We start from the raw sequence: 113825 nt of genomic DNA on the forward strand, positions 1-113825 counted from the left end.
TTTGCTGAGTTGCGAGTTTAGGGCACTGTACTGACCCAGATCCTGCCAGGGACTGCAGTTGTGGTCAGCACTAAACACTGCGGACTGTTCCATCTGCTGCCCCAGGCTGGGCTCTGAGGGCCACCTCGGTAAAGTTCACCAGCAGGCAGGAGGGGAGGCATCAGACACCCGTTTCCCCACCTCTACCCCCCCCCCCCAGTGTTCCACCTGGAAGTGCTGGTGAACTTGTAAAGGGACAAGAGTCAGGAGACCTCTGCTAAGTAACAGTATTAGCAATGGAAGGAACCCCCCTCGCAGGGCCTTACTTTGACAATAGGAAACCCAGGCCCAGTGGCCGGAGGGCCCTATCTAGAGGTCTTGCGTGGACACAGTTGTGTATTCCACTTCACACTACACAGGAAGATGACAATAGGGTTGTCAACTGTCAAGAATAAAATGATAAAAATTCTAAAAGGAAACTAGAACTTGCCCCTTAGAATACAGGCATGGGAAAGAATTCCTTAAGACAGGAAACCAGGGAACCATGAAGAAGAAGTTAGTTGTTGGACTATATTTTTTTAAATGTTACGTAAGTATAAAAAATGTCAAAGTAAAAAAGGATAGAAATTATTAATTAAGTCAAAAGACAAACAGGAGAAAACATGTGTTATACATGTGATAAACGATGAATATACCTGAGATAGAAAGGAAATTCACACGTTGAAAAAAAGACAGCCCAAAAGAACAATAGACACTGGAAATGTCCTGGCAATTGATGAGAAGATGAGGAAAGATGCAAATGGTCACAGCATATAAGGCTGCTTGGTCCAGCAGCAGTCAAATTGCCTGAATACAAAGGAAAACAAGACACTTGTCCCCTCTCGGAATGCAGGGAACAGGCACCTCCCACTTTGCTGATTGGACTGTGGACTGCCTCACCTTTTCAAAGTTACATTAAAATGCAATAGAATCACAAGGACCCAAGGGCAGATTCAAAGAGGTGTTGGCTGCAGAAGTGATTATGGCTGTGGAAACTTGGGAGCTCTTTAAAAAGCAGGATGGGTGAATAAATTAGGACATACATATACTATGAACTTCCACACAGGTCAGCGGGTCTTCTGGAGCTATACCCATCAAGTTGCTGGAGAGCATGGATACATCACATTTCCAAACTGGAACAGCCTCAGATCCTCTCATGAGCCCTGAGTGTGGACTTAGTGAACGGCTGCCACCCACCCAGAGGGGAGGTCTGGGAGAGGGACGGACGGACAGGGGAAGGCAATTTCCCTACAGATAGTCCCTGTCTAGTCTCAAAGAACATTATTATGTTTGATTTGGATAAAAACTTCAAAGGTTCACAAAAGCAAAGAGAAAGCCTATAATTCAATTTTATGCAAATAATCAGAGGAAGAGTTGCAGGACATGGATTTTAGGGATGCCTCCGTGGCCTCTGGACCTGCACAGGGGAGCAGAAGGAAGAGTGCTGAGGTCCTCTCCAGCTGCCATCCCCTCCCTCCCACCTGCCTGGCTGCTCTTCTCCCTTCCTCCCTCCCTCCGTCCATTCCTGCCTGGTTACCCCACGCCAGTGTTGTCGCCACCCTGGGCCCAGCACCAGCCGGCTTCATCTCCCACTGCTTCCCTTCCAGCTGAAGGCTGGGCTTAGCCTTGCACACACTGCGGGAACACAGCCCTCAAACCCCCAGCTGCTCTCCCCCATCCTCCAGAATTTGCCCAGGGCTCCTCCCACAAGTCCCTGTGGGGATCCCAGGTCTGAAGGGGCCCCCTGCTATATAGATGGGGAGGTGTCCTGTCCCCTCACCACCCCTGCAGTTTCCCTGAAGGAAGGAGCTGAATCTCCCCCTATGTGGTCTGGGGAGGAGAGGTGCAGTCACCCTTCATCTTTGTCCCAGTGCCCCAACTTGTCAGCATGAACTAGACCAGGGTGCCCAAACATCTGGGTAGTTTCCCCATAAGTTTTTGGAACAACGTAGAGTTTCTGAATCTTTATTGTACCAAGACAAAGTTTTTCTTAAGTTCAACTACCCATATATTATTATTTCATAAAGGAAAGATCATTTTCCTACCAAAAAATTAGGAAGTACATACTCTTAGAATTGTGCTTAAATAAAGATTAGGTATTTTCATGTGGAATCCAAAAAAAAAGAAAAAAAGGGGACACTAATGAATTCATCCACAAAACAGAAACAGACTCACAGACATGATAAACAGTCTTATGGTTACCAGAGGAAAGGTGGTGGGAGGGAATAAATTTGGGAGTTTGAGATTTGCAAATGATAACCACTATATATAAAAATAGAAAACAAATTTCTTCTGTATAGTACAGGGAACTATATTCAATATCTTGTAATAATCTTTAATGAAAAAGAACATGAAAACAAATATATGTATATATATGCATGACTGGGACATTAAGCTGTACACCAGAAACTGACACATTGCAACTGACTATTCTTCAATTAAAAAAAGAGGATTAGTTTTTTCAAGTTCAGTGTGTGTGTGTGTGTGTGTGTGTGTGTGTGTGTGTGTTTGTGTGTGTGTTTAATGGAGGCTCTGGGGATTAAACCCAGGACCCCCTGCATGCTAAGTATGTGCTCTACCACTGAGCTATACCCACCCCCTCAGAGTGTGGTTCTTATTTGCTACCATTTATCTGGGTAAATGAGTGCTTCCCGTCCTGGGTGCTGGGCACTTACAAACCAGAGGATGAAGGACACAGGTGGTGCCCTCAGGGCTCCTGGCCTACAGTAAGCCTGGGACAAAGTCCAACTGCATTGGAGCATGGTGACCAGAGCAAATTCCTGGTCCCCTTCCAAATGGAAATAGCAGAGGGTGACAGAGGCAGAAGATGGTTGCCAGGGTAGGGGGCCCCTAGAGTGGTGGTGTGGCTTGAGGGCTCCCCTTGCCACCCTCCCCAGCATCCCTGGGCTGCCAGGTGAGGGCAAAGTGACAGGAGCCCCTGTTCCTAGAACTGACCCACTCTAGTTCCCCCTCTGGTGAGCAGGGGTGAAAAGAGGTCTAACATGCCTAAAGTTGAAGTCCCAAGAGGACAGGAAAGAGAATGAGGCAGAAAAAAATGTGAATAAATAATAGCAAAAATATTCTCAAGATTTGGTGAAAGACATTAATCTGCAAGTTCAAGCAACTCATTGAACCCTAAGAAGAATCAGTAAAAAGAAAATCATACCCTGGCACAAAATAGTCAACTACCGAAAACCAAACATAAAGAGAAAATACTGAAAGCAGCCAGAGAAAAATGACATTCAGGGGAATAACAATTCAAACAATTTATGACTTCTCATCAGAAACAAAGGAGCAGACAGGATGGGGGAAAGGAGAAAATGGACCTACATGGTTGTAAGATTCTTGCATCTTACATGAAGTGGTACAGTATTAATTCTAAATAGTCTGTGAGATGTCAAGGGGGTAATTACAATCCCTAGAGCAGCCACTATAAAAATAATGCTGGGGTATACCTAAAGAGCCAATAAATAAGTTAAATGGAATTTTAAAATATTCATTGAATCCAAAAGAGGTCAGGAAAGGAGGAAAAGAATACAAATCGGAGGGTCAAACACAAAACAAATAGTAAAACAGGGGACTGAAATACAACCTTATCAATAATTATATTAAATATTCATGGACTACATACTCCAACTAAAAGGCAGAGATTGTCGGACTGGATTTTACACAAAGACCCAACCACCTACAAACAATTCATGTCAACTATAAAGACACAGATGGGTTGAAAGTAAGTGGATGCAAACATAGAAAACAAACTTATGGTTACCAGGTGGGGAAGCGGGTAGGAAGGGATAAATTGGGAGTTTGAGATTTGCAGATACTAATTACTATATATAAAATAGATAAACAAGTTTCTACTGTATAGCACAGGGAACTATATTTGATATCTTGTAGTAACCTATAATGAAAAAGAATATAAAAATGAATATATGTATGCATATGTCTGACTGAAATATTATGCTGCACACCAAAAATTGACACAACATTGTAAACTGACTATACTTCAATTAAAAAAAATGTAAGTGGATGGACAAAGACACAGCATCCAATAATACACATGAGAACCTGGAGTAGATAAGGTAAACTTCAAGACAAAGAGTATCACCAAAAACAAAGAAAAATACTTCACAACAATAAAAGGGTCAATTCATAAGAACAAAATAAATATGTATGCACCCATTTAAAGAGCTTCAAAAAACATGAAGTAAAAATTGATGGAGTTAAAGAAAGAAATAGGCATTCCACACAATTGGGAGATTTTCACAACCTGCTCACAGCAGTTGGTGGAACAACCTAGAGTTAAAAATCAGTTATGACACAGGCTATTTGGACAATTCTATCAGCCACCTTGAACTTAATAAGTTTACAGGCACTACCTCCACTTGGTGCAGAATGGACTTTCTTTTCTTCCCCAACATGGATCATATGCTGGGCCAGAAACAATTGTCTGTAAGTTTAAAAGAATTCAGGTGACCATCGACAGGGACTTGATAAAGAAATTACAATATACATATATGATATATATACATATATGTATATATATATGTGTGTGTGTATATATATATATCTCACATACACACACACACAAACACACACAATGGAATACTACTCAGCCATAAAAAGAATAAAATAATGCCATTTGCAGCAACATGAATGGACCTGGAGATCATCATTCTAAGTGAAGTAAGCCAGAAAGAAAAAGAAAAATGCCATATGATATTGCTTATATGTGGAATCTAAAAAAAAAAGACACAAACAAACTTATATACAAAACAGAAACATACTCACAGACATAAAAAACAAACTCATGGTGACCAGAGGGTAAATGGGGGTGGGAAGGGATAAATTGGGAATTTGAAAATTGCACACCTTGGGGAGTGATGGAAATGTTAGCTATCTTGATTGTGGTAGTGGTTTCATTGGTATATACATCTATTAAAATTCATCAAAGTGTACATCTGAAATATGTGTAGTTTACTGTATAGGAACCATACCACAATAAAGGTGTTTAAAGAAAAAACACCACCAATGCCTGTAGAATTTTGCCAAATGCTTTTACAGCATCTAGTAAGATATATTCTTTATTAATGTACATTTCTAATTTTGAACTAGTTTGGAAGTCCTATGATAAATCTCAGTACTGATTTTACTAAACTGCTAGATTTGACTTGTTAATGATTGAATTAGAACATTTAACTTCCCTTTTTATCTGTATTTATATTCCTTTTCTTACTCCTAGATACTGTATTTTCTCCTTTTTTTCCCCATCATCCTACTTGATGGAGTTTGTTATTTGCTAGATATTGGCTTACCAAATACATATTTTGTTCATTAATGTATTCTTTTATCTTTATTAATGCATTCTTTTAATTTTCTTTGGATTAAAAAAAAAAAGTTCCCAGAGAGATTAGCTCGCCCCTTCCACCATGTGAGCTGACAATGAGAAGATGGCCATCAGTGAGGAAGTGAGCTCTCACCAGATACTGAATCTGCCAGCACCATGATCTTGGACTTCCCAGCTTCTAAAAAGTTGAGAAATAAATGTTCATTGTTTATTAAAAAAAACCAAACAACTACTATATTTCATTTCATAAGACTTATCCATTTTCTATCAATGTAATCTAATGTGAAACAAATATTTAACAGTTATTTGAGAGGTGAGCTTATTTCATTAGTATAGACTGTCAAATCGGTTTTTAGACTAAAAATAAAAAACAAAGAAAAGTGTAGCTAACTGCAAAAAAACGGAAAGAATTTAGATGATACAGAATGTGTTCTCTGACCGCAGCAGAATTAAATCAGAAATCCACAACCGTAAGTTATCCAGAAATCAGTGAAAATCAGACTCAGGCTCTCATGGCTGCCGGCTTGCAGGGAATGGGGACTGGGCAGTGTGGAAGCCGAGGCCTGCTTCAGCACAGACTCAACCCCAGCCACACGTGTTTACCAAAAAGGCACAGGTTAGAATCAGATGGGAGAATCTCCTGTAGAGCAAGAGGCCAGCAGCAGCAGGGCTGGGAGAGAGTCTGGTTCTCCTGGTCCTCTTCCCCTTACCCTGCAGGGCAGGGTCCCTCCAAGCACACTGCAGGAGGAACATCCCAGAAGTCCAAGGCTATCGGCCCTCTCTCCCATCCTCCTCATCCTCAGTCAGGCTGTGAAGGTGTCAACCAGGATTTTTGAGGCTGGACTGGGATAGGATCAGCTTCTAAACTCACACCCATGGCTGTGGTGGGCATCAGGTCCACACTGGCTGTTGGCCAGAGACATGGGTTCCTTGTCACAAGGACCTATCCATAGGGTACCTGGCTTCTCCTAGTGTGAGCTGCATATGGGATGGGGGTGTTGGGAGGGGGATGGAGAAAGAAAGAAGCAGGCCAACAAGACCCTGGCCACTGATCTTGAAGATGACCTCCCATCTCTGCTGCTGTTTCTTCCTTGTCACTGGGTCCAGCCCACATTCAAGGGGAGAGGATTCCATGAGGGTGTGGATTGAGTGGTTTTCTGTTGCTGAGTTGTAAGAGTTCTTTTCAAAATTTTCATACTAGGCCCTGATCAGATACATGACTTGCAAATATTTTCTCCCACTCTGTAGGCTGTCTTTCCTCTTTCTTGATTAGTCCATGCTGTTCACCAAAACAGGTTGGTCAGCTGAGATTCTTACTAGCAGTGACAGATTCCAATGGTCCAAACCCTCGTTCATACTCAGAATTTTCAGACTTGGAGATTTGTGCCCTGATTTTATTTGCATTTTTCTGATTACTCCTGAGGCTAAGCACCTTTGCATTCTTACTGGCTGTTTGGGTTTCCTCTGTGGAGAAGTAAATCTTTAAGTACTTGCTCTTGGTCAGTGGTCTTTCACTCACTGATTTCTAGACATAGGGACCTAGACCTGCATAGGTTTTAGGTGGTAGAAATATTATTTCTTATTCTGTGGCTTGTCATTTTTCTTTCTTCATGAGGGGTGTGTGTGCTTGTGTGTGTGTGTGTGTGTGTTTGTGTGTGTGTGAATGTGTGTTTTAGGTAAGAGAGTATGGGAAGATTTTTTTAATTGAAGTATGTCTGCTGTACAATATTACATAAGTTACAGTACAATGTAGTAATTCACTATCTTTAAAGGTTATACTCCACTTATGTCATGATAAAATATTGGCTATATTCTCCGTGTTGTACAATATGTCCTGGTAGCTTATTTATACCTAATAGTTTGAACTCCTTATTCCCCTACCCCTATCCTGCTCCTCCCCACTTCCCTCTCCCCACTGGTACCTACTGGTTTGTTCTATCTATAAGTCTGCTTCTTTTTTGTTATACTCACTAGTTTGTTATATTTATTAGATTCCAAATATAAGTGATATCATACAGTATTTGCCTTTCCCTGACTTATTTCACTTAGCATAATGCCCTCCAAGTCCATCCATGTTGCTGCACATGGCAAATTTTTGCTCTTTTTTATGGCTGAGTAGTATTCCATTGTGCGTGTGTGTGTGTGTGTACACATATGGAATACACAAAGAAGATTAAGTTGGATTCACTTTGCTAGTATTTGGTTTAGGATGTTTGCATTTATATTCATCAATGATATTGGCTTTTCTTTTTTTTGTGATATCTTTTCTGGTTTTGGTATCAGGGTGACGCTGGCCTCGTAGAATGAGTTCAGAAGCATTCCTTCCTCTGAAATTTTTAGGAATAGTTTGAGAAGGATAAGTTTTTGGGTTTTTTTTAAATGGAGGTACTAGGGATTGAACCCAGGACTTCATGCATGCTAAGCACACACTCTACCATTAAGCTATATCCCCACTCTCCTGAGAAGGATAGGTATTAATTCTTCTCTAAATGTTTGGTAGAATTTGCCTTCAAACCATCTGGTTCTGGACTTTTGTTTGTTGGGAGTTGTAAAATTACTGATTTGATTTCAGTCCTGGTAATTGGTCTGTTCATAGTTCCTGTTTCTTCCTGGTTCAGTCTTGGGAGACTGTACCTTTCTAAGAATTTGTCCATTTCTTCTATGTTGTCCATTTTATTGGCATATAGTTATTTGTAGTAGTCTCTTATGGATCCTTTGTATTTCTGTGGTCTCTGTGTGTTTTTTAAATAGATTTTATTTTAAGAGAAGTGTTAGATTCCCAGCAAAATTGAGCAGAAAGTACTGCAAGTTCCCATATACTTTGTCCCTAAATATGCTTAGACTCCTCCACTATCAACATCCTGCACCAGACCATGTGGTACATTTGTTACAACTGATGAACCTACATCATCATCACCCAGAGTCCATAGTTGACATTAGACTTAACTCTCGGTGTTGTACATTCTGTGGGTTTGGACAAATGTGTAATGATGTATATCCGCCACTATAGCATCATACAAGGTAGTTTCACTGCCCTAAAAGTCCTCTGTGATCTGTCTATTCATCCCTCTCTCTCCCCAACCCCAAACAACCACTGATCTTTTCACTGTTTCCATAGTTTTGTCTTTTCCAGCATGTTATATAGTTGGAATCATACCATATGTAGCCTTTTAAAACAGGCTTCTTTCCCTAAGTGATATGCATTTAAGTTTCCTCTATGTCATTTCAGGGTTTGATGGCTCATTTCTTTCTTTTTTTTTTTTTAAATCTTTGTTTTGGGGTGGGATTAGGTTTATTTATTTATTTATTTATTTATTTAATGGAGGTACTGGGGATTAAACTCAGGACCTTGTGCATGCTAAGCACATACTCTACCACTGAGTTATACCCTCCCACTCATTTCTTTTTTATTGATGAATAATATTCCATTGTCTGGATGTACCACCATTTATTTATCCATTTACCTACTGAAGACACCTGTTGTTTTCAAGTTTTGGCAATTTATGAATAAAGTTGCTATATAAACATCCATGTGCAAGTTTTTTGTGGACAGAAGTTTCCAACTCATTTGAGTAAATACCAAGGATCATGACTGTCACATCACATGGTAAGAGTATGTTTAGTTTTGTAAGAAACCACCAAACTGTCTTCCAAAGATGCTGTTATTTTGCATTCCCACCAGCAACGAATGAGAGTTCCTGTTGCTCCACACTCTTGCCAGTGTTTGGTGTTGTCAGTGTTTTAGATTTGGGCCATTTTAATATCTTTGTGGTGTTTCTTATGAAGTTCTTCATTTTAATGCAGTTGAATTTGTCAGTCTTTTCCTTTATGATTAGTGCCTTTTTTGCCTAAAGAAATTCTTCCCCTTAGAAGGCCATGCTTATATTTTCTTATCTTCTAAAAGCTTTGTAGATTTGCCTTTCATATTTAGGTCTTTGATCTGCCTGAAGTTTATTTCTCTGTATGTAGGATTAGGTCTCTCTCTCTCTTTTTTTCTAGATGGATACCTGACTGACCTAGTCCTATTTATTGAAAAGCTCCATTTCCAACTGATTGGCAGTGGCATCTCAATCGTATTTTACATGCTCATACATATATGAGTCTGTTTCTAGACTCTGCATCCTGTTCCCTTGGACTATTTGTCAATCTTTGGGCCAGTACAGGGACAGAATTACTACAGCTCCATAACAAGGGTTGATATGTCACAGAATAAGCCCCCTTGCCCTTATCTATTTCAAGGGGTTTGGGTAGCCTGGCCCTTTACATTTATGTATTATATTTCAAGTCAGCTTGTCAAGACCACGAAACAACCATTGGGATGTTGACCTGCAAGTCAAGGTGAGGAAAGCTGACCACTGGCCTCTCTGTGGTCCCTGGGCCCTTGCTCTATCTGAAGGGTTCAGTGGTGCAGGGCAGGATGTCTAAGTAGTCCTAAGTCTCAGAAGGAAGTAGGGCTGCCCTGCCAGGAGGGAGCTGACTGTGAACAACTTGGAGACAAGGAAATCATGCATAAAGGGGTTCAGAGACCATGCTGGGGTCAGAATGATCAGGCTGAGCAGGACTAGCCACTTCCTCCATCACACCTGACAAGGACAGAGCTTGAGAGAAGGGCATTGCAGGCCAGCATAACTTGTGCCAAATCTAGCTGGCACGGGGTGGGAGGGAAGAAATCAGTCTTCAACGAATATGCGGGGGTTGGGTGGGGGTTTAATCCACACTAAGCCTGACGTGGGACAGTTGAAAACGATCTGAGAGCCAGGACATCTGCTCCTTAAGAAATGGGGGAGGAGAGTCTAGAAATGTGGTCATGGAGAAGTAAAAACTGTGCCAATACGTTGATAAAGTGCTTCCACGTTCAGTAATGTCATGTTCAGGAAGTAATGATGGAGAAATGAATAGGCTGGTGTTTCTGCTCTGCTGTGTTCCAATGTGCTCATGAAGTACTTCCGCCTGGTCCCTCCCTGCCTGGGGCTGGGTTTCCCAGACACATTCCCTGATGAGGACTTGTGTAAAACCATGAGAGGGATGTTTTAGGATGCATCCTAAAGTAAGTTGTAAGAAGTTGTCTGAAAAGGGTGGATAAGAAGGCTGCAGGTCATGGAACTCTGGCTCAATCTGCCAGGAATCTTTGAAGACCAAGCAGGTCACACCCCAGAAATGTCACAATCTGGGAGCCAGGAGAATTTAAAGTTTACAATTCAATGGTTTTTGGTATATTCACATATATGTGTCACCATCACCACAGTCAATTTCAGAACATTTTCATCTCCTGACAGAGAAACTCTGTACCCTTAGCAATCACCCTCCCATTCCCCCATCACTCCCACCCCTGCCCTAAGCAACCATGTTTATTACCGTCTCTATAGACTTCTCTATTCTGTATGTTCATATAGGTGGAATCATACAATACGTGGCCTTTGTGACCACTTCTTTCACTCAGCATGTTTCTGAGGTTCATTCAGGTTACAGCATTTGTCAGCACTTTATTCTTTTGACGGCCAAATAGTATTCCTTTGCACGGACAGACCACATTCTGTTATCCATTCATCAGCTGATCGACACGTGGCTTGCTTCCACCTTTGGCTATTGTAAACAATGCTGCTGCGAACATTTGTGTGCAAATGTTTATGGACATAAGCTTTCATTTATGTTGGGTTTATACCTGGAAGGAGAATTGCTGAGTCATATAATTTTATTTTATTTATGTATTGAATTGAAGTATAATCGATTTACAATGTTGTGTTAGTTTCTAGTGTACAGGACAGTGATTCAGATATAAACATATATATATATATATACTTTTTCATGTTCTTTTCCATTCTAGTTTATTACAAGATATTGAATGTTCCCTGTGCTATGCAGTAGGACTTTGTTGTTTATCTATTTTATATATAGTTATCTGCTAATCCCAAATTCCTAATTCACCCCTCCCTCTGCTTCCCTTTCGGTAACCATAAGTTTGTTTTCTATGCCTCTGAATCTGTCTCTGTTTTGTAAATAAGTTCATTTGCATCATATTTTAGATTCCACATTTAAGTGATATCATATGATATTTATCTTTCTCTGACTTACTTCACTTAGTATGATAATCTCTAGGTCCATCCATGTTGCTGCAAATGGCATTATTTCATTCTTTTTTATGGCTGAAGACTATTCCATTACATACATATATATATAAATCTTCTTTCTCCATTTATCTGTCAATAGACACTTAGTTTGCTTCTATGTCTTAGCTATTATAAACGGTGCTGCTATGAACATTGGGGTGTGTGTACTTTTTCTAATTAGTTTTCTCCCGATATATGCCCAGGAGTCGGATTGCAGGATTGTATGATAACTCTATTTTTAGTTTTTTTAAGAATATCCATACTATTTTCCACAGTGGCCGCACCAAACTTTGCATTCCCACCAAAACTGTAGGAGTTTTCCCTTTCCTCCACACTATCTCCAGCATTTATTATTTGTGGACTTTTTGATGATGGCCATTTGGACCAATGTGAGGTAATTCCTCACTGTAGTTTTGATTTGCATTTTTCTGATAATTAGCAATATTGAGCATCTCTTCATGTGCCTGTTGGCCATCTGTGTGTCTTCTTTGGAGAAATGTCTGTTTAGGTCCTCTGCCCATTTTTTTATTGGCTTGTTCAGTTTGTTGTTGTTGTTGCTGTTACTGAGTTGTATAAGCTGTTTGTATATTCTGGAAATTAAGCCCTTGTCAGTCGCATTGTTTGCAAATATTTTCTCTCAGTCTGTAGGTTATCTTTTCCTTTGGTTTATGATTTCCTTTGCTGTACAAAAGTTTATAAGTTTAATTAGGTCTCACTTGTTTATTTTTGCTTTTACTTCTATTGCCTTGGTAGACTGACCTAGGAGAACATTGCTGTGATTCATGTCAGAGGATGTTTTGCCTATGTTCTCTTCTAGGAGATTAATGGTGTCCTACCTTATGTTTAAGTCTTTAAGCCATTTATTTTTGTGTATGGTGTGAGGGAGTATTCATTGATTTACATGCAGCTGTCTAGCTATCCCAACACCACTTGCTGAAGAGACTGTCTTTTTTCCATTGTATACTCTTGCCTTCTTTTTCAAAGATTGACTGTGTAAGTTTATTTCTGGGCTCTCTTTTTTGTTCTATTGATCTATGTCTGTTTTTGCGCCAATACCATGCTGTTTTGATGACTATAGGTTTTATATAAATTTATTTTTAATCATTTGAGAAACTACCAGACTATCTTCCAAAGGGCTACATTATTTTATATTCCTATCAGTAATGCAGGATGGCTCCAATTTCTCCACATCTTTGCCAACACTTGTTATTATGACTTTTTGGTTCTAACCATCCTAGTGGGTATGAAGTGGTCTCTCAGGGCTTTGATTTGCATTTCCCAGAGGACTAATGACGTTGAGCATCTTTTCATGTGCTTGTTGGCCATTTGTGTGTCTTCCTTGGAAAAATGTCTATTTATGCCCATTTTAAACTTAGGTTGTCTTTTTATTATTGAGTGTAAGAGTTTTTTTATATATTCTAGATAGAAGTCCCTTATCAGATATATGATTTGCAAATATTTCCTCCCATTCTGTGGGTTGTTTTTTTACTTTCTTGATAGTGTCCTCTGAAGCACAAAAGTTCTTCATTTTTACGAAGTCCAATTTATCTATTTTTAAAATTTTATTGCTCATGTTTTTGATGTTATACCTAAGAATCCTCTGCCAAATCCAAACTCATGAACAGCTACCCCTACATTTCCTTCTAAGGGTTTTATAGTTTTAGTTCTTATGTTTTGGTCATTGATCCATTTTGAGTTGACTTTTCAAAATGATGTGAGATAAGGGTCCAACTTCAGTCTTTACATCTGGCTATTCAGTTGTCCCAGCACTATTTGTTGAAAAGACTGTCTCTCATTGAATAATCTTGGCCTCCTTGGTAAACTCAGTTAACTATAGATGTATGGATTATTTCTGGACTCTCAATATTGTTCCATTAATCTATATATGTTTATCCTTGTGCCAGTACAACACTGACTTGCTTACTGTTGTTTTGTAATATGTTTTGAAATCAGGAAGTGTGATTTCTCTTGCTTTGGTCTTCTTTTTCAGGAGATTCTAATTATTCTGAGTCTCCTGCAAACCCAGTGAATTTTAGAATCACCTTATCAATTTCTACAAAGTCAGTTTAGGGTTTTGTGAGGGACTTAGCTAAATCTGTAGATCAGTTTGAGGAATATTGTTATATTAACAATGTTAAGTCTTCCAATCCATGAATATGGGATGTTTTCCCCTTTATTTAGATTTTCTGTAATTTCTTTCAACAATGGTTTGTGGTTTTTAGAGTATAAGAAATTAAAAGGGAAATGAGAAAATACTTTGAGATTAATGAAAATGAAGACATATCAAAACTTATGGAATACAGTTAAAGCAGTGTTTAGAGGGAAATTTATAGCTACTAATGTATATACTAAGAAAGAAAAAATATTTTAAAATAATAACCTAATCTCCCATTGTAAGACAGCAGAAAAAGAAAGTCACTTGTATTCAACATTGTACTGAAGATTCTAGCCAGAGCAATTAATTAAGAAAATGAAATAAAAGGCATCCAGATTGGGAAGCAAGAAGTAAAGCTATCTGTATTTCCATCTGACAATCTGGTATCCTGAGGAATCCACCATTGGAACTAACAAGTGAGCTCAGCAAAGTTGCAGGGCACAAGATCTATACACAAAACTCAATTATATTTTTATACAATTGCAATGAACAATTGAAAATGAAATTAAGAAAACAATTCCACCCACAGCAGCATAGAAGAGTATATATGCTTTTCCAAAAACCCCTTACGTAAGATCTCCATTAGATCTCATATTTCAACAGTAGGATGCCAGGATCCCAACCCTAACAATATTGTAATATGAGAATACCTGTGCTTTCTGTTTGTATTAAAGTCACAGTCACTGCAAGAGGGTTAAATATGCTAAATTCCTTCAGTTAGAGGAATGTAGTTACTTCAGAGGCCAGTTGAGAATAAAGGGGGGATGGATGCCCATTTTAAACTTAGGTTGTCTTTTTATTATTGAGTGTAAGAGTTTTTTTTATATATTCTAGATATGTCTCCCCATCCAAATGCAGGGATGCCCTGTCTGACCTTCCCTGACAATCTGCGTCCACCTTGGAGCCCCCTCCCAAAATGGAGGGTGTTATTTCTTAGGGAGACCCGGGTAGGAGAAGGTAACTCCGGAGAAGCCGGCCCTGCTGCCAGGACAACAGCATACTCCAAGACAGGTGCAGAAGTACTTGCATGGATTTAAAATGATATTTAAGGACTGCGTTGGTATAAACATGAGTACAATCCATGCTGAGTTCATCATTATTTTTTTTTTCTTCTTTATTTAACAGAAATTGACATTAAACACTTCCCAGGGGCCCTGTGAATGAAGCAGGGTCTGAGTGAGGTCACAGGAGTTGGGGCCTTGGCAGGGATGGGGGGGGTGAGGGGGGGTGGAGCTGAAGCCACGTGCTGCCCTTCATCTTTCCATCCCCTTTCTCCCTCGTCCCCCTTCCCCCCTCCATCCTCCTCCTGCTCCCTCCATCCTCCTCTCCCCTCCTTCCCCTCACTCCACCCACCCCTCTCCTCCCTCCCCTTCCCCTGCCTCCTACCTCCCTCTCTCCCTCCACTCCTCCCCCTCCCTCCCTTGGCCTCTCCCCTGCACGCTCTGCCCACGCCTGAGGGCAGGGAGTCATGGGCCGCCTCTCTGCCCGCGCTGCGCTGCGGGGGCTGCTGTGCGGCGTGCGGGCCCCAGGCCCCAAGCTGCTCGCGCGCCCCAGCTCGGGTGAGTTTGATCGCCCGGCGGCCACGCGTTGGGAGGGGCGGGCGGAGGCGCCGCCGGCCTTTGCTGGCGCACGTGCGGGCCCTGGGACTGGGGCCTGAGGCCTTGCGGCAAGAGGGCTAGAGCTGCACGCCCTTCGGCTTCCCGCCGGGCCCGGGCCCTGCGCGAACTACCCCCAAACTCCCTCCAACCCCTCACCCCACCCCCAGCCCCGCCGCGCTCACTGTCTCCCCGCCCCCGACCTCCCCGCTCACCTCCAAAGCTGGGCTCGGGTCAGGCAGGGCTTCAGGGCTCCTGAGCAGGAGAAAGCCAGAAAGGCCTGGTGGCTATAATGAGTGGGGATCCAAGGGAACCCAGGGCTACTGAGGGTGGTCACTCTCAGCTGATGAACACTCCTCCTGGAGCGTTTTTCCACCTGGCACATCCTTGCCTGGAGCCCTGCAAGTTTCTGCAGGGTCCTCCCGCCCTAGCTGTGAGCCCTCAGGCCCTTCCCGATCCGCAGCTGTCCTGTTGTTCTAAACGCTGGCAAAAGTGAACTGCCACTGTCTGAGGCACCAGCCAGCTGGCAGCAGGCCTGGCGAGGCAGCGGACCACAAGCACTGGGCTTTGAGGGAATGAAAGAAGGGGGCTTCCTCCAGCAGGCTTAATTGAAGGGATGTGGTGGGCACCTACTGCCTGCCTTCCAGGCCCCACACAGGCTATGGTTAATTTCCTCCTGGGGATAGGAAGGCAGCTGCACATGCCCCCCAGGGACACTGGCCCTCCTGGACCCTACTTCTCGTTTCTCCTCCAGTTCTCCTTACTTGCTGGACATCCAGGGCCTGGGCTCCTCTCAAAACACTCTTGACCCTAGACCCAATGCCAAGGGTCATTGTAACTCTGGAAGTGGCTTGGGGCTCTCTGGCAATGTCTCCCTGTGGGGAGGAGGAAGGCTGGGGCAGAGTTCAGCGTTGACCTTGGGTCTGAAAGTGTCCCACCTTGAAACACCACAGCCGCCTGGCCAGCGAAGGTGTGAGAGGAGGAGCCCTCTCAAGTCTCCCCACCTGCAGACAAGACCCCCCCTCTACCTTTCTCCTAAGTCCCCAGGTCACTTTGTCCCTGTGTCTGTGGCTAACCTGGTAGGAAAACTGCACTCCATTCTCATTGTCTCCCTGCCATTCCTTCACTTCAGACCCAGAAGTTGGGCACGGGGTCCCTCCTGATGTGGCAGGTTGGGGGTTCCAGCAGTGTGTGCTAGCACCTCGAAGGACAGGAGTGAAAATCAGGCCATGAGTTGTACTTTCTGGTGCAGCATCTCTGGCACTCTGGGTGGCCACTGAACTGGACTGTGCCTCCCCAACCCTCCAAGCTCGCTAAGATAGATGCCTTCTCAGGGGATACCACCTCCCTCATGGGCATTGTCTGCCACTGCCATGGAAGGACCCATTGCCCTGATTGTCACTGAGAACATGCCAGACAGCCCTGGCTGTGGGCACCACACCTCTCCCCTCCAGAGCTGCTCTGGTTGAGGCAGACATGCTGAAGCCCAAGGGACACCTGGGTCTTGGCAGGGGAACCAGGTCTGGAGGACCTGAGACGGTGTGGCTACAGCAACCCTGAACCCCCCTCTTCTAAAGGAGGACCCTCCTGGACCCGGGAGCGGACCCTGGTTGCGGTGAAGCCAGATGGGGTGCAGCGGCGCCTCGTCGGAGATGTGATCCAGCGCTTTGAGAGGAGGGGCTTCAAGCTGGTGGGGATGAAAATGCTGCAGGTACCAAGGCTTTCAGCCTGGCCTATGGGTGTCCCTGAAGGCACTGGGGTGGAGGGGCTTCTCATGGACCTCAGCCCTTCACATCTCAGCCCTGCATTGGGACAGTTGGTATCCTGGTGTTGGAAACAGAAAGGGAGGGGTGGGGAGGTGCCAGCCCATGTAAGTGCCATCTGCAAAGGGCCATCTGGGTCAGGACAGCACAGTCACAGCCCCAGTGTCTGGGGGTTCGCTCTCCAGGGGCTCCTCTCACTCCTCCCCCAATGTACCCAGGCATCAGAGAGTGTCCTTGCTGAGCACTACCACGACCTGCAGAGGAAGCCCTTCTACCCTGCCCTCATCAGCTACATGAGCTCCGGCCCAGTGGTGGCCATGGTATGGTGGGGCAGGGGTGGTGCAAGGGGCAGAGGGCCCTGTACTGAGCCCAGAGCCGCTGAGCCCTTGATGACCCTCTCCCAGCTCTCTCACCCTCCTTTATCTTTGTGCTGCAGGTCTGGGAAGGCCCCAATGTGGTCTGCACTTCGAGGGCCATGATAGGACATACTAACTCAGCTGAGGCTGCCCCCGGCACCATTCGGGGAGACTTCAGCATCCACATCAGCAGGTACTGGGGCCCTGGTACACTCAGCACTTGGAGCTGAGGGCTAGCTCACTAGGGGTTGAGGAGGGCCCAGGTTTGGGGTGGCAGCCTGCTCCTAAGGCAGATCTATTGGGCCTGGGTCTCTTGCTGGGGGAAGGTAAAGCCAGAAGAGACTTTGATGGTGGGACATCACACCTAACGTTTCCTAGTGCAATATTTTTTAAATCCTTTCATGCACATAGGTGACGATAAAGGATTCCCTTTTTGTTGTGTTTGTGCTCTGCCATCACATCTGTTACCTCACTCGGTGTTGCCAGACACTCCAGGGGGCTGGCACGGGACGCATGGTCTGGGCTGGTCCTTGAGGTTGTGGGTAAGGAGCCGAGGCCAGGCTGGAATCCAGGTTTCCAGCTCCCCTATTCTTCCTTTCCACTTACACAATCACCTGACTTGCTCCCCTAGACAGTAGGGGATCAGCAGACTGTCCTGGAACCCCCAAGGTGCACACTGAAGAAGGTGCACACTGAAGTCTGTGCTCTACCTCTGCTGCCTTTCATTTGGGACAGGAATGTCATCCATGCCAGTGACTCTGTGGAGGGGGCCCAGAGGGAGATCCAGCTGTGGTTCGAGAGCAGTGAGCTGGTGGACTGGGCAGACGAAGGCCACCGCAGCAGCACCTACCCAGCCTGAACACTCAGGCTGGCCTTGGTCCCTTCAGCATCCACCCAGGACCAACTACCTCTGTCAACAAGAACTGAAGCTCACACCCATGCTCTGCCCATCCATCCTAGACCATCTCCCTGCCCACCTACTGCCTGGCCCCAGCCCAGAGGGGTGGAGCCACTAACTTTATGTGCCTTTTAGTATCCTAAGCCAGCAAAAGATTGGATCAAATCCTTTTTGTACCAAAGTGCTACACAAGCTTTGGGGTGTCTCCAAAAGTTGGTAGTGTGACCTCCCTTCCCCCAAAGTGGGGACATTAAAATTCAGTGTGCTGTGCATGGGGGTGGAATGCTGTTTCTGAGATAGCAATGAGGCCTTTATGCAAAGTTGTAAGCAGTCTGAAAGTAAAAACGAAGCTTACCAAGTCAGTAACTTTGTTGAATGTATGAGACAGGCAGTGGTCCAGAGACCTCCAGCCTGAAATCTCGGGAATCCAAGCTGAACCCCAGTATTAGTGCTCTCCCTAGAGGAGGAGCCATAGGCAGGACTGGACGGTAGCAGGAAGGGGTAGGCAGGGGGCTATGGCCGCCACCAGGGCAGAAAGCCTGGTGACCATGGCCTCTCATGAGGTCAAGACTGACTGGAGCTGCCTGGGGTCCACCTTGACACTACACACATCATTCCTCACAGCTGGTTCTCAGGTGTGCCCCAGTCCCTTGTCCCAGGTACTGGGCAGCACATATCATTACCCCTCTGCAGGCTGACTTGGTCCTCACTCTTTGAAATTTTGGTGACCGATGTGCTGGTCCTGGAATTCACGGCTTCCGTTGCGACCTGTGCCTCCACATGAGGGCACGGATGAAATGTCCTGACTTTATCATCCAAGAAAGGGTCATTGTTGGGAGCTGACCCTGGGGCTGGCCATGCTACGGAAAGGCCTTTCTAGTTTTCAGTGGTTTTTCTGGGCTCTAGTCTCCTTCCTTCTTCTCCTTTGTCACATTTATGCAACAGGGAAGGGTGGTGTCCTATAGGTCAGGGCCTTTAAATCCTGGCCCTGCCCTACCAAGTGTACCAAGTGCACAGCCGGGCCCACGGTGGTGAGGGAAGCCGAGGGGCCCTCCGCCAGCCTTTGAGCCCCGCCTTAGCCTGAGAACCAAGTGTCCGCTTGTGTCCAGTTAGGTCTAATCCCCAGCACTGACGCTCAATCTTGTGAAAAGGACTTCGGGAGGGCTCTGAGTCCCAGCTCCAGGCCTCCGCCACAGGAACCGGCCCACCGCGCTGCGCCTGCGCCCGCTGCGGCTCCGGGTCGGACTTCCAGTCCCAGCGGGCCGCGCGGCTGCGGTGGGCGTGGTATCCTGGGAGGAGCGCGGGGGACGGGACGTCCCGGAAGGGGCCGGAGGGCGGGGCGTCCTGGGAGGAGCCGGGATCCTTGGGGGCGGGGCGTCCTGAGCGGGGGCGGGGCTTCCTGGGAAGAGCGAGGTTCGCGGAGACTGGGTGACCAAGGCCCGAGTCGGAGGAGGAGGAGCGCGCGCGCCCGCAGAGTGCCGACTGTCCTGGAGGACAAGGTTGGAGTCCTGATCCGGGCGGGTCCCTGATATTCCCGCCATCCCAGCCCGCACCGAGCGCCATGGCCCAGCCACCGCCCGACGTCAGAGAGGACGACTGTCTCCCGGAGTACCACCACCTCTTCTGTCCGGACTTGCTTCAGTGAGGGCCGCCAAAGGGGCGCCTGCGGGAGCGGGGCGCTGGCCGCCCCGGAGAGCGGAGGGGAGTGGGGACGCACGGGGTGCAGGCGGCACCGGGACTGTGGTTTTACTGGGATGTGTGAGGACCCCATGCTTGGCGACCAGACTGTCCAGATGTACAGGTGGCCTCAGAGATGCAAGTTCTGGTGTTCTGATCTTTGGACTGCTGCTAGCATGTTCTGTTTGTCTTGGCAGGTGGTGGTGGGTATTCAGTGGTAATTCTGGAAGGTGGGAGTGAGGGGCTGTTCCTCGAGTACTGGGTTCACCTACTGGTGGGTGTCCAGCCAAAAGACACAACCAAGCCTAAGACTGGAAGAAGGATTTATTACTTGCAGCAAGTAAAGAGAACAGCGGGGATCTTTCCCAAAGCAGTGTCTCTCCCAACAGTAAAATTGGGGAAGTTTTAAGCTAATGTGCATATTAGTGAAGTGGCTTGGGCGGTGGACAGAGTGGAAGCTTTAGTTGACTGAAGTCATGCAGCTCAGAAAAGGTCATCCCTTAGTTTCCAGTTGATCTGGTGGTAGAATGCTTTAGGCTAACCTTATCTTTGAAACAGAACTGGGAATTTTCACAGCATATATATATCTTTGATATGTTAGTTCTCATTTGTTTCTGCATTCTTCTGAGACCTGTTTAAAAACAAGCATTGTGGTGTAGATCACAAAATGGCTTAGGCCAAAAATGGCTTCTCTTACATCAAGAAAGTCATGCCTGGTTCTCTTTCTCCTGGGACCCCCTACCCTATCTGCTTACCAGGCAGCTGGAGGAAGGCATGTATGTTCTGAAAACATTTCTTAATTAATTAATAACTTTCTAAATAGATTTTTAGGTTAAAATAATTTTTCCCAAAGACCTGGAAAGCCTAGGAATGCAAGCTTCAAAAAGCAGCGTGTCTCAAATTGGATAGACATGCCCAGTGCAGTGGGTCAAAGTTCTCCAAGAGCCTCCTCCTGCCCTGCCCCCATTCAACAGGGGCCTCTGTTTTCTTCTCTCAGGGACAAGGTGGCCTTCATTACAGGTGGTGGCTCTGGAATCGGGTTCCGGATTGCTGAGATTTTCATGCGGTGAGCACTGCTCTGTGTACTTTGTGCCCCGCTTTTGCACCCCCACACGCACCCTTGCATGGACCCTGCTGGACCTTGGGATCCTGGGCAAAATGCCAGTGGGTGATGGGAACCCCTCTAGGCTCTGGGCCATCAGAGAGCATCTGAAAGGAGTCAAGTGCTGTCCTGAGGGAGGCAGGACTCCAGTGTCTCCTAGAGGTTAGTCTAGACTGTGGCTCTGGCCTCAGCACCCCCATTTGCACAAAGGGAGGGTTTAAAAGGTTGAGGTAACTACTGCAGGGCCCCCAGGGCCTTGCTGAGCCAGGGTTAGGGCGGGCCCTGCAGTAGTTGGACCCTGGCACTGTGCTGAATACAGTGTCTGTCTCCTGGGACACAAGTTCTGTGGCCTCAGGCCTAGGTCAACACTTTGTCACCCTCACTTAGGATAGGCCCAGAGTTAGGCCGGGGTTGGGGGAGGTGAAGCCAGTTTCCTCTGGGACCCTGCTTTTCAGAGAAGTGGTCCTACTGAACGAGATGTGGGGATTTGTCCATTCATTCCGGGTAAACTCGTTTTCTGAGCTGGAAGCTATGTTGCTTCTCTGAGCAGAGAGTGGCCAGCTGTACTGGGTGGGGGTTTGAGGATTAGGTGGGATTAGCTTAGCAGGTGGTTGCTGCTACTGTTACTGAGTTTGAGGCTGAGTTTGTCTGGAGGTGAGGCAGGAGAAGTACCTTGACCTCAGAATGGGCTCTCTGTCCTTTACTACAACTTAATGGCAGTTCGGTGGGACGGGGCATGGTGCCAAGCCAGGTGGACTCAGCAGGACTCAAACAGAGCCTGGGCCCCATGTCTGAGGCTCACAGTAGCTTTGGTGCCGTGCACATGGTATTTGGGGCAGGGCCCACATCCCTGTGTGGCTGGGATCCTCGTTCCAGAGAGACCCAGTGGTCTCTGGGTGCCTGGTGCCTACCTGAGGTCCCACCACCATTGCTCAGCCCCACTAAAGTCCCTGTGTCCTCTACCAGCTGTGCCTTCAGTCCTGGGCTCCTGTTTCAGCCCGAGAGCCCCTTGGGGGAGGGGGGCTTTGCTTAGAGTGCCAGGCATGAACCCACCTGGGTGTGTCCCTCACACCTGCTCTTTGGCTTTCCAGGCATGGATGCTACACAGTCATCGCCAGCAGAAGTCTTCCAAGAGTGTCGATGGTGATGGGTCCCTCCTTTGCCCACCCTGTCCCTGGGTGGCTTTGGGGGACAAGAGCCTGGGCCTGGAAGATCCTGAGGTCCAGAGGATGATGACACCAACTCTGCTCTGCTCCCAAATAGGGGGCTTCAGTGGCAGTGGCCTCCAGGAATACCCTCGTCTTAAAGAATCTAAATATTGGGTCCTGTGGGGGGACCCTTATGTTGGGTGGCACCATGTCCCAAGAGAGATCTCCGGGCTCACCAAGGTTTTGCGGGAGACAGTCTCCCCTCTGCCCCAGCTGGTCTCTGGGCAGGGCTGGAGCAGCCATTCACCAGTGACTGGTGACCAGTGTTCTGGTGGTGGTGAGAGGAGAGGGAGCGCGGGATGTCTTAGAATTGTCCACCACGGGTCATAGCCCTGGGGAGTGGACCAGCTGCGTCTTCCCAGAGTGGTTTTAGAAGCAGAAACCTGGCTTCCTGGCAGAACCCATACTCACCACCCTCATCGGATTCCTCCAGGCCGAGGCCCACCTGTCTCTTCCTGTTTGGCTTCTAGGCTGCCCGAAAGCTGGCTGCTGCCACCGGCCAGAGGTGCCTCCCTTTGTCTCTGGATGTCCGATCTCCCCTGGCTATCACGGCAGCTGTGGAGCAGGCGCTGAAGGAGTTCGGGAAGATCGACATTCTCATTAACTGTGAGTCACTGTCACTGCCTGGGGGCTTCTGACGGGTCAGCAATAGTAGACCTCCCTATTTGGAGGCCCCAGAACTCCTGCCCTGGGTCCAGGCCACTGTCTTGGCCCAACTCTCCTCCTCCTGGGTCAGTGCATCCGGGGCTTAAGTGGACACCCTGTGAACTGGGCCGAATCACAGAGTAGAGGCACTCTTGTGCCCTGACATTGCCCCTTAAAGAAAAAGGAACACATGTTATTTTTAGTATAGTTTTAGGTTTACAGTCTAATTGAGCAGATAGGACATATAACTCCACATCCTTCCCTGCCCCCTCCAATGTCCACTATTAACACCTTGCATTTGTTAAAACTGGGGGACTGATATTGACACATACTGTTAACTATAGTCCCTATTTTATATCCAGGTTCACTCTTTGCTGAAATTCCCTTTAAAAACATTCAGTGCGGCAGTTTCCTGCTGCTCACAAAGTCATAAGCTAGGCAGCCTAAAACAACAGAAATTTATTCTGTCTGAGTCAAGGCTGAGGTGTGTCAGGGCTGCACTATAGCTGAAGACTTCCGGGGATATTCTGTTCCAGGCCCTGCTCTTACTTTCTGGTGTTGCTGCCTGGTGTCCTTGGCTTGGGGCTGCCTCACTCCAGCCTCTGCTTCCTTAACACTGCCACCCCCCTGTGCATGCCCCCCCTCTTTAAGGATGCCAGTCCTTGGATTTAGGCCCATCTTAATTCAGTACCTTGATTATTTCTACAAAGATCATCTTTCCAAATACGATTATGTTCACAGGTATCAGGGGTGGGACTCCAGCATATCTTCTTGAGGGACACAGTCCAACCCACAATATCCATCTTGCCCGTCATTCAGGAATTTGTTCAAATACTTGGGCTTCTTTCCCTGTCCAGCCTGGACTACCGTGAGGGTCTGTATGCTTCAGCTGCCTGGGGCTCCAGCATTATCCCCTGTCTCCTTCCACCCTGTAGGTGCAGCTGGAAATTTCCTGTGCCCTGCGGGCACCTTGTCCTCCAATGCCTTCAAGACCGTGATGGACATCGACACTTTGGGCACCTTCAACGTGTCTCGTATACTCTATGAGAAGTTCTTCCGGGTAAGTGTCCTATGGCTGGGGCCTTCCCTCTTATGGCTGCCCGCTCACTACCCTCCTCATGTGTTGCAGGACCATGGAGGGGTGATCGTGAACATCACCGCGACCCTGGGTACCCGGGGGCAGGTGCTCCAAGTGCATGCAGGCTCTGCCAAGGCAGCTGTGGGTATGGGCACCCCCTCTGGTCTGCCTTCCTGGGTTCCCACTGGGTCTCTCTTACCTGTCCCACTGGGTCCCTTCTGCCTATCCCTGGAGGCCGGCAGTGTCTGAGTGAAGCTGAGCCCAGTGGTGGGCAGTGGAGAGGCCAAGCCCTGGCCCTGAGCCTCCACCCACTCCCAGGCCACCCCAGGAAGCAGAGCAGCTCTGCTTCTCCCTCATACCTGCCTGACTCCCATGCAGATGCGATGACGCGGCACCTGGCAGTGGAGTGGGGTCCCCAGAACATCCGAGTCAACAGCCTTGCCCCCGGCCTCATCAGTGGCACGGAGGGGTTCCAGCGGCTGGGTAAGGCTCTTGGGGCTCCCAGGCCCCACAGTGGATGCTTCCCTGGGCACAGGCCCCATAGTGCCTCTGTGGGCTGCAGTCCCACCTGGCTGGGACAGGCCTGGGATCAGAGCCAAGTCCTCATGGCTCTGTGAGTCTGGGACTGGCATAGCCCTTCCCCAGGCTGGGGACAGTTAGCACACCCCTATGATGGACTGATGGTCAGCTGGACTTGGGCAGCTGCTCCTTTGAGGCAGAGGCTACAGGGCTGCTGGCCTTGATGTGTGAGCTGCACACAAAGTGGGGCGCCCATTGAAGCCTCCAGAACCTTGGCAGCATGAGCATGGAAAAGCCCTGTTCTGATTCTGTGGCAGTGTTGTCTGTACCTGTCCTGTTTTTCCTCCATAGAGTGGTGCTAACGGTGCCCCCAGCATCCCCAGGTGTGGCTTAGGGAAAGCTGGGCAGGGGAGGGTGGAGGGCCTCAAGGTCCTGGGGCTCACAGGTGCTGAGCCTCCCGCTTCCTCCCAGGTGGCCTGCAGGCTGGCTTGAACGCTAAGGTCCTGGCCAGCCCCCTGAAGAGGCTGGGGAACAAGACGGAGATCGCCCACAGTGCCCTCTTCCTGGCCAGCCCTTTGGCATCCTACATGACAGGGGCTGTGCTGGTGGTTGATGGTGGGTCCTGGCTGACATTCCCTAATGATGTCGGGTTGCTGGCGGACTTGACATCCTTCTCTGCTAAGCTCTAGGTGATGTTCTGCTCCACTTTCCGGGGTCGCCTGTGTCCTTGGCCCTCTCCCCAAAATACACACCTGGTGGGCTGATGATCACTGTGCTGGGCCTGAAATGCTCCCATCAGACTCTTGGATGTGTGTTTAGGTGTCTCAGGCACTTCTGGGTTCCCCTGCTCTACATGTAGGGTAGGGCCAGGGGGTCCTCCGGAGGGGTTCCATTCCCCCCAGTCCCATGGAGCTGCACTGCAGACCTCAGGGCCTCCCTGCAAACCAGGACCAGCCGTGGCCCCTGTGGCTGGCATCCCAGTAGCTAGGATGAGGAGCATTCATTGTGGGGAGGTCAGGGAGAGGGCAGAAGAGGGTATTGGTGTCCAATCCCCAAGAGATGCACAAGGCCTGGCTGCCTGCTGCCCTCTCTGAGCACTGCTGTGGAACCATCACTTCCGGCCTGCCCTAGCCAGGCCACTCACCCACCCTGGGCTGTGCAGGAGGCGGGCGCTGGTCCCCCGTGCATGGGGGTAGTGACCAGGTAGTGACCTGCCCACACCACATAGGTTTCTGCAGGGGGAGGTCGGCGTGCCAGCGCTTGGAGAGTGGTGATGAGGCCAGGCTGTAGGGGTGTCCCTCCCCACCTAGGGTCGAGGCTGTCCTCCCTGCCCAGCCCCAGCCTAGCCTGGCCTCCTTTCTCCTCCTGCCTGTGTCCAGCCAGTACCCCGAGGCGGCTCCTGCTGCCTGGTTGGAGAGAAGGGGGCATTTCAGGCTGTCTTCTCTTCCTTGCTCCCCTACTTTGGGACCTTTGCTCGGCAAAGGGAAGCCAAACCAGGGAGGTTGGAGAAGGGTGTTTGAGCCCTCCCTGCAAGACCTCCTGTCCTGGGTCCTCTGATCAGGGTGTGTGGGCTGCACATTGACCTTTGCCTGGGGGGCATTCCTCCCTGTTGGCCTCCAGTGATGTGGGCAGGGTTGCTCCTCACCTGCCCCAGAGCCCATCCTTTGCTGGGACATCCCCAGAGGAGTTAGTCTTTGGTCATTCAGGGGCTCACATTCTAGGCCCCCCAGATGGCCTGTCCTTGTTGTCACCAGCGCTCTCCCTCAGGCCCAAGGGAATCTGGAAGTCTGACCCCTCACTTGTTCCTTAATGACTGCTTTTTGACCTCCAGGCAAGGACCTAAGGGAGCTACTTGGTTCCTGGGCTTGTTTTCTATGCTGTTTGTTAAAAACTTCAAGGTGCCCAAAGCTGTTGGTCAGCCCTCTGAGTGGGCACATGGATCCATCCCTCTATCTGTATCATCCCTTTGCATAAGCACAGGTTCTAGAGTTTTGCCACAAAATGCATTTCCTTAAAAAAATGATCTTTTTACTATAAAGACATCTCTTTACTGGACTTCCCAAAAGTTTTTAGAAGGAAAAGGAGGACACCTGAAGAGAATCACTGGTAATCTGGTCATTTAGAGGTAGTGGGTGTTTCCTTCTTGTCTTTAATCTGTGAGGGGTTTAGAAAACGCTTTCTACCCAGTGCTTGAAGCGCCCCCATCCTCAGGCAGAAGGAGCCCACCCTGAGGCAAGGGGAGGCTGTCTGCTCCCTTGGTGGGAGGGGCATGCTCCCCGGGGTCCCCAACGGTACTGCCTGCTCCCGCGAGGTCCTGGTGCTGCCATTAGGGTGCTGAGCTTGAACCCTCTGCCCTAGAAGCCCATGCCCATTTTTTGCTTATCTTGAGTGCCTTCCGGCCTCCACAGGTGCAAGGGAGTGGCAGGGAGGCTCCAGGACCGTGCCAGCTGGGAGGCCACCTGGCAGAGGGAGCTCTGCTTGCTATTTAAATGGAGACCAGAATGTGGTGGCATCAAGTCCACTAGGGAGGCAGGCAAATGGGTGCTTATGATGATGCTGAGGGAAGAGACTGAACAGGAAAGGCAGTTACTGGGGAGCTGCAGGCAGTGAGAGGCAGAGGCAGTCATAGGCCCCCACAGGCCAGAGAGCTGGGGCCTGCTGTCCCCTGTGGAGAAGGTCCTAGGGAGGGCATCCCGCCAGCCACACGTGAAGGCCGGGACATACGGTTGAGGTGTGATTCCAGCAGGGGGTTTAGTTTAAAAGAGGCCTTGTTCTGGGACTCTACAGTGGCTTAGCTCCAGGAGGACAGAAGAGAATGAGGCAGGTTCTGGGAGTAAGCCTTTTATTACTGTCAGTCAGGGTTCTCCAGAGAAGCAGGACCAGTAGGATATATATAGATACACATGAGGAGATTTATTATAGGGACTGACTCATGTGATTGTGGGGGTTGAGGTGCTGTCTGCAAGCTGGAGACCCAGGAAAACTGATGGTGTGGTTCGGTCTGAGCCCAAAGGCCTGAGAACTAGGGGCTCTGACGGCCAAGAGCCAGAGAAGGTGGATGTCCCAGCTCAAGCAGAGAGTGAGGGAATTGCCCTTCCTCCACCCACACTGGGGAGGGCAGACCTTCACTCAGTACTGAATCAAACGCTAATCTCTTCCAGAAATAGTGGTTTACCAGCTATCTGTGCATCCATTCACCTAGTCATGTTGACACGAAATTAACTATCATGGCTACACACACCATAAAGCCTGTCTCTGTGCTCCATCATCTGCATGGGGTGGTCAGTGTGGCTGTAAGAAGTTGGCCTCGCTGTTTGGCTTAGTCCACCAGCCACAGCTGTTGTCCTGCAGGGGTAGGGTGGCTGCTGGGGGCTCCTGGGTCACAAGCACATCCGACAGGTGTCACTTACCAGGTGGTGAGGCTGGTGGGCTTAAGGACGGGCTGGCAAGGAGGACCAGGTGCACATGGTGATGGAGACAGCATCGGCCCCAGCTGTGGCACATGAACTTGGTGGCAGAGAACGAGGTTCTCCCCTTCCATGTTAACAGTTGCAAAAATTCCCCTAGAAAATGCCAGATTCTCTGAAAGGAAGGATAACTTTAAAAATGCGAACTGGGGTCAATTTTTTTAAACCGAAGCTGTGGAAGCTGATTTACAGGCCCTGCTAACTCTGAGTCCCTCTTCCTTGGTGTGAGGATGGTGCACTTTCTTTTTTTCAGAACTTTACATAAAAACATCTGCCAAAACCAGGCTGCCCACCACAGGGGTGTGACCATCCAACCCCCGCTCCATGTTGCACATTTTATTTTATTTTTATTTTTAACAGAGGAACTGAACCCAGGACCTTCTGCATGCTAAGCATGCACTCTGCCATGGAGCTATACACCCCCTCTCCATGTTGCACATTTAAAAAAACATCATGTGCCATATCTCTTGAATGAACACATGAATGACCCCAGCCTGCTCATTCCTGTGTGTTGTGAGCTACACAGAGTGTCCCCGAGGTATCACATGATGCAGTGAACCTTATAATTTCCTAAAGTAGACTGTTAGTCTGGAGGAGTTTCTCTGCTGACTCCCCCTGTTGCCATGGTAACTTGGTAAAACTCCCTGGCTTGCACGTGCTAGCTTTGTCTGCAGTGACCTCAGACAGGCCCAGAGGTTGTGCTACACTGTTTCTGGGTCCCTGAGTTGGCACCCTCCCCATGTGGGTCTCTGGTGGTGTAGGGCACTGTGGTACCTGCTGGGGCTGGACCACCCCCATGGGGGAGAAGTGACTCGAGAGGCTGAGGGTGACCTCCTCGCTGGGACGCTGTCCACCTACCAAGTGAGCCCTTTGGTGCCCTGGCAGGGTCCAGCCTGAGCACAACTGGCCCTCTTGACCTTCCTCATGGCCTTGGACGTGGGCTTGCTGAGTGAAGCAGGGAGAGATGGTGAATCCCTGAGAACTCAATGGTTCCAGGCTCAGCAGATGGTCCCCTATCCTCTGACCCTTGCATCGCTTTGTCCTTACCTTGTGGGTCAGACTGAGCCTCCCTTGCAATGGTTGAGCACCCATCCTGGGCTGCAATGTTCAGGTGAGCGTCCTGCTCATCCCTGGCTCTGCACTGAGGCCCAGTTGTGCAGCGGCCAGGCAGCCCTGTGCTCTTGAGTAGAGCAGAGGGGCTCTCCAGGGTCAGGGCTTCCCAGGCTGGGAAGAGGGCTTGGCATGGACCTCCTCGGGCATTTCCTTCTGGGTACCTAGGCTGGTCTCTAGGATGCTGTTGACACAAACCTACTCAGGCTGTTCAGATAAAAAGGAGATGTGTGGCAAGATCCTGGGACTTTCACAGGCTCCAAGGATGGGATGCACTGGAGCTTGGGAACAAAGCTGAGGCCTAGGGTTTGAGGGCCTGGGAATGGGTCTCCCTTCCTCCTCCCACCCCTACCTGCCAGTGAACCCACACCTCCCCTCTCTGCCAGTCAGCTCTCTCTGCGTCCCTGTGTGCGAACTGTAGCCCAGCCCCTTGAAGACAGAGACAGGTTCCTTCTGGCAGACTCAGCTCTCCTTTCCAGAGGAAAGGCTCACACTCACTCTGGGACAGGGGCCTGGCTCTTGCTCAAAAAACTGTGGCCAAGGGTTGACTGCATCATATGAATGTGGTAACTCCCACTTCTAGAAAATATGTGTTGACAGGCATCCCACGTGTGTTGTGACTTACACCAAACAAACTCACTAGAGACCAATGTGTAGACCAGTGTGATGAGAATGTGTGTGAGGATATGTGTGAGTGTGTGTGTGTGAGAGAAATCAAATGAGTCTCTGGTCCCCTCACTGGCGAAACCCAAGGGCCCAAAGGAGGTGGCAGAGGCTCCTGGCTCACATCTTGGGACCAGAACTCTGCCCAACTCAGCTCTTCTGTCCTGGGGGCCACATGGAGACAAGATCCCTCTTTGGACTTCCCTCTTCCTTGCTTGTGCTAACAGGCCCTTCAGGGAAACAGCTCCTTAGACAGGATTGCTGGATTTCACATTTACTGCTGGATTCTGGTTCAGGTCTCTGGGTCAGACCTATGTTACCTTAGTGGATAGAAGTTTCTGTAACTCTTCAGTCATTTATTTACTGATTATGTTGCATTATTTCCTCAGGTAACACATATAATCAGCTTGGAGTTCAATAATTGAACTCTCAGGAGATAATTTTATTTCCAAATTTCGTAGTATTTTGGGGCACCTCATCCCATCTGTACTTCAAAGCACCTTGACAAGACCTGACAGGTGTCTGTTGAAGAAGGAGTAAGGAATGTTAGGCAGGAATATGCAGAATTAACTTTTAACTCTTCCATCATCACATGTAATTTGGACAATTTTTACAAAACAGGAGAGTGATGTGAATTAGATCTTCACCTCTGGAAAATGTGACCCGTGGCTAAAAAGAGAAGTTCTGAATCTGCACAAACCTTTCCTCGCCTGGTCTTCAGTGCCCATCCCCCAGCTGGGGGCTGTGATTTTGGTGGCAGGGGAGGCATGGTGGGTGTGGGATGTGCTACACAGCACTCTGGGCACGTGGGGACTGGAGATGCCTGTCGTCACAGGAAGATAGGAGCAGGTGTCAGCAACTGCAGAGTGAAATGTTAAAATAAGAAAATCATCCAAACCTCAGCTGAGTCAGGAGGAATTAAATTGTGCCTTCCAAACTCATGGTCTATTTTTGCTCTAAGAAATGTACTTGACTAAATTTGAAGGTGAGGAAAAGAAATCTTTCCCCACTGAATAAATATCAGTAAACATGAGTGTGAACTGTGCTCTCAGTTGCTGGAGGCCACTGGGGAGAGTGTCTGTGATCTAGACCTAAAACTGACTCTGCTCTGGGTTAACTTACCCAACACAAAATGTTCACCTCGTTTTCACAATTGTAAGTTAGAAGTATTTGGCCAGCAGTTTTTGTTTATTGCTTGATTGAGGTACAATTGACCTACAATAAAGTGCACATGAGTAAAGTGTACAATTTACCAGGTTCTGACGTGTCTACACTTGTGAAGCCAGGATCACAATCAAGAGGATGAACATACGCATTACCTCCTGCTCCCTGGTAACCCCTGCACCTTTCCCTACCCCTTCATCCCCAGGTGACCCTGTGGAAGAGCTGGTGACCCAACCAGGATGGTGGCTCAGGCCTGGGAGGGCGAGGCTGGCCTCTTCTAGTGGGGAGAAGAGGCTCCAGGAGGAGGAGGGGCTGACATCTGGCTGAAAAGTGGGACAGTAGGTAGAGGCACTGGGCCCTCAGCGGGTCCAGAACCCCTTTTTCTGGGGTGCCCAGTTGCAGGCTGTTTGGTGGCCCCACTGCTCCTTCACCCTGATCCCATCGCAGGTCTGTGGCAGGTCCCTTCTCCCTTAAGAATATAGCTCTGCCCCTCTCCTGCTGTCTGTCTCCAAGGCCACCTTTGTGGCCTCCCTGGGGCCATCCTAGCCAGCTGTCCCACAGTGCCCTGAGTGAGGCTTCCACTCGACCACTGACTGGCTCCATCCTGGACTTTGTGCTCCAGGCAGAGGGCTTGCTCCAAGAGCAGTGATCACTGAGGAAGGACCTGTCACAGATGTATCTGCAACTGTCCAATTTGGGAGGAGGCTTCTTTAGACACCCCCAAGAATCTGCTCCCCAACTCTCTGGTGTGGGTTCCCAACATCACTCTGCCTTGGACACAAATTACTTTCAATATTAAAATAGCTGATAGGATGGGTATAGCTCAGTGGTAGAGCACATGCTTAGCATGCACAAGGTCCTAGGTTCAATTCCCAGTACCTTCATTAAAAAAAGAAAAGAAAAGAAAAGAAAAGAAAAAGGAAAATGGCTAATAGAGATGATCTCACAAACAGATCAGGGAAGGACAGATAGCTTTGGGAAACTGGCTCTTTAAGTGAGAGAAATAAAGTCAGTTCCCTATGTTATACCACATTACAAATAAACAAAAAACTTCCAAATGGCTTAAAGACATACTTGTGAAAGGAAAAACTATAAAAAGAGGTGGATATGTTTGAGACTTTGTGTAGAGGATTTATTTATTGATTTTAAAAAGCGTTTATAAGGACCTACTGTATAGCACAGGGAACTATATTCAATTTCTTGTAATAGGCTATAATGGAAAAGAATCTGAAAATATGTATATATGTATGTATATGTGTGTGTGTACATATATATATATAAAAAACTGAATTGCTTTGCTGTACACCTGAAACTAACATTGTAAATCAACTAGAGTTCAATTAAAATAAAATAAAATAAAGTGTGAAAGTCCTAAAATATGTGGACAAGCCTGGACAATAGCAAGTGACACCCATGTATCCACTGGCCAGGTTAACCAGATGTTGATACTTTGCCCTGTTTGTTTCCAGTCTGTTCGTCTTTTAAGGAAATAGATGTTATGGTACCTTTCACTACTTTCCTCCTCTGTCCCCCTCAATATAATTCCCACTCTTGTTTTGGTATTTTCACAAGTGAAGGTGTTCAAAAGGAATATATGTATCGATAGTGTTTTTAAACTTTGCAAAAATGGTCTCTGTTCTGTAACCTGCTTTTTCTACACAGCTTGTTTCAGAAATCTGCCCTGTTGATGTGGCAGGTGTGGTTCATTCATTGAAACTGCCCATAGTATTCCATCACAACTCATGGACCACACCTCAGCCATCCAGCAGTCTCTTCGTGGAACCATGAAAATCAGTGCTGCCTTGAATACCCCTTTCCTGTCTCCTTGGGGACCTTCAGGTGGAGAGGTAAAAATGCCAGGTTAAGGGGATACAGACCGTCAGCTGGGTTAGTCACGTGACTCCCTACACTCTGCTGGTATGAGACTTAATTTTTACTGATTGACTTCAAATGCTATCATCATTCATTCCCTTGATTACCAATGCGGTTAAGCATCTTTTTTTATATGTTTATTGACCAATTGAGTTTCTTCCTTGAACTACTGTTCTTTTACTGTTTTTTGAGGAATTCTTGTCTATTTTGGAAATAAATCCATTGTTAGTTACATTTGTTTTAAATATCTTTCCCAGTTGCTATGGACTGAATTGTGTCCCCCCACATTCATATGTTGAAGCCCTAACCTCCAATGCAATGATAATTTGGAGATGGGGCCTTTGGGAGATTATTAGGATTAGATGAGGTCATGTGGGTGACCTCCTAAAATGGAATTAGTCTTATAAAGAGAAGAGAAAGAGGGAAAGATGGTTCTCTCCAACGTGCAAATATACACTTAGAAGAAGACACTCACCACAAGCCAGGAAGAGAGCTCTCAACAGGAAAGAATTTGCTGGTGTGAAAAACAATAAAGGGAAACCTCACCAAAATGGATGCCAGAGTGGAGAGTTTTTATACACACATCACTCAACATCAACAGGGATCCCAACATATCACAGCAGGGACACTACTTTACTACCCAGCAGGAGGGAGAAAGATTTTCTCTTTGCCCAGCAACAGCCTAGCCAATGAAAGACTCTCACAACTTAGCCAATGAAAAGCCATTGTACTTTGAATTCCTAGTTTCCTCCAGTGGGCTCTTTTGTTTACGGCAGCCCCTCCCAACTGCCCCTTCTCCTCTATAAAAAAGTTTCCTCTCCTTTGTTGGACATAGTTGTATATCCTGAATTATAATTCTTTGATGCTCTTGAATAAATCCATTTTGCTGGTAAAATAACTGGCTTTTTATTTGTTTTGTTAACAGTGGCATCTTGACCTTGGACTTCCAAACTGCAGAATTGTGAAAAATAAATGTCTTTTTTAACCACCCAGCATTTGGCATTTGGTCATAGCAGCATGAGCAGACTAAGACACCAGTCTATGATGTGTCTTTTGTCAAAGAGAAGGCTAATTTTTAAAAGTATTTTTTACTAAGGTACAATTTACCGACAGTAAAATTCATTCTTTGTAGTGTACAGTTCTGTGAGTTTTGAAAAACACATACAGTTATAGAACCACCATTACAATCAAGAGATGAAACAGTTCCGTCACTCCAACAAATTCCCCTCTCTCCCAGTCCCCACTGATCTGATTTGTGTTGCTTCACTTTCGGAAGGCTTAAATTTTAATGTGTTTAACTTTAAATCATTCCTTTCTTTAATGGTTTGTAATTTTTATTCTTGTGTAAGACATTTTCCTGCTCTAAGGTCGTAAAGATATTTTTCAGTGTCTTCTAAAAGTTTGAAAGTTTTGCTTTCCACCTTTATGTGTTTGATTGCTCTGTAACTATTTTTGTGTCTAATGTGACATAGGGATGTAGTTGTGAGGTTTTTGTGTAGACAACTGGCCCAGCTATAGAACAGTCCATCCTTTCCTTATGATTAGCAAAGCCACCAAGGATAAAAATGATGTGTTTGACTACTCAAAATTAAAGATTTATGCCCAATCTTCCCCAACAGATAGAGTTCATGAAGGGGACACAGGCAGGGAGAAGATATTTGCATATCTTGGGATGCAAGGGATTTTATTTAAAGAAAAAGTCAGAGTACCCAATAGGAAAACAAGCAAGTGCTACAGGTGGGCAGTTCACAGATCCTAGGGGCCAGTAAACATAGCAAGAAATGCTCAGCCACAGGAGCACTCAGTTAAATTCGAACAAGACAGATGAGATGCCATTTTAAGTTCATTGGACTAGCAAAAATGGGGGAAATGATATGTAAAGTTTGCTAGAATTTTGGCATATTTTCTCCTGGTTTTTTAAAAATGGATTTGGTATCAAATCTAGCCTGTCATCCTCCCGTTCCTACTGTCAGTGGCCAGATCTCACCTAGGAAGTGGAGAGGCCCTACCCCAGGGGAGATATGTGCATTCTTCAACTGAGGTTTTTTTGACCTACTTTCCATTTGCTCCCCTGGCAGGTCTAATAGGGCTGTGCCACACAGCCAGGAATCTGCTGAGTCACCTTGCAAGCTGACGGGTCTTTCATCTTCCCAACTCCACAGGCCAAAGGTCACCAGGGAAAAGGGATTAAGGAGACCCACCTGCTTGGAGAGTTCCAAAGAAAAGTGTTTATCCCAAGTACCTTTCAAAAAGAAAGACTCACAGAGGAGGTTTTCACAGACATTAACTCAGATGCAAAAATCAACAGATGTGAGCTGCAGCCCACTCTCCTTTCATCTTCTGTGTACCTGTTACACGGCTAAATTAAAAGGTACAGGGGGTGGGCCTGGAGGAGCACATCAAAGTGGCAGCAGGGGCTGCTTCCACTGAGCTGGTTTATTTTACCTTGAATGTTAGAGATGGAAAATGTCTATAGGCTACAAAGGGAAAGCTCGGGTCTAAATAACTGCCTGGGAACTTGTCACTTTTGTTTCAGGATCAGTCTCTTCTACTGGTCTGAGGAGGAAGGCACATGCTTTGCATGCTGGGGTTCTATTTGGGCACATCAGCCAGCCAAAGAATACCGAGTTTTCAGGCATTGCCACAGCAGCAGGAGGAATGCCTGCTTCCTCGGGCCACAAGCCCTACCCTCATGTGGTTTCTACCTCCACCACATTAACACCTCTATTTAGAAAGGTTGACCCATCATCATAACCACCTCTGAAAATTGTATCTGGCCAAAAGCATCAGTTCATTTTGGATTCTTACCAAAACTGAAGTTGTTTTTTCCCTACAAATGCGGTATCTTTCTCATGAAAGCATACAGCTCTTACAAGAAATTGAGAATATAGTTTTTGGGTGGGTGGGGGGAATCCCTTGCCCTTGTTTTCCTAGTGCCAACCTCACAAAATCTGGTACCACATGCCCTGGGATTTTGTCATGGGAGATGATTCAGTTAATTAACACACTGCTCTCACGTACACTTGGAAACAGAGGTTCAGTTTCCTTTGGTTCCTGACAAAGCTGCTTATGATACATACCTGGTGCTGGTGCTTTCCTCCATACATTTCATTACAGGCTATATTTAGCACCTCGTCTGAGGCCCGGAGGCTCGCCGGCTCCTATGTAGCATGTCTCCGCTTTCATGCCTGCTGCAAAGTGCCTACATTGCTATCTAACACCCTGTGTCCCCACTGAGGATAATGACATCTAGACAAACATATGTCAGTTGTCGAAGACAGCCCCAGTGCTTGGGAGGCCTGACTGTGCAGTGGCGATGAACACTGGATATCCTGCGGTAAAAACCCTTGTAGATTTGAAAAAAGGTCTCAGTGTTTGACCACGCGTTCCTTCGGTCACAAGTGACGGGCCGCATTTTCGGGGCCCCTTCACACTCCGGGAGGAGCTGCGCGCGCGCCGCCGGAGGGCGCCTGCGGAGGGCAGCACAAACACTTCCCTCGCTCCACTAGGATGGTGTTTGTTGCTTATCAATTTGTTAGAGTGCTTTACGCAGGACTCAGTCCATCCGCACCGCACGTGGGTCTGAGACTTCACACCGGGCTTAGCAGACTCCGACGGCACCCCCCCACCCCCGCGCGCGCATCAACGCCAGAACGAAACAGAACAGGAGGACTGCACGCCAGCGCCCGCGCCCGGGCGCCTGCCTTTATAGCAAGCCGGAGAGGGGCGGAGCCGGCAGGCGCCGCGACGTAATGACGTCAGGCCCAGCGGAGGGCGGGGCTAGGGCGGCGGCGTGCGCTTGGGTACCTCGGGCGCCTCCTCGTCGTCGTCCTCCTCCTCCGCTTCCCCTTCAGCGTTCTCCTTCTCGCCGTCCTCCTCCGGGACCCCCTCCCCAGCGTCCCCTCTGCGCCCTCCCCTTCTGTTTCCCTTGGCCGCCCGCAGCCGCCATGGGCCCGCGCCCGTCGCGCCGCCGGGCCGAGGACAGCTGAGGCGCGGTGCGAAGATGGGCGAGGGCGGAGCAGGGCCCGAGCGCCAGCCCGAGCAGCCCGGGCGCCCCGCGCGCGCCCGCCCGCGCCGCCGCGGGGATGCCCGCGCCCGCCGCCGCGCCCTGAGCGCCTTTGTCTGCCGCCCGCGCCGCCCGCCTCATCACTGGCCTCGCGGGCCCGCGCCGCGGCCGGGGGCGCGCCCATGAAGATGGAGCCAGGCCGACCGGCCTCCCCCGCGGGCGGCCGGGGCCCGGACCCAGAGCCCGGCGGGCCCGCGGCCGCCCCGCGCACGCCCGCCGCCCCCTCCCCGCGCATGGGGCTCTGTCCGCAGGACCCCGCGGTCGGCGCGATTGCCGGGCGGGTTGCGGGCCCGGAGCGGCGGCCGCAGCGTGCCGGCCAGGAGCCCGACCCTGACCCGCCGCTGCTGGAACTCGGCCCACTTTTTTCTTGGACTACGGAGCCTGAGGGTGACGGCCCCGCAAGTTGCCCGCACAGCGCGTCTGTCCCCGCGCAGGATTTTAGCCGCAGCCACCACCTGAGGGGCGAGGTCGATTTTTTCCCTTCCTTCCCCTCGCCCACGGTGGGCGAGCCGGCGCTGGAGGTGGGTCCCGGGGACCCCGACCGGCCCTCGGACTTCAGCCAGACCCTCCCCCTAGCGAGCGAGCCCTCGGGGTGTCCGGAGGATGGCCCCCGCCTCCGGGCCGTGTTCGATGCCCTGGACGGGGATGGGGACGGCTTCGTCCGCATCGAGGACTTCGTCCAGTTCGCCACCGTCTACGGGGCAGAGCAGGTAACTCGCAGCCTGGGAGCCTGGCCCCGTGCGGTGGTCGCGGGGTGCACTGTTAAGGCTAGGGGTCCCGCGTTCTCTTTTGATTCACTTCTGCCAGTACCTCTTCCCCCTTTAATGAGGTTCTATTCCTGGGAGTCAGTTTTTTTCCTTGCCATTCCAAGCCACACAAGCTGGATCGTTCCTAATTCGAGGGGAGCTCCTGGCTTGGGAACATGTCCCCAGGCTGCCCGATAGACGGGCCCCCTGCATGGGTAAGTGCTAGCGGTTCCGCCAACTGAGCGCCCAGGTCTGGCTTGGCTGAAGTAGTCCACTCCTTGGGTCTGCAAAGTCGAGGCTGCACTTGGACGCTGAAGATCATGTTAATAGACACCTATTTTAAGCGCAGTTACTTTACTGTGTGTGATTGGCGTATGTTCTACGTAAATTCGTTATCTTACTGTTTGGGAGACAGTGAACTCTAAAAATTTTCACTTCCGTACCTTCTGTGCAGAGGGGAAAGAGATGAACCCTGGTAGGTGGGGAATGAGCCTCAGAGCACCGTGGTGAATGCAGACTCGAGTAGAACTCCACTCGGGACACCTCCACTCTTGTAGGACAGGTGAGACGCTGGACAGGAATGCACAGTGCAGTGTGGCAGGTGTCCCCTGAAGCTCCCAGTGCCGTGGCTGCTTTGGGAGGTGGGCCTCAAGACCCAGGCCTTCCCTCTCCTCCCCCTCCAGCACTTACGGAAGTTAAGGTGAAGAAGGCATCAGGACTGTGTGTTCTGCAGTTAACCCAAATAGACATTAAGTAGATTACTGGTGTTAACGTTTAAATATTTTATTTAGCAGTGGAAAATCCCTAAAATGCTGATCTGCTAGGTTTTGTATTTTATTGACTTCTCACACGTGCAGACAGTTGTTAAGTGGGTGTTCAGTTTAAGGGGGTGTTAAGTGGGTGTACAGATGCATGTTTAAACCAAGAGATCTTTAAGAGGTAGAATTACACCCTACCATTTAGGGTGTCTGTCATAACATTAAGAACCTTTATCCGTGTACCCCTTGAGGGTTCAGTGTCCGTTAAGCTGTCATGTAAAGAACTGGCTCATCCTGAGTCAGGGCTCCTTGTTGAGTTTTCAGCCTGGGAAGATGTGCAAGCCTCTGTGGGCATCCTGAATGTTGGGGTCAGTGTGACCCTCCTGTTTAGCTCTGGGTTGGAAGATATTGCTCAGGTTGGTCTTCCATCTCTTAGTTTAATGGGCAGAGAGATAGATACATGACTGACAATTTCCGGTATGGTTAACGTGGATTGTGATTGCTGGTTCAAGTTTTTTTATGTTTTTTTCTTTTTGCCCCTGGGCTGAAGAGCACCTTGGGTATCCTTGGTTGTTTTTAACTAGTGTGACGTGTCTTTTCTCCAAACACACCCTTCCTTGTTACACCATGATGTGTCTTTTCTCCAAACATACCCTTTATCATTACACCAATCAAAGATGTTAGGAAAGTGGCACTTTTGTTCCTCTTTACCATAATCTGACCCCAGTCTCTACCTTACAGCTTAAGTGAGGCTCATTTATATTTTCATTGGATCATCAACCTTTCTTATGGTGACAGTAGGCAGACAGGATTCATCCTACTTGACAGGAAACTGGAGGCCCAGAAAGGTTAAATAACTTTCCAAGGCCTCAGAGATTGTCAGTGCCAGAACTAGGACTTGAACTAGGTCTTTTGGCTCTTAAGGTTTAGATGGCTCTCAGCTTAGGTTTGGTGGCCCTAAATATTCCCACAAAGTGTCATCTCATTGATTTCCATAAAATCCTTTTCATTTGAAAACCACCTTCTGTTGAAACATTCTTATTGATCACAGTGGGAAAAACTTTGGGTTGCTATTGGGGGCTGAGATTTTTGTTAGTACAAAGTAGAAATGAGTCAACATTCTTTGCTCTGATAGCTCCTGGTGGAATGTTAAGTTTAAGGGTAAGGCAGGGATGACTCAGGATTTGGTGTGGATGGGCAAGTTGGGGAGATCTGTGGCATTGCCCCTTCTGTCTGCTCTCCTAGACTGCTCAGGAAGAAGTACCTGTGATCTAAGTACCTGACTTACATGAGCTTCCTGGGATGATGAAGAGAGCTCTTGTTTTGGAGCAGATAATTAACAGGGTAATGAAAGGTTGATTTTTGTGTCTGTAAGCTTTGCTAGCCTTGATTATGACTCAGGCTTGCTTTTCCAAGTCCAGTGTTGAAATACGTTATAGAGAAGCAAAGAAAAGAAATACTCTTTGACGGTGAAGTAGTTTGGGAAAAAGTAAAAAATTCTACATTATGATAAATATTTTTTATTTTTGAAATGAAAAATCTTGAACGTATATAAGAATACAGAGACTAATCTATTGAAACACTCTACCTGTCCCCAAGTCATCACTCAGTGTTCACAGTCTTGGTTCATCTGTAAACTCACCACTCCCCACCCCCAGATATCTTTTGAAGCACATACTTGACATTTCGTCCATAAATAGCTCAGTATATATCTCTGAAAGATAAGAACTCTTTTTAAAACATTCATGATTTTTTTTTAAAAACCATAGGAACAGTTTGGATAAGCTGGATAGATAACAGCAATAAAGATGATAAATTTTTGTACTTTCCACCTGAGATTTCAAAATACTGAATGCATGAGACTCTTAGGCTGGTCACATTACTGTCCTTGATGATAGCAACTAGATTATCTTGGTTACTGTCAAATTTTCAAAGATAGCATGTTCATTCTCTCTTATGTAATCTGTTTATGAAGGAAGCTTTTTAAATTATTTAAGTGGATTATCTGAATTTTTAATAGGCGCCGTTCCCATTCAGAATACAGATGGCTTTTGTGACCCTCTTTCTTTAGCAGTGTCATGGTGTGTTTGGATCTCATTACATCATCTGGTGATAGATCAGGTGTGGTGTAATATAACACAGTGTTAGCAGGAATCAGGAGGAGAAAGAGGACTACTGTGGAGCTTTCTGGTTGTGTTTTCTTGAAATAGGAATTTACAGTCATATATGCCAGACACTAGTTGTGAGTTTGGAACAGGTTATTTTTAACGTCTCTGCTGTCTCTGAAGATTCCTCATTGACATGACCCCTTCATACTGAGAGGACTGATGGTTTTGTACTCACACCAATGTAGAAGGCGGAAATTGCAAAATAAATTATAAGTATTATGAGAAAGGATTAGTTTCTTTTGGTTTTGCTTTCCAGTGAAATTAATTATAATTGTAAAGATTTTCACATTTTATTACAGCACTCACATAAGCATTTATGTTTTAGCAGTCACTGATTCTTTCCAGAGAACCCTTCACGTTGGAGCACTGAATGCCCTTCAGTCACCTTGTGGTCTGTCTGCCATTCGCAGTACTTGCATGTAGGCTGCTGAAGGAAGTGTTGATGCACAGGTCTCCCTGCCTTTCTTTCCTGCACCTCTGCTGGTAGGCAGTTGGAACTCCCTAGGGACATTTGGCTGCACCTTTTAGTTGCTTCAGTGTCCTTTGCAGTTTCTGTCCTAGCCTTGGATTTGTGTGTGTCTATGTGTGAGTGAGAGAGAATGAGCATGTGTGCGTGAACAGGTGCATATAGGAACTAGTGTGTGTGTCAGGGTCTGTGTGCAGATGAACTGTTAAAAGGCAGATGATCCTGTCTGTGCTTGAATTACAGGCAATTTTGTTAGTGTCTTAAAAAACACCTTTTTTATAATGTAAATGTAATACATGCTTATTATTTTAAAAAAACTGGAGAATACAGAATGGTATAAAATATAAAGCAAAAAATGATCACTGTCTTCAGAAAAACACTATTAGCATTTTAATGCATTTCCTTCCAGACTTTTTTGTACACATACACACACAACTTTCTATAGAAGTATGTAATTGAGATCATATTGGGTAGAAGAAGCTCATTTTTATAGATGTTCCTTGTTTTAAAAAATGAAATAATACAAATAAGCAAAATAAAAAATGAGAATCACCTATAATCCCACCATCCAGAGATAACTACTTAGTATTTAATATGTAAATTAAAATATGTGTAATAAATGTTTCATTGTCCCCAGATGGTATAGTTCCACATCTGTTGTTATGAACCTGCTTTTACCTGTTTTTTAAAAACTGAGGATCTCAGGTGTATACATTTATCCTGTATGGAGGGTATTGCTTTCCAGGACTCGCCACTCCCCCTCTTGGATACTAAAATCCTCGGAAGCTCTAGTTCCTTATATAAAATGGTGTTTATTTGCTTATAACCTACACACATCCTCCCATATACTTTAAAACATCCTCATTTTACTTATGTAATACAATGTAAATGCCACACAGTTTTAAATACAATGTAAATGCTATGTATATAGTTGACAACATGGGGCAAATTCAAGTTTTGCTTTTTGGAACATTCTGGAATTTTTCCCCTGAATATTTTTGACCTTTGGTCCGTTGAATCCGTGGATGTGAAACACAGATATGGAGGGTGAACTATACTTTAATAGAAGTCAAAGGTTTATAGAATATAACCAAGGAAGATTCAGCATCGTTAGGGATTATTCCAGTGTAAGACCTAACATATAGGAGGAATTTAATAACATGTAGACCACACTGACAAGGTTGTAAAGAACACTAAGTTTATGGTTGCTTCCTCTTCAGACACTTTGTTCAAATGCTGGAAATAGGGTCTAAACATTAATTATAATCGAAAACATCAGACTAAAGGTTTCGGCATCCATTGAAGACTGTTATGGGGCCCTTGAAAGTACTTTTATGATAGTTGCAAGGTCTCCAGAGTAACTTAGATTATCACTTCTGATATTAGCAGATAGTTGTGTATAAATTGATCGTACATATACCGTGATTTTAACTGTAAAAATTATCCCTGTGAAAAAAGTCTTGAAGAAAATATTTATTTTCAGTAGAAGTTTTCAATAGTTTCAAATAGACTATTGACTATTTTCAATAGTCGATTTTGTTGTGTTACAAAGGAAATACTAAAAATTATTTTTAGTTATGTGAGTGTGTTGGGAGATGTGTTTGTAGGAGTAGGGGTGGGGTGAAAATGGGGCTGGTTTTATTTGAAGTATTGGCCAAATTTTCTATTATGTTACTGATTTCAATTAATTTGAAAAGTAGTTCCTGTACACCTATAAACTAAAGAGTAAAGATGAATCTAGTAAAAAATTTCATTATACCATCTTTAGAAATAAAAATGTAAATAAACCCTAAAGAGAAAATATTTACTTGTTTTACTTTGACTCAGTTAAGATTTTAGGTCAATATACAAAATACATCTAAAGAAACTCAGATTTTCTAGTAAATTTTAAAACTTTATAGAACACTAAACTGGAATGTTAATATACTTATTGAAGATGGATTGTTAATTTTTATTGATACTTGGAAAAATGCATGTTAGAAAATGCCTATAATTCTCGAGGGTTGGCTTCCAGATGGGCATTGTGCTTTCATCAATATTTAACATCAGTATCTAACATAAGTAACTAAGAACTCTCTGGTGAAAAGAATGGCACTGACTGCATTGTAATTTTCAAAAGTTTTTGAGCAGTAGATTAGCACAAATGGATTGAGTATCATTGTTAGGGAGGAAAAGAAATTTTTTCGGTAGGTACAGTTTTCTGTCTAAATATTTAGTACTTTTATGCAAGTTGGTATAACTCTGGTTACAGTCTTTAGTATTGTGTTTGTCATAAATTTCAGAACCAGAGCCAGCGGTCCTGCCTCATTGTTTGTATGCCTCTTGCTGGGCAAGTTGAGCCTTGGGCTCACAACAGCAAGCCTTGGTGGGTGCTGCCACTTTTCTGTAGGGACATATTGTGGGTATTGAGGATGGATTCTCTGAGTGTGACAAACCAGAGGGCTGGTAACATTTTAGTATTATTAGTTGTAAACACAGGAAGCACTATCACTGTGTATTATATTAAGCACTTGTGTACACAGGATCTATATGTTGATAATTTGGGATTTCTAAAATCCCAGGTAATTTTAGCTGTTTTCTTGAAATCCCAGTGATGTTTCTAAAGATCTTAAAGATTTAAGGATAGACAAGTCCTGTAATTCTTGTTTGTTAAATGATCTACTTTGCTTTTTCTTTTGTTGAATACTTTTTAAAAACCTTTGCAAAAGTTTTAGATCCTCCTGTGCCCACAGGTGAATAGTCCTATTATAGTCAGAAATGAGCCTGTCTGTTTATATCCCTGTTTTAAGCTAGGGCTCCAGGGTATTGGGAATGTACCAGTGTTGTTGATGATGGAGGACTTCATGATTCATTGTTCTTTTTTATTTCACATACTTTATTCTGATTTTTCTTTAAACAAATTTAATCAGCTTAAAGCCTAAAACTCAGGTTATGGCTGATGTGGTGGTACCTGTTGGCTCAGTCATAGGTGGTTATCTGTTCAATCAGAGGCATTGTTCAGTATTGTAAAGACTTCTGTTGCCATAAATCATTGGGTCAGTAAACAGAACAATGGCTTAGCATTTTAGTGTCACTAGCAATTCAAGGGTGTTTTGTAAACCTTTTTGTTTAGTTTAAGCTTCCTGCCAGTGAACACATTAATCATATATTTTTTAAAGTTAAATGGAAAAAATAAAAGGACCTGCTGTATAGCACAGGGAACTGTATTCAATATCTTGTAATAACCTATAATGGAAAATAATTTGAAAGAGAATATATATATATATAACTGAATCACTACTATACACTTGAAACTAGCACACATTGTAAGTCAACTATACTTCAGTGTAAAAAAATAAAATTTAAAAAAGTCAAATGGTAATTTAAAATTTACTAATAGATTGCTTGAGCCACAATAAAAGTAAAAATCCACATTGATTAGAGAGATTAGCATTTTTTTGAAAGCCTACCTTTTTAAAATCTTCAGCAGTGAGAATACTTTACATCCTGACAAGGATGAGAGTGGTTGAAAGGTTGTGAGCTGTGGGAGAGACCTGAGAGATGGCAGCCTCCTGGCTCTCCTCTGAGCACTGTTAGAGTTGGTGGGCTCTGTGTCAGGTCCATCCTGGATCTCCTGACCACGCCCTGTGCAGGAGCCTAGGTCTTCACCTGGAAGATTGGGGAGGCACAGCCAGCCCAGGGCACCTCTCTGGCCCCAGTGTTCTTGAGTAGTGGTTCTCAGTAAGATTTTTTAAAATCATATGAGTCACGGATAAAAGGCTGATATAAAAACTCTTAGAAGTCAAAGGGAAAAAAAGACTAAAAGCTGATAGAAGAATGGACAAAAGATATGAAAACATTGCATAGAAAAAGATAAACAGACGGCCTTTAAATATGTGAAAAGATGCTCAGGTTCACGCATGATAAAAGAAATGCATATTAAAATCTCTGAGGTAACATTTCTCATGCATCTTGTTGATGAAATTGTAAAAGCTTGGACACTTCCTTTTGATGAGACTCTTGAGAAGCAGGCACGCTCTCACATTGCTGGTGGGACTGCAGAGTGGTACAGTTCTCATCGAGGGGATCTGGGCAGTACCTTTGTGTGCAGTTACCTTCAGTGTGACAGTCATTTTCCCCAAGGATGCACCTCCACAGACATAAAGCATAAGATGCACAAGGTTATTCACTGCAACATTATCTGTGATATAAAAATGGAAACAACCTGAATGTCCATCCCGGATGAATGAACTGAGGAAAATCCACTTAACAAAGAACTGTGCAGCTGCAGAAATAAAAGAGGAAGATTCCCTATGAACTGGTAGAGAGTCATATCCAAGAATATTAAGTGAAAAAGTACAAATTAATCTGCATAGTATATGGTAAGAAAGAATGGGTGCTGTGTGATGCCTCTTATAGAAGTTTCCTTGAGTTAATTATGGAGACGGAAAGTAGAATGGTGGTTGCCAGGGGAAGGGGGGATGGGGAATTAGTGTTTAATGGGTAGAATTTCAGTTGAGGAAGATGAAAAAGTCCCAGAGATGGATAATGGTGGTGATTGTACAGTGTGAATGTACTCAGTACCACAAGAGCTATATACTTTAAAACGGTTGACTTACCTCAGTTTAAAAAAAGAGAGGTTAGGGGGAAGAGATGAAGGATCTGAGGCTCAGAAACCTGAGTGATGGACTTCAGCTCAGAGGAGGAGAAATTGACAGAAAGAATAAGAAACCTCGACCCCTAGACTGGGCTCTTCTCTTCATCCATCTTCCCAGCCTATAGTCTGGATCCTCCACCCATCTGAGGCTTCAGTAGTCACAGGCTCCAGGACAGGGTCTGACTGGAAAGAGAGAAAAAGAAAGAGATGGGGGAGGAAAGGAAGGGTAGGGAGGGAGGGAGAAGAAAAGGAAGAAAGGGAGAAGAGGGGAAGAAGAATATGTGTATATTATAAACCAATTATACTTCAATAAAAATTTTTTAATGAATATGTATTTGCAAAAAGAAACATGAAGGATAGACAAGAAACTAATTAAGATAGTTTATTTGAGTAGGTGGGAGCAAGGTGTAAGGGATCTGGATGGGAGTGAAACTTATCTGAGTATGCCTTTTTATATAATTTTGACTTTAAAATATTTTTACTTTTTTTATTTTGGTGGTGGTAGGGGAGGTAGTTAGGTTTATTTATGTTTAGAGGAGGTACTGGGGATTGAACCCAGGACTTTGTGCATACTAAGCATGCGCTCTACCACTTGAGCTATACCCTCCCCTCCTAATTTTGACTTTTTGAACCATGCAAATATTCTCCATATTCAAAAAATAAAACAATGATAGAAAAAAGGTGAATTCAAATAGAAACAAATGAACTTGGAAGTATATTGAATTAATAGCATAACCATATAGGAAGGAAAAATTCAAGTCAAACATAGTACTCTATTCTTTAGTGGGATGTATTCAGGAGAAAAAAAAACTACAAAGAAACAACTACAAAGTAGGCTTCTTGCCAATTGATTAGAGTAGTAGTTCTCAAGTTACTTTGGTTGTATTTTAGGATAGGGCAAATATGTAAACATACTGGTGTTGGGAACAGGTTCTCTGGGAGAAAAGAGATGAAGTGTGGTGTGGAAGAGGTGAGGAAGAACCTTGTTGTCTTGGGGTCAAAATAGAGTTATCAGTATGAATACATGATTTAAAAAGTTCCTAGGTCTGTCTTCTGAGAGGGTCTGGGAGCAATGACCCCAGTAGCAGTGAGTACACCTAGTCCCCAGATCTCAGTTGTCAAGTACCATTTTCCACTGAAGCAATCAGGGATCTTTGGAGAAATGACTTATTCCAGGTTATGGGCAGGGAAAATTCATTGTCAGCCTGGATTATCTTATACCAAAAGGACGGAAGTGTTCGAAAATTGATGGGGTTGTGTCAAAAAAAAGAGCAGCAGTTTCTACTGTGCAGATCTGGGGCATTTTGAGCACACACAAAAAATAATGATAATGGATATGTTAAGTTTAAGAAGTCCATGGTACACAGAGGGTAAAAATCAGTCATAGTGATACTCCAGAGCAGGTGCATGGGGCCTCTTTGGACTACTGTCAGTCAGAGGGGGAAGACTGACATTAGAGAGTCAGTGTTCTGCAGCCACCAGGGTACTAGTTGATTCAGGCAAGGATCATCAGTGGTTGCCACAAAACACTGTGTAAACATGTGTTAGGGGTTGCGGGAGTGGGACAGGATACTCACAGTGAAATATCTTTCCATTAATGATAGATTACAAAGGGGAAAAAATATCTTTATATTGGAGAAGTCTGGCAGACTCCACCTTGACCAGGTAGTCAAACTCAGATTCCCCAGTAATGGGCAGATTATGTGTCCCTCTATGGGAGGCACAGGGAGGGATGACATTCTTGCCAAAAATGTTTGACCTTAGTCATGTAATGAGGAATAATCAGACCCAGACTGGAGGGTGTCTACCCGACAGCTGCTTGGACTCTTCAGATATCAGTGTCGTTAAAAGGGTCGGGAACCTAGATTGAAGAAGACTAGAGAATTGTGACAGCTAATGCCTGGCTCTTGATTGGATCCTGAATTTAAATAAAAAACAAAACAACAAAGGCCATTATTGGGATGTTTGGGAAAATGTGAATATAGACAGAGTACTTGATAATGACAGTGTTAAATTTCTGGGGTGTCATAATGCTATTGTAATTATGTAGGAGGGTGGTCCCTGTTTCTAGGAAATGCATGTTGGAAGGATTTAGGGAGGTATCATGATGTCTATAATATATTTTTAATAGTTCCACAAAAAAAGTGTGTGTATGTATAAAGAGCCGTAAAGCCAACGTGGAAGGACATTAACCATTGATGACTCTTGGGGAGGGATGTCCAGATGTTTCTTGTATTATGTGAACTTTACAGTGAGCTGGATGTATTTCAAAATAAAAAGGAAAAATATAATACGGGAAGTTCACTGATGACCATTTATACTTCATCCTATATGGTATGTTAGATTTTGTAGCTCTTACCAGTCTTGGAAACAACCAACAAAAAGAAACAGAAAACCTCCTTTGTTCTCAAACAAGTGAAAGGAACATTACACACAAAAGAGGTTTTACTTCTCATTAACTCAACCCCCATTCTAGCATTTTTTGGGTCATAGATGACATGGGGTGTGAAATGACCCTTTTTTTTTGACATGGGTTGAAATGGGAGATTGAAAACTCCTCTTAAACTAGGAATAGCTGAGTGGTGAAACCATGTTCCTATTTATTAAGGGATTCTCCTTCCCTGAGGGATGTAAATGTCTTATTCAACCTACTGGTTCACTCAATAGGAAATTTAGAGAGAGCTTCCTTCTCTCCTCTCTAGAGATGGTGTTCAGATGGGATAAACCCATATTTGAATAAATACATGAAAGGAGCTTAGAAGTGCATAGAGGACCTGAAGATTAATTTCTTGTTTCAGGGTAACTTCATGTGTTTTCTGCCTTGTGGTTTGTCATGAAAGTGGTCAGATGCTACTGTGGAGCTGTTGGGTACGTGGCTTGTTTCATTGTGTATGTAGGCATTGACCAAGTGCAGCAAAATGGGTTTGTGGTGGTGGGTTGGTTTAAGCCTCAGAGTTGCCCGTTCTCACTGCTAGTGATGTAGAAAGCATTTAAATGTGGTTAAATATATTTTGTGACCTTTTGGTGATGGTCAGGAGAGTCCTTGTGTAGGTTGTTGATGCCTTAGGCTACTGATTCATACATAAACTTTTTGTCTCAGACCCTGTTACATTGTTCAGTGTTACTGAGGACCAACTAGCTTTTGTTTATATGGGTTATTTCTATTGGTCTTTACTGTATTATAAAGTAAAACTTAAAAAAGATCTAAAATATCTTTTTATTAATTCATTGAAAAGAATCCATTACAAATTTTAAAAATAACTGCTTTCTAAAATGGTGAGAAGAGTGGCATTTTATATTTTGGCAAGTCTCTTAAACATCTGGTTTGATTGAAGAGAGCCGGGTTTTTTTTTATATCTGCTTCTGGAAGCAATTGGTTGTGTTGTGTAGTCTCTGGAAAATTCTACTGTACCTTCATGAGAGAGTGCAATGGAAGAAAGCAAAGAGCGTCTTAGAATGTTTATGAAACTGGGTTTGATCTTGCAGACCCCCCCTTCCTCAGACATTAAGGTCCCTAGACCACTGGTTGAGAACAACTGTCTGACACTCCTAAGTGGCCAAGTTGTCGCCTGGTCTCACACTTAGATGCATCAGAGTCACCTGGAGATTCTTTTAAAACTGACTGCTGGGCCCACTCCACAGTGTGTGGTTTACCTGGTCTGTGGGGCCTGATGGTTTCCTTGGCACCAGTTTCCGGTGACGCTGCTGCTCCTGGTCCTGGGGTTGTGTGTGGAGAGCCACTGTCCTGGAGAGATTTGAAAACATTTGCATCTCTTTAAAGACCACCTGCCAGTCATATTTTAACCTCACCCTGTTCCTCTCTGCTCTGTTTACCTTGATACTAATTTCATAAGTGTGCTTGGGGCCCCTCACTGCTTTCTGTCTAGTAGGGAAGCCAGGACCCTGACCAAGAGGTCCATCCACCTTGGCCTGCCCTTCCTGACATGTCTCTGCTACTCTCTTGCCTCAGCCTGCTACATGTTTTTGATACTTAATTTAATTTTATGTTTTAGTTTGATTTTTTATCATGTGTTTAGTTTATAAAGTCAAGCATTGTTCTGCACGGTGTATGACAAAAGTTGCTGTATTCGCCTTCCTGCCCTGCCTCCAGTTCCCAGACTCCTGGCTGGTTCCTTCTAGTGTTTTTCTCCCCAGTTTTTTAGATAGTTTCTCCTGACTTTCTCTTGTGGAAGTTACACACACGTATTTCCCTTCCATCTCCTCTATTCTTTCAACACAGGTCATCCTAATCCTGGCTAAATAGGCGTTCTGTGTTTATCTTATTCTGACTGCAGCCAACCCATTTCCTATATGTTTTCCTTTGTTTGTTTTTTTTTGTACCTGTCAGTAGTTCTTTGTAGCCTGTCTGCCACCATCTGACTGTTCTGCTTGCACACTGGGGCTCCCGCGGTTGTGTTCTCTAGGGGGGCTTGCCTCCCACCGCTGGGCCTGGGGTCCTGCTTGGGGAGCACCTCTGACTGTGTCTCCTGAGTCGGCCTTCCTGCCTGAGGTTGGCTGTTAGACCCTCAACTAGGCTTTTCTTTTCAGGTCTGATGCTCGGTGCCTGTTCCACATCCTGCACTTTACTGGGGCATCAAGCATCCCCTCTTAACATTTCTGTGTTCTCTGCTCTCAGCGCATTCCCGCTTGTCTGTCCCCAGGTGTCTTCTGGAACATTGGGGCCTCTCCCCTGGAGCTGCATTTTCCCCTGGACTTCCTGAAGGGAGGGGAGAGAAGGTCACGTGTCCCCCATTTAACTCGTTTAAGCCTCTCTCTCTCCTCTCAGCTTCCCACACATGCATCTGTTAGAACAGGCCTGGGAATCTGCCTGTGTGCTTTCCTCCCTGCTCCACCAGAGTCCTGTGACACAGGTGGAGCAGGACTTGTCACTGTCCCCAAGCTGAGGAGCAGGACCGGACTCAGGCTCTGTGGGAAATCTGTGTCAACAAATGATTTGGTTTAGCCTGTCTCATCTGTATTTCGTATGTGTGTAAAAGTTTTTGTATTTTGACAAAGTCTACATACACAAACTTGGGTTGTGATAACCTTAGAGTATTCCTTTACGTTGAAGTGTTGTGGTTGGTAGGCATTTATTTTTTCCAGTTTTCCTCTACTCAGACTAATGCCACTATACCTCCAATCATACGGGTTTCTTTTCACGTACCTAACTCCTAAGCAAGACCTAATTTTTGTGCTGGGAAAATTGAGGTTATTGTCTCAGGCTTGGAGATGTTGATATTTAAAAGGGATTTAGTCAGGCTTTCTTAGCCTGTCAGGGCTTTTCTGTGGGATTCATAGTAGGTAATGAAGGGAGGAGGCAGAAAGAAAGTCCTTGGCTGTGCTTCTGGAAATACCTCAACTTTTTCAGCAAAAGCTTTCTGTTACTGGCTCTAAAATGCCGTCCTGAGATGTAAGCTGAGACCTCAGGCTGAGCTGCCGAGTCCCGCCCCTGCCTGGTTTGCAGGCGCTCAGCCCCACGTGCTGGGTGCTTTGAGGAATGCGGTGCTGCCGTTGATGGCCTCTGGCCAGGTGCTGCTGGACGTTGTGTTCTTTGGTGTTTAGGAGCTAGTTTTCCATCCATAAAGTGGATGTTATATGCCTTCAAAGATGCGGGTTGGTCCGACAGCCCTGGGCATTGGTCCAGGCTCAGCCCCTAATTGTTCTTTCACTCAGTGCCTTGTGTGATGGTGTTTATGAACACCATCCTGTGTCTGTGGGGCGATCGGTGCTGGGACATGGTAGAAGCAAGGCTGACCCACTTCCTGTCTTTCTCAAGATGTTAAACTCTTGTCTCCAGGAGCTGCAAGCTGATGTAAATGCTGTGGAGAAAAAGCAGGGATTATCTGAGGTTGTGTAACAGGGAACCCAGCCTAGTCAGGAGTGTTTCCCATGGGGAGTCAGTTTATTCTTGTTGATTCTTCTCTTCTTCTTCTTCTTCTTTTTTTTTTTTTTTTTGAGGTAACCTGTAACCTGACATTCTGAGGGTGAGTAGAGTTAGTGAGGCAATGGTGGGAGAGGAAGAGCAAGCAGGGGAGGCACAGTCCACGGAGAGGCCTGAGTGGGAGGAAAGGGCACTTGAGAAGGATGAGGAGCCTCAAGGCTGGAGGAAGCGCTGGGCCCTTGGTCTCAGTGTGGTTGGAAGGCGTTAGAGGGTCCAAGTAGAGAAGGGCAGGTAATAGGACTTGCTTTTTCAAGAGATGGTTCAGTTTGGAGAGGACAAGAGTGGTGGGGGAGACTCATCAGGAGGCCAGTGCAGGCTGGTGGTGGCTCAAGTTGGAGCTCAAGGAGATGGGGCAGAGGGGGCCTGGAAGAGACCCTGGGAGGCAGTAATGGTACCACCTGGTGGCTGAATGGGGGTGGGCGGAACAGAGGGGCTTGGCCTGGGTGGGGATGGGGAGGAGGCAGTTGGGAGGTGGAAGTTCTCTTTTAGCCCTTCTGGATGTTTCCAAGGGTGTCCAGTTCCTTCTGGGCTTGGAGCTCGGGGAATAGGTAAATCTGAGAGTTCAGCAGCGAGGACTTGAGCAGAAAGTAACAGAAAGCTGAGCTGAGGGGCTCCAGGAATAAAGAAGGTTCATCATCTCATTCAGGACAGGCCCCAGTGAGTGGCCTTCACAGTGTCCTTAAGATCCAGCCCTGTCTGTGCCTCAACAGCCAGGGTCCTGAGGCAAAAAGAGGAACCCCTCCCTGCGTCTCTATTTAAGAAGCTCTCCTCCAGTCTTCCTTAGGTCCACTGACCCCCTCCCCTTTGTTGGCCACTTTGCTCGTAGACACTCCTCCCGCAGTACCTGCCCAGTGGGGTCCCTGGAGGTAGGTTGGGGATGCAGCACTCACTCTGCACCCTCCCCTTTTTCTCCTTAGCATGCCCCACCATCTAGGCAACTCCATGTTTTACTTATTTTCCAATTCGTCACCTCTTGTCTGTTTCCATCCCTGCCTATCCGCCATGAATGTGCCTGCTGGGCCTCCCAGGTATTTGCTGACCTAGAGGAAGGAAGGAAGACCTGCACAGGGTTGGGGGTCTGTCAGCAAGGAGAAGAGGGGGAGTAGTCTTGGCGCCCAGCCGGCAGTGGCCTCTGGCGTCCAGCTAGAGTTACTGATGAAGCCTCAGGAAAACACCACTGTTGAGGGCCTCTGGAGGACGGGAGGGGGCTGACGAAGGGGTGTGAGGGGCAGAGGCCAGGGGCCCTAGCAAGATACTCAACTGCTTTAGGCCTCTCCCTAAGTGTGGGTCCTGGCAGTACTTAATTCACAGGTGGTTGTGAGCCATGAATAGGGCAAGTGTAGTACTTAAACCCTTCCTGGCACTCAGGATGTGGGGGTAGTGCTCTGAGTGACTGAGGGCTCACTGTGTGCAGAGCAGTGTTCTCTGGATTTTGATTCCCCTTTGGGATGTCCTAGGGGAACTTTAAAACACTGCACATGTATTTATGGCTTGTGGCTTAAGAACCTGGCCCCAGGGCAACCTGAAAGCTGGGTTCTGGCCTTTTAGGGGGAGTGGCCAAAAGAAATTAGGAAACACTTTCCTGCCTTCTTGGAGTTATTGGTTTGGGGGCTGTTTGAAATTGGGTAGGAAAAGTAAATACTTTTCTTTTAAAGGGAGGCTCAATTTCTTGTCTGTGGTTTCTGTGTGCTTGTTTTTGCCATGTCAGATTATCTAGGACTGCATTTTTTCCTTTGGTTGATTTTCATTTAATTTTTATTTTGTGAAAAACATTTGTTCTGCCTCCTAGGAATCTCCTGCTCCAATTCTGTAGGTATGAATAGCATATTCAGTATGACCTTTCCATTTTGTAAGTATAGGCATACTGCAAAAACATGTATGTATTATTAATATATGTGGTGAGCTTGTAAATAGTTTCAAAATTTGGAAAGTGCTTAAAATGTTTCTAGACCATACGTTTGTGCTTTCTGGGTTCCTTTTTTTTTTTTTTTTTCTTTTCCTCCTGGAAGTTCAGAACATTTTGATTGAAACCAGCCCCTTGCTGTGATTTGCTAGGACATGAGTGTCTTCCCAGCTGGGCTGTGCCCCCATCACTCTGCAGTTAGGACTGTCTCTGGGGCAGATGGCCCTCCTCGACTGCTGGCCAGGGACCACTGACCGTGGGCTCTGAGTCCTGCTCCTGCCTGACCTTGGGGCGGTTCCTCTCTACCTGGAGGAGACCACCCATGGACCAAAGGCCTCCTGGGCTTGGCTGGGGACCCTGGCTTTTCTTTTTATTGAAGACTTACTAAGTGGCTTCAAGAACTTGGGGATGGGGAAGGGTATAGCTCAAGTGGTAGAGCGCATGCTTAGCATGCCGGAGGTCCTGGGTTCAATCCCCTAATTACCTCCCCCACAAAAATAAATAAATAAAATTAAAAAAAAAAAAAAAAGAACTTGGGAATGAAATTGCTTTCTGTGAAAGCCAGAAGTGCAGGGAGAGTTTGGACCAGGGTGGCTTCTTCTCTCTTCTCTTCTTCCCTGAGGACTGTGTCACTGCTGGGTGATCTCCTTAGGCCTGGCTGGCATCTTTAGTCTCTGAAGAATGTTCTCTTTGCTGAAAGAGATCCCTTTGCTTTGCCCCGACATCCTACCTGTTGTTTCACAGAAAGTCAGAGATGTGTCTTGCTCCAAAGATGCTCAAAGGGCACAGTAAGACTCTTACCCTCCAAGGGAGAAAGACTTACTTCTGAAGATACTGTGTGCCGAGTCTGGGTGTTAGTGCTCAAGACCAGCCATCCCAGGAAGAGCCATCTCTGGATGGGGAATGGGGCTCCCTGTGTCCCGGTGGCTCAACTGGGGAGGGGCAGGGGAGAGGAGGACAGAGGCAAGAATGGGCAAGAACACCTCCAGCCACACACATCTACCTTCTTCCTCATCCATCTGCTAGAGGCATGAGGAAGGTCAGCTTGGGTTTGTTTTTCTTCAACATTTGATATTCCTGGTGACTCAAGTCATATTTGTTCATTACTAAAAAAACCAAAGTTCTAGAAGTCTGTACCATAAGACATGAAATCTTCTCCAGTCACTAACAACAGTGGAGCATGTTCTCACTTGGGACGAATTTGCCTCTCTCCACGTCCACCCCCACCTCCCAGTAAAGTGCTGCTGATTCATTTACAGACCTGCAGGTAGACAAGCAACGGAGATAAAGTACATGAAATTTCCTGTAGTGGTAATACAGGATACTTACACCTGATACTCTGCAGTGTCTGCTACGAAGTGTGTCTGGTTGTGGATAGTTGGCGCCGCTGTCCCCCCAGCTGGAGCGCTTTGCCTTGTGCTGCTCTGTCCTTCCTCATTAAGCAGACACTTGCAGCTCCAGCCCTCTTTCTGTGATACAGTGACAGTCTTCAAGTGACTGGGGTCAGGCATGTACTGTTGACCGAAGTCTTTGAGGCAGGAAGAATCCAGGTTTGAATCCACAAACTGAAATAGGAGATTCCCTCCCTGACAGTGTTATTGAGGTGGTAGGTGTCTTGGGGGCGTCTGGGGACAGTAGTTGGAGTTGTATATTTACCCAAGGTCTTTGGCTCCTTTAACCCTATCCTGTGTGGTCCCATGAAGTCCTCCTGAGACTGGCCTCTGCTCCTCCCTCTATATCAGATGTTCCAAAGCTGCAGCAGCATCGGATCACCTGGAGGGCTTGTTAAAAACACAGTGCCCAGTCTCATCGGCACATCCCTTTTTCAGCAGGTCCTGGGTGGGGCCTGAGAGTCTTCATTCCTAACAAGTTCCTGGATAGTGATGCTGCATCCATTGAAGACTTCCCTCCAGGCCGATGCTTCTGGGCCCGCTGCACCTTGGACAGTTTCAGTCTGACTCTCTTGGGGCAGGGGTAGAGCTGGGAAGAGGTGGACAGCTTTGCTGTCAGGGAAAACCTTTGTCCTGCCTGAGCAGGAGCTCAGTGCCTCTCTTGTGTTATGGGTGAGGACTGTCACCTTAGACCAGGAGCTCTTGAGGAACCGCTCCGAGAAAGCCAGAAAGACAGCTGGGGAGAGAGGCTACATTTGAACCTGGAACCATCAGGCCCAGAGTCCAATTAATTTCCACTTTGGGGCTCTGCCTTCTCCAGGAGAAAGTCCCAGAGCTGTGGTGATGGAGACCGGGGCCTCGCTAGCTGGGCATGTCAGTGGGCCCTTTGTCACCTTTTTAAGTGGTTAGTGAACAAGCATGTTTTGTGGTCAGGCTTCAGGGTCAGTGCTTGGGCCTGGGCACAGGACTCCTTTGTGGTTGTCACCACAGAGGGTACCGCCTGGGTCCTACACTCCTGCCTTGCCCAGGCCCTGTCAGTGTGAGGGTACTCAAGGAGAAATGAGGGGGCGGGATGGCTGTGGGTGCACATGCTTTGAGTTAATGCATTTTTCCTTTTCCTTCTGGAGCCTTTGGTAATTCTCATGAGGCCGCTGGTGTTTGCAGAGGAGCAGGGTCTACGGGGCTGTGGTCAGGAGCCAGCTTGCTCTGGCCCGGCTCTTGACGCTTTCATGGAGTTCTGCTCTGGAGCAGCACTCCAAGGTAGTCAGGGGAGGATGAATAGTTCTCTATGTCGTCTTGTAGTTTTCTCAGACGGAGCTGCCCTGTTTGCCGAGCTGTGGGAAAGCACAGAGATGGGCTTCCCGTGTGCGGTTGAGGGGCGGCAGCACCCGTGCGTGACCCTCTGCACCAGAGCTCAGGCTCTGCCGGTTGCTTCACCAGGTGGCTCTTTGACTGCAAAGGGGACAGCGGGGTAGTCTTTCTGGCCGAGGGGGTTCTCCTGAGAGTCAGAAGAGACCCTGCTGGGCAGGCCCCTCCCTCTCATCCCTCCTCTACCTCCAGCTTCTTCTCTTCCGCTTGTTTATGGTTTTATTCCATTCCAGCATCGGGTGGGGTGGTTTACTTTACTAAAATCCATGGAAAACAAGGCTGACTTTGGCTGCAGGAAACAAAAAGCCCTTTTATGAGAAAGTCCATCCTTATCAACATGGCTCACTGTGGCTGGTGAGGAGAGAGAAGCTGTGAGGTCGCCAGCTGTTCTCTTGGTAAGTTTGTTGTTAAGAACCCCCTTCAAGGATCCTGCCTTATGATGCCTTTTGCAAGAAGTACTGGTTAGTGAGGCCTAATCAGCATTTGGAGGAACATTTGGCTCTCTTTTACATTAAGAACTTTCTAGTAGGAGGAATCTTAGCATTTGTGACATGTGAATCAAGAAGCTGTTCTCAGGTTGGTGTTGCCTTTAAAACAATAACAAGATAATGTACATTTATATAAAGATGTACAAATAAAGGAGAAAACAAAAACCTTATCTGGAATTGTGAATCTTTTCAACATTTTAGACTTTTAAATCATTATTTATATAAGAGAAATAAATAAAACCAGAGTCATAATTAATTTACAGTTGTAACCACTTTAAATCATTGTGTTGTCAGCATCTCGCACTGTCAGTATATTTACATCTACAATGATTTTAATGGTTACTTTTTCTTCATATGAGTGAATGTGCTAGCATTTATTTGATTAATTGTCTGCCTTTAGGATTTTAGGTTTTTACTTTTCTGCTGTTATAAGCATTCTTCTAGCTGAATCTCCCTGCACAGTGTTTATTTCCTTAGGTTAAAGTCATGAAAATGGAATTACTGGGAAAACATGTACAGATATTAAAGGATTTTAAAATATTTTTTGACAGCAAATTGCCCTCTAGAAAAGTATTGTTGATCTGATCAGGAAAAATGGTATATCAGTGTCATTTTAACTTGCATCTCTCTCGAGTGTATTTGAGCTGATATTCCTCTATAAGTGTTAGTGAACAAGTATTTCTGTGGGCGTTTATCGTCTGTGTCATAGCATGAATGCTCACTGGCCTCCATTTCTTAACCTTTGATGTGGTGGTTGGCTCAGGTGTCTTCTGAAGTCTTGTGGAGCCATAAAAGTATTATGAGTTTCTGTAGAGTTCCTTTCTTTCGTGGTATTATCCTTCTTATAAGTTTCAGATGGGTGCCATCAATCCGTATCATTCCGTAAGGAGTAAATACTGTCTTTGTCTTGATTTAACATTCTGCTTTTGAAGAGCAAAGATGAAGGCAGAGAAAGACAGGATGAGAGATGGGGATAGAATGAGAGCCTGGAGAATCTTCATTTTGTGTTGATTTAGAGGTTTTCTCCATTGTTGAATGATCTCTTGATGATTAAAAAAAATTGTGATAATCCTAGACATTAGGCCAGTTGCATAGTTGACTCTATTCAGCAGTAGTGGCCTGATGCTCCAGGATCTATTGCTTAGCATTTTAGAGCATCTGGAATTTTTTAGACCTCTCAAAATTGGGGTCCTAGGTATTGTCCCAGTCTAGGAACTGTTACTTTTAGATTTAAACAAAGTTCAAAACAAAACAACCAAAACCCAGCCACAGCTACCTGGGAGTGGCTCTTTCTGGTCTGGTCTGGTATTGCAAAGTGAGATCTGAAGGGCATTGCCCCCAGTCAGGTGGCTGAACCAGAGGCCTGAATCCAGGTTTTCCTGTAGGGAGAAAAGTTCTGCCAGTAGACCTGAGGGGGCTGCAGGATAGAACCCTTTCTTCCCCACAGTGTGCTTGTTGGGGTGTGCTTTGTGCCACTCTGGGCCAGGGGCAGGCTCCCAGCAGCAGACCGGACAGCCTGGTCCTTGCCTGGGAAGGTGGATGAGGAAACAGAGCACTAGGATGTGCACATCTGGAAGCCTCTCCAGGAAAGTTGTGCTCTGCGTGAGTCCTGAGGCTCTGGGAGAAGCCCTGGTGTGCAGGGGTGGGGCCAGTGGGTACAGGACCAGAGTGCAGTGAGGAAGGGGGAGGAGGTGATGATACTAGGGGCAGGAGTACCAGTCTACCTGGTGATCCCAGACCTGTAGAAGAGAATGCTCTTTGGCTTTTTCTCATCTCTTACTTTCCTTGCCTCTCGCCTCTGCCTCTCTCTGGCCTACGTCATAAGTCGGTTTTCCCTATGGACTGGGAGAAAATATTTGCAAATGATACGACCAAAACATACAAACAGCTCATACAACTCAACAAACAACCAATCAAAATATGGGCAGAAGACCTAAACAAGCAATTCTCCAATGAAGACATACAGGTGGCCAATAGGCACATGAAAAGCTGCCCAACATCACTAATTTATTAGAGAAATGCAAATCAAAACTACAGTGATTGACACAGCATTGTAAACTGGCTATACTTCAATTGAAGAAAAAAACTACAATGGGGTACTACTTCACACCAGTCAGAATGCCATCATTAAAAAGTCCACCAACAGTAAATGCTGGAGAGGGTGTAGAGAAAAGGGAACCCTCCTACACTGTTGGTGGGAACGTAAATTGGTGCAGCCACTATGGAAAACAGACTGGAGGTTCCTTAAAAAACTTAAAATAGAGTTACCGTACTATCTAGCAATCCCACTTCTGGGTATATATCTGGAGAAAACTCCAATTCGAAAAGATGTATGCACCCCAATGTTCACAGCAGCACTATTTACAATAGGCTAGATATGGAAGCAACCTAAATGTCCATTGACAGATTATTGGATAAAGAAGTTACAGTGTATGTACACAATGGAATACTACTCAACCATAAAAAATAATAAAATAATGCCATTTGCAGCAACATGGTTGACCTAGAGATTGTCATACTAAGTGAAGTAAGTCAGAGAAAGATAAATTATCATATGATATCACTTATATGGAATCTTTAAAAAATGATACAAATGAACTTATTTACAAAACAGACTCACAGGCATAGAAGACAAACTTGTGGTTACCAGCGGGGAAAGGGGATGGTTGAGGGATAAATCAGGAGTTCGGGATTTGCAGGTACTAATTATTACATTAAAAATAGATAAACAATGTCCTACTATGTATTGCAGAGAACTATATTCAATAGCTATGTTCAGTAGTGTCTTATAACCTATAATGGAAAAGAATATGAGAAAGAATGTATTATATATAACTGAATCACTATGCTGTACACCAGAAACTAACACAATGTGAATCAACTATACTTCAATTAAAAAAAAAGTTTGTTATCCAAGTGAAGCAAAACACTGGTACTACTTGAGGACGGGGGTGGCAAGGTCTGCCTTGTTTTTGGTGATGACTTTGCAGAGGAGGCTCTCCTTGTGGAGGGGTGGAGGGTGTCTCCTTCTGAAGACTTAAAGTCTGATAATTTGCAGGCTGTCCTCCCAGAGTGGCCCTTGGTACTGCTCACCTGGGCAGTGTGCAGTGGGCAGAGGACTGCTAGGGCCTGGGACCAGTGTGTCCTTCAGAAGACACCTGTGTGCAGATGGTGCCCGGCCTGGCTGTTCCCACGGTGCTGCTTATTCACACGTGCCAGGGCTCTTTTGTAAAGCAGAATGATTGTAAGTTTAAATCACATAGTAAAGTCTCTGTGTTGCTTGTGAATTTGCCTTCAGATATACCCAGGTGGAAGCTGAAGGCACAAGGGAAAGAGTTTTGGATCCCAGCTCTGCTTACCCAGTGTCCTGGGTATAACCGTCTGGAGCACGCAGGGTCAGTGCTGGGGCTGTGGGTGGTCAGGGATTTTATTTGTAGTTTCAAATGGCCTGTGCAGCTGTATGTCTCCTAATCTAGTAGAGTGCGCAAGGGCAAATCACAGGCTTTGCCATGTTGCAGGATTTGTGCCTGCTGGAGAGCCCTGAGATGTGTGTGTCCCCTGTGCTTGTATGTCCCTTTGTAGGAAACAAAGTGAGGAGTTGTACCATGTCTTCATTATGACCGTGTATGACTGCACATGGCACCAGGCCCTGTGCAGGTGCCGTGCTCCAGCCTTGTCAGTTCTCCACCACTTGGAGCCTGGGCTTGTGTGGTTGGTGTCTTTCCTAGGCAGGCTGTCCGTGCATGGTGGCTCCAGGGTTCCACCCAAGGAGAGAGAGGCCTTTCCTTGAGGCAGAGCACAGGGTCTAGGAGGGCGTTGGGTTCCCTAGTGGGGAGGTGGGGCTCTGTCACCATAAAAGGGGGACATGGAAACCCACTCTGGGCAGCCACCCATGCTGGGAGAAGCAGGTGTTCTTTGGTGTGTGGTGGTTCTGGCTGGATCAGAGGGTCTCGACCTGCGGCTCTCTGTTGCTTCCAGCGGAGGGTCACTGTCTTGGAGGAAACATTTCCTGAGCACCTGTTGTGGGCCAGGGCGGACCCGAATATGCCTTAGGGGTACAGCAGTGAGCAGAATGGACCATGGCAGTGGGCTCCCTAAAAGGGTGAGAATAAAAGCTTAAAATTGGCCTTCAGATAAGCTGAAGAGTAGATTAATTTAAGACAGAAGAGTGGAAGGTGTATCTCAATAAACTGTTTTTAGAAAGTACAGTGGGTGTGGAAGGTATGGCCCCCAAAGTCATCCAGGTCCTAATCCCTGGAGCCTGTGAATGTTACCTAACTTGGCAAATGGGGCTTCGTGGGCAGATTAAACTAAGGGTCTTGGGTGGGATTATCCTGGTGGGCTCTACATGGAACCACAGGGGCCACAGAGAGGGAGGTGGTGTGATGGTGGAGGCAGAGCCGGGTGTAGCAGCTGGAAGGTGGGGGAGTGGGTTCTCCCATGGAGCCTCCAAAAGGAACCAGCCCTGTGGACTCTTTGATTTTAGCCTGTAGGACTCATTTTGGACTCTGACTCCCAGAACTGTAAGAGAATAGATTTCTGTTGTTTTAGGGTTCTGAATTTGTGGTAATTTGTTACAGCAGCAGTAGGAAGCTAATAGAATAGGGATAAGTTTACTCGATCCAAGAAAGGGAAACTAACAGCTTCAGATGAAGGAGATAGAAGTTCAAAGCACTTCAGAAGCTGTGGAGGGAGGATTGGAGATGGGAAGAAACCACTATCGTTTTACATCTAGACACTTGAGATGTAAAACGATGACGTTTACCCAGGTTGTTAAATGTCATGGTGTTACAATCACACTGCTTGTACATGTTTTCTTGTCTTAAGTTATACCATTATGGCCGTCATCAAAAAGAGCACAAATGACTAATGTTGGAGAGGGTGTGGAGAAAAGGGAACCCTCATAAACTATTGGTGTGAATGTGAACTGGTGTAGCCACTGTGGAAAACAGTAAGGAGGTTGTCTCAAAAAACTAAAAACAGAACTACCATGTGACCCAGCAGTCCCATGCCTGGAGATATATCTGTAAAACAAAACAAAACAAAAACATTAATTTGAAAAGGTACATGCACCCTAATGTTCATAGCAGCATTATTTCCAACTGCCAAGATACAGAAGCAACCTAAGTGCCCATCAACAGGTGAATGGATGAAAAAGATGTGGTATATACACACAATGGAATACTAATTAGCTACTAAAAATGAAAATTTGCCATTTGCAGCAACAGGGATGGACATGGATGACATTACGCTAAGTGAAATAAGTCACGCAGAAAAAGACAACTACTGCATGGTATCACTTACATGTGGAATCTAAAAAACGGAACAAACTAATGAATACAGCAAAAAAGCAGATTCACAGATACAGAGAACAAACTAGAACAGTGAGGGGAGGGAAGAAGGGAGGGGCAAGATGGGGTAGGGGATTAAGAGGGACAAACTATTATATATAAAATAAGTTACAAGGATTTATTGCACAGCACAGGGAATATAGCCAACATTTTATAATAACTATAATGGAGTATATAACCTTTAAAAATCGTTAATAATCACTACATTGTACATCTGTAACTTACATAATTTACATCAGCTGTACTTCAGTTAAAAAAAACCATAATGTATTTGCACACCCATATTCCTAGCAGCACTATTTACAGTAGCCAAAAAGTGGAAGCAACTCCAAGTGTCCATGGTCAGATGAGTGGAGAAACAGAATGTAGTGTATACATATAATGACTCTTGTTGCGCCTTATAGAGGAAGCACGTTCTGACACATGCTACAACATGGATGAACCTGGAGGTCACATGCTCAGGGAAGTACATCGGTCACAAAAAGACACATCTTGTATGGTTCCACTTCTATAAGGCCCCTAGAGCAGTCAGATTCAGAGACAGTAGAGGTTACCTGGGGCTGGAGGAGGGGTGGGGAGTTAGTCCTCAGTGGGTACAGAGTTTCAGTTGGGAAAGATGAAAAAGCCCTGGAGGTGGTGGTGATACGGTTGCACAACCATGTGAATGCACTTAATACCACTGAGTTGTACACTTAGAAGTGGTTGAGATGGTGAATCTTTTGTGTATTTTATCACAACTAAAAGGTAGTAATAGCGTGCCATGATAGCCTTCTGAAGGTGAAGTAGCAATAGGCATTAAAAGCCTTCAGAAAGTGAGGCTCAGCAAAGCAACCCCATGTCTAGGTCAGTATGGACAGGTACTCTCCACACAAGTTTCCACTCAGCATGTGATGCTCAGTTTCCCTTACCAGGCCTACACAGCTGGCTCGTGCGGGCTCATCTCGCTGTTGTCCCCGGCTCAGTCTCCTTTCTGGTTCCTGGGTCCTCTGTCCTCACATCCTCCATCTCACTCACTCCTAGTCTGTAAAGGTGGCCTCTGTGCTGATGACCGCCAGCTTCTCCAGCCCGGCCCACTCGTGGACACTGGGTTCATAGTTGATGTCAGACAGACACCTCACACTCACATGGCTGAAGCTTTGCGTGCCACCTACAGCATCCCCATCACAGTTAACAGCAATCCCCTCTTTCCGGTGACTTGGGCTAGAATCTCTTTTTCTGGCCCTACATCTGATCCATCAGGAATCTTCTGGTTCTGTTGTCAGAATACATCAGGGTCCCCCCCATTTCTCAAGCCTCATCTGTCTCTGCCCCACCCTGCAGGTAGCCAAACAGTACTGTTAAGGCAAATCCTGTGACTCCTTAGGCTCCCACATGTCACAGGCTTGCCGCCTTGAGCCCTTGGCACTGGCTGTGTCCTCTGCCTGGGACACTGTCCCACCTGTCCTCTGCCCAGTGTGTCTGCAGACTTATGTTCCCACCTGGGGTTCAGGGTTTCCCGCCACACTTGTTTAGATGATTGACAGGATTCAGTTCCTTGTGGTTGTAGGGCTGAGATCCCTGCTGGTTGGCAGGCAGTGGCCCTCAAGTCCAGCCACGCGGCCTTCTCATAGCACAGTAACTTTGCAGCCAGCTGTCTGCTACAGTAATGCCTGCACTGGCTTGGCCCCTCGTGTTTGCATGCAAGCTTTCCCATCATATTCCCAAGCCCTCTCAGGACTCTGCCCTGACAGTGTCCCATCCCAGACCAGCCCTCAACACGAGCTTGGTTACTGCCCAGGGCACCTGCAACAAGGTCCCCAGTTGACAAGCCCACCACACAGACCAAACTTTTAATGAGCTTTTTAGTAACCATTTTTAAGTGGAAAGGGTAGGTCAGGGACCTCAGGTACTTTAGGAAGACCTCCAACAAGAACGGCAAAACCAGAACAGAGAGAAAAGCAGAAGGCACTTGAAGGGGGAGGGGAGTTGCAGAGTCAGTGCAGAGAACAGAAGAAAGCTTGGTTAATAAAGCTTAATTTATATTGTCAGATTAAAGAAGACCTCACATTCAGGGAACTAGAAAGCACTCTTAGAAAATTAAAAATGGAATGAAAGTGTTTCTTTAATAAGAAATTAAAAATGAGGATCAAGTCCAGGATGTATCCCCAAAAGTTCTTTAAGGGGCAGAGAGACTAGGGAATGAAAGATAAAGTGCATAATGAACGACGAGGTGTGCCTGCGGCCTGACAGATAGCAGGGAGTGGGCAGAGGTGTTGACACCTTCCAGATGCTTCTGGAATGTGAGGACTGTGCCTCCAGGTGAAGCAGTGAGGGGAAAGTACCCCCAGCACATACAGCCAATCCTTTCAGTACAGGAAAGTCCTCACCAGCTTCTCAAGATTAAAACAGGCCCGGCACGGCTCTGGAATGGGGTTAGCGTAAGACACCGCAGCCGGGCAGGGGCAGGGGGCGGCCTTCCCAAACTGTGGCTGTGTGCAGACACCTGGCCAGGTGAGGCAGGAGTGCAGTCTGCACGCCCTTCCTCGGGAAGCTCTGGGGGCTTCTCAGATGAGGGAGCATAAGATGGGGACGCAGCTCCCAGCACGGAAGGAAGATGGGCGAGGCAGCAGAGGTGCAGAGGGGGGTGGAAACAGTGAGACGTTGGGTGGGGCAGGGATGGTCTGGAGGAGAAGGTGTGTGACTATGGAGAAGGTGGGATAGAGCGATGGGTGTAGAGACGGGGAAGGGAATGGAGAGCTCAGTATTAAGGAAAGGTTATATAAGAAAGGCAGCGCCACAGTTTAAATGTGGTTCACCAGCGAAAAATATGAACATGGCCCATAGAAGCGCTGCACGTGGCCTGGCCAAACCTGGGGGTGGGGAGGGTGTTGAATCCCCTCTTTTCACCCTAGGAGGCCACAGTGCAACGTGGAAATTTGACAAGCCAAGAAACAGCACCAGGAGCACATTCGACATGGAACCATCCAAGCTGAAGAGCAGGAAGAAGGGCCTCTGGAGCTGGGCAGGGTTGGGAGTGGAGTGGGGAGGGCAAGAAGGGTGGGAGCTGCCATTTGGGTCCGGGCCTGCAGCCTGTGACTTTCTGAACCTACACTTGGTAGCCTGTGTAGTTTCTTTTCTCCCCCTTCACTTATATTCAGGGGCTGGGATTTGGCTGGGGGAGTTGAAGGGTGTCCCGCAGGAATGAAGGGTTAGGGCAGAGGGCAGGCTACCCTTACGCAGCCAGGAGCAAAGCCTAAGCTCGAGAGGGGACACTTTAGCCCTTGGAGTGGGGCTGCGCAGCCACAGTGCCCCCTCCTGGGAACCGACCTGACTTGCAGGAATGAGCCGGAGAGGCCTCTGCCTCCCATCACGCCTCTTCTGTGCTCTGGTTTCTGTGGTTACCTAAGAGTTGACCGGATGTGTTCTCTGAGGACTTATGTGAATTCTCTTTCATTTCTTCAGCACATTTGCATGATGCTTAAATATATCCACTTGACCATTTTCCAAGTATTCTCGCACGCCTTTTAAGACTTTATTGTCAAGGGGAGGGTATAGCTCAAGTGGTAGAGTATATGCTTAGCATGCGTGAGGTTCCGGGTTCAATCCCCAGTACCTCCTCTAAGAATAAATAAATAAGTAAACCTAATTACCGCCCCCCCAAAAGATTATTGTCTTTAAAATAACATGAAGACAGCTCTGTGAATATACTGAAAACCACTGAGTTATATACCCTTTACATTGGTAGACTGTATGGCGTGTGAGTTTTATGTCTGTAAAGCTGGTAACAGAAACCACATGGACGGTCAGAACTGCTGGGTCCCCAAAGCAGCTGGAAGTGCCACTGCCCCAGACCCTGACCTCCCCAGCCCTCCATCCCCCACCAGAGGAGATCTCCTAACAGAATGGGTGGTGAATTTGCCAGAGAGCAGCAATCTGCCAGAATCCTGGTGATGACAGATGTAGGGAGACAGCAGCTTCCGGTACCAGAGACGACCCACGTCCCTGTCCCAAAGCATGGCAAGAAGAGTGTGTAACTGGTTACAGCCTGGTGCTGAGTAGGTGGTACCTTCCATCCGTAAAGGACACGGCGACATCTATCTCTAAAAGACTCAAGTGGATTCCTGAATATGACACACGGGAATGGCCTTTTCAATGTATGACCAGTACGATGCTTTTACTTTAGACCAGGGTCGGTGAATCAGTTCATCATCCCAGGTCATCTCGGAACTTTAGGCAGAAACACTCCAGTTTCTCCAGTTGAGCACATTTTCTATCAGTTAACCTACCTGTCTTTCACATTGAAGTTTAGAAATAAACATATCTTGCCTTTTAAGTTGCCCCAAAGTTAACACTAGATTTACTTGAATACTTCATTTTTCCCCAGCAGGACCCAGTAATTCCAGAGTGGTTAAGGTGTTGAGGGAGACAGTGAGTTTTCATCATGTGTTCAGACAGCTGGCCAGTTTTTTAAGAAGTAAATATATTTACTCATCTAGAGAAAGCTCTGAACAGGGTCTTTAAGCCTAAATTGCTAAGTGTAACCCCTGAGAAAGGGGTTACCTCTCCCCCATCCCCCCCACCTCTCCCTCCTCATCGCTCCCCTCCCCATCCCGTTGTCTTTTTTGTGTGTGTGGTCTGTGAACTCAAACCAGTGCCCACTCTGGTGAGCCCACAGCTTTTTCAGGTTTTCTATTAAACGTGTTGCTAAAATAATTTATCAAACCTCCTTACATTCCTAAGACTCCTTCAGGTATCTCTGTTAAAATGAGCCAACCCGCAAAATCGCCGCCCAACTCGAGTATGAGTTTGCTCTTTACAAATATTAACGTCAAGAGTGAAGCCTCCTCAAAGTTCAGCCTGGAATGAGTGACTCATTGATGCCTGCTGCTTGTGGGATTTGAAACTATTATTTTCAGGGGACTGTCTCAAGAAAGATCAGAATTTTTACTAGTAAATTAGTAAATATATGTGAAATACCTGCATTTATTAATAACAGTTGTTTACTGTGCTGTGGGGAACTGCCCTCCTCTCTCCTGCCTGCTGTCCCTTCTCCGTGCATCTGTCCACACCTCTGACTTCCAATGGGTCTGTCTTACGGAATTAAATCAGTTCCTAATCCACCTGTCGTATCTAGACTTTGTGAGAGTCATTGCATCTGATAGACTGTGTGGCCCATATGATTCCTGTAAGAAGACCTCTTGATAAAGAAGACGAAAGCAGTGCTGAAAGGCTTGCATCCCACTCCCACTGCTTCCCAGAAACATGGACATTCAGTTTCGGGTTTTTTCTTTTTAAAGCTGGAGAGATGTGGTTTCTGTGACCTCTGCCTGTAGTGTCAGCTCTCTCATGAGTGGAGAGACTTGCTGCAGAGGAAAGGCAGGTCCTGGGCAGCGCCTGGGCCTCTTAGAAAGGGAGTCATTCCTGGAAAAGAGGGAGACCGATGTGCCCGCCTACCTCTGCTTCCTGCCGCTGGCCTAGACATGATGAAAGATTTTTACACCACATCAGAGAGGGGGCTCCCTCTTTGGATTGAGTTTTTAATCTGCTGGAAAACTGACTGTTAGTAAGTTACTTGAGGTGAATGTAGACTTTGAAGCAACACAGCAAATACAGGATTTTATGATAATCAGAAGGATTTGGATTTACATAGCTGAGGGTTTTTTTTCCCTCCAATTAGGTCAGTTAAAATGTCCTCTTAATTAAAACTTGTTTTGCTTTGCAAGTAGGAACCAATTTGAAAATTTCCATCCTTTAAATTATCTAACAGAACAGTACAAACTTCCAATTTTGGGGGGTAATTAGGTGCATTTATTTTATTAGTGGAGGTACTGGAGATTGAACCCAGGACCTTGGGTGTGCTAAGCATGCACTCTACCAGTGAGCTATACTCTCCCCCACCTAGAGTAGTGCAAATACTAAGCCACATGTGTACTTCCATACCCAGTTCTTGCTTTTCTGTGTCTTTGCCTTCCCTCTTTTTTGGTTTATTAAGGTGTACAATTCTGTGCTTCAAAAAAACCTTACTATTATGGAAATTTTCAAGTGTATACAAAAGTAGACAGTAGTGTAATAAACCACTCTGTTCCCATTGCTCTGCTAAATGATCAGCTCTTGTCCTGTCTCCTCACCAGTATTTTCAGGCCAGTCCCAGACATTGTATCATTTTATTCATAAATATAAATATTTCAGTACAGTGATTATTTCTTTTCTTTTCTTTTCTTAGTAAAATGAAGCTTTTCATAAAACCTTGACCCAAATGCTAGCAACTTCAGGAAAGAATTTGGGTGAGGGGAAGAAGAAAGTTATTTCATTTAGGAGGAACAACCACTATCTTCTTCCTAATCTTCAACATGCACAATTTAAACATATACAGCTGCTATAACATTTTACACAGTTCCCATGTACTGGAGCAATAACAAGATCTAAATACAATTATATTTTTAAACACTGGGTCAAGGCTTTACATAAAAATACCACTCTACTTTCCCTCTAAGTTTCTAAAATATCATGTACTTTCTTCCAGCATCTGCAGCCATTCAGGAATTTTTAGGAAACTTTTGTGCATGATCTTAATTCCTAATCCCTGGCTCTTTGGGCTCACTGACAAAAGATCAGAACCACCAAAATGATGGTTCACATGGTTCACTTGAAGTCAGGTAAGAGACCCCGGCTCAGTTAGTCTCATAGGACAAAAGCAGTGCTGCATCAACTGGCTCCATGTGGGAGGGGCACGTGAAGGAACTCACCAACCAGTCATCTTTATAGTCCAGGTGACAGATGTGCATACAGGGCAGAAATCTAATTGGGTCCCCATAAACAAAGTCCATCATACAGGTCACACACTCCTGGATCTTTTTTTCTGATCCATCTCTTCCAGGGTCGTAAACTCCTCTAGGCAGATCCTGTGTAAGTCCTGTTCTTTGAACTGTCCTAATTTGTTCCTCTTCAGTCAGCTGAGTTGCTAGGTGAGTCTGGCTAGGTATTGGATGGTAGACTGGAACTGGAACCTGTTCCTGGTATTGCAGTGGTGGCTCGCCAAAACTAGCCTGGTGGGACTGAGTCTCGTGAAGCAGGGAGATGTCATCTGACGTGGGGGATTTGAGGCAGTTCCCCATCTTCAGGGGCTGGTGTGTGTGATCTGTGCACTGTTCTGACAGTCTTCTCAGTATGTACTCCTAAAAGATAAGGATTCTTTAAAAGAAAATCACATACCGTTATCACATCTAAAAATAATTAAAATAAGTCCTTAGTGTCATCAGCTGTTTTGTCAGCACCATCCAAAGGTAATAGATGCTAACATGTTGCTGTATTTGCTGTGGTTCTTTTTTCAGAAATAACTACAGATGTACTTGTAGCCTTGTCCACCCCTTTTCCTTCCTTATCTCTGTCTCCCTCCCCTGACCCCTAAGAGAAACCATGATCTTAAACTTATGCTAAGAATCATGGCTCTGTTTACTTAAAATACTCCAGATTTAATTCCAAAGGTGCCAGTAAAGAAACAACATATATACCCTTTCTGCCTCCAATTGTTTATAAACTTCGAAAACGATATGACATTCAGCCGTTTCCAATTAAGTCAAAGTGACTTTGTTTTTAATCCTTCCCTGAAGTCTAAGTAAGGGAAGTTGGAAGTGGCGTCTTGAGTGTTGGTACTGCTGGGACGCCCTCCACGTGCAGAGGCAGGTGGACCTGTCTGTGTCACAGAGCTCTGGACGCCTTGGGCACTGGCTGGTCCTGTCAGGGGCATGAGTGGAGCAACTCAGGGCAGCTCAGAGGGCTTCTCGGCAGCAGGGAAAACCTGTTGTATATATACGACATACAACATTAGCTGCCTTATAGATGCTCTTAGAAGGAAGTGCAGATGCTATAAAGTAGGCGAGCTGCAGGCCTCAGTGTGGGTATTCAGAATGATCTACAGGCAGACTTCTCTCCCTGTCCCTCCTGCCCACTCACACGTCTGGTGTGAAGTTTATGAATAGCTAAAGGAGCCCCTAGGAACATTTTGCTTATTGTCACCAGGGCGGCTGCTGCTTGTCCCCGCCCCGCCCCCATGGAATTCCATAATTTATACATTCTTATGTTGGTGGACATTGGGATTGTCTCCATGTTTGGCCATTACACATGAGGCATATGTGATCCTTCGTGTGCAGGTCTTTGCGTGGACCTCTGCTTTCATTTCTCTTGGGTCAACACCTAGGAGTGGGCTGACTGGATCTTATGGTAGGTATATGGCTAACCTTTTCAGGAATTTCCTGTTTTCCAAAATGGGTGTGTAATTTTACAGTCGAAATAGCAGTGTAGGAGAATAACAGTTCCTCCACGTTCTCCAAACACTTGATGTGTGTGGTGTGGCCAGTCTTTTATATTTCAGCCATTCAAATAGACACATACCTCTTGGTAGTGTGCATTTACATTTCCCTAACCATTAATGTCAACTTGAAACCTAAATCTATTGAAACTTGCTTTATGGTCCAGAATATGTGTACTCTGTCATGGTAAATGTTCCACATGCAGTTGGAAGGAATTGGCTAGAGGGTTCTGTAAATGTTAGCTAGGTTGAGGTGCTTGGTAGTATCACATGGCTTCTGATAAGAGATTTTTTTGGAATGTAATTCAAGGATGGTAGTAATGACAAGATGCAGAAAGGAGGCTTTTTTTGTTTTGTTTTAGGTTGGATAAAATGTTTTAATATATAATGGTAACACTTTTATATCAATGCAATCATAAAATTCAATCTTTTAATCTTTTACTTTAGTTGAAGTATAGTTGATTTACAATGTTGTGTTTCAGGTGTATAGCAAAGTAATTCACTTATACACATATATATGTATATTCTCTTGCAAATTCTTTTCTGTTATAGGTTATTACAAGATACTGAATCTAGTTCTCAGTGCTGTACAGTAGGACCTTGTTGTTTATGTTTTATATATAGTAGTTTGTATCTGCTAATCCCAAACTCCTAATTTATCCCTCCCCCCTACCCTTTCCCCTTTGGTAACCATAGTTTGTCTTCTATGTCTGTGAGTTTGTTTTTGTTTTGTAAATAAGTTAATTTGTATCATTTTCTAGATTCCATATATAAGTGATATCATATGATGTTTGTCTTTCTCTTTCTAACTTAATTTCACTTAGTATGATAATCTCTAGGTCCATCCACGTTGCTGCAAGTGGCATTATTTCATTCTTTTTTATGGCTGAGAAATTCCATTGTGTGTGTCTATGTGTGTATGTGTATGTGTATGTGTGTGTGTGTATACCACAACTTCTTTATCCATTTAACTGCTGATGGACACTTAGGTTGTTTCCGTGTCTTGGCTGTTGTAAATAGTGCTGCTGTGAACACTGGGGTGCGTGTATCTTTTCGAATTAGAGCTTTAGGCTTTAGGAGGGTCATTTCTCCCTGTGAAATGCTGTGCCTTCTGGGTGATCTCTGTGCTTGGTGCTTCCATAGCTGGAGTTAACTGTGGTTAAAGTTGTTCTGGTTTCTTCTGCAGATTATGTCTGCACATCTGTAGCAGAAACAAAATAATTTGCTAGTAAATTTCTCACTTTAGGATAACCACGTGGGAGCCAGGCTGCCCGCCTGCAGCTGGTTGCAGACTGGGGTTCTCTCCTGGGGTATTTCTGTGGCTTCCCGTGTCCCCAGATCATCAGCTACATGGATGTTGATTTATTCTCCAAATTATAAAGAAAACATAGTTAAAGTGGACTTTGAAAAATGCATGCTTTGATTCATCCTTGCTCATTCTAACATGGTTAACTGCCTAATGATTTGTTTAAAAAGCACTGGTTAATGTTTCTGAATGAACACATTGGTACTTTGTGTCCAATTGGTAGCTTCACTGTTGAAATTCTTAGGACTCTTAAGGATAGACCAACCACTGTGGATCTCAGGTCCCCAGCAAGATGCTCCCTAGACATCGTGTGCTTTAGGAATGAAGGTCTTTGTGAGATAAGGAGGGAGGCATCTTGTAAAGAACTCCGACTCAGTTGTTTCAAAGAGTCAGCTGATGAGTGGACTTCCGAGCCCAATGTCTCAGAAACACACCGAGCCCAGGGATGGAGGGACAGGGCTGCCATCTTCTTCCCTTTATGGAGTGGGAGGGGAGACGCCGCCTCTGGCTTGAGAATCCTGGACAGTTAGGTCAGTCAGCTCGAGCTGGTACTGTCCACCGCACGGCCGCAGGTGGTGCTGGGAGGGCCAGATGAGGCAGCACCTGAGGGACCAGATGCAGACACAGCCCTGAGGAATGTTGGTGGGTGGGTTTGGCCTCAGCCCAGGCTCTTTCCTGCTGATTCTCCACCTTTGAAACACCCTGTCTGTGCCCCACCCCCAGGTGTACCCCATTCACACCCTCCCTGTATGGTCCAAGGTCAGCTCTCTGCCTTGCTACTGCCTCCTCCTTTGTTCCCTCCCCTCCCCCATCTTGCCTCTCTTTCTTGCTCGTCTTTGCTCTTTTTCTCTCTCATTTTCATTATGGGAAGTTCAGGCCTATGCAAAAGAGGAGAGAATTGTGCGATGCCTCCCTAGTACCCGCCCCCCCCCCAGCACCTTTTAGCGGTGTCAGCTGGTTACATACATGTCACTATATACGTGCCTTAGCCCCAGAGTTTTGAAGTATCTCTAAATATATAAGTATATATCAAAAAAGCAATGCACTTGGAAAAATTACTAAAATATTTCACCTGCAAAAATTAACAGCTGTTCCTTCATATCATCAAATATTCAATCAGTGTTCAGTATCCTGGATCAGTCAGTATTCACATTTCTGGTTTTCTTATAAATATGATTTTAAAACATTACAATTTGAATCTGGATCCAGAAAGTCCCCATGTGGTAGTAGGTTCATATGTCTCCTGAGTCTCTAAATAAAGGTTTCCTCTCTCCATCCCTTTTTCCCCTTGAAGACTGCAGGGCACATATCTGTCTCCTCATGGACTGGGTTTTCTGACCCATCCCTGTGATACTGTTGACCTGCTGCTTTGATCGATGTATTTCCTGTAAATAGGTTGTTGGTTCGATTTAGGCGGTGTCGCACGCTTCTGTCAGGAGACACACAGTGATTGTGTATGGCTGTGTCCTCAGGGGGACTGGAGCCCCGTCATGTGATGTGTCATCACCTCCCCAAGGTTGGCAGGCTGTCCTGGCCCCATTGTGCCCTCGTGCCATCGTGCTGGTTAGCTGGGATCTCTATCAGAGGTGCTTGCCCGCACTCATCTACTGTGGCCTTGTCATGGCTCTGGGAGAGGCAGATTTGCTGCATGGTCTTCCTCTTAGGTATAAGTTTCCCCAGTAATACACTGGCTCCCGAGCGTCCTGCAGTGACCGGCAGTTACTTTACTGCGCTGCCCTGGGTGGAAGCGTGTTTGATCTGTTCAGTGTCCGCTGCCCTCCTCGCTCTCACCAGGGCTCTAATCAGAGTTCTGTGATGTGACCTAGTAAAGTCTTCGGCAGCACCTTTGTCTCCAGGGATGTTGAGATATTCTAGGAGACCTGCACATTTTCTAGCGTTTCTCCAAGGGTCCTGGTTCCTCTTAATGGGAAATGGAGTGTAAGTACCGCTCCCTGGGTGCCAGAGTGCTGACTGCTCCCTGGACGGGGTTAGGAAGTCTTTGTTTTGTTTTAATACATCGTGAGTGATACTTCAAATTCAGATTCAGGATTCTAGGGTATTTGCCTGACATCTTCAGTCTTAACATCTTTTTCTTCTTTTGAGGATCCCAGTTCTCAACAACACATGGAATGATGGAATTACAGTATCCTTACTACTTGGTGTTGCTGCCAAAAAGGTTAATGATAAGCTAATTTTCTTTTATAAAGCACTATTTGAAGGATTTTTTTTTCTTTTCCTTTCAAGTCTAAAAAATTCATCACAATGAGTCTTGGTTGAGGTCTTTTGGGGCTGGGAGTTGATATTCTTAGATATCCAGTATATTCTCTCAATAGGTAAATTTAAAACTTTTTTGTTTAATTTTAGGGAATTTTTCTTAAATACAGCTTTAATATTTGTTCTTTGTCTTGATTTTTTTTCTTAGGGACTTCTGATATCCATATATTAGATCTTCTTTGCCTTCAATATTTGTCACTTTCTCTTGAATTCTTTTTATCTTTTTATTAAAACATTTTTTTAAATGGAGGTGCTGGGAATTGAACCCAGGACCTCGTGCATACTAAGCACGCCCTCTGCCACTGAGCTATTACCCTCTCCCCCAAACATTTACTTTTTAAGAGCTTTGTTGAAGTATAATTTATGTGCCATAAAATTCACCCATCGTAAGTGTACAACTTGGTGAATTTTACTAAATTTATAGAGTTGTGGCTATCAACACAACCTAGTTTCACATTTCCACACCCCAAAAAGATTTCTCATGCTGTTTGCATTGAATCCTTGCTTCTACCCTAGAATCCCGGGCAACCACAGATCTGCTTTTTATCTCTATGGATTTGCCTTTTCTGAAGATTTTCTATAAATGAAAGAATATAGTTTGTAGTCTTTTGTGTCTTGCTTTTTTATTTAGCAGAATGTTCTTTTTTTTTAACTTTTTATTTTTTGTAGGTAGGGGGAGGTAATTAGGTTTATTTATTTTTTAGAGGAGGTACTGGGGATTGAACCCAGGACCTTATGCATGATAAGCATGTGCTCTACCACTTGAGCTATATCTCCCCCCAAGCAGAATGTTCTTGAGGTTCATACATGTTGTAGTTTGTATCAGCATTTCATTCCTTTTCATGGCTGAATAATAAGTCTGTTGTATGGATGGACCACATTTTGCTTATCCATTCCTCAGTGGATGGACATTTGGGTGCTTCTGCTCTTTGGCTGTTATGAGTACTGCCGCGGGCATAAATATTTGCACACATGCCTTTGTCTGGACATGTGTTTTTCTTTCTCTTGCATCGATCCCTAAGAGTGGAGTTTCCATGTCGTATGATCAGCTCTGGTTTTCCAAGTTTGCCAAACTGCTTCCCTTCTTCCTGGCAATGTCTGAGTTCCCATGTCGCCACTCCCTCGTAGACACTTGTTACTGTCAGTTGTTCTGACTGCAGCCGTTCTCATGAGTGAGATCTCATCATGGGTTTAACTTGCATTTGCTCTGAGGACTCCTGAGCTTGACTGTCTGTTCATGTGCTGCTTAGCCATTTGTGTATCTTGTTTGATGAAATGTCTGTTTAAGTCTTTTGCCCATTTAAAAAAAATGTGTTGTCTCCTTCTGAATTGTACAGTTTCTTTATACATGCTGGATACAGGTCCTCTATCAGATATATGATTTGCAAATATTTTCGTCCAGTCTGTGTCCTGTCTTAGTTATACTAATAATGTCTTTTGAAGAGCAAAAGTGTTAAGTTTTGATGAAATTCAGTTTAATACTTGGAAATATAAACTTTTCTTCTTCTTCCCCTTCCTTCTTCCTTCTTCTTCTTCTCCTCCTCCTCCTCCTCCTCCTCCTCCTCCTCCTCCTCCTCCTCCTCCTCCTCCTCCTCCTCCTCCTCCTCCTCCTCCTCCTCCTCCTCCTCCTCCTCCTCCTCCTCCTCCTCTCGAACATCAGGTGTGAATTTTCCCACTTAAGATTATTTTCGATATCCAGTGTCTATTTGCCAAAGTCATTTTTACTGAGGCCTTTGCCCAGCTGGAAGGCCTGTGGGGTTGGGTAGATGGGTCTGTGCTGTGCACAGAGCCTAGAATACCTCAAACTTCAGCACAAATAGCAACACGGCTATTGGCTTGAGAGCAGGATTTGATTCCATGATTCATGGTCCCGGTCACTGTTGGCAGTGTCTCTCCAGGATGCCACCTGTCCTCTGGCTAGAGTGGTTGGTGGATTCAGGACGGAGGATCCCATGGCCCTTGGGAGTAGGCTGCTTGTCTGAATGTGGCGAGAAGGTCATGTGCATAACCCCACTCCCCATTCCCCTTCTTGTGAAGCCTCAGTAACATCTTCTCTCGCTTGGCAATTGCAGGTGACGGACTTAACAAGGTACTTGGATCCCAGTGGACTCGGTGTGATTAGCTTCGAAGACTTCTACCGGGGGATCACAGCGATCAGGAGCGGAGGTCAGTCCTCACACCGTGTGCTTTTGTCACCTCCCCCATTCCTCAGCCCCACCCATTATTGATCCTGCTCAGACCCCCTTCGCTGAACTTTCCAGCTTCCCTCCCGGAGCCCCTGAAACACCCTGAAAGGTTCAAGATGCTCCCCCATCCTGTCCTTTTGTCCTCACACACCCTGTCCTCCAGGACTGACTGACTCAACTACTTATTCATAAATCTACTGCTCCTTTCCCTGGAAGTCTTATGAAAACTTTCAAGCATACAATAATACTGCAAGGTGGGGAAGGGTATAGCTCAGTGGTAGAGCGCCTGCCTAGAATGCATAAGATCCTGGGTTCGTTCCCTAGTACCTCCATTAAAAAAATAAATAAACCTAATTACCCCTCCTCTCAAAAAAGAAACAAAATCAAATTAAAAAAACCCAAATCCCCCCCCTCCCATATTGCAAGACTTACACAGTGAGCCCTTGGATGTGTATTTGCCGTCCAGAATCCACAGGCTCCCTTACTGCATTTGTATTTTCTGTCCATCCATCTCTCCCCCAATCCATCTTTTTTAACAGATGCATTTTAAGTCAGTATCCTGCTGTACGCTCCACCCTAAACACTTCATCCTGTGTGTCAGTCATAACCTAGAGCTCAATATTTGTCTGCAGTCTTTTTTCTGATTAAAAATTTACCTGTAGTCAAATGTGCAGATCTTTAGTGTGCCGTTCTGTGAATTTTGACATTCTTACGCCTGGTGATGTAAATCCCTACCCATAGCATTCCCATCACTGGAGACAGTTCCCTCCCAGCTTTCCAGTAATGCCTTCCTCCTACCGACACCCCCTGGCTGATCCCTGTCACCGTGGATGAGCTCTGCCGCTTGTGGGCTGACATCAGTAAGCTCATCAGCACATGCTCTTGCGTCAGGCTCCCCAGCATGTGATGTGGAGACTGGCTGTGCTGCCAGTGTGTCGGGAGACTTCGGTGCAGAGCTGTGCTTGCACGTGTGCTGGTACAGCTTGTCTGTCCCCCAGATGACGGGCAGTATACCTCCAGGTTGGGCCATGATGAGGGAACCTTCTAGTGACATCAGGCTACAGGTCTTTTTCTCGGCTTGGGGGCCCCTGCCTAGGGGCGGGATGGCTGGTCCTGGGATGGCTGTAAGTGTAGTTTCCTACAGAGCTGCCAGCTGCTCTTCAAGGTAGTCATGCCATTTTCCACTCTCACCAGATGCCCATTTACTGTCCTTTGAAATAAAATTCTGAATAGAGCTTTCCTTCTTGCAGAGGGCAGTGCAGCAGCCGGCAGTGCAGTGGGTGTGGATGGGGCTGAGGGGTCTCGCAGGCCAGCTGTAGGCAGGCCATCCTCCCGGAGGCCCAGCTTGGGCGAGGCCTGTGTGCTGTGCTGGCGGGGCCGCCGTGGAGGTGCTGACACCTCTGAGGTGAATGGGGCTTGTGGAGGGGCCTGCAGAGCGGGCGGGGAGGAGACCCTCTAGAGGTGGTGTGGGCAAGGTGTGGGCAAGGCGAGCCCTGAGGGAGAGGACCCTGGAGGACCCCCAACTCCAGGCCGAGGCTTCCATGCCTGTGTCTATCTGCGCAACCAGTGGGTTGTGGCCCTGCAGGGATTTTTCAAGGTTAGGTGTGCAGTTAAATCACAGAGTTATTTAAATCTTCAGCCTTGCACGAAGATTTTTTTCTTGGTTTCATGCAAACTTTTGCTTCTTCTCAACCTCTAGTGCCTTTTGGTGGCTTCCTGAATGCAATGCCCGGCCCCTGCTCCCAACCCCAAAGCAGGCACTCATGCCGGGCCTTCTGGAAGGTCTGCCTCTCCTCAGGTCACCTCCTGGGCCACAGCCTTGGTGCCCAGGACACAGGGGGTGGCCTTGTCCTCCCATAGCTTTCTCGGTTTACCTTCAGGAAACTCTTGGTATAGGCTTTTTTCCTCTTAGTTTTGACAATCCAGTATGATTTCTTCTTGGACTTAACCAATTATTTAAAACTAATCTTAATTTCTAAGTGCATTTTAAAATCTTGCCATTAACTTCAAACCAGTTGTGTATGTGGTAGAGAATGAGGTATCTGACATGGGTTGGGTTTGTTTTCAGGTCTACCATGTGGCCAGTTTTTACCTGTGTAATGTGTGTGTTTAAAGAACGCTTCCCCCGCGGGGTTGAGTGGTGTGTACGTGCAGGGCTGGAGGCTCACCGATGGTCTGCTGGATCTCAGTCACGAGATCACGTATGGGGACCACTTAAGGAGATCACATACGTGTGGAGATGATATTGGTTCCCAGGAGGGTGGTGGCATCGTCAGTCTTGTCTCAGTTCTATTTCAGCCTCGCTCTCAGGTGACGGAATCAGCCGCAGGTTGATGGTGACGGAGCCAGGGAGCCCAGGACTGGTGGGTCACTGGAGAAGCCTTTGCAGCTCTGCCTGAGGGTTTGGGGTGGGAAGGTGATGGGTGCATGGAGGCCAAGCGCAGGACACCAGAAAAGCGGTCACTCTTGCTGGGGAAAACAAGACGTGGACTCAGAGGGAAAATCTGCTTCTGGAACACTGCTTGGCCCAGTAATGAACAGTATCTTACATGGTGCTAATAATTAAACAAATTGAATATTTATGTAGCCATAGACTGGAACTAAACTGTTTTGGAAGATTGGGGGAGGGAAAGCGGGGAGTCCTTGAGTACTATATCAGGAGGTCAGGAGGACATTCTAGAGTTCAGGAGCCCAGGGGAACCATGGAGAATCACAGAGGAACACGAGACAGGCTAAGCACTGCTGTTGGCTCCCCTTAGCCTGTGGGCGCTGATTCATTGCCCAGCTTCAGGTGAACAGTGTGTGTGTGTTAGGCATCTGGCAGGCTTGGACTCCCTGGGTTTGTTGTGACAGCCCGATTCCCTGGGTGACCACGGAGCAGCCTGCTGACCACAGGGCACTGGCCCTGCCTGTTAGCAGGAACCTTCCTGCATGAATTTACCCACAGGGGACGATAGCATCAGTGGTTCCTGGGCCTAAAATCAAAGGGGCTGGGAGGAGCGCAGTGGTCTCCTCACCTTCCAGCCAGGGTCGAGACTGGGCTTCCTCTGCAGGGTCAACATGGGGGCAGCAGTGGCAGCCAGGCCTGTGGGTGTGGGTGTGGACAGGAAGGAGCCCAGGAGAGCGGCCAGCAAGAGACAGTGCTGGCCATCTGTGTGGCTTTGAGGCCCTCTCTGAGCCTCTCTGAGCCCACATCCACAATTCTGTTGCCGAGCAGTGGCCAGTCTGTTCCGATAGACCACGGGCAATAAGAAACGGAGCAAACTCAGCTGTAGGAATTCCTGGGGAGCTTGACCTGGGAGGTCCCAACCTTGGAGCAAACTCAGCTATAGGAATTCCTGGGGGGCCTGACCTGGGAAGTCCCAACCCTGGGCCTTAGGAATCAGGACATGCTCCTGGAAAACTTGTGACTACGGCAGGCGCAACCCAGGGCATTGTCACAGAGCTTGCCAACTGCCAGGCCACCAGGCCCTGGGCAAGGGAGCGGAGGCTGATCCCTGTCTCTCGTGCAGAATGGGTGCCGGCTGCTGATGGTGTGGCTGCCCTGTGGGTTCAAGTGTCTCGAAGTTTAGTGTGTGGTAGTTATCAACCTGGTGAGAGAAAATGGTTGTGTGAGAGTGACCTGTCCCCCAGATCCTCATGGTTCCCTTGTGGTCAGCCTTCCACCTGATGCTGAGAAGGGACCTCCACTCACACTCCCCTCCTCCCTCCTTGCCTAGGCCTGGGCCCTTCCCATGGCAGCGGGGTGCTCTTTGTCCTCCCCACGGTTGGCAGAGAGGAACCCGAGGTGGGGCCCTGGGGGGCTTTCCCATTGGGACCCGCCCCCTGACCCACCTGCCTGCTGCACTTGGCCCTCCCTTTCCCAGACCCGGGCCCTCTCCATCCTGTCCTGCAGCCGCACTTTCTTCAGATTCTGAGCCTCCCATTCAGGACAACGAGTCCTGCCTCCAGGGCCCCTGCACACTACTGAGTCTCATTATTGCATTCTTTTGGTGCTATTTCCACTTTGATTTAATTAAAAATAAAAACCTCTCAGACAGTCCCAGAGTTAGCATGGACACTCCAGGAAGTGGTGCTGTGGTTTTTTTCAGTGGTGAGAACAGCTGGAATAGCGGCATCCCCAAGGGGTGAGGCTTGGTCTCAACATGATGCCACATTGCACGTGGTGTCTCCCAGCCCCCGTTTAGCTTGTGCAGAACAGACCCCGCTCCTGAAACGAGGTGGCAGGCCCTGGACACTGGGAGACAGTCTGCCACTGGGGTGTGTGTTTGAGGGGCAGAGAATGTGGGAGTGGGGCCTGGCCTGGCCAGCAGAGGGGGTGGGGTCCTGGGGGGAACAGGATGAGGGGAGGCTGCTGTGATGAGGACTTGAATCAGGCAGGATAAAAGTGGCTGCAGGGGGAGGGTATAGCTCAGTGGTATAGCACATGCTTAGCATGCACGAGGTCCTGGGTTCAATCCCTAGTACCTCCATTAAAAAAAAAAAGTTAAGAAAGAAGGGAGCTGACCTTAGTTCTGGTGGAGGGCAGCCCACAAACTTGGGTGCAGGACAGCTCTGAAAGGTGACAGGCCTCGGGAAGTGGTGGAGCTGGGGTGGGCATGGAGGCCTCCCTGGGAGTGTCCGGGAAGGGGTGCCTGAAGGGGTGCGCCCAGCATGTTTGGGAACCGCAGGGAGGCTGGTTTGGCTGGGTTGAGCAGCTTGGGTGCTGCGGGCAGACCTGGCCTCTCAGCCCAGCAGGGCCGTCTCCCGGGATGGGTGTGGGGCTGGGCCTGCAAGTGACTTCAGCTCGTGTGGCCTCTGGGAATGCACTGCCAGGGTGGCTCAGGGCTTCTGGCTCAGTGCTTCTGGCTTAGCTTTTCTTTTTTTTTTTCTGTAATTTGTAAAAAATTTTTGGTAGTTTGACTTCATCATTTAACTTGTGTTAGCAATGGAGAGTGAAAATAAAATCTGAAGAAGAGTCAGAGATGATTCGGAAGTTGTTATTTCATAGCATTTGAAAGCGTGGCAGCACGACCGCCCGGACTGCATTTGGGCTGCAGTTCACTTCAGGTCCTCCCACCCGTGTGCCGTTGTAGCTGCCGACAGCCTGTCTCGTCTGCTGGACTTTCATTCTGCATCCGGAGCGGCAGAGCAGGTGACATGGTACATTGACCCAGTTTTGCAGGAGAACGCAAGGAGATTTTTACTGTCGTAGCCATAGGCCTTATTTCAGGAATAGAACAAGCTAGAAAGGGAATTGTGACAAATAGGCCGTTGCTCTGGCTCGGTCCCCCACCCCCTAGCCTCTGGAAGACTTAGATAAACATACACTAAAAGTTTATATTTAGTTGAAGTTGTTTTAGTTCTTATAGAGAAAACTGAGAGAAGACTCGTATTTAGTTCCCATCAAGAGTATAGAATTGCCAGCTACCTTTACATCTCCTCTCTACTGAGTGGGGTGGGACTCCTAGATTGATCGCTCACTGCAGGAATCTGAGCCCCCATCCCCCATGGCAGAAAAGATCGGCTGTGCTTTAGAGTTTTGAGTTCTGTGTTTCAGTTTTGGAAGTGCAAAGCAAGACTGTTACTGTTTGGGAATGGAAAGTGGGCAAAGACAGCCTAGCCTCTTAAAAGGGTGCATGCGGTCTCCAGGTGCGCTGGGGGAACTGGGCCTTCTCCATTCTCCTGCTCCAGAAACCAAACACTTCTGTCCACAGCAACCCTCTCCCCGTCAAGAGAAGTATACACAGTTCTGCTGTAGTTCACTTACACCCCAGACCTGGGGCCTCCAGGGCTGTGGGCTGGCATGGCAGGCAATGAGCACAGGGTCTGGGTCCAGCCTGCGTGCTCTGAGGCACCTTCACTCCCACCCCAGTCTGAGCCACACTCTAGGGAAAACAGTACAAAACAAGAGCGTTAAAAGTACTTGTGATTCTGAAGACAGAAGCCGCATCAGGGCTTTTGCAGTGTTGAATTGACAGTGACATTTCATCGTTACTGAATGCACTTGAATCCGAGTGATTGTCAAAGGGAAGCGTTATTATTCTGTTTAAATTGAGAGAGCTATTCAGAAGCAACCTGTCGGTGGTGGGGAGGATCCAGTGGTGGGGAGGATCTGTCAGCATCTCCACCTCTCTTCTGTCCCCGCCCCCGCCAGGGCTGTCTCAGTGACTCCAGGCACTGACCCTCCGAGCCTGGCTGGACACACGGTCAGGAGGACCACATTGTCCCAGGGGGTCCAGGTGCCAGAGCAGAGCGTCCTCTGGCTGAAGAAGCCAGTGCTGACCTTCCAGAGCCCTTTACCCCGGAGTGTCTGGGTGGCTTGCTGGCGCACTTGGCCCTTTAAGTAAGTGACTGATGCTGTGTCAGAATATGTGAAATATATTCAATAAGTAACTGGTATTTTAAATTAGCAATTACTACCATGATCTGATTTTTGCTGACAACTCTGACACCCGGTGTGTGGGTTTTCCTCACCAAGCAGCAATCCAGTGCTCTGGACCTGGCCTGGGTGTCTGCTATGTGATTCCTTCTGATACCAGCCACTCCAAGTTAAGCACAGGCCCCACTCCAGGGCCCTCACCTGCCTAAATTGACTCCACAACGAGGGTTCCCACTACTCCCTCCTCGGGTTTGATAATTTGCTGGAATGGCTCACAGACCCCAGGGAAGCATTTTACTTATGTTACCAGTTTATTACAACGGGTGCTATGAAGGTTACAAATGAACAGCCAAGAAGAAGAGGTCCGTGGGATGAGGTCTGGAAGGGTCTGGTGTGGAGGGGCTTCTGTCCCCATGGCAGGGGGATGTGCCACCCTCCTGGCATCTGGAGGTGTTCCCAACCTGGGAGCCCTCTGAACCCCTTCATTCCAGGGCCTTATGGAAGTTCCATTAAACAGGCATGACTGATTAAATTAGTTCAGTCTCCTGTCTCTCCCCCTTTCTGGAGGTCGGAAGGAGTGGGGCTGAAAGTTCCCCTGGCAACCAGCCCCATCCTCCAAGAGTCACCTTATCGGTATAAATCCATGAGGTTGAATCTGGCTTGTTGTGAATGACAGATGCTCCTCTCGCCTCATCACTCAGGCAATCCCCAGGGTTTTAGGCGCTCTGTGCCAGGAACCAGGACGAAGGGCAAATAAATGTTTGTTGTGATGGCACAGTAGTGAGACATCATTGGGACACAGAAGTGTCTCGCGTGCTCTTTGGAAGGTGCTGTGTCCACACTGCTGGGAAGCCAGGAAGCCAGGGGCTTTCCAGCGGGAGGCCGGCCGTGTCTGAGAAGTGATGCTGATGTCAGCATTGTCCCTCACGAAACTATGCCTTTTGCTCGGGATTTTCATTATCAAGTTAAGTGTTTGTTGTAGAAGGTAAACTTGAGTGAAAAAGAAGAAAAGAAAAGCTGCCGCGAGTCCAGCACCCTGGACAGATGTTGTTCCTTGTCCTGCATCATGCCTACACCTCTCCAGACGTGAAGTCTGGCACCTGCTGCTTTCTCGAGCCGTAGTGGTATGGCGTCCTTCTCTGTCCCAACACTGCCAGCTCTTTGACAAATAAACATCTTATCATTCAGCCTTGACACCCCCTCTCAGAGCTGGCACGAAGCCTTTTCCTCTGGGGGCCACGCTACTTCATTCCCCAGGCCTCTCCCAGCTAGTCCAGCCCCGCTCGTGCCCACCACTCATGCACCTCCCCCCTGCCCCCCAGGGATGGTCTGGGCCTCCTGCTGAACCTGGTCTTCTCTCTCCCAGCAGATCCTGATGGCCAGCTCTGCAGCGTCACCTCAGCCCCCGACGAGGAGCCACCCGCCTGCCCCGAGGAGTTCGACGACTTTGTTACCTTTGAGGCAAGTGGTTTTCCCAGGAGAGCTGAGAGGGGATTTGATGCTACCCCCCATATTCATGCACCCTAAATCCCACCTCACTCTGTGGTCCCCAGGGCTGTTCCTGTAGGAAGTGGCAGGCAGGGCCCACTGTGTGTGATCAGCAGGTGTCTGCAGAGGGCCAGGCTCTCCTGTGACATTGTTGTCACCTTCTGCCAGGTTGCCACGCAAGGCCAGAGCATGGGTTGTGTCGTGATATTTTTGTTTTATCAAGAACCCATTTTCTAGTCTAGGGACATTTGACTAACACCTTGCCGGCCTCTGTCCTCTTCCTCGGGAAGAAGCCAGGGTGGTTAGAGTTACATGGTATGGCCTGCAGTTGTGGGTGATTTGCCCTCTGCCACGGCAGGGAGAGGATCTGCGTGCACAGCCACAGAAGACAGGTCACTGTAACTTCATCCCACAATATGGGATTGAGGGCAGACACTGGAGAGCCCACGCGCTGGTTCTGGAATTTTTCTTTTTGAAAATACACTTGTTGCGGGGAGGGTATAGCTCAGTGGTAGAGTGCATGCTTAGCATGCACGAGGTCCTGGGTTCAATCCACAGTACCTCCATTAAATAAATAAATAAACATACATACATAATCCACCCCCTCCAAAAAAAATTTTAAAAAAAATACACTTATGGCAGCCTCCAGCCCCGTAAGCCCTGTTTTGCCCATCGGAGGCTGTGAGGAGCAGGGTTGGGCTGTGACTCAGTGGGCCTGAGGCCCTGCCTTCAGTCCCCTGAGCTTGGGCTCCTTTGTAGAATGAGGAATGGCACAGAGCAGCTTCTGAAAGTCCCTCTGAATGCTGGCATCCACAGGACTCCACTGCTCTCCTCAGTGCCTCGTGTCCCTGCTCCAAGAAACTGCCCCAGGTGTCGGTCACCCCTCAGATAATGCAAGTTCACTTCCGGATTGTCTGTCACTTCTGCCAGCCCAGGCCTCCAGACCACCTCACAGCTTTGTACCAGAATACCAGCTGGGCCTGAGCCCCTCCAGGGCAGGGACCACCCCACCTTGTGTCCCCATATTTAGCAACAGTTGGTGTGTTCATTCCGTGTGTCCCCGGGGTTCCCTGGGGTGCCAGGCCTGGTGTGTGGAGGCCAGGTGCCCAACTGGGACATGTGCTGGCTGAGGTTTGGTGTGGCCGGACAGGGGCCAAGGGTGTGCAGGATCCTGACTTGTCAGCTTTCAAACCGACCACCAGACCCGGTGACCATGGAGACAGCAAGGCGTGGAAGGCTCTCTGGGGATCAACACACCTTGAACTTCCCAGTAATGCAGCTGGGTCAGGGGAGAGGCTCCTTGTCTTATTTGGAGCATCTGGGGAACCTGGATCCCAGCAGCCGTGCAGGGTCTCCTCACTCACGTGGCCGGCCAGCAGCTAACCTCTCATCACACATCTCTCACGGGGTCAGGCCTCGCCATTGACACACTAGTGCACACATTTTGTCATCAGTGCCTTCTGTTTTATTCTCTCTCATATTTCCGGTAGGGCGTTATATTGATTTTTTTGTATTTTATGTGTAGGTGGATGTCATGGGTTAGATGGTAGCCCCTAAAAGGTACATTCACCAGAACCTGTGATCTTGAGCTTATTTAGATTTGCAGATTTAATCAAGTTAAAGATCTCGAAATGAGATCGTGCTGTGTAGAGAGGCCCCTGAATCCAGTGACGGTTGTCCTTGGAAGAGAAAGGGAGATGACCCACCAGGGAGAAGGCTGGAGTGACGCAGCTACAAGGCCAGGACCTTCCGGGGCCACCAAGACCCAGACAAGGCAGGAGGGATCCTCCCTGGAGCCTCAGGAGAAACTCAACCCTGCTGACACCTTGATTTCCAACCCCTGGCCTCCAGCTCTGAGAGAATACATTCCTGTTGCTTTAAGCCACCCAATGTATGGTGATTTGATAATGGAAGCCCCAGGAAACTAACAGAGTTTTGTTGTTCAGGGTGGTAAAAGGCATCAGTGCATTTTGTACTTCAAGTGCTTGTTTGACCTGAAAGGATGAGACCCGCTGATGCTGGGGCTGCCTCCTGAAGCCAGGGGAAGAAGGCATGGGGTGCTTTCTGACTCTCAGCCCCTCTTGTCCTCCACACGCTGGTGTGGCCTTCCCACCTTTGCAGCACCTTGGCTCTGGGTGCCCACCCGCTGCCGCACCCGTTGCCTCCAGAAATTGTGGGTGGGAACCTGACGTTTCAAAGAGTATGCAAAAGGAACGTGTCTCAGGTTTTCAGATCTTCATTTTTTTTCAACAAGGAGGAAATATTTCTTTTTAATTTTTTTGTTGTTTTCTAAAAAATTAATACACTTTATAGTTTAGCAGTTTTAGGTTTACAGAAAATGGAGCAGACAGTACAGTGAGTTCCCATTACGTCCCACACACATACAGTTTTCCCACCATGAGCATCTTACATTTGCTCTAATGGATGAACCAATGTGGATACATTGTCACTCACTAAAGCCCGTAGTTCGCATTGGGGTGGATACATTGTCACTCACTAAAGCCCATAGTTCACATTGGGGTTTGCTCTTGGTGCTGTAGTTCTGTGGGTTTTGATCAATGTGTAGTGATGTGTATCCACCACTGTAGCATCACACTGAGTAGCTTTGCTGCCCTAAACGTCTTCTGTGTTCCGTTCCTCCCCACTGGCACCTGGCAACCTCTGATCTTTTACTGTCTTCGTAGTTTTGTTTTTCCAGAACGTCTGTCTTCGTAGTTTTGTTTTTCCAGAACGTCGTAGAGTTGGTTGGAATCATACAGTGTGGGACCTTTAAAGTTCCTCCATGTTTTGTGTGTGTGTGTGTGTGTGTGTGTGTGTGCTTTTTAAGGCTTTTGGATGTAATTTTGAGGGAAATGAAACTAGGTAATGTATAGAAACTTACTGCTTTTTAATAGAGGAACTGGGGATTGAATACAAGATCACGTGCATGCTAAGCACACGCTCTACTGCTGAGCTATACCCCTCCCCCAAAAGATAACTGTTTTTAAAAAACTTGAAAGTTGTGTGATCTTAATAAATCCAGTTAAAAATATGAATGGAGAATACGTGTATTACATCCAATACCACATTTGGGGACCCTCTGCTGGCGATCTTCAGAGATGAATAGGCCTTTTATTGACATTCTGGAGCACACGGTGGTGCTGGTCAGGGGTGTCCTGTGCAGTAACTACAAATGGGCTGCTGCTCCTGTGTCCTTTTCCTGCTGGGGACACTTCAGCGTTTCCCCAAGCATCCGTTTGGCTCCTAGCTTGTAACAGAACTCCCAGGAGAAAGTTACTGATTTGTCGTTTCTGAGAAGGAGAAGAGGTGAGGGGTGACTTCAGCTTTGTCACTGACATTCATTCGAATAGGAAGAAAGCTTCACATCTGACATGGAAGCAACCTAAGTGTCCATCAACAGATGACTAGATAAAGATGTGGTGTTTATATACGATGGAATACTATTCGACCATAAAAAGGAATGAAATAATGCCATTTGCAGCAACATGGATGGACCTAGAAGTTATCATATTAAGTGAAATAGGCCAGACAGAGAAGACAGATATCATATGGTATCATTTATATGTGGAATCTAAAAAGTGATACAAATGAACAAAACAGAAACAGACTCACAGACACAGAAAGCTGTGGTTACCAAAGGGAAAGGGATGGGCGGGAGGGATAAATTAGGAGTTTGGGATTACCATATACACATTACTATATACAAAATAGAAACAATGAGGACCTACTGTATAGCACAGGCATCTATATTTAGTATCTTGTGATAAACCATAATGGAAAAGAATATGAAAAGGAATGTATATATGTACGTGTATAACTGAATCACTTTGCTGTACACCTAAAACTAACACAACATTGTAAATCAACTATATAGTTCAACTGAAAAAAAAAATGTCCAGGTCTGAGAATCTGGGCGAGGAGAAGGGTGGAGAGCGGAAGGCCCCGCCGCCCACAGGGACGAACTCATGCGTTAGGGTTTTTGGAAAGTGGTGGGAAAGTCGCAGAGAGCAGGCACAAATGAGTGATAAGAACTGTCTCTGCTGTGCCTTCTCTGTCCCTCCCTCCTTCTCCCACTCCCGGCCTTAGGGAAATATGTCTTCTGTGCAGACTGTTATCAGAAAGGTTGGAAAATGAAGAACAAAAGCCACTCTGTTTTTAAATCTGACTAAACTGTTTGTTAAAAACGCAGCCAGCACTCTCTGAACTTTGCCCACCTCGTGGGCCAGCTCGGCAGGTTTCCTGGAGCAAGTCTGGGAGCGGGTTAGGCTTCTTCCAAAGCAGTGATGCACCTTCAGGTGAACACACGGGTTTTGCAGAATCTCAGCAAGACTGGCAAATAGGAGGCTGCCGGAAGCTGACGGCTAGTCTGGACAGAGACCCCCGACCTCTGATTCGACGGGGAGAATATCTCCCTGAGCACGCCCTTCCTGGAGTGGGTGTATGGAGCCAGGCCCAGCCTGGACTGGCATCTGAGGGTAAGAGGAGGCTGTGCCTGGCCACTGGTTTTCCTTGGAGGGACCACGAATGGATGGGGGGGCCCGGGCAGGCTTGGCCACACCTGTGTTCCTAGCCAATGACCATGAGCACGGGCTTCCTCGTCCACCTGGTGGTCCTTGTCCTGTTGGCACGTTTGTGAACTGGTGAGGGATACTCAACCAAGCTTTGTAAGGTGCACTTTGACTCCCACATTAATTCATCCAAACATGTTGAATTTGGTGGTGTAGATGGTTGGCTGGGCGGAGCAAGGTCCTCTCTGGCGGCATGTGAACCTCTGGGACGTCTCGGCCATTCTGTGCTCAGCCAGGGGACCATACTCTCGGATGGTCTTCTGCCCCCAGAAAACTGCCTGGCTTACTGACATTCAGGGCAGCCTGGACCAGTAAGAGCTGAACTCCAGGTCGTGAGCAGGTGGGCAGCATCCATGAGACGACCCAGCCCTGTCCTCCCGGCCCCCTCAGCCTTCCCAGGCTGGGTCCTTACAGAGCCTGTCAGTGTCCAGTGTGTCCTCAGGGACAGACTTGCTCTGGGAGTGACGATGGAAGGTGGGAGTGTTTGTCTTCCTCTGTCTGCTCAGCAGGTAGTCGCCCAGAAGGAATGTGTGAGCGCTCTGATGCGCGGTCGGGTTTGTGCAGCATTCACCTCCTTGTTCCCGTGTCAGTGGAGAGTTACCTCCATCCTGATCCGTCCTGTCCAACGTCCAGGGAGGGTTTAGGCTGCAGCCTGGCACTGAGCTGGTCTCACACACTAAGCTGAGCTGCCTGCGGGGACACAGGGGCCACAGGGGCCAGAAGCGTTGTGCGTCTGTCAAAAGTGCTACCTGGTGGCTTTTTAGATGCTGACCTCAGAGTCAAGTGCGGCTCCCTACAGGAAACCATCTCAGAGGGTCCCAGTCAAAGCCTGGGGTATGTGGGCCCTGCCCGCATCCGGGTGGAGGAGGAGCTGTGGACACTGAGCAGTGCTCTTGTAAGAGGTTTTGGCTGAAAGCCCGAGAGCTGGCTTGGGTCTGTATGGTTGTTGCTGGCAGTCTGGGGATTCTGCCCCTTCCCTCCTGCAGGCTGAACCCAGAGCCACCTGCTCAGGGCTGATGAGAACTAGAGTGAGTGCCCTTTGAAGGGATTTCCTGGTTTCAGGTTTTGAAGTGAACGCTCTTTGTGGATTACTTAGTAGCTTTAGATTCCCAGGTACATTGGTTTTCCCTTGGAAGTAGAAGTGCCATCACGAACACCTGCAGCAGGCACCTCTCCCACCAGTCCCTGTTTTATTCCAGCCTGATGAGCGGCTGCAGGGTGTCCACCTCCAGTGACACATGAACCCCACAGCCTTCCCATCTCTGTTCCTGTACCTGTCCGTGTGATCCCCAAATCCCGAGTGGTTGTCACCTTGTGAGGTCAGCACTACAACCTCCGTTTTACAAGTGAGCCGACATGGCTCAGAGTGGTTGAGACCTTGAGGGCCCCAGTCTGGGGTCACACAGCTGGAGGACCGCAGACCAGGGATGGACCTTGGACCTCTCACCACCACACCAAGCTCCCCTGGCCTGGCCCTCTGGGTCTCCTTGTCTGGGCGAGGGTGCAGTCGTGCAGGGTCAGCCAAGGACCTCTATGTGGCTGCGGCACATTTGACCACGCTGCCCACATCCTGTGATGAACTGAGGACAGAGTGCACCGTTCTTGCTGCTTTTCTGAAATCTTACTTGTTTGCAAATTGTTAACCTCGGAATCTTTTGAGCGTGAAATGTTGGCTACTTTTCCGAACCAGAGCAATTGCATTTTAATTAAAGCAGAGATTATTAAATTGAAAATGGCCTGCTCAATGGTTCTTTGGTTTCAAGTTCATCTGTAAAATCCACAGATATCTACTGTTGACTGTTCGCTGGGCCCTGTGCTCGATGCTGAGTCCATAAGAGTGATAACAGAGATGTGTTTAGTGGGAAAGTAGACATTTAACCAGCAAACACAATTGATTGGTGAAATAATTGGTTAATTAGTGCTTTGATCTAATTAGGTTAGACCATGTAATTGAATTTGAGCAGTAGCCTGAACGCACTTAACAGATGTTGAGACGACTTTTAAATTTTAAAAGGCATATTCTTACACTGCTGAGTGTTAATTCTTTGGATATAAATCATTGCAGTGATGGAAGCCACAAAATGGGTGATTGTACTGGGGTTTATCGTGTGATATTGATACTTTGTGTCTGTTTTAGGTATGTTTATATAACTAACTTCAAAAATCACTCCAATAGTCTTTTCTGCTCTTGGACACATGCCTGTTTTTCATTTTTTAAAAAACAGAACTGTTTTGTAAGCTAATGTTTCTGCTTAGAAATACAGGAGGGCCGTCTCCCCCATGAAGGCCCTCTGTGCACACGGTGTTTCAGTGCCTCTGCTGTGTGGGCATCACTTGTGGCTGTAGCCATGCCAGGGCACCGGGACTCACTCTTGGCGCTCTCTCCTAGGCCAACGAGGTGACAGACAGCGCATACATGGGCTCCGAGAGCACCTACAGCGAGTGTGAGACCTTCACGGACGAGGACACGGGCACCCTGGTGCCCCCTGAGTGCCTGGATGCCACGGAGGAGCCCAGCCACGGCGCCCTGCTGCTGCTCCCGGGCAGGTCGGTACCACCTGCATGGCCTGGGTTTTGTGCCAAGGGTGCCGCGAGGCCACATCTGGTGGGCAGATTGGATTCACGGAGGCAGGGACGTCACGTCGGGGTGGTTTAGAAGGAGAGTGTGACCTTGCAGTAGGGCCTGCGCCCAGCTGTCCTATGCTGTCTTCCGTCAGGCGGTGCTCCTCCCTCAGAGACAGGAATTGTAGGACAAGACGTTAACTCAGTCTTTGGGACTTTGTCATCACAGTTCTTAGGAAGCAGGGCAAGACACCCCATTCGGTGGATGTCTGCCATAGGCTCTAAGAACCGTGCATCCATACGGCACTCCAACTCCATGCATTTGAGGATGGCGTTGGGGAGGACGAGGTTGGAGGGGTGCCAGGCAGCCCACATGCCAAGTGATGGCTGAGGTTCTGCCTTGGATGCCTTGGGAAGCCTCAAAAGTGGTTTGGTTTGGTTTGGTTTTGCTTATTTTTCATTTCATTTCTCTTTTGGCCATCACGGAGCCTGTGTTTTTTCTCTTTAATTGAAGTACCGCCTACTGACGTCCCAGTGCACAAACACACCCGGGCCAGGTGCCCCTGCTCCCTTCTAGGAGCCCTGGCTCCGCACTGCACAGCAGCCCCGCCCTGTGAAGGTCATCACACCAGCGTGTGTCCTCTTTACACCTGGCTGCTTCTGCTCAGCATGTGGCCGTGAGTTCGTCTTTGTCGTGTGCACCGTGATAAATGCTCTACTTTTGTTGTCATTAGAGCGGCATTCTGCTGTATGAATGTGCCGCAGCTCTTTGCTTCATTGTCAGTGGATGTTGGGGAGCTCACAGTCTTGGTGTTGTGAGTAGAGCCACTGTGAGCGTCAGGTCTTTTGGTGGCCGGATTTGTTCCTGGGGTGGCGCCAGGCGCACCTGGGCCCATGCTCATCCATAGGGGTTTCTACGGGTCAGACAGCTACAGGTGGGTTCTGGCTGCTACTGTCCTCACGGCGCCTGATATCGCAGCATCTGGCATCGTGGCGCCTGGCATTGTCTGCTTCCTGGTGCCCGTGGTCTAAGGGTTTGTCTCCAGGGGACTGATAAGGCTGGAGCCCTTCTTGCACTTGCTGCCCCGTGGAGACCCTCCTCTGTGTGGAGCCTGTCCCAGCCTTTTGCCCACTGGTTGATTGCAGGGTTCTGCACTTTCTGCAAGAGGCCAGGTGGTAAATGGGCCCGCAGGCCCAATGGTCTCAGCGCTGCTTGTCAGCTCTGCTGTTGAAACCCACTGTTGGCGGCTGCGTCCCAGCCACCTCTGCAGAGACAGGCTGTGGGTGCGGTCCCCTGGTCTGTCTTCCTCCCTGCTTGGTCGTGGGAGCTCTTGATCTCAGAGGGGAGTCCATGTCCCACATGTGTGTTTTCCCCTCTGGAGGTCCCTCCCTCTCACTTCCCTGGAGCATCTGTGGAATAGACATTTTTCATCGCATCACAGTCCCATTTGTCTGTCTGTCTTCTGTGGTTGGCACTTCTTGTTCTGTTTCAGGAGTCTCTGCTTACTCCATGTCACTAGGACCTCTACTTCTGCTTTTCTTTAAAGGCTCTATTTTGGGGGCTTCATATTCAGACCTGTAATCTCTCCATTACGGATTCTGTGTGTGGTGTAAGGCTGGGTCACATTCCCCGTGTGGATGTCCCATCGACTCAGGCTCAGTTCTGAAGCATCCTCCGTCCTCCTGCCCCATGAGGTGGCTGTGTCTGGATGCTCTGCTCTGCATGTTTGCCCTCTTTGGGTCCTTACCACACAGTGTTTCTACTCGAGTGGTCACCAACTGTGCCGTCTGGCCATGTGCCCCCTCAGCCTCACTATTCAAGGCTTCATTGGCACCTTTGGCCTTTGCATTTCCACATGGATTTTAGATTCTGTCTGTTAGTCTCTGGAAAAAAAAATATCTGCTGGGACTTGGGTTTGGAATTGTGTTGGGTCTGTAGATTAATTTGGGGAGAACCAACATCTTGACAACATTGGGTCTCCTGGCCTTACTCCATTTACTTTTGTCTTCTTTGATTGCCACAGTTGGGTGTGACCGTCCGATGGAGGTAGGGAGGGTGTGCATTCACACTGGGCCCTTGCACTCTACTGGGACCTGGAAGTACACTTTTTGGGGGTACGAGGGGCACAAGCCCAGCGCGAGTGGAAGTGGAGCTTAGTGTGGCGTGGCTGGGGAGGAAGAAGTAAGGACGAAATACAGTGGGAATGGGAATGCCACCTTCATCAGAGCTTTCTTATCAATATTTTATAAGGTAATAAGCTAAATTCTTCTAATTAAGTTTGATTTGCATCCAGTAATCAAAGAAAGTTTAAGAAGAGCTAAGTCTGGGAAACCACTTTGAGGTCTTAAATCTTTCCCTGGGAGTTTCTAGGCTCTGAGCTGTCATGCTGTGTAAGCAGTGACTTGCCTTCAGGATTTGTTGAAGTCACATTAGTGTCAATATGAGAAAATTTTCTATTTTGAAAAGCCTGTTGGCATGATGATGCCAATTGTAAGCCAACGTCCCCTTTTTCTGTCAACTTGGTAACTCAATATGTGACAGCTGCTTGGTCTGGACCCCTCGGCCCCAGCATGCTGCCTGTGGCCCCAGTGTCCCCTCTGACGAGGGAAATTGCCCTTGGGAGAGGTGGCTGGAGCCCCCTTATCTGCAGCGGGCTTGCTGTGTGTCCGTCCTCCTCATGCTGGGGCAGCTGCCTCTTGCAGGACCTGGCACGTTGACTCACTGAGCAGCTCTCCTAGACAGATAGGAGGTAGCTCGGTTTAAAACGGCCACTGTTGGACAGAATCCTTTCCCGCGCTCTCTGTGTAAGAGGATGCAGAGCTGGAGGCATGCGAGTGACAGTCAAACTCTGGGGAGCACGGCTCGTGTGTGCTGGTGGCTGTGATGGTGGAACTTGCTCTGAGTGGCCAGTGGCCACTCACTCCTGCCCCCAGGCCCTGTGCTCCTTGGAGGGACAGCTCCTGTGCTGGCTCGTGGATTCTCGCGGGGTCTGTGGTGAGGAGCAGGCTGGCCGTTGGGTGGAGGAGCTCCCAAAGACTCCTGGAGGCACCAGAGTGGGCTCAGCCTCTGCGGCCAGATGCGCTGGCCCTGGACGCAGGTCGGCGTGGACAGCGGCCATCCTCTGCAGAGCTGCTGGGGGTGTGCAGCAAACACCAGGTCTAAAGGCATATTATGAAATAAGGATATGAAGTAAAAATCTTGTTTTTGTAATGGTGATATCTTGGTATGTTGGTGAGTGAAGTATGTTAAAAGCAGTCTTGCCGTCCATTCACCTTTCTTGGCACGGCCACTGGAACACCTGAACTGAGCAGGCAGTCTCAGCGTGTGTCTGCCAGAAGGCACGGGTCACGCCCTGGGCTCTGGGGTGCCTGCGGCCTGGGCCAGCAGCCGACACATCAGTCATTTTTTCCCTTTCAGATCCCACCTGCACGGCCAGTCTGTCGTCGCGGTGATAGGCGGCGAGGAGCATTTCGAGGACTATGGTGAGGGCAGCGAGGCGGAGCTGTCCCCCGAGACCGTCTGCAACGGGGAGCACGGCTGCAGGGACCCTGTCTTCCTTATCCCCAGGTACCAGCCCTGAGCGGGGAAGGGGCCCCTTCTGGTTCCCAGGCTGGTAGAACTTTTTTATTTACTGGGCTGTACTGAAACAATGCTGGAGTCAAAGTCGTAGCATTTACCGGGATGCACGCACGTTCGCTGCGGATCCCCTGGTCCAGTTGTGTTCCTGGGTCACTGGGGTTTGTGAGGCCTCGGCTAAGTCACGCGGCCTGGAGCCCACACTGGGAAGCTCGGCTTTACGGGTTTCTTAGCGCTGGTTGTGGCTCTCCTTGTGGTTTGTAGTGCACTTGAGGGAGGCTGTGTGTGTGTGTGAGCATTTACATCCTACTCACAGGTCATCTGTGCAGCGCAGGTGGACCTAGCAGACTGCAGTCCCGGTTGTGCTTCATAGATGGTCAGTCTCTTAGGAATTGAAGGCTTGTGGAAACCCTGCGCCGTTTTCCCAACAGCATTTGCTCACTTCGTATCTCTGTCATGGTTTGGTAATTCTTGCGATATTTCAAACTTCAATAGGATCACCTTTGTTGTGGTGACTTGTGACCTGTGATCTTGGATGTTACTGTTGCAAAAAAATGACAACTCCCTGAAGGCTCAGATGGTGGTTAGCCGGTGGGGGGGAGGGGGTTAGCAATAAAGTATTTTTTTTGTTAAGGTGTGCACACTGTTTTTTTTAGACGTGATGCTATTAAACACTTATTAGACTACAGTATAGTGTAAACGTCACTTTTACATCCACCTTGAAACCAAAAACTCCATGTGGCCCACTTTATTGTGACATTCACTTTACTGTGAGGGTCTGGAACCAAACCTGCAGTATCTTTGAGGTCTGTGTAGTGTCACCATCTGTAGTCACCGTGTTTTACATTAGACCTTCAGACCTTATTCCTCTAGCAGCTGAAAGTCTGTACCTTCTGACCAGTCTATGAGGGAGGTGTTAACATCATAAATGACTCTTTGGATTCATCTTCTTACAATTATCTGATATCCCCAAATTGCCTGGAAAGTTCCAGCTTTGAATAAACTGAACTATGGTCTCTAAAGAGCAAGACCTTCGCTCACAGAGCTGGTCCCTCCTCTCTGGGCTGCCCTGGGAGAAGGCCACCCCTCGTATCCAGATTGGGGGCAGGACCAGCCAGCCCCTCAAGGAGGCCCTGAGCTGGCTGACCTGCCTGCCCATGTCGGTCACCTCTCCTCTCTGCTCCCAGTTCTCCCTCTCTACCGACAGCAGAGGACTGGTATCTTTAAACCGGCAACTGTGAGATTCTTCCTGTGCCAACTGTCACCCAGGCCAAGGACCTGGATAGGAGCAGTGCTGGGCGGGGGGATGGCTGCCTGACAGACCCCCTGTGTCCTCCGGGGGCTGAGAGTCTGGGAGTGGCTTTCCTCTTCCACACGTGCTCCCGGTAGCCTTCAAGTAAAGGCCCAGGCGGTGGCCTTGCTGAGCGTGTCTTTCCTGTTTTGGTGGTCTCTCCATTTGTTTTGTGTGCTCCTATCTCTTGTCCGGCATTCTCGCTGTTTGCTGTTTCAGGTGAAACTTCTGTGCTGCAGTTGCTGTTTCTTTAAATTGGCTCCAAAGCCTGGGGGTCCTCACCACCACTGCCCTGAAAGCCCACTGAGTTTAGGTTGCGAAACTCTGTTTTTAACCAGAGTCTTAAAGATGACAGAATCACTGGTGATTTGTTGTCCACCCACAGCTCTTGATTCTGGTGGTTCTTAGACAGTTACTGAAAGAGACAGAACAGGAAGTAGGACGCCACCTGGTGACACGCTTTGCTCTCACACTGACCTGTTTTTGACCAAGCTGAAAGTGCCGTGTCCAGTTAAAGCAGGGTTTCACTTTACACTGAAGCTGGTGGGCTGCGCCTGTTTCCTCCGAGCAGGTGCTGAGCTGGGGGGGTGCCATGGGTCCTGGAGGCAGTGCTGAGACCGGGGTCCTCCGCCAGCAGGCCCCACAGTCCTTGCTCTCTCCTGAACTGACACTTCTCATCTCTCTAGCGCTGACCCGCTTGCTGCCAAGCTGCACAGCATCCTCACTGATGAGGCTTTTGAGTTTTACTGTAGCCAGTGCCACAAACAAATCAACCGCCTTGAGGATCTGTCTGCTCGCCTGAGTGATCTTGAAAAGAATAGGTAACCGATGTGGTGCCCAGCCTGCTTCTCATTCAAGGGTGAGGGGGACTCCGCCTGCCCACAACTCCTCACTGGTTTGGCCCCAGGTGCCCATCACTCTGCCGGGCCCAGTCCAGGGGTGTTTCCTCCAGAGGCCGAGGCGAGCGTGCAGACAGCGGACTCTCCCTCTGGCCCTGCCCTCCCCTGCATGTGCTGCTGCGCCCATGGTCAGTGCCCTCCGCCTTGCCGCCCTGTGTTCATGCCACAGCCCAGTCATCTGATTCTGTCCTGCCTGAGAAAATCCAGCCCAGGAAAGAGCGTCTGCTGTTAGAAAGAGATGCTTTTCCCGGTTTATCAGCAGACTTCTCTGATTGAGAGTCACATGAAGCAGTGTTGGGAAATCTAAATTGATATGAGGTCTTTAAGCACAGATATATAAGCCGCTTTCAGGAATGTACCGCAGGTGGGCCCTGCCCTGCGCCCGTCACTGTAAGGCTGCCTCAGCCTCTTACCAGAAGATCCAGCTTCACTACCCTATTCAAGTGCCCAGGCCCCAGCACATGTCTACTGCTCCTTGTCTGTCTCTCTTCTCCGTCTCCTGGTTCCCGTTAAAGCTGATTCCTTCTCTCTCCATCCCCAGTACTCAGTCCCAGGTCAGAGTTCCAGGAGGAGACAGTCCTTTAGCTGACTTTTTACAGCTTCACAGACTCCGGTTACAGAGAATCCTTTTGGGTAGTTTGCACATCTTGACGTGTTCATGATGCGTATCGTCGATTTAGCTTGTTGCATGGATCTGGAGAAGAGATGGGCCCCTCATGCAGCGCACCCAGCAGAGAAGGCGAGTCACCCACCAAGTACTTGTGCTGGACATGAGGGGGCAGTATGCGCCAATCAGTACTGCAGGCTCCCAGGCAACAATCCAGGGTGACTTCCTGGAGGAAGGGGCCTTGAACTCTAAGGAGTTGCACGAAAGGTGAACCATCCTGATGGCTTTGGGGTGTCCACTTACCTCCCAGGCCCACTGTCCTGCCCTTTAGGGCCTTGGCCACAGCTGCTTGGTCTCCCTGGGTGTCCTCGTGACTGATGTGACTCTGTTTGCCTCTCTTGTTCAGCTGAGGGCTCAGTGCTCCAAGAAGGCTGCTCAGCCTGGCTGGGTCATTTGCCATTCCTGATTGGAGGCCTGCCATGTCTGTATTTGGGGGTGAACACAGAGACACATGTCTCAGCTCTCATTTTCTGCAGGTTCCTGAGGTGAGAGTGATCTTTTCCCACATTGAGAGCCTGCCCCAGGATGGCCAGGGTCTCCTCTGCTAGGTTCTGTGGGTCAGAGAACAGACTAGGATGTGGCCAAGTCCAACCAGCCAGTCTAGCGGGTCTCACATCGTTTCAGCCACCTTTTCCCTGAGAGAGACACCAACAAGCAGGTTGATAAACCATCAAAATCCTAGTTATAATCAGGACACAACCATCAGTCAGGAAGTTCCCCCTGCACACTCACTTAAGGTGATCTTAATCTTACCTGTTGGTTTCCACGGAATTGCCTCATAGTGAATGTATTCTGTCGTGGTTTGTGGGTGGTAAAAGGTGATTTTGTCCACACTGTATCCAGAAGCTTTGACATCAGATAAAACATCTATCCAGTGACCCTCGGAACATACTGACAACTATGGTATTTTCCAGGTACCTTGGAGCCTCTGTGAAAGCAGTTCATCCTGTAGAAATTAAGGAGTCTGCTTTACCCAGAGGTCTGTTTTCAAATTGTAAACCCCGTCGCTGTACAGCTATCTGAGAGGTCGGTGGTAAACTGAACAGGGAGGCTCAGTGCTTAGAATTAAGTTAGAGTTGCATTGAAATATACAGTATCAGTCATGGTCCAGTCAGCAGAGGGGAGCCACGAGGGAATTGGACAGGGGAAGTTGAATAAAAGGAATGTCACTATGACAGAAGATGGAGTGGTTTCGGCTACTCAGAAAGCTCAGACAGAGGCAGGAACAGCCGCTGTGAGGGGCTTGTCAGCAACCCCCCTTCTAGAACTCATTGCCAGAAAATCTCTTCCTTTGGAGGGGCCTCACTAGAGCGGCCTTGCTGCAGAACTGCCCTGGGAAGTGTCAGGGCTGGGGTTTTCGGGTGAGAGCATTGGTGCCAGGTTAGACCCATGGTTTCCTGTGCATCTCTCTCCAGTGCCCTCTGCTGACAAAACACTGCAAAGTACAACTTTGTGGAGGGCCCAGATCCACTTTCCCAGAACCAGTGGGAAGGACGGGTTTGAAGCCAAGGGGCAGTAAGTTGATAGCTGGTACAGCATGTATTTCCCCAGACAACTTAAGAGTCACAGTAACTGAAGAGGGATGTGCCCTGTCTGGCTGTTGTGAGCTCAAAACAATAGCTGTTCTTATTCTTAGAGAGTTGATATATGTTTTCTCATAGGTTGAGGCTAATAGTTTAGCAATTAAATTGGAAATAAAACTTTGGACTTCAGAAATGAGAGAGAAGGTAAATTTGGCCCCTTTTCACTGCAGATGATTGCATCAGACAGGCCATACATGCCTGACCAGGTCTGCTGTCCTGAAATGTCATCGGGAAAGTTTTCTGAATCACCGCTCCAGTGGGATTCTGGAGTGTGACAAGTCAGTGCCTAGGTTAAAACCGACGACAAAACTTTCCTGTCGCAGACAAGCCCGTGTCACGCTTCATGTGGGGGACTGTGATGACCAAGCGTTTGGAGGGTAATGTGGCTTCAAAAGCATTTGGAGCGTGGCACTGGCCAATGGCTCAGACACAGCGCAACCACCTGGTGGGTCCAGGCACTGGGGCAGCCTCTGAAGTGAGGTTTGTTTGTAACTCCAACCAAAATCTCTTTGAGAGATGGAGTCGTGTGACTTGCGGAGCCTTGACAAGCCCCTGGGATTGTTCCTGTGTCCCTGAATGTTTTGCTGAGTGAGCCTTTCTGTGCATGGAACTGCATGCCTGTGGACGCGCCCCCATCCCCATATCTCTTTAGCCCAAATTTCCTGTTTCCTCTTGTTCTTCCCTGTCTGTTCTCTGATACGATTTTCCTGTTTATTTTGATTTTGCAGTCCAACGAAGCGGCTGTCCAGCAAGAAGGTGGCAAGGTAAGAAACCCTGCTTACTCACGAGGTGTTCTTCTGAAATATGTCACTCATCACAGCTCTTTAAATATACCATCTTTAGAAAATACCATTTTCCAAGGTATTTTTTAAAAACTTTTGAAATTTACTTCTCATAGTTTGGGATTGAAAATAATTTGAGGGGATGGGTTGAAAAAAGAATTTCCACAGCAGTGGATTGGGACCTGGATTTGTGGCTGGGAAGTCTGTGTTGAAAGCTGTTGTCATTCCTCCTGTATCTGAGTCTTTACTACACGAGGACTATAGGTTAGCCTGCTGGTGGAGAGTCTGCGGGGGGCCTGATGTCACAGCCCTGGTCTGGGTCCACCGCATTCTTCCCTCCCTGCTGGTTCCCCAGGGTGAGAAGGAGGTGAAGGAGGTGTGCCAGACTGCCAGTTTCTAAAGAACATGCATCTGTGACCATTTCTTCATTTTTCAGTTTTGGAAGCTACCTCCTGGCTTCCTGCAGTGAAAGGTGACGTCACACACAACCCCTCCCCTGCCAGGCTAGCCCTAGTGACAGTATTCATGGGTTTACAAGACACAAGCTTTCTTCGAGGGCAGCCGTGTAACATATTACCAGGTTTCCTTTCTAAGACAGGCTGTTGCTTCTCCTGGATTCAGTGATTGCCTTTATGTTTTCATTTGCTTTATCTTCCAGGCTGCTTTTCTGTCTTCACTGCCCAGCCCTCTAATGGGCCCACCAGGCAGCCCTGCTCCTGTCTGGATGGTCCCTCCCAGAGCTTCGGCCCTTTGTGTCCATACTGTGCAGACTGCACGGCTGTGGTCCCCTGTTGCTCCCTGGTCCCCTGTCTTCCTTTTTTTAGTCTCCATTTTTCATCCAGCATTTCATCTTCCTGTAGCTGCTTGAGAAAAGAAGTGCCCAGGGAATAAATTTTGGGGACCTTACTAGACATTTCACTCTCACAGTTTGGCTCAGTGTAGAATTCTAGATTGGAAATGATTTCCCTTTAGCATTTGGAAGGCATTGCTCATTATCTTCTAGCCCTGGGGCTGCTGCAGGACATCTGATGCTTTCTGATTTTTCTTTTTGACTATTTTCCCTCTCTGGATGCTTTCAAGATATTTTCTCTATCCCTGAAGTTCAGACACTTTACATATCTTGTGAGTCTTTTCCCCATTGATTGTGCTGGGCAGAATGAAAGATGTGCTGTTTCAGTCTGGAAGCTTCTGTCCCTGAGTTCTGGGACCTTTCTCGACCATTGATTGACAGTCTTCCATCCCACCTCCTGCTCCTGGAACTCCGTGGCCGGAGCCTCTGGGTCCTTCCTTGAGGCGCCTGCCACTGGCCCCTCCTCCCTATCTCCTCTGAGCTCTGTCTTTCTTGCTAAAGGTTTCCCTCAAACCACAGAGGTGCTGTCTATTTGTGCTGGAGTGGCGGCTCACAGCTGGCACGGGCCTCTGGCCAGCGTGCGAGTGGGCAGTGCTGCCCATGGCAGCTGGCTAGTTTCCCCAGAGTGGAGTCCTGCCTAGTGCCAGCGTTCCAGGGCTGTGCCGGGCCTGCTGTATTGTTCAGACTGTGCTGCAGTCTCTGTTTGTAGGCCCATGTGTCCTGAGTCAGGGTTGTGGTGGAGACCCCTCCCCCTCTGCACTCATCTCTTCTGCCCCTCAGGGGCCGTCCTGACCAGCTCTCCAGCACCCTGATGTCTCCTTTCTGGTGCTGTCTTCTGCTCTGTGTTTCCTTGAGGGTGTAAACCATTTATTTTTCTTTTTCTCATTTTAAGTGCTTGGGATCCAGAGGAAGCAGAGGTGAATCCATCACCCTCCTCACTTGCTCTCTCCATCACCCTCTTAGAAAAGCCCTTTAGAAAAGTCTTAGGAACATAGTATTAATTCCAAACCCCACTTTGATTATAGTTTTAGCATTACTTTCCTTCTCACGCCCATCTTTTACCTGAACAGGCTACAGCTGGTGAGACTAAGGAAGGTAGAACTCCCACTATCCTGTCCTCTCAGACTCCCCCATCAGGGACACGGGTGGACCCAACAGCCACCAGGGCCCAAGCCACCTGGGCTGCTGGGCTTCGTGGCCACTGTTCTCAGAATTTGATTTTTCCTTCACAGATACCCTTTGTTATAAAACAAGCCCAACCCACAGGTATTTGTAGTTAACAAACAGTCATATTCTGCTGTCTGGACACACATCCCCACATATAAATGCAATTTTAACCTGCTGCTGTTTTGCCCTTAAAACTGCCTCCAGACGTCTAACGAAACCCGAAATGCCTGCTGTTGGCCATGTTTCAGCCCTTGCGTGTGGTTGGGTTGTGGCTGGGTCGTGGGTTTGGGAGCTACCAGCCCTGACCTCTGACCTGGTGGTGGGCCTTGACTGGATGCAGATGGCTCCACAGTCGGTGTGCCTGGGCTCCAATGACATTTCGGGTGCAATTCCAGCACCTGCTTGTCTACCTGCCAGACGTGACCTGCCTCCCTGTGGGGTGAATCAGGCACTCCCCCAGTCCCTTCTGCTACTGGGTCTCCTGAGTAGGGGTGAGTTTAAATAAACAAGCTCCCCACTCACCACTCCAGGAACCTTGGCCTTACCCTGAGGTGGCCATGTGCTAGGGCCCCACCCTGGGTGTCTGGGGACCATGTCCTTGGATTCAGACCTTGGGAAGTGCACTGAACCCCTGGTAAGAGCTCAGGAGTGACAACCCCCCTGGCCATGGCCTTTCCTCAGGGTGGTCTCCAGGCCTGGGGCGGGCAGCTTCCTGCCCCAGGAATGGCAACAGGAGCTCACATTTGGGTCAGGGTCGTGGGTGTTTAAGAGGAGCGATTTGGTAGGAACATGGTGGTCCCGTCTGCCTCCTGCCCTTTGGGTTCAGCGCCAGTTTAGGAATCAAATGAAATCTATAGAAAGGTACTCATATGTTCCCCTCACCCAGCCCAGGGCACAGTCTGGGGACTCATGATCCCCGGCAATGAAGATGCCCTTCTTTTTTGTTTCACTTGGAGAATTTCTAGGAAAAAATTGAAGAAAGGTACCAGCTCAGTCAGTACTAGAAAGGACATAGAACTTTGTGCAGTTAATAAAGAGAAAGTTTTTAAGAGCATTTTATAACAATGTGCTGTGTCCTTAGCAGAGCTGATTCTACAGCAGAGTGAGGGGAGTAGCTTCCTCCAGGTCACACAGCTTGGAGACTTGTCCTGGGTAAATGTGAGTCAATACAACATCACCACAGCTGTGTCTGCAGAGCACCTCCTAAGGTACTAGCAGCCGAGGAGCAAAGGAAGGAGCTCTGAGGGTATGGCCTGGTCCACCTGAGCCTGGGCTGCATGGCACCCGACGTGCCCACAGCTGGAGACCTGGCTGCCCTGGGGTCTCACCGCCGCTGCCCCAAGACATGCACCTGAAAGTCAGAAGTGGAGGGTGCATGTAGGTGATGGTGTGCCGAGAAGTCATGACCCTGAATTAATGTTTCATGCAGCTCAGTGCAGGATGAGATGATTTCTTATCACGGAGAGGCATGACGTCCTGTTTTATTGCCTGAGTACAAAGTACCCTCGCCCAGTAGCTGGCAGGGAATGGGGCTGGGGCCGGGCCTGTTGGGCCCCACAGGCTGCGGCCTGCTGGCCCAGCCCCTCAGGAAAGTGTCCTGCCTGGAAGTACCTCAGTGGAAACCTGGCCCCTGCTGCTGGTTCTGCCCTTCAGACTGGCCTAGGGGTGCTCATGTTCATAGGACTGGCTGCTCGGTCATCCCCTTTGTTTGCTATCCTTGTTCTGCTGAAGGGCCATCTCTGGACAGAGCTGTCCTTTCTTCTCCACAGGCACCTACACCATTCGGGGGCCCTGACCATGGAGGCCCTGCAGGACCCTGCCCCAGACCCCACAGAGTGCATGGAAGAGGACATTGCTGACAAGGTAGGCCCTGGACGGGTGGCAGGGCCCATGGCAGGGTGTGTGGAGCAAGGTGTGGAGAGAGCTCAGCAGGAGGCGGTGATAGCACTGTCTGGGCTGGTTAGACCTCCACCAGCCCTGATGCTCTCCAGCAGATTTCCTCAGGTGTCAGTGGTCATGGGACTGACAGGAGCGTTTCATGTTGTACAAGGAGAGGTGACAGGGAGGATGGGAACAGCCTGTGTGAACGTGTGGGTCAGCTGAGTGTGCACCAGACCCTGGGGGCACTCAGCCTGCAGTGGTCCCTGAGCCAGGACGGTGGAATGGCTGCTCCTGAGAGGTCACCTGGGTCAGGGCAGCCTCACTATAGCCAAGGCCCCAAGGCTTCAGGACCAGCTCCAACAGAAATGCAGAGGCAGGGGGACAGCAGACCCCTCACCTCCTCCCCCACCCCTACCTCCTCCTGGACCTCCTCTCTACAGCACCTCCAGCATCTCACACTCTGCAGAGCCTTCCCCGGCTCTCCAGGATGGCCATCACACTTCCCACCACCTGTTGTGCATGCCTGTCTCCTGTCTAGTTAATGAGCTCCTGGAGGAGGGTGGGACCAAACCCTGGGCCTTTCTGTCACTTGCACTCTGGGTGCGTGTTGCCTCCATAGGCTGGGTGTGGCTGAGCCTCAGCCCCTGTGTGTGGGGGCCCCTGGTGATGTCTGCCCCTGTGGTTTGTGGGCCCAGCATATCTCTGTCCTCACCAGTGCCCATCGGGCTGCACTGCCTTGTTTGTGGGATAGTCTCCATGAACGAGACGGACCCAGCTCCAGCCTCATGGGCACAGACCACTCCACCTCCTTGATTGTCAAGCCGCTGTCTCGCTCCCCAGGTTGTCTTCCTGGAGAAGCGAGTGTCAGAGCTGGAAAAGGACACGGTTGCAAGCGGGGAGCAGCACAGCCGGCTGAGGCAGGAGAACCTGCAGCTCGTGCACAGGTGGGCACGGGTGGGAGGGCTGCGGTCTCCCTGGAGGCGGGCCTGCTGCTGTCCTGTAAGGGGACACCTGGCCCACCTCGAAGTGTGGGGGTCCTCTCGGGCGCTTAGCGGCAGAAACAAGCCCCAAGTGGGAGCCTCAAGCTCCAAGTCAGCAATAAAAGCCAAGTGGAAGGCGGTGGAGGGAGAGGGGTGCTTCCCTGTCTTCTGTTCTGCAGACTTTTCAGAGCAGATGGTGCCCTTTTCAGTGTCAGGAAGCCAGTCATGACGTGAACCTCAGAGCAGTGCTTCTCCTGCAAAGTACGAGCTGTGGGGACACACCAATTCTGGGGCCAAGCTGGTGGGCACCGGAGGCTGGAAGCGCTGTGCGTGTGGCATGTTTTTGCCAGGTGGCTATTGAGGCCTGGCTCTGCTCGGGCTCCTCCCCCACGACCCAGCACCGGGCGTGTGCACCGTGGCTGCTGGACCCCTGCCTTACTTCCCACCCTGGGCGAGTCTGGCCTTCACGACCTGTCCTCTGGTGTCAGGAAGGCAATCTGCTCTCTGGAGGCTGAGAGCTGGGGTGCAGCATGTCATCGTGGGCTCCTCCACACACTGCTTTGAGGGCTGGGTTTCCAGTGCCGCACCAAGAATGTGATGCATCTCCAGAGACACTCTTCCTCCTTCCCCATCCTTGTGGCCCACCCAGATCCTTTCTCTAGCTGACTAGGGAGGTTCATCTAATCTGATGGGCATTTGTCAGTCATCCACATACATAATGGAGAGTCCACGCTCCGTGCCCTACCCACCAGCAGCTCCAGGGTCAGCCATGTCCAGTTCCTGGGGATGTTTCTTCTGGTGTTTGCCTGAGTTCCCCTAAACGACATGCTTCTGCTGCCTCTTCTGCTCTCCTTTGACTGCCATTGTAGGAACTCCACGTGCTTTGTCCGTGTTTGGTTTCTGACTTTCCAGATTCCACAAGTTCTCTGCTTACTCATTTTCTGAACAGATCCCCTATTGCCTGGGAAAGTGTGCTTAGGAGCCAGGTCCTCTAGGACCTCGCACATATGAAAATGTGTTTGGTGTCCCCTACTCCTCCCCTCCCCTTTGGCAGCATGGCTGAGTCTGTAGTTCTGGTTGGAAGTAGGCTCTGGTAGGAAAAGGGCTGGTGCTCTGGTCTCCCTGCTCTGTATGTTCTCTTCCTGTTCTGTTCCTGGACACATGAGGATCTCATAATTTCCTGTGCTGCGCAAGTGGTTTCCAGCCTCAAATCTGGAGACTGTGTCCCTCCACTTCAGGAGGATTTCCAGAATTATTTCTCTGTGTGGTTTTCCCCTCTTTCTTGTCTGGCTGAACTTCTGTTAATCGAATGTTAGACCTTGTGGGCTTTCCCTCTCATTTGCTGTGCTTTCCTACTCTCTGTTTTCCTTTTTTGTGTGTAGTATCAGTGGTTTTCTCCTTCAATTCTGTTGAATTTGAGACTTCTCCTTATCCCAGTTTTAATTACTGAGTTACTTCTGTTATCCATTCCCTCTGAGACATCTGCTCCTGTTTCATGGATGTGGTGTCTCAGGCCTCTGAGGGTTTTATCTACAGGGCTTTCTGTGTGTTTCCTGCGCAATGTATGTTTCCTTCAGGTCATTTTTTCTGTTTGCTTTAGCCATTCTGCGTTAAGAGCTTTCTCGTGGTGTCTGGTGATCTTTGGCAGTCTATTCATTCTCAGATGGGAGGCACCAAAAAGCAGACGAGAAGCCCCATGTGTGTGGACCATGCCACCCATGGGCAGGGTCTGGAGCCCTTCTCTTTGGGATGGTCATTTCGTGTCTCCTGCAGGTGGGCATGGTGGTTTGGGAAGGGGCCAGGGTCAAGACTCCACGTGAGCATTTCCTTTGTCCCCGTGTTCTGGCTAAACCTGCTTTTGCATCTGCCGTGGCTGACCTGGGCAGAGCGGGACTGTACCCCAGGTCCCCAGCCTGGAGTGTCAGGTGAGGTGCCCTGGGGACCGGCACCTGGTGGGCTTGTGCCCAAGAGGGTCTCCTGCCCACACAGAGTGAACAGATGGCAACTGTTGGTGCAGGCTGGGCTGAAGGTGAGTCTCCCCGAGAGTGGTAGGGACTCTCCGTGCTGTCAGGACTGTGCTGTGGTCTGAACCCCGTGCACCCTCAGTGTGGGGGTGGAGGCTGTTTGGAGAGTACATCCCCTGCTTCAGAACTGCCCTTGACTGGGGCTGTGGGTTGTGGGGGGATGTCCTCCTCCGGGTAGGGCCTCTCTCTCCAGGACCAGGCACAGCGTCTCAGGACAGTCTCTCCCCTCCCCATCTGCCTTTGCAGAGCCAATGCCTTGGAGGAGCAGCTGAAGGAGCAGGAGCTGAGAGCCTGTGAAATGGTTCTGGAAGAGACGCGCAAGCAGAAGGAGCTCCTGTGCAAGATGGAGCGGGAGAAGAGCATCGAGATCGAGAACCTGCAGGCCAGGTGCGGGGAGAGTGGGATCGAGACCCTGCAGGCCTGGTCGGGGGAGAGTGATCGTGAGACATGCAGGCAACAACAGCTCCCACCCCAGGAGGGCAGGATACCCAGGCACAGGTTTGACTCTAGGAACAGTGAAAAGCATCTGTGAAGAAAACTGTACCACTCTACTAAAGGCCACAAAAGACCTGAAATCAAAGGCTGACCCTACACAGATGTTACTTCCGTAATCTTTCTCCAGTGGAGGTCACACCGATCGAAATCAAAGTTGAAATCTCTTTTTAAGGCATCTTGAGAAAATTACCCTGATGCTCCTCTGAAGCATAATCCTTAGCTGAGTCGGAAGAAGGGGAGGTGAAGAGGGAAGGCTATGCAGACCCCACACAGAGGCACAGCCAGGAACCAGGAGCTTGGGCTGGAGGGCAGGCAGCACTCATGGTGACCAGTGCTTCTCAAACCGTGTTTGTCAAAGAAAACCGGCGGAGAACCTAAATGGCCACAGCTTAAAGGTCACCCTGAGGTTCCTGCCTATCCTCCTTCCCCAGAGTTCCGCTCCTGGGTGCACAGTGAGGGTGGGGATACTTCATAGTTTTTTTAACTGAGCTGGCACCGCCCGAAGAGTTCAGCGTGCAGTAGTTTTACTTACTCGTGTACAACCCCAGGCCCCTTAGTATGTTTGTCTCTAGTTCTTAAAGCCCAGAAAATACACATTGACACATCTTCAAAACGGAGGGTGGCAAGAGGGGCTGCATGCAGAGCTGCGCCAGGGTCTCCCTGGATAGGGAGGCCACCTCCTGGGACAGCCAGGCCTTTCTGGGGCCTCAGCACGGTGCCATCCAGTGGACTCAGAGAAAGCGGTGTCTCTCCGCATGCTGAGGCCCTCTCCACAGGGGCTGTGGATACTGAGGTGGGCCATCCATCTCCCACGGTTGCATACCAGACCCTGCACCTCAGGGCATCCTGCTGGCCAAGCAGGCAGCAGCTGGAGGGGCACAAAGTGGATGGGGCCTCCTGAGGCTCTCAGGGAGTGAGGCGGGACTCAGGGTCACCACTGCTTCTGAGCAAACCCACTGCTTGCTCTGTGCACCTCAGGCCAGCAGCTCTGTGTACCTGGGCCCTGTTGGCCTCCCACAGCTCCCTGGGGTTCTTGCTCAGACCTTCAGAGGCCCTGGAGCCCTGGGTCAGTGCCCTGAGGTCAGCCAAGCGTAGGAGCCTCCTCGGCTTGGCCTCGGCCCATTGTGTACAATAGTAGCTGCAGTGTAGCAGGATGATGACAGCCAGGCTGTGGAGGGGTCCAGGGCTCCATGGAGAAAGGGCCGGGTCTGTGGCTGAGCTGGGAGCACATGGAAAAGGCAGAAAGTAGGGAAATGCTCAAACAGAAGGGCACATGGATGACAGTGTGTTGAGGGACCCCCAGTAGTCAGAGCTGATGACACCACTAGACCACCACCCAGGGCGTAGCCCAGTGTGAGGCTCCCATAGAGGAGGTCCAAATAACACATGGAGGCGGAAGTTGGAGTGCAGGCTGTACTCCATGGCTGGCTTCCAGAGAACAGAGAATGGACAGGAAGAGTAGAATATGATAGGGGAGACACCTGGCACACACCTCAACCAGGTGATCCAGGTCAATGTCGCCTGTGACAGGAAGGACATCTCACTTCTGTGGGACTCTCCCCACCCCACATCCTGTCCAGTCTGGAGAAAACACTGGACAAGGCAATTTGAGGGACATTCTACCAAATACACTGCTCAAAACTGTCATGGTCATGAAGAACCAGGGATGTCCAGAGACTTTTATAGACCACAGGAAGTTCAGGAGCCATGAGGGCTAACGCCAGGCACTCCTGGGAGGGAGGGACCCCAGACCAGAACATGCACTGGTGGGAAAGCTGGGTGGAGTCCGTGTTTTGGTTACCAGCGTGTCTGGTGTGTCCGGTGTGGGCTCAGGGTCCACAGGACCTCACTCTCTGTCTGCAACTTTTCTGTAAGCCTAAGATTGTCCCCAAACCAGAGTTGTATATAAACACCATCCAGACTCATGAAGAAGCGTTGGCCCAGAGCCCTTGTGTGGGTGCATGTGGCAGTAGGGGGACGGCTCCATGGGTCCCTGGGCGGCTCCTAGCAAGGTTTCCCCGAGGAGGTGCATTTCCTGGGAAGCGGGTCCCAGCCTTGTTCCTGTGCCCCAGGCTGCAGCAGCTGGATGAGGAGAACAGTGAGCTGAGGTCCTGCACGCCCTGCCTGAAGGCCAGCATCGAGCGCCTGGAGGAGGTGAGCTGCCAGCTGAGCTGTCTCCCCGCCTCTGCGCCTGTTGGGATGTGCTGAGAGGTGCTCCAAAGTGGGGCAGCTGCACAGTCTGCCCATGGGTCTGCCAGGGTGTAGCCAGCCAAGCTGTGCTGCTCCAAAGTGCAGGCTGGTGACACCAGGCCCTACGGCCTGGGGAGGTGAGGTGGTAGACAAGGACAGCTTGGGCCTGGTCGTCACTTTGCTGGAAGATGATGGACCCTGCCCACTTCTCAGGATTCTTGGGCTCAGAGATTCATGCTTAGATTAACCCCTGGTTTGAGTCCAGGGATGATGTCCTTGAGGGCCGACTTCAGCTTGGCCCCTGGTGCCCCTTCTTCAGCCACCCCGCCCAGCGTCCCCTAGACAGCTCTGCACCCTGGGGACGTCTGAGAGCACTTCTAGCCCCTGCTGAGTAGCTGGGGTCACCTCCTACTCTTGTGTCGGTCCTTTCTGCCCTGCCCCCGAGAAACAGTCCCTGGGACCTCGCGGGCACACCTGCCACGTGCGTTGGCTGGATCCACGCCCGCCCGTGATGGAAGTTCCCAGGTGCAGCCCCTGGACTCAGTGCATCAAGAGCCAGGGCATCAACAGCTGAAGAGAGCTGTGCAAACAGTGGCAGGTGTGCATGGCCACACAACTGTGTCACTTGCAGGAGAAGCAGAAGTTGCTGGATGAGATCGAGGAGTTGTCCCTGCGGCTCAGCGATGAGCAGGAGAACAGGAGGAAGCTGGGGGACAGACTGAGCCACGAGAGGCACCAGTTCCAGAGGGACAAGGAGGCTACCCAGGAGGTGAGTATGGCACCCAGGTGCACGCAGGCCAGCCCGCAGCCGGCCCCTGGGATGGAGGTGCTGGGTGCATGGAGGGATTGGTGTTCAGGCTGCCCAGAGGTCCTGAGGCCAAGGCTGAGCTGACACCCACGGCCACAGCTGATCGAGGACCTGCGCAAGCAGCTGGAGCATCTGCAGCTCTTCAAGCTGGAGGCAGAGCAGAGGAGGGGCCGGAGCAGCAGTGTGGGCCTGCAGGAGTACAACAGCCGCACGCGGGAGAGTGAGCTGGAGCAGGAGGTCCGAAGGCTGAAGCAGGTGAGGGGCTGGGCAGGCTTCTGGGGGTGGTGTGGAGCGTGTGGAGGTCAGCGCCCAGACGGGGTCCTGCCCCTGCTGGTCTCTGTGCAGCCTCGGCCGTCTGGGGACCATGGCCCCAGCAGTGAGGCCGCTGTGTTCCCCCTAGGACAACCGCAGCCTGAAGGAGCAGAATGATGAGCTCAATGGGCAGATCATCAACCTGAGTATCCAGGGCGCCAAGAACCTCTTCTCCACATCCTTCTCTGAGTCCCTGGCTGCAGAGATCAGCTCTGTCTCTCGAGACGAGGTAGCGTCCCCCACCCCCGGCTTGGCCCGGCCACCTGCAGGTGCCTGCGGTCTGTATACCAGACACCAACCCTTGCTCCTCCCACAGCTCATGGAAGCGATCCAGAAGCAGGAAGAGATCAACTTCCGCCTGCAGGACTACATCGACAGGATCATTGTGGCCATTATGGAGACCAACCCGTCCATCCTGGAGGTCAAGTAGAGGCAGGAAGGCCCCGCCCCCACTGCATTCAGGACTCACCGCAGCACACACACGGGCAGAGACCAGAGGTCCCACGCTGACCACCGGAGCACACAACTGGGCAGGGGCAGGGGGAGGAGAGACGCCAGGACTGAGCCCACAGCAGCTCTCTGTGCAGAGGTGGGGACAGTCTCTCAGTCTAGGGATGAGACTTTCTGACTTCTCAACTACTTCCTGCCTTGTCAGGGAAAGAAGGTAGGAAGGAAATGGGTCCCTGCTGGGGGTGCTGCTACCTGGTGCCGCCCAAACCATGGCCGCTCCTGGAGGGTGTAGAGGCCCCAGGACCCTGGCACCAGACAGGGTGGAGTGGGGAGGGCAGGTGGGCGATGCCAGTGAGAGTCAGGGTCTGACCAGGAACTGCAGGGACCCCCCAGCTTTCGTGGGGCTGCTCAGGCCACCACCCAACCAGAAGGGGCACCTTGGTCCAGCTTCAGGCCACACAGCTTTGCCCTCGCTGCAGTAACTCTCAGGGGCTCTGACTTGAGAATCCAACAGGGTGGAATGTGCTGTCTGGCCTGGGTGGGTGTCACTGGTCCCTGCTGAGTCTGGGGATGCAGGCAGGGCTGGGGCAAGGTGCTGCCTCCCCAGGGGTGTGTCCCCCTTCCCTGTGCGGACCTCGGCTGTCTCTGGGGAAGCCCGGGTTTCCTAGGTCTGAACCACATCTCTTCTGGAGGTTTGAAGTCTTTAGAAGTTCTCGTGCCTCCCCGAGGTGCATTTTGCAGGAGGCTGGGCAGGGCAGGCTCTCCAGGTACACAGATCAAGGCCTTCCTGGTGGCTTGGGGTTCCTTTAAGGAAGCCCCTGCCCGGCGCCTGCACTGCCAGGAGCAGCAGCGTCACTCCATGGGGGCTGCTGGGCCTGCCCCCCACCCCAAGCCTGAGCACTGGCCAGGAGCCTCCGGGTGCTCCCAGGTGGGCCACAACCCTGCAAACAGGCTGGCCACTGCTGTGTGTGAGCACGTATGTGAGGGTGTGTGTACGTGTGCGTGTGTGTGTGAGCATGTGTGGCCCTGTGTCCCTCCACCCTCACGTGGCCCACCTTCTACACTAAGATTTAAGACGTTGCCTCGTATTGTACATTTTGGGGAAAGCCTTGGGTGTAAATCAGTGTAAACTTGGAGGAGAGATTTTTCTATCATGTAGAGTAGGTATTTTTTATAGATTGAAGGTTGATCAATTTTTTAATACTTCCAAGAGAGAAAACTATCTGTGTATACACATGAAATATATATATATGTATGATAATAAACACTGGAACTCTGCTTCCTGCCCTGCTGCGCCCCGCCACGCAGACTGGGTCTGTTTCTGTGCCTCACTTGATAGCTGTGGCTGTGACCTTCATGCGAATGCCAGGCACTGACTTGCACACTGACCCTGTTTTTACCCCTTCGAGAAAGACTTCCAGGCAGAGTGACAGAGGCCTAGACGTGGGAGAGTGAGGCGGGGTGAGGGGTGGGCCGCACAGATGAGAGGTAGTGCTGCCTCTGCCAGGGCTGAGGGGCGGGCAGGAGCTCCCCAAGGCATCATCTGGGCTTAGACAGTGGGAGGCCTTCTGGTCGAGCCAACCCCTCCCAGAGGCCACGGGTTGGTATCTCCAGGCTGGGCCCCCAGAGGAGTCCAGCAAAGATGCTCCTGGGGCAGGGCAGCAAGGTAGAGGACCATTTATTCATGGTACCCAGGTGCAGCCCAGCTGCCAGCACAGTGCCAAGGGCCAGCCTAGTGGGAAAGGGAGGAACAGGGGCAGCATCACAAGTCTCTGGGGCCCGTTCCGGTAGGACATGTAATCAGGAATGAAGAAAAGGGCCCCAGGAGGGGCTGTGAACAGAGTACCCAGATGAAAGCACAGGAAATACAAGGGCTCCCTGGAATTAGGCTGGAGATGTGGGCAAGGGGCTGGGGAAGGAGACCTCAGGTGCTACTATACTCATGGGGACACCACCAAGGAGGTCCTAAGGGTAAGTGACCAAATCTGACTTGAAAGGGGGGTTGTTAGCTAACAGTCCCCCAACTTGATTCCCCAGTCCAGACTGACGACGGTTGACCTGGCCTGGCCTGCAGTGAGCAGGGCCCCAGGCCTCATCCTCAGCTAGGGTGTGGCATTAGGACTCCAAGGGTCAGCAGTCAGGCCAGGAGTCCTGGGTGATGCACAAGGTGGCACTGAGGAGGCAACTTGGAGAGTGTAGAGTTCCTGTGTGGAGCCAGCAGGATTCCAGGAGAGGGTCTGGAGAGGATGCAGGCCCCCACCTGGGCTCCTGGTGCTCATAGGTGGTAGCTCCCCAGAGTCAATCCAACACATCATCTAGTCCATTAGTGGGGTTGGGACTTGTACCTAACTGCCCCCAGGGCCCAGTCCTTGCCAGGTGGGACTAACTGGCCACACAGCCAGGGAGCAGCCAGGGAGGGCACTGGTGTGTGGGCTTCACCCTCAGGCTTCTGGTGGGGCTCAGCGCTGGGGGTGCCCAGCTGCCACAGCGGGTTCAGGAGGCCACCTGGGAGGGCCTTGTCCCCAGCCCAGCTGCACTGAGGGGATCCCTGATGGTCCAAGAAGCCAGTGCCTCTGCTTTGACTCTGATGACACATCCTTATGTCTCTGCCTGGAGCCTGCAGGGCCAACTCAGCTAGGAGGACAATCCAGGTATGGGGTGGGGCCTCTCCCTCCATCAGGGTAGGGCAGAACCAGGAAGGGGAGGAGCGGGAGCAGCTTCCTCCTTCCCATGCCCACCGGTGCCTGCCAACCCCTCCATTCCATTTCCACTCTTAAACACGTGGGGGCCTCTCTCCAGTCCAGCTGGCCC

General features: G+C 48.5%; 4 protein-coding genes and 1 non-coding gene across 17 annotated transcripts; 3 read left to right on the forward strand and 2 right to left on the reverse strand.

The window, feature by feature from the left end:
- Positions 1-14878: 14878 nt before the first annotated feature.
- NME4 (NME/NM23 nucleoside diphosphate kinase 4) lies at positions 14879-18511 on the forward strand. 2 transcript variants are annotated; one of them, XM_031447572.2, is made up of 5 exons: positions 14881-15186; positions 16800-16933; positions 17204-17305; positions 17422-17534; positions 18077-18511. In XM_031447572.2, the coding sequence occupies exons 1-5, from the start codon at positions 15096-15098 to the stop codon at positions 18198-18200; spliced, it is 564 nt and encodes a 187-aa protein (XP_031303432.2). In that variant the 5' UTR covers positions 14881-15095; the 3' UTR covers positions 18201-18511. The 2 variants fall into 2 exon arrangements, with proteins under 2 accessions (XP_064334332.1, XP_031303432.2); XM_064478262.1 differs by lacking the exon at positions 17204-17305 and having other exon boundaries at positions 14879-15186.
- A 1139-nt stretch (positions 18512-19650) lies between these two features.
- DECR2 (2,4-dienoyl-CoA reductase 2) lies at positions 19651-33299 on the forward strand. 9 transcript variants are annotated; one of them, XM_064478259.1, is made up of 9 exons: positions 19651-19880; positions 20914-20982; positions 22110-22161; positions 22697-22832; positions 23807-23931; positions 24001-24094; positions 24328-24432; positions 24940-25083; positions 30965-33299. In XM_064478259.1, exons 1-9 carry the CDS (start codon positions 19801-19803, stop codon positions 31012-31014), a joined length of 855 nt encoding a protein of 284 aa, XP_064334329.1. In that variant the 5' UTR covers positions 19651-19800; the 3' UTR covers positions 31015-33299. The 9 variants fall into 9 exon arrangements, with proteins under 9 accessions (XP_064334329.1, XP_064334328.1, XP_064334327.1 ...); XM_064478258.1 differs by having other exon boundaries at positions 19652-19880; positions 24940-25157; XM_064478257.1 differs by lacking the exon at positions 30965-33299 and adding an exon at positions 30330-30960 and having other exon boundaries at positions 19652-19880; positions 24940-25157.
- Positions 33300-37009: 3710 nt separating this feature from the next.
- Positions 37010-112321, forward strand: RAB11FIP3 (RAB11 family interacting protein 3). 4 transcript variants are annotated; one of them, XM_064478263.1, is made up of 15 exons: positions 37010-37520; positions 75966-76059; positions 83810-83901; positions 90886-91043; positions 94477-94626; positions 96613-96747; positions 99804-99839; positions 103644-103737; positions 104596-104699; positions 107006-107146; positions 109327-109408; positions 110076-110213; positions 110352-110507; positions 110653-110793; positions 110881-112321. In XM_064478263.1, the coding sequence occupies exons 1-15, from the start codon at positions 37044-37046 to the stop codon at positions 110992-110994; spliced, it is 2112 nt and encodes a 703-aa protein (XP_064334333.1). In that variant the 5' UTR covers positions 37010-37043; the 3' UTR covers positions 110995-112321. The 4 variants fall into 4 exon arrangements, with proteins under 4 accessions (XP_064334333.1, XP_064334334.1, XP_031303307.1 ...); XM_031447447.2 differs by having other exon boundaries at positions 37054-37520; positions 83807-83901; XM_064478264.1 differs by lacking the exon at positions 96613-96747.
- LOC105098428 (RING finger protein 11-like) lies at positions 68503-69168 on the reverse strand. Its single transcript, XM_064478150.1, has one exon. The coding sequence runs from the start codon at positions 69118-69120 to the stop codon at positions 68677-68679; it is 444 nt and encodes a 147-aa protein (XP_064334220.1). The 5' UTR covers positions 69121-69168; the 3' UTR covers positions 68503-68676.
- On the reverse strand, positions 74598-74670 carry TRNAD-AUC (transfer RNA aspartic acid (anticodon AUC)). Its single transcript has one exon. It is a non-coding gene; the product is annotated as a tRNA-Asp (tRNA).
- Positions 112322-113825: the final 1504 nt, after the last annotated feature.

This window comes from Camelus dromedarius, chromosome 24 (genome assembly GCF_036321535.1).
Source record: "Camelus dromedarius isolate mCamDro1 chromosome 24, mCamDro1.pat, whole genome shotgun sequence".
Taxonomy (NCBI): domain Eukaryota; kingdom Metazoa; phylum Chordata; class Mammalia; order Artiodactyla; family Camelidae; genus Camelus; species Camelus dromedarius.

Coding starts and splice junctions, on each gene's coding strand:
- NME4 (XM_031447572.2), top strand. CDS start 15,096: ATGGGCCGCCTCTCTGCCCGCGCTGCGCTGCGGGGGCTGCTGTGCGGC. Junction 17,306..17,421: donor CCGGCCCAGTGGTGGCCATG/GTATGGTGGGGC, acceptor TTTGTGCTGCAG/GTCTGGGAAGGCCCCAATGT. Junction 17,535..18,076: donor TTCAGCATCCACATCAGCAG/GTACTGGGGCCC, acceptor CATTTGGGACAG/GAATGTCATCCATGCCAGTG.
- DECR2 (XM_064478258.1), top strand. CDS start 19,801: ATGGCCCAGCCACCGCCCGACGTCAGAGAGGACGACTGTCTCCCGGAG. Junction 20,983..22,109: donor ATTGCTGAGATTTTCATGCG/GTGAGCACTGCT, acceptor TTGGCTTTCCAG/GCATGGATGCTACACAGTCA. Junction 22,833..23,806: donor GATCGACATTCTCATTAACT/GTGAGTCACTGT, acceptor TCCACCCTGTAG/GTGCAGCTGGAAATTTCCTG.
- RAB11FIP3 (XM_064478263.1), top strand. CDS start 37,044: ATGGGGCTCTGTCCGCAGGACCCCGCGGTCGGCGCGATTGCCGGGCGG. Junction 76,060..83,809: donor CACAGCGATCAGGAGCGGAG/GTCAGTCCTCAC, acceptor CTCTCCCAGCAG/ATCCTGATGGCCAGCTCTGC. Junction 104,700..107,005: donor AACCTGCAGCTCGTGCACAG/GTGGGCACGGGT, acceptor CTGCCTTTGCAG/AGCCAATGCCTTGGAGGAGC.
- LOC105098428 (XM_064478150.1), bottom strand. CDS start 69,120: ATGGGGAACTGCCTCAAATCCCCCACGTCAGATGACATCTCCCTGCTT.